The 143,430-nt window shown below is 49.7% G+C and overlaps 1 protein-coding gene across 4 annotated transcripts; it reads right to left on the minus strand.

The window, feature by feature from the left end:
* Positions 1–25,637: 25,637 nt before the first annotated feature.
* Positions 25,638–121,672, minus strand: mef2b (myocyte enhancer factor 2b). 4 transcript variants are annotated; one of them, XM_052038239.1, is made up of 10 exons: positions 120,705–121,672; positions 74,746–74,875; positions 67,996–68,134; positions 63,539–63,742; positions 62,038–62,178; positions 55,353–55,527; positions 38,513–38,682; positions 37,714–37,816; positions 29,874–30,018; positions 25,638–28,474 (listed from the first exon to the last, which is right to left on the minus strand). In XM_052038239.1, the coding sequence occupies exons 3-10, from the start codon at positions 68,047–68,049 to the stop codon at positions 28,228–28,230; spliced, it is 1,239 nt and encodes a 412-aa protein (XP_051894199.1). In that variant the 5' UTR covers positions 68,050–68,134; positions 74,746–74,875; positions 120,705–121,672; the 3' UTR covers positions 25,638–28,227. The 4 variants fall into 4 exon arrangements, with proteins under 4 accessions (XP_051894199.1, XP_051894200.1, XP_051894201.1 ...); XM_052038240.1 differs by lacking the exon at positions 120,705–121,672 and adding an exon at positions 120,263–120,372; XM_052038241.1 differs by lacking the exon at positions 120,705–121,672 and adding an exon at positions 119,502–119,587.
* Positions 121,673–143,430: the final 21,758 nt, after the last annotated feature.

The raw sequence follows: 143,430 nt of genomic DNA on the forward strand, positions 1-143,430 counted from the left end.
CCCAGCTCTTGCGCTTTTACACCGGTACCGCCGGCTTCTGTCTGTACTTAAAGCAGCAAGTTTCTTCCAAAAATCCAAGTTTAAAAATAAAACGATTTAAATGCTGCTCCCTGAAGAATTAAATGGACACAAATCACAAAAAAATAGCGGTGTAACTGATTTCGGATAAACACGCCCAAGTGTTTTATGTAGGAGGCGTTGATCCATAAATAATTTAAAAGCTGAGATTTTTTTTACCCATTAAGGTTCTTTTTAAATATTAGAGACAAGTTACTCGGTGAAAGCGAGCAGCGAGTGCCCAGGAGAGGAACACTTCGGGGAGGAATGGTCTCATCCCTGTTGGAAAAGTTATACGAAACGCTTTTATGAAGGGTAACCCGGCTTACAGGCCTGAAGTCCGACAGCATCCTCCGAAATAATTATTTGTTTTGTTTTCGGATAAAAATGAAACATCGGTTATAAGTCGCAGGATTGGATGGTGTAACATCACCCCCGGATCAAAGCTTGCGCAGGTTCCAGTAACGGGACCGGAGCACAGGTTTACTCCTTTAACACTTGTAGACCAGTGGGTGACGAACACTGACACCTGTCGGTGGAGCCCACTTCAACCATCCAATAACTTCACGGGTTCTCAGTTCACTGACGAGTTTCTGCAACGATTTGCCAACAGTTCCCCTCCCAATGGACGTTGCACTGGGAGCAAAATTACTCACGAAGCCGGTTCCGGGGTCACCATGATCTTTGCTCCTGCCGGTGGTTCAACAATAATTGTTACTTGTCGAGCGCCATTGACGGAGGAGCTTCCCGTGGACTGCTCCGTCCGTGGCCGGTACACTCCCTTAGGTTCGGAAGTGCATCCAACTACAGCGACTGGTTACCCGCATTTGGGAGCTGGAACTGCGGATGGGTTTCCAGTGGAACCCCCAGGACGCCGAGGTGTGTGTGTGTGATGTTGTCACACCTCAGGTCAAAACTGAACAAGCAGGAAGGGAATGGATGACAGAATGGAGGTGGCAGGTGCTTCTGGGATCTCTGTGGCCACCCCCACCCCCGCATTGCTGTGGCTGTTGACGGGGAGGTTGTTTCTGGACGAAGGCAGGAACTGCAGTGATGCTGTCGGCAGCAGTGGCTCTGCTCCCCGGGACGGCAGGAGAAGGAGTGGTTCCAGGTGATTCTGTCGACACAAATGGGACTCCAGAATGGCGTGTCACTTCCCTGGTGCTGGGGTCAAGAATGTCTCGGAGTGGCTGCAGAACATCCTGAGGTGGCAGGGAGAGCAGCCAGTCGTTGTGGTGCGTGTTGGTCGCACTGACACTGGTCAGAAAAAGAGGATGAGGTCCTTTAATGTTGGGAATTCGGAAGTAAATTGAAAGTAAGACCCGAAAAGGTGGTAGTCTCAGGATCACTCCCAGTGCCACACACTGGTGAGAGCAGAAATAGGAAGGCATGTCAGATAATGTGTGGCTGGAGTTTTTGTGTGTGGGGTGGGGGAGGTGGGATTCAGCTTCCTGGGACATGGGGGCCAGTTCTGGGGGAGGTGGAACCAGTACAAAGTAGATGGTTACAACTGGGACTGGGACCAAGGTTCTCGGGGGATGTTTGCCGGTGTCGTGCATGAGGGTTTAAACTAGAATCTCAGGGGGAAAGGAACTTGAACAGAGAGATGGGAGGGAGAAATGAGGAGAGGGATGAAAGACTGTAAAAGGAAGAAGCCAAAGCAGAGGGCAGGAAGAACAATGGGAGGCAAATGGGGGCACCGTGCAATAAAAGGCTAAGAGTTAATGTCACAAAGATAAAGGCACAGAGCGCTCGTAATAAGGGAGATGAATCAACAGTACAGATAGGTATCAATGGCTATGATGTTGTTGCTGTTATGGAGACATGGTTGCAGGGAACCAGGGATGGGAATAGAAAATCCAGGAGAATAAAATATTTAGGAAGAAGAGGCAGAAAGGAAAAGGAGCTGTGGTGTGAGTAACGGGTGAAATCAATGCAGTGGTGAGGAAGGACATTGGTTCAGAAAAATCATGATCAGAAACACCAAGGAGTAGAAAATGTTAATGGGGGTTCTCTGTAGGCCCCCAAAGAGTAGTTAGTGGTGTAGGGAATGAAATAAAGGGGAATTAGAGGCACGCACAACAGGGTACAGTGCAGGTTACTGTGGTCTACACAAAGGTTGTTCAAACCAAATTAGCCGTAATACTGTGGAGGAGCAATTCCTGAAGTGTGTGCATGATTTTTCTTTTAGACTGTGTTAAGAAACCGACCAGAGAACAGGCTAACCCTGACTGTGTATTGTGCAATGATTAAAAGAACAATTGACAATTTTGTGTGGGGTCCTTTAGGGAAGAGTGATCATAATGTGATAAAACTCTTCATTAAGGTAGAGAGTGGGGTAGTAGAATGAGAAACTCGGGTCCTGACTCTGAACAAAGGAACCTCCAAGGTTAGGAAGTATGAATTGGCTGTGATAGGTTGGGGGAATTTAGAAAATGAGTGGGTGGTGGTTCGGGAACAGATAACATTTAAAGAACGTGTACATGAACTATAGCAATTATTCATTTTTGAACAAAATAAATTGGCTTAGAGGGTTCAAACATGGCTTACAAAGGAAATTATGGATAGTATTGAATCCAAAGAGGAGACAGTGCCAGAACATTGCCTAAAGCCAGTACACCTGTGGATCAGGAGGAGTTTTGAATTCAGCAAAGTAGGTCAGAAAGATTGATTCAGAGGGCAAAGCTGGAGTGTGAGAGTATGCTTGCAGGGAACATTAAACTGACTGTAAAAACTTCAAAGTGTGAAGGAAAATTAAGAAGGCAATTAAACACATACTTTGTTTCTGCTTTCGCAAAGGATACCGGTGACCTCCCAGAAATATTGGGGAAGAAAGGGTTTAGAGGGAGAGAGGATCTGAAAGCAATTAGCATGAGTAAAGAAATGGAAAGTAATGGGGCTAGAAGCTGATAACTCTGATCATGTACATCCCAGAGAACTAAAGGAAGTGGTCCTGGAGCAGTTCCCACAAGTTGGGGGGGAGGGCAAATGTAACCCCACTACTTAAAGGAGGAGGAGAGAAAAAACAGAAAGGTACAGATCAGTGGTGGGGAAAATGCTGGCATCTATTATAACAGAAGCAGCAATAGGGCACTTGGCATGTAACTTCAGCATGAGTTTACGAAAGAGAAATCATGCTTAACAAATCTACTGGAGTTTTCTGGTGGGTGTAACAAGTTAAGAACCAATGGATGTGGTGCATTTGGGCTTTCAGGAAGATGTCGACAAGGTCCCATGGAAGAGGCTGGTGTGTAAAACTAAAGTTGATGGGATTGCGCATAACGTATTGGCCGGGACTGAGAATTGGTTGACAGACAGGAAACAAAGGGCTGGAATAATTGGCTTTTTCTGGGTGGTGGGCAGTGATTAGTGGGTCCCAACCATGGTGCAATCACGAAGAAGGCACGCCAGTGGTTCTACTTTATTTGGAGTTTGAGGAGATTTGGTACGTCACCAAAGACTCTTGCAAATTTTTACAGATGTACAGTGGAAAACATTCTGACTGGTTGCATCACCCTCTGGTATGGAGGCTCCAATGCACTAGGGTTGAAAGAGGCTACAGAGGGTTGTAGACTCAGCCAGCTCCATCAGGGGCACAACCCTCCCCACCATCGAGGACATCTTCAAGAGGCGGTGCTTCAAGAAGGCAGCTTATCATTAAGGGCCCTCACCATCTGGGACATGCCCTCTTCTCATTACTACCATCGGGGAAGAGGTACAGGAGCCTGAAGACCCACACTAAATGATTCAGGAACAGCATCTTCCCCTCCGCCATCAGATTTCTGAACGGTCCATGAACCCATGAACACTACCTCGTTATTCCTCTTTTGCACTTTTTATTTATTTTTGTAACTTGCACTGATTTTAATGTCTTGCACTGTACTGCTGCCTCAAAACAACAAATTTCACGACATATGTCATTGATAATAAACCTGATTCTGAGAATCCAACACACAACCTTTCGCCTTCAGTGTGAATGACTGAAGATGAAACACTCATGATTTATTCCTCAGAGCTCAAATCTCATTGGCCAAATGTTAAGCTCCACTTTATTGATACCTCTGAGTATTCAGGACATCTCTCTCAGAGAATCAGGGCCCTCGATCAGTCTCTTTATTTACTCATAAGAGCACAAGAATGAGGAGCACAATGAAGCTGACCAATCCTTTGCATCCACTCTGCCATTATCGAGACCACGGCTGATTCTCCACCTCAGTGACATTATCTCCACGTCACTCGATTCCCCCAAAATCCAGCAATCTTCCGATTTTGGCTTTGAATGAACTCAGTGACCGATCCTCATGGTCACCGGGGGCAGCGAATCCCAACAACCCATCAGACTGTGGGGAGATATTTGTCCTCATCTCAGTCCTAAATGGTCTGTCCCATACTCTGAGACTGTGACTTCTGGCACTGGACCCCTCAGCCAGGGGAAAATCCTCTCTGCATCCAGCCTGTTGATCCCTGAAGGCACCTTACAAGTTTTAATGATATCTCTTATTCTTTCATACCCTAAGCAATCGCATTCTACTCAATCCCTCTCCATATGGCAAACCTTGAATTCACTCTGGTGAATCTTTGTTGCCTGTAGGTGCAGTCTCAGCAAGGTCCCATACAGTAGCATGGAGACAATTTATTGCTCTATTCAACTCTTGTAACAAAGAATAACTCACCATTTGCCTTCTTAATCAGTTGCTGCACCTGCACATTTGCTTTGAGTGATCGGTGTAAAGTACACCTGGGTTCCTTTGAACACCAACACAACCTACCCCATATCATTTAACAAACACTCCACTTTTCTGTTTTTGCCCCAACTTGGATAAGTTTCCTTTCATCCTCATTCCTACTCATTATCCTGAGTTTTGTATCACCAGAAAAATATGACATTTGGTCCCATCAGAAAAACTGTCGATGTAGATCAAGGGCTGAGAGCTGGTGCCTGCAGTACCCACTGGTCACAGCTGGTCAAGCTGAAAAATATTCACTTATTCCTAACCTTTGCTTTCTGCCTGTTAACCAATTCCCCGTCCAAGTCAGTGCATTACCCCCAATCCCATGTGCACTAATCTTGATGACCGACATCCTGTCTGACACATTATTGTAAGCTTTCTGAAAATCCAAATGCACCACATCCACTGGTTTCCCCTTATCCATTCCACGAATCACACCCTCAAAGAATTCCAGTAGAATAGTTGAGCATGATTTTCCTTTTACGGATCCATGATGACTTTGTTCAATCAAATTATTCTCTTCTGGGTGAACTCAAAACTGCAGATGCTGGAAATCTGAAATAAAAACAGAAAATGCTGGAAACACTCAGCAGGTTGGGCAGCAGCTGTAGAGAGAAAAACAGACATAACATATCAGGTTGAAGACCTTTTGTCAGAACTGATCAGTTCTGTTGAAGAGTCTTTGATCTGAAATGTTAACTTTACTTCTTTTTAAACAGATACTGCCTGACCCACTGAGTGTTTCCAGCGTTTTCTGTTTTAATTCTTTTCTCGGTGTTCTGCCATTACGATGGTTGTTAGAGATTCTATTATTGTCCCTGCTCCCGACGTAACAGGTGGTCAGTTCTCCATTTTATCTCTTGCTCCTTTCTTAACTACTGGAGCCAAACTTGCCTCCCTCCCATCTCTGGAAACAATTCCAGAATCTATAGAACTTTGGAAGGGAAGAACCATTCATCGACGATCTCTACAGCCGCCTCTTTCAAACTCAGAGATGTCGATCACCAATCCATGGGATTTATTGGCTTTCACCATCTCCCACTTCAATGGTGTTTTGTTTAGAAACAAGTGATAATTCCCTCAGTTCCTCATTCCCACTGGACCCTCAGTTCTCTGCCATTCCTGCCAGAGTTATTGTGTCTTCAGCTGGGATGTGAGCACTTGTTTCACCCCCTCCCAGAACGTATCCACGGTAACCTGCTGCACCCCCCCAGAACATATCCACAGTAACCTGCTCCACCAACCCCCCCTGCCCCTGGAACATATCCACGGTAACCTGTTCAACCCCAGTCAGCGCTCCCACTCTGGCCCCTGAATTTCTTTCACTTTAGCAGCAATGCCTAATCTGCAAAGACTTGGATCTCTGCAGCCCTCCTCTCCCCTCCCCTCCCTTCCCTTCCCTCCCCTTCCTCTCTCCTTCCCCTTCCCTCCCCTTCCCCTTCCCTCCCTTCCACTCCCCTCCCTTCCTCCTCCCTTCCCCCCTCTTCCTTCCCTTCCCTCTCCTTCTCCTCCCCCTCCCCTCCCCTTCCCACACTCCCCACTGCCCTGCTCTGCCTTCCGATCTTAAAACCATGATCCTTGACCAAACATACGCTCACCTAACACTGCATGTTGAGATTTGTCTAAATTTAAAGCATTTTATTTACAGTAAAAGTGCTACTTAAACAGAACGCTGTGGTGGTATCAGAACATGTGCCCATCTCTCCGCTCATGCTGGGAGTGGATTGGGAAGAGGACAGAGTACTGACCTCTGTGGTCACTGGCACACTGTTCCACCCTGGACACTCAGGGGGTTGAGGAGCTGCTGTGAAGTTTTGTGAGTAAAACAGAAAATGCAGAACATTGGTTTCCTGCGACTGTTCTCCAGAAATGAAACCAGTGTCCATCATTGGGCTCAGAAGATTGACCTCACCACCATGGATGTGATGTTGACCATAAAACCATACGATATAGGAGCAGAATTAGGCCATTCGCCCCATCGAGTCTGTTCCGTCATTTGATCATGGCTGATTTATTTTTCCCTCTCAACCCCATTCTCTTGCCTTCTCCCCGTAACCTTTGACTCCCTTACTAATCAAGAACCTATCAACCTCGGCTTTAAGTATACCCAATGACTTGGCCTCCACAGCCGTCTGTGGCAATGAATTCCACAGATTCACCACCCTCTGCATAAAGAAATTCCCCCTCATCTCTGTTCTAAAGTGACGTCCTTCTATTCTGAGGCTGTGCCCTCTGGTCCTTGACTCTCCCACTACTGGAAACATCCTCTCCACATCCACTCTATCCAGGCCTTTCAATATTCAGTAGGTTTCATTGAGAACCCCCTCATCCTTCTAAACTCCAGCGAGTACAGGCCCAGACCCATCAAATGGTCCTCATGCATAAACCCTTTCATTCCCAGGATCATTCTAGTGAACCTCCTCTGGACCCTCTCCAATGCCAGCACATCTTTCCTTAGATATGGGGCCCAAAACTGCTCACAATTCTCCAAATGTGATCTGACCAACGCCTTATAAAGCCTCAGCATTACATCCTTGCTTTTATATCCTGGTCCTCTCAAAGTGAATGCTAACATTGCATTTGCCTTCCTTACTACCGACTCAACCTGCAAGTTAACCTTCAGGGAATCCTGCACTGGGACTCCCAAGTCCCTTTGCACCTCTGATTTCTGAATTCTCTCCCCATTTAGAAAATAGTCTACGCCTTTATCCCTTCTACCAAAGTGCATGACCGTACACTTCCCTACGCTGTATTCCATCTGCCACTTCTTTGCCCATTCTCCCAACCTGTCCATGTCCTTCTGCAGACTCCCTGCTTCCTCAGCACTACCTGCCCCTCCACCTACCTTTGTATCATCTTTGTATTGATCTGCTCTTTGTTGTCTGTTCTTGGGAACAAATATAGAGCACAGACTAATAGAGACGCCCAGCAATCACCAGACACCAAGTGCCCAGATTTTTGTTGAGCTGATTACAGTTTATGCTGTGACCAACAATGTGTTGGGAGCAGCCACACTTGTCCTAATTCTACCTCTCAAGATTCAAACCAGGGTAGTGTGGGGAGGGGAGAGGTTACTGATGCACATCACAAAGCATCCAGGATCCCGAGTTCTACAACCAGAGGCAAAGAGTACCACAGACAAGCAGTTTTGTAAAATCATTTGGCCCCAGCTGGAGTTGTGTGTTCATCCCTGGTGGCCACAACTTTGGAGGGACTCGGCTTCTGGGAGGTACAAAAGGATGCACTGGAGTAATTGAAGGGAATCGGTTCCATGGGTAACCCGGAGAGGCTGGGATTGTTCTCCTCGCACCAGGGAAAAGTAGAAGGAGATTTGACAAAGAGATTGAAACGGTGTAGGGTTTGGACAACGTTAAACAGAAACATCTCCAGTGAATGAAGGACCAATAACCAGAGGATCAGCCGAAGAACCAGAGCAGGGCAAGGAAAACCACTCTCACACAATGAGAAGTTTGGATCGGGACAGGTGATCGCTGGAGGCGTGTTCAGTTGGAGCCGTTAAAAGAGAAACAGGGAAACACTGGGGCAACATCTGCAAGGATATGGGGGAAGGGAAAGAGCCACCAGAGTGTGGACGGGCTGAACATTCTCCTTTGACCTGCATAAGTTTATGTTTCTGTGACTTGATGTAATTTCTGAAGTTCTGGACCTTGAATCTTTCTAATTTCCATTTTTGAAGTGAAAGTTGGCCAGATTCCTTTTACCCAATTCCTTTCCGATACGGAGAAACCTTTACTGAGTGCGAGTGAGCAAAGATTGATCGCACTTCCCAGCTCTCCTCCCCCCACAACCGCCCACCTCTGGCGCATCTCCCTGCTGATGTTTCAGCTCAGTTCCCCAAAAACAAATTAGCAGGGTCCTGGGTCCCACTTCACAGACTTGAACACAAAATACACACTGACTCTCCCACAGCAATGGTGAGGGGTAGCATTGGGGATAAAACATAGAACAGTACAGCACAGGATCAGGCCCTTCGGCCCACAATGTTTGTGCTGAACATGATGTCAAATTAAACTAATCCCTTCTGCCTGCACACGATCCATCTCTCTCCATTCCCTGCATATTCTTGTGTCTGTCTAAAAACCTCTTGAACACCACTATAACATTTGCTTCCACTACCACTGCTGGCAGCATGTTCCAAGTACATTCTATGTTAAAATCTTGCCCCACACCTTTAAACTTACCCCCTCTCACCTTAAATGCATGTTCTTTAGTATTTGACATTTCTATCCTGGGGGATAAAGTCTGACTGTCTACCCTGTCTACACCTCTCATGATCTTATAAACCTCTATCAGGTCTCCCCTCAGCCTCTGCTGCTCCAGAGAAAACAATTCAAGTTTGTCCAACCTCTCCTTATAACGAATACCCTCTAATCCATGCGGAATCCTGGTGAACCTCTTCTGAACCCTCTCCAAAGCCTCCACATCCTTCCTGTAATGGGGTGACCAGAACTGCACACAGTGCTCCAAGTGTGGCCTGACCAAGGCGTTACACAGCTGTAACATGAGTATTGAGGGAGTGCTCACTGTTGGAAAGGAAGAGCCAGGGAGAACCGCACTGTGGGAGGGGGAGCACCAGAGGGGTGGGGAACTGTTTGAGGGGTAGTTTTGAGGGAGCACTGCACTGTCGGAGATGCCTTCATTTGACAGTGATGTTAAAAGACGGTTTCCCTTCTGCCTTCAGTGGTGGCAGGAAAGATCCCATTTCAAAGAGGAGCATTGGAATCCTAGTCAACACTTACCCTCTCAGCTAACACCGAAAACAGGTTATCTGGACATGTGCAGTATGTAAATTGGTTGTTGCCTTTCCCACATTACAACAATGGCCTCACCACCGTAAATATGCTGGTATCTGGAAGATGTTAAGGAACATCTTGAAGCAAGGATATTAGAAAGGCAAATCCTTTGACTTCCTTATTTAAACTAGACATTATTTGTTGCACCAAATCTAATCTGCTGGAGGGACTCAGTGGGTTGAGCAGCATCTGTGGTGGGAGGAAAGAATTGTCGACATTTTGAGTCGAAACCCTGTATCAGGACTGATGCAGGATTTCAACCAGAAACATTGACAACTCCTTCCCCCCTGCGGATGCTACGTGGCCCACTGAGTTCTTCTAACGGATTGTTTGTTGCTCCTGATTCAAGCATCTGCAGATTTTTGTGCCTACATTAGATTTGGAATTAAATTCCCATGGAAGTCTTGGGGTTGAATTCAAATGGGAGATAACCCAGATAATGAAAACAGTCATTTTGGTGCATCTACTTGGATTTCTAATTACACATCTTTGGAAAGTGAAAATAGAGGAGGTGTTGCAGTGTGTATGCCTGGGATCTCAGCTTCAATGGCCTCAGTAACATGGACATGCAGAAAGGCTCCAGTGTCACCTGAGGCCCTTCATGTGATTTGTACAGAGAATAGCGATACCAAAATGTGTTGAAGAGAACAATTTGAATTTTTAAATACATCTTTACACCTCAAGTGTCAGATAATCAACACCTTATGAATTTGATGTGGGTGATGGAAGTGGGAATGGTTCCTACGTCAGTGTTAGCCTCAAACCACAGGAGGAGAGAGCAGCATAGTTAACCCAGAGTAGCCTGGGCCAGACTGGGGCAAGACAAGTGCTGGCCGTGCACAAGTGAGACAAGAAGGTAAAGGAAAATCACAAAGTAAATCTGTGGAAGATTGAGCCGATCTACCCAAGCCTGACCTCAAGGTGAATTTTGTGATATATTGATAACATACCCGTGTCTGCCGATGTGACCTGCTGGAACACTCGTTCTTCTGCCAGTTGGGTCGGGCTTCTAGGGCATGAGTTCAAAGCCCAGCACGATGGCTCAGGAATAATCCTGTACAAACCTAGGAATGGAAAGCCCACCTGTCTGATGAAGAAGTGTTTTGGTTGTCAGAAAAACTCAGCTCACCCACCAAAGCCCTGAAGAGAAGTGTTCCCCCAGCCCACTCAGAGAAGGGAGTCACAGAACCGTAGAAACCTTAGACACAATATGAGACCATTCAGCCCATCATGTCAAGTCAAAGAAGAACTGTGCAACTTAATCCCACCTTTGAACTCAGGGACAACAGCCCTGCAGGTCACAGGTGCAGGAGTACACATCCAAGTATTGTTTAAATGTGGTGAAGGTTCTGCCTCCACCATCCTTTCAGGCAATGAATTCAGGACCCCACCACTCTCTGGGGGAAAGAAAATCTCCTATCAAATGCTTCCACCATTTCCTTTAAGTTTATGCCCCCTGTTTAAACTCCTGAGCCAGGGTCTGTACACATGGCTCCAGTGCCAGCCAGTGCTTGGCTTCCAGTTGCTCTCAGAAATGGACAAACCAGTCTCTCAGTTCTGGCCCAGCAGCTCAGGATGAGAATCCCCTACCTCCTCCCAGGAAAAGGCAGCAAACACTCTTCCTTTTGGCATGGTGAAGATGGGGCAAGAAACGTATTGAGATTTTTGCAGGAACTAGAGAAGAACTTCACTCTAACTCTTGCCAACTCCAGCCTCTTGAGGCCCCTGGTCCCCCTGCCCCACCATTGACATCCATGCTTTACAAATGATCTGAAGTCTGGAATTTCCAAGCTGAACTAATGTCTCTTCCTGAAACCCCCCTCATTGACACATGGGGTCACCTCTGTCAATACCTCCTTGCATTGAAAGGGTACTGTTGAAATATTATGGCTGAGTTTTGCACAGGGATTAACATTCGCACATTTTCACCCAATTTTAAACCAAGGCTAGAGCACATCTTCGAAGCATTCAGCAGCAGGACACAGCTCATGTTTTAACCCTTTGGTCAGAAAATCAGAGCAGATTATTTTGGTTTATTGATCTTTCTTTTCCATCATGATTTTGCCACAGAATGGTCTCAATTTGCGGCCAGCTTTGTTTCCAGAATAGAGTGACTAATAATTGGAAAATAGCATCATTAACATTAATCACTGTCGGGACAGGCAGGATGGCTGAAGTTCAGTAACCAAGAGCAGGTGCACCAGGCCAGAGAGATTAATGATTCACCAGGAACGGGATTACTTTTCTCAGAGTGGAGATGGAAGGGAAGTAACCTGGTTTGTGTTTTCACCCATCCTTGACTTCATTCATTTGGCAGTCAAGGCTCCCAAAGATACAGGAACCAGTGGAATGAAGGGTGTAACATCTCCCTAGGACCTTCCCTACATGAGCAATGATGGCAACCAATTATTACACAGCAAGAACCCGCAGACTGTAAATGACAAAATGTCTTTGGTTGGAAACACTGATACCCACTTCACGAGCCACGTGGTTGGGAAAGCACACTAGCAACTCTACTTCCTCAGATGACTAAGGAAATTCAGAATATCCTTGATGACCCTCACCAATCTTTACAGTTGCACCATAGAATCCATCCTATCCAGATGCATTACGGCTCAGTACGGCAACTGCTCTGCCCGGGACCGCAAGAAACTGCATAGAGTTGTGGACACAGCCCAGCGCATTACGGAAACCAGCCTCCCCTCCTTGGACTCTGTCTACACTTCCCACTGCCTCGGTAAAGCAGCCGACATAATCAAGGACCCCTCCCACCCTGGACGTTCTCTTTTCTCCCCCCTCCCATTGGGTAGAAGATGCAAAAGTTTGTGAACACGTACCACCAGGCTCAAGGGCAGCTTCTGTCCTGCTGTTACAAGACTCCTGAATGGACTGCTCATGCGACAAAGATGAACTTGATCTCCCAATCTACCTCACCATGGCCCTTGCACTTTACTTGTCCACCTGCACTGCACTTTCTCTGTAACTGTAACACTATATATATTCTGCATTCTGTTTTCCTTTTGTACTGCCTCAATGTATGGAATAATCTGTCTGGATGGCACACAAACAGAAGTTTTACACTGCATCTCGTGACAATAATAAACCAATGACCAATTAGAGGGCAGGTAGGTGCTGGGCTTAATGCTACATCAGTGAAGGGGTGACGCTCCCTCAGTGCTGCACCATGCCCCCAGTTCCATACATGCTCTGGCTCTTGAAGGCTCTCGTACAATTTAGGTTTACTGAAAAATGCAACAACAATCGTTTCCACGTTGCTCTCTGTCACTCTGGACAGGGAACCGGCCTTTCCCGTGAACAGGGGACTTCTGCCTCAGGGCACGGGGAATGATCCCATTCCCCTTGCAACAGATGTCCTGGAGGATCACTGGAGAATCGACCACATTTCCTGGGCACCTGTTGTGGCTGTTCCAATATAACACTGGAGCAGAATGAATGGTCGGCAGGACATGAACATCTTCCCGTTCACACACCTCCACCCCTAGGAGACACCCTGCTTCCCATCACCCCCCAGTATTGGGCCCATAATCCTCGAGTCCAAGGTTCTGACCACCTCCGCCCCCCAATTCACCCCCTAACCACTGCCCCAGCTGGCTACTCAGACTCTGCTGGTATCCCACTCTTCCCATTCCACAAGACATCCACCCATATTTGCAGCTCCATCCCAGACACAGCACGGAACATCCAGGCACCGGAACCCTGAAGCCAAGTATTGAGACACACCCACTCAGCCCAGAGGGCACAGGAACCTACAGGCAGAACTGGGTGGATGTGATAGAAGGAATAACTGTCCCGCAGACTTATGGTGGCTGGGCGATGGGTGTGGGATCTTGCACAGCCATGCATTGAGGGTTCCCTCCTGAGAGTTGTTGGTCGTTGTCTCCTGAGCTTAACTACAGCAAGTGGACAGACTGACGGAGTGAAGCTTCCCCACTCACCAGAGTCAGGACAGGGAAGGATGGACAGAAGGAAGGGAGAAGAACACAGAACAGTCCAGCACAGAAACAGGCCCTTCGGCCCACCACGTCTGTGCCGACCAAGATGTCAATTTTCAAACTACACACCTGCCTGCACACGGTCCCTATCCCTCCATTTCTGCCTGTTCACGGGTCTGTCTAAATGCCTCTTAAACATTGCTACTGTACCTGCCTCCACCCCCTCCCCAGGCAGCTCATTCCAGGCACCCACCACTCTCTGTGTAAAAACCTGCCCCCCACATCTCCTTTAAACTTACCCCCTTTCACATTAAATGCATGTTCTCCAGTACTTGACATTCCAACCTGGGGAAAAGACCCCACCTCCCCTCTTCTGTCCACCTATCACTGCTCTGCTTTTCCCTCCTATATATTGGCCTTCCCCTTTTCCTATCTTCAGTCCTGAAGAAGGGTCCTGACCCGAAACCTTGACCGCCTGCTTTTCTCCACGGATGCTGCCTGGCCTGCTGAGTTCCTCCAGAATCATCGTGTTTTTCATCCAGGTTCCAGCATCTGCAGTCCTTTGTTTCGCTGGGGGAAAGATTCTGACTGTCTATCTGTGCCTCTCATCATTTTATAAATTTATCAGATCTCCCCTCCACCACTCCAGAGAAAACAACCCAAGTTTGTCCAACCTCTCCTGAAAGCACAGCATCCTGGTGAACCTCTTCTGCACCCTCTCCAAAGCCTCCACATCCTTCCTGTAACGGGGCGACCAGAACTGCACAGGATACTCCAAGTGCGGCCGACCAAAGGTTTATACAGCGAACGAAGCAAGGAGGAGCAGGGAAGTGAGAAGGACGGTGCAACGAGGTCAGACTTTGACAACAGGACGTCCCAGAGCGCTTCACAGCCAAGGGCCACGTCGGAAAGCGGGGTCACCAAAGCGAACACACGCAACTCCCGCAGCAGCAACAGGCGAACCTCTGGGCCACCGTTCGCTGGCCGCTAGTGGAGGATTAACGACAGCCGCCGCTTTGGGCCGAAGGGGAGCTGCAGCCACAGAGCAGCGTGGCCTCGGCCCCCGGGAGATCCATCGCCTCCAACCTCGGGCTCAGAGGGCCACCTGCACTTTACTGCAAAACCCTTCATTTTCCAGTTCGACTGCACACAGGAAGGAATTTTAGGACAAAACCACACAGACAGAACAGTCTCCCGCCCAACATCGGTGTAACTACACCCTTTTATTAATTCAACACAAAACTGCCGAAAGACTGCACGCTGCCCGGGAGGGAGCGCGTCAGGAACGGGTCCCTGCCCCGGGCCGAGGGGAACGGGTCCCTGCCCCGGGCCGAGGGGAACGGGTCCCTGCCCCGGGCCGAGGGGAACGGGTCCCTGCCCCGGGTCGCGGCTCCCGCTGCTCCGTCAGAACTTGATGTAAACTCGCGCCGACATGAGTGCAGACAAGGTAATGTGTAAATAATGCCCCATTGTCGACGCTTCACCGCTCCGGGGTGCGGCGATGTTTCTTGGGCCTCGTGGGGCGTTATCGTTCTCTCTGTGCCGTGGCCCCCACTGGTGCACATGGGGAGTCGGGGTCCGCCCGGCTGGGAGTGAAGCTGACGCCGGCTCAGGACTGAAGTGCCCGGCTCCCCGCACAATCTCATGGCACGGCGCCGCTCCATTTCAGTTGTTGGTCTGATTTTTACCTTGTCACGTTCCAACCCGTCACCCCCTCCCCTCCCCTCTCCCCCTCCCGTCACCCCCTCTCCCCCTCCCGTCACCCCCTCCCCCTCCCACTCAGAATTACTTCCAGACTTTGACGGGGAAATTCACAGGAGCATCAGATGGAGAGGGTCGGACAAAGGTGGAGGAGGGGACGGCACCGGGTCAGTGACCAGGCGGGAAGGAATGGAGAGTAACCTGGTCCGGCAGTACTGCTGAAAGGGGCAGGGGGCGGAGACGGGCAGGGGGCAGAGACAGGGGCAGGGGGCGGAGAGGGGGGCAGAGGAAGGGGCAGAGACGGGCAGGGGGCGGAGAGGGGCAGGGGGCAGAGGAAGGGGCGCAGAGGGGCAGAGGAAGGGGCAGAGACAGGGGCAGGGGGCGGAGAGGGGCAGGGGCAGAGGAAGGGGCGCAGAGGGGCAGAGGAAGGGGCAGAGACAGGGGCAGGGGGCGGAGAGGGGCAGGGGGCAGAGGAAGGGGCGCAGAGGGGCAGAGGAAGGGGCAGAGACAGGGGCAGGGGGCGGAGAGGGGCAGGGGGCAGAGGAAGGGGCGCAGAGGGGCAGAGGAAGGGGCAGAGACAGGGGCAGGGGGCGGAGAGGGGCAGGGGGCAGAGGAAGGGGCAGAGACAGGGGCAGGGGGCGGAGAGGGGCAGGGGGCAGAGGAAGGGGCGCAGAGGGGCAGGGGGCGGAGACAGGGGCAGGGGGCGGAGAGGGGCAGGGGGCAGAGGAAGGGGCGCAGAGGGGCAGAGGAAGGGGCAGAGACAGGGGCAGGGGGCGGAGAGGGGCAGGGGGCAGAGGAAGGGGCAGGGGGCGGAGAGGGGCAGGGGGCAGAGGAAGGGGCGGAGAGGGGCAGGGGGCGGAGGAAGGGGCAGGGGGCGGAGAGGGGCAGGGGGCAGAGGAAGGGGCGGAGAGGGGCAGGGGGCGGAGGAAGGGGCGCAGAGGGGCAGAGGAAGGGGCGCAGAGGGGCAGAGGAAGGGGCAGAGACAGGGGCAGGGGCGGAGACAGGAAAGCAGAGAGTAGGTAGACGAATGGAAGAAGAGTGCAGAGAGATAGAGAGACAGAGAGAGAAATTTGGAGCTGGGAAGAACGGGAACCCAGCCATTACCTGCAGTGGGGGCTCCACTCAGAACCACTGGAGGGATTCTTGGGATTTTCCATGTTAGGTGCGGTGGAGTGAGGCAATCCCAGGGAGTTACTCCGCCGGGACATTGCCGGGGAATCTGGGAGCCTGTTGTCTGTCTGCTGCCCTGGGGGCGCCCGTTCTAAGTCCCCAGTGGGACACCTTATTTTCAGTGGAGTGCTCTGAGACTAGACCCCCGCTGGAGGTCCATTACTGTGGGCCGCACCTACACCACAGTGCTGACCCTCTGGTTCTCCACTCCCTGAACACCAGCACTGATCCTCCAACCTCCCTTCCCTTCCCCTGTCGCCAGTTCCCCGCCCACCACCCACCTCTCCGGTGAAGACCCTTTGCCTAGCCCTGATGTAGCTCCCCCACGTCTCAGCCCCCCCAAAATGGGCATCTGGTCACCGACCCGTCTCCTCCGGACCAAGCCTCAGGCCTGCTGTTGTCAGTGTGAAGGAACATGTAAGGCCAGCTCGGTAACAAGATTCATGACGGGAGGAGTGACTCAGCAGGCGGTGACCACCAGGTGCAGAGGATACCGTGCACCCGGGCCGCACCGCACGGGAGAGCGGCGTGGCTGAAGCAGGAACCGACCCCTCGGGAAGAGGCGCATTTCCCAGCCGGCTCCATGCTCAGGGTGACCACGCTGAGGAAGAATTCTTTATCCTGTAATGAAGTTGTTGCTGTGTTTTCTCCGTGACCCCTTCCTCCCAGACCCTGGTGCTCCGGAGGAAAGCCTCCATAAACCCCAGCTCTTCCCAGGTTCTGTTGCCCTGTTCCGGACTCGAACCGTCCTGTTCACTCATCACCTAGCTGTAACGTTCTCTGCCTGTTGCAGGGACTCCTCCAGCCCGCTGACTCCCTGAACCTTGGTCTCCATGCTCAGGAAGGAGATACCAACCTCACGGTCAAATCCACTGGATTTATCCCTGGGATGAGGGGCTGCCCTGTCAGGAGCGAGCCAGTAACACCGCTCCATGGACAGAACAGGAGATTCCCAAAGGAATGGACAGGTTGGGGTTCTTCTCAATGGGAGGCCCAGGACCAGAGGCCGAGTCCTGGGGAAGGGGTTGGCCAAGGACACAGAGGAGAAAGGCTTTGTACATCTCCGCGGTTCTCAGCGCACAGGGTCCCGGCCTCGGGCAGTTTCATAGTCCAGGTACATTTTTGGATCAAATTATTTGATGGCTCTCCCAGGGTTTCCTCTGGCCACCACGGTTCCCTCCCACATCCCAACATGCGAGGGCTGGTGGGTTATTGGCCGCTGTGAATTGCCTCAGTGTGTGAGTGGGGGTAGATTCTGGAGGGAGCTGATGGGGATGTGGGGAGATCAGTGTAGATAGGTGGTCAGCACGGGCCTGATGGGCTGAAGGGCCTGCGTCCCCGCGTGATCAGGCGGGCAGGTGGAGTTGGAGGAACCTCCGCTGGGTGGTGGGGCGGGTTTCTGCTCCTGCTGTACTTGTTCGAGCCGACGGCTCCACTTCAGCTCCCGGGCCCTCGGCTTCGGCATCGCCCCCCGACACCAGCGGCTGCCCGTTTTCCTTTCTCGGAGTTCTCCAACAGCCCCCAACACAGCTCAGTGCCAACGCTGGTTCCCAGAGTATCCGAGGGATGTTTCACCACTGTGAAAGCGTGGCCGCAGTGCGGCAGGGTCCGGGCAAGCGACCTCTTTAACCAGTCCACACTTGGCTCCGAGTTTACCGTCAGTTTGCGCCACCCAATTCTTGGTGTCTAAAGCTCCTGCCTCCTGTTAGTTTAGGAGAGTTTACAGCGCAATTCCCAGCCTACCGCCTCTGTTCCCCAACCCCTCCGAGACACTGCCCGACTCCGTCACAGAAGCAGAGGACGCGGCGGGGAAGGAGCAGAACCGTCAGCACTGTCCCGGGACATCAAAGGCAATGCGGCTTAAAGAATACTTGTGGGTCCCAGGAAGCTGCCGGTGGGGCAGGGTGCGGGAGGGTGGTGTGCGGGGACCCCTGGCGGCGGACCCGGACACTGGCCGCCGGGCTGTGAGCGGAGGCTCCCGGCCGGGGACGACCCGGTACCCCCTCACTGGCAGCACGGACCCACCACAGACACCGGACCGTGGACTCCGTCACCTTCTGCCGATCCGAACTGACCTCTTACTCCCAACGTGCCTCGTCAGGACCGCGCACTGAATGTAGTTCCGCTGTATACGGAAGGTGGGAGGCAGCACAAGGGAAATTATAGACCTATTAGTCTCACATCGGTGGTTGGAAAGTTATTAGAGTCGATCCTCAAGGACCAGGTTATGGAATACCTCCCGGTCCATGACAAGATAGGTCCAAGCCAGCACGGTTTCATGAAGGGAAGATCATGCCTGACCAACCTATTGGAGTTTTTTGAGGAAATCTCAAGTAGGATGGACGGGAGAGGCTGTGGATGTGGTGTATTTGGATTTTCAACAACACTACACGGACAATGTGCCGCTGCACAAGAGGCTGCTTAATAAGATGAGAGCCCATGGAATTACAGGAAGGATATTCGAATGGGTGTAGCACTGGCTGGTTAGCAGAAAGTAAAGGGTGGGAATTAAGGGATCCTGTTCTGGTTGGCTGCCGGTTACCAGTGGTGTTCCGCAGGGGTCGGTGTTGGGGCCACTTTTTTTTACACTGTATATCGATGATTTAGATTATGGAGTAAATGGTTTTGTGGCTAAATTTGTGGATGACACCAAGATAGGTGGAGGAGTAGAGAGTATTGAAGAAACAGGAAGGTTGCAGAGAGACTTAGATAGTTGAGGAGAATGGCAAAGAAATGGCAGATGAGGTTCAATGTTGAGAAATGTGCCGTTGTGCACTTTGGAAGAAGGAATAAACGGGCAGATTATTATCTAGATGGGGAGAAAATTCAAAGTACAGAGGTGCAAAGGGCTTGGGGGTCCTCGTGCAGGATACCCTAAAGGTTAACCACTAGGTCGGATCGGCGGTAAGAAAAGCGAATGCTATGTTGGCATTCCTTTCCAGAGGTATAGTGTATAAAAGTAAGGCTGTGTTAATGAGGCTCTATGGGGCACTGGTGAGGCCTCATTTGGAATACTGTTGCAGTTTTGGGCCCCATATCTTAGGAAGGATGTTCTGATGTTGGAGGGGGTTCAGAGAAGATATATGAGGATGATTCCCCGAATGAAAGGGATTACATACGATGAGCGTTTGTTGGCTCACTGGAGTACAGAAGAATGAGAGGGGACCTCATAGAAACATTTAGAATGTTGAAAGGACTGGACAGAGTAAATGTGGCTAAGCTGTTTCCCTTGGTGGGTGAATCCAGGACCAGAGGGCACAATCTTAGAATTAGAGGGTACCCATTTAGAACAGAAATGAGAAGAAATTTCTTTAGCCAGAGGGTCATGGATTTATAGAATTCGTTGCCACATATAGCTGTGGAGGCCCGATCATTGGGGGTGTCTAAGGAGGAGATTGATAGGTATCTAATTAGTCAAGGTATCAAGGGATATGGGGAAAAGGCTGGGAATTGGGGCTGGATGGGAATAGTTCAGCTCATGGTGAGGTGGCGGAGCAGAATCGATGGGCCAAATGGCCTACTTCTGCTCCTTTGTCTTGTGTTCTTGTGACTCTCGCTCTGTGACTGTATCACTAGATTCCACAGTCGGTTTCCCTTTTCACTACCACCATGTCCCGACGGACGGAATGATCTGTCTGACCGCGGGCAAACAGAAGCTTTTCTCTGTATCTCGGTACAGGTGACAATAATAAACAGTTACTGCCATTGACCAGGGGTCGATGTTTCTATGGCTCTCTGTTCAGGGTCACACAGCACAGAAACAGGCCCTTCAGCCCATCGTGTCCATGCTGACCATCAAATACCCACTTACACTGATCCCATTTACCAACACTTGGTCCACGGGCTTCCATGCTTTGGCGATCCAACTCTTGTCTAGATCCTTATTAAACACTCAGTGTGTTCCAGATTCCAATTACCCTCTGGATGAAAAGGGTCTTCCTCAGATACCCTCCAAACCTCCGAGCCCTTGCCCCAAGCCTTCGCCCTCTGCAAGACACACACAGATGGAAGAAAATAGGAGCAGGAGAAGGCTACATGGCCCCCAACATTCAATGTGACCAGGCTGATCTATACTGGGCTCAACTCCTGAAGGGGGAGGGGGGGAGTGGGGAGGGAGGGAGGGAGGGAGGGAGCTAGAGGGAGTGGGAGGGGGTTGGGGGAATTTCACTGCTAATAAGGGATTAGTATCACAGCTGCACTCAGAGAGGACATAATGGAGGGCTCGTCCACTGAGTCGATATGGGTAGAAATCAAAATTAAGAAAGGTGCAATCACTCCGATGGGATTATACTACAGACCCCCCCCCCCCCCCCCAACAGCCACCGGGACATTGAGGAACAGATATGCAGCAGATCAGGGAAAGGTGTAAAACTAATAAGGTTGTGGTTGTGGGGGACTTCAACTTCCCTAATATAAACTGGGACCTCCTTAGTGTAAGAGGTTTAGATGGGGCAGAATTTGTTAGGTGCACCCAGGAGGGTTTCTTAAATCAATATGTCGATAGTCCAATGAGAGGAGGGGGCGTACTGGACCTGGTGTTGGGTAATGAGCCTGGCCAGGTGACTGACCTTTCAGTGGGAGAACAGTTAGGGAACAGTGACCACATCTCCTTAAGTTTTAAGATAGCTGTAGCTAAAGATAAGTATGGACCTTGCGGGAGAGTATTAAATTGGAGCCGGGCAAATTACGGGAGCATTCGGCAGGAACTAGGGAGAGTTAATTGGGAACAGCTGTTTTTGGGCAAGTCCACATCTGACATGTGGAGGGTATTTAAAGACCAACTGCACAGAGCACAGGACGGGGATGTTCCAGTAAGGAGGAAGGACAAGGGTGGCAGGGTGAGGGAACCTTGGATGGTGAGAGAGGTGGTGAATTTAGTCAAGAAGAAAAAGGAAAAATATGTAAAGCTCAGGAAGCTAGGATCAAACACAGCACTTGAGAATTATAAAGAATCCAGAAAGGAATTCAAGAAGGGAATTAGGAAAGCCAGGAGGGGCCATGAAAAATCCTTGGCAAGTAGGATTAAAGAGAATCCCAGGGCATTCTATACATATGTCAAAAGCAAGAGGATACCAAGATCTTTGTGTCCTCTCTAGCCACTGGCGAGGTCCCAGAGGACTGGCGAGTATTTAATGTTGTCCCATTATTCAAGAAAGGAAACAGGGATAATCCTGGTAATGATAGACCGACGAGTCTCACGTCAGTGGTAGGGAAGTTACTGGAGAGGATCCTTAGGGATGGGATTTATGAGCACTTGGTAAACTGTAGCCTGATTAGGGACAGTCGGCATGGCTTTGTGCAGGGCAAGTCACGCCTTACTAACTTGATAGAGCTTTTTGACGAGGTGACAAGGGTGATTGATGAAGGTAGAGCTGTGGATGTTGTCTATATGGGTTTTAGTAAGGCGTTTGACAAGGTCCCTCATGGGAGGCTCATCTAAAAGATTAGGATGCATGGGATCCCAGGTGTTTGGATTCAGAACTGGCTTGCTGGTAGAAGACGGAGGGTAGTGGTCAATGGGACTTATTCTAACTGGAGGTCTGTGACCAGTGGTGTTCCTCAGGGATCCGTACTGGGACCTCTGCTGTTAGTGATGTATATAAATGACCTGGATGAAAATGTACATGGGTGGGTTAGTAAATTTGCAGATAATACCAAGATTGGTGGTGTTGTGGATAGCGTAAACGACTGGCAAAGGACACAGTGGGATATAGATCAGCTGCAGATATGGGCGGAGAAATGGCAGATGGAGTTCAACCCGGCTAAATGTGAAGCGTTGCACCTTGGGAGGTCAAATGCAAAGAGACAGTACACTGTCAATGGCAAGACCCTTCACAGTGTTGATGAGCAGAGGAATCTTGGGGTCCAAGTTCCTAGCTCCCTGAAAGTGGCTACACAGGTTGATAGGGCAGTAAAGAAGGCATATAGCCATGCTTGCCTTCATTAGTCAAGGCATTGAGTTCAAGAGTCAGGATGTTGCAGCTTTATAAAACTTTAGTTAGGCTGCATCTGGAGTATTGCATTCAGTCCTGGTCACCCCATTATAGGAAGGAATTTGAGGCTTTGGAGAAGGTGCAAAAGAGGTTTACCAAGATGTTGCCTGGATTAGAGGGCATGTGCTATGAGGAGAGGTTGGACAAACTTGGGTTGTTCTGTCTGGAGCGGTGGAGACTGGGGGGAGATATGATAGAGATTTATAAGATTATGAGAGGCATAGACAGAGTAGACAGCCAGTATCTTTTCCCCAGGGTTGAAATGTCTAATACCAGAGGTGATGCATTTAAGGTGATTGGGGGTAAGTTGAAAGGAGATGAGCAGGGCAAGTTTTTTTAAATATACACACACCCACCCCCACACACACCCACCCCACCCCCACACACCCACACACACACACCCACAGATACACACACACACACACACACCCACACACACACACCCACAGATACACACACACACACACACACACACACACACACACACACACACACACACACACAGTGGTGGGTGCCTGGAATGTGCTGTCTGGGGTGGTGGTGGAGGCAGATGTGATTGGGGTGTTCAAGAAACTCTTAGACAGACACATGGATGTGAGGGGAATGGTAGAATAGGGACATTGTGTGGGCAGAAGGGATTAGTTTAGCTGGGCATTTCATTACTAAGGTAATTGGATCGGCACAACATTGTGGGCTGAAGGGCCTGTTCCTGTGCTGTACTGTTCCATGTTCTGTGTTTTATGATAGTAACAGGCTTCCCAGTTACAGGGGCCCCTCCTAGGGTCACTTGTTTACCACCTCAACTAAAAGCGACAGCTGAAAGTTGTAAAGCAAAGAGAATGTGATTTTCAAAGAAAAACTGCATTTAACTCCTAAATGAAATAACCAGCCCTGACTCAGCAAATCTCAGGACCTGAGGAATGCTGTGCCTACTGACCCCACTGAGTCAGCAGACACCGGCATTCAGCACCTGTCTCCGTATAATCAGCTTTTGAAGTTATGACATAGGAACCATGAGAATCTACTCACACACAGCAAGATCCCATGAGCTAACAACTGCATTTTTTTGACTGTTAAGGGATGAATCTCAGCCCAGTGCACCAGGATGGGCAGACAGATCCTTGATTCAACATCCCATCCAAAAGGGAACACCTCTGACACTGCAGCACTCCCTCAGTGTTTCACCTCAAGATCCCAGTCCTCACAGACTTCGTGGCCTTAGTTTAACCAGGGTTGCTGTGGATCATGGTGTGGTGATTATGTTACCAGATTAGCAAAGTTCACAGTAACAATTTGCAACTTGAAATTATTAAACCTAAATCCATTTTGACTTGTAATGTTCACATAGACCTGACTGACTCACTGGGGCCCTATGAGAGGTGTGGGCTCCAAGGAAACCCAGCAGTACATTGGCTGGAATCTTGTGCTTCTAGTGGGATCCATCATCCAGCCCAGCCCTGCATGAGGTTTAGACTTGTACAGCCCAAGTTCTAAAGCCCTCGACAACCGATTGTACAGAAGATGTTCAGATCCCAGCTGCTGTGTAGGTGAATGTGAACAGTAACAAGTCAGTGTGGGCCCCAGATCTCTGTGGATGCTTTGTGCAGCTGCTGTTAGCATGCCAGGTTTGTCACAATAGGGAGCCATGCACAGACTTCAACCTCAGGAATCACCAGACCAGCAAACCACCTCAGGAGAACCACCAGGACATCTCTGGCCCAGTCAGGAAGGTGGACTGCAGAATCATTCTGGGAAATGAACAGGTCAAGTTGCAGCAAGTATCAATGGAAAACACCCAGGAATCTGTGACCTTAATATCCTGACATTTAAAGGATTTAGAACAATCTAAATGATCTAATTGGAGAGGAGCTAAAGTCAATGCTAACATAGCTGGCCCTTGGGATTAAGGGTTGGCAGGCGGAGATACAACCGATAATGAATGCCTGTAGGATGAAGATTTCACCTGGGTTTAGGAGGGATGACAGATGCCAGGCTGATCACTGAAAGTTCTCTGGTCCAAACGGAACAAGAGCAGCAGAGGACGCAAGAAAAGAACGGTCAGCGAACGTGAAAGGAAATGCAAAAAATGTTAGTGACAAATAAACAGCAGGATGTCTGCAGGAGGAGAGGTGCAGCCAGTCAGGGAGTATGGAGGAGGTGTCTGCTGGGCAGGGCTGTGGTGGTATATCGGTCTTCACCGAGGACGAAGCTGCTGCATGTCTCAGGAGGGGACATGTGGATGAGATCCTGGACGGGTTAAAGATGGATGAAGAGGTATTGGAAAGGTGAGCTGTACATAAAGTAGACAAGCACACTCACCCAGATGGAATGTGTCAGAGGTTTCTTGGGGGAGGGAGGGACAAAGTTGCAGAGACCCAGGCCAGAATCTCCCACACACCTGAGGATTGGAAACCAGCAAATGTTACCTCTTGTTCAAGTCAAGGTGTAGAGGTAAGTCTACAGACCAGTCAGTTAAACCTCAGTGCTGGAGAAAGTTCCAGAAACAATAATTAGGGACTGAATTAACAGCAACTTGCACAAGTTTGGTTTGATTAAAGAAAGCCAGCAGGGATTTGTTGAAGGCAAATTATGTTCAACAAACCAAAGAGTTTTTTGATGAAGGAAGAGGGAAGTTGATGGGGGGGAGGGCGCTGGGGAGTGTGGTTGATGTGGGATACACGGACTTCCAAAAGGATTTGATAAGGTGCCATATGATAGGCTTGTGGTGAACTGAAGGCCAGGGAATAGGAGGGGCTGTGTGACAGCATGGTCAGAAAATTGGCTCAGTTACAGGAAAGTGTGGCAGTTGACATGAGGAGTGCATGGTGGGGTTCCCTAGGGACTGGAATCAGGACCAGTGTTTCAGTGTGCTGTCTTATAACTGGCCTACAACCTGTCCGGGTATCCATGGAATCTGGGTATCCATGGAATGTGTTTGCAATGCCCCACAAAGGCATTAAATGTCACACCCATGGATCACTGATGCTGTTCTGTACCAGAGGTGCTTCATAACTGCTTGGTGGCTGTAATTGCAGCAACAGATTGTAACCCTGGGGGTGCACACTGAACCTAACCTCGAGAGGGTTTGGATTAAAATGAGCCCCACCCCAGGAGACCCCACCCTCAGGCAGGCTCTGTACGGGACAGTTTCTGTCTCAGCTCTCTGCTCCTTCACTCCAGTGATTGGCTGTGGAGTTAAGAAAGAAAGGAACACCAGAATCTGCAATAAGAACTTTATTTGTTTTTTTTAAGTTAACTTAATAAAACAAACAGTGATTTCACTGGAGAATTCTGCCTCCAACTCTCTCCACTGGCCTGAGGGGTATACATGTGCGTCGGCTGGAGAGGTAACAGTTGTGTTCCAAAGCCAAGCCCCCAGAACCTTCGGGAAACACTCCAAACATTCCAAGATTACACATGGACAAAGAATGCATCTTGGACAGGAAGTCTCCCGAGGGATTGTCAGCTCGAACCTCAGGAAGGTGGGAAGGAGGGTTTGAGAGTCTCTCTCTGCCTTAGACCTTTTACTGCTGATGTGACTGAGCAAAACCTACCCCCCACCCCGAGTCCAGGTACTGTCCTCCACCCTCCAGACTGGGACTGCCCCCTAACCCCTACCCCCCAGTCCGGGTACTGTCCACCAACCCCTACCCCCCAGTCCGGGTACTGTCCCCAACCCCTACTCCACAGTCCAGGTACTGTCCCCCACCCCACCCCGAGTCCAGGTACTGTCCCCCAACCCCCACCCCCCAGTCCAGGTACTGTCCCCCAAATATCTGCGCAATCCCAGACCCATCCATCAGCCTGTGTCACACCACATGGTGTCATCCTGTACTGAAAGATGTCTGCTTGCTTCACTTCATCCTTCCCCACAGCCATCTCCTCCTCCCATAACAGCAGGCTCCCCCCTTCCTGTGACACTCCCCCCTTCCTGTAACGCTCTCCTCCCTCCTGTGACAATCCCCTCCCTCCTTCCTGTAACAGCCCCCACAACACTCCCCACCTTCCTGTGACGCTCCCACCCCCCTCCTTCCTGTGACACTCCCGTGAGGTTCTGTTCGACAGACACTGGGTCATGGGATGGGGAGGAGGGAGACGGGAAGAGGAGTGGGAGGACGGGTGATCAGGAGGGAAGGAAGTGGAGAGGAGTGGAGGAGAGAGAGAGGCAGGTGAATGGGGCCTGGTGGAGGGGAGGGGATGGAGTAGACCAGGAGCTGCCCCATTTACCTGGAGCAGTGAGGGTCAGGTTGTTTGTACAGCCCCACCCTCGGGGCAGGAAGGTGCTGGTGCTCTTGCACATTTTGCCCTACACAGCCCCAGCTTTAAATGGGTCCCACACAGTACAAGAGGAAAAGGAGAGTGATGCCAAAGTCCGTTCGCACTGCGAAGCAACTTTCACTTTTAAAAAAACAGAACAATATTTAACCAAAAACAATACCCTTTGTTAACCAGGCCAATATTAAACCGAGCACAACAGTCGAGAGACCGGAAGTCCTGGCAGAAATTTGCACCAACCAAGGGTTGTCTGTAAACTCCGGGCCGTCAGTTGAATTGTGTGGTGTGTACAGCAATGTGTCTCTGGCCTGCAACATTCACACCACAGCTCAGTACTTGGTCAACCAAACCCTCTCCTTCCCATCTGAGGGTATCAGTCTGGTTTGTTGCCCAGACAGTCTTGCACTTTGTTGATGTTGGTGGGAGATCTGTGCAGGGACCACCGTTCCAGCTGTGACCTTGTGGGCTGGGAGCTCCCTCTCCATGGAGTGCTCCAGAGGTCTGTGTGTGTGCAACCGCTCCAGCCCCGATCACACATCAGGTGTGAGAACCTCACCTGTCCTGTGGCTGTCAGCTGTGCTGGTGCAGTGACCCCAGTGTAAGGTGAGCTGGTGCAGTGACCCCAGTGTTGGGTGAGCTGGTGCAGTGACCCCAGTGTAAGGACAAGTCGGTGCAGTGACCCCAGTGTAGGGTGAGCTGGTGCAGTGACCCCAGTGTAAGGACAAGTTGGTGCAGTGACCCCAGTGCAAGGAGGGTTGGTGCAGTGACCCCAGTGCAAGGTTCCACTGGCTGATACACCAGAGGGAGCTGTGTTCCACACTGCTTGATGCCCCTGCCCCTGGAGAGGGCAGGAACGGACCCCAAATCTGGCTCTTCCCCCGACTCCATTCCCATCAGTGTTGAGGTGGTATCAGTGATGCTGGGTTGGTGGTAGGGGGAGGGGCAGGATTTTATCAGACCCCCAGTGGTGGTGCACTGGATTCACCCACTCCCCAGGGGTCAGCAGCACTGGGTTTTATTGACAACCCAGGTGGGTTTCACACACAGTTGCACCACACACCCAGTGCTCTCTGGTAGAGGGTGAGAGTGCGTTCAGTGGGGGTACAAGAAGCACGGATGTGATGCCTCCGGTGGGGCCAAAGTCCGGCCATGGGTGCGGGTGTGCACGAGGAATGCCTGTCTGGGTGGGTGGGTGGAGGGAGGTGCTGAGTGTCTGGGAAAGCACTCGCCCACCAACCACCTCCCTGTACTGTCCGGCCTCTGACCAGGAGTTGAGCTCAGGACCTTGCCTGCTCCATGGAGGAATGCAGGCACGGGGGGAGGGGAAGAACCATGAAGACTTGGCCTGCAGCCCGCTGAGGCTGTGGGAGAAGGTGATGGGGACGGAGGAAGGAGAACCCCCACCCCCGGGGACAGTGGCCAGCCTGGTTGTCAAAGGGTTACCAGCGGTGGCTGGCTCCTGCCCGGAGACCGGGGAGCAGGACAGCCGTGGGTCCGGGAGCTGCCGGTCAGTCTGTCCATCAGGGCCACCGCGTCATCTCTGCCACCGGTCAGTGATGCGCGGACGCTTGGCGCTGAGACCATCCTCGCCCACCGAGGGTGGCCGACTCAGCACGATTGGGCACGGGAAGCCCTTGGCGTAGTCCTTGGGGTCCTCGCAGGGGCTGAGGTGCTGGAACATTCCGCCGCCCCCGCCCCCCTCGCTGTGGGGCGAGGCTCGCTCCGACTTGACGCTGACCATCGGGAAGGATGGGTGGGGCAGGTGGGAGGGGCTGCTGACCCTGTGAGGGGAGAGGCAGAGGTTAGACCTGAGGGTGAGGGTGGGCTGTCTGAGGGAGGGAGGGGTAGGGAGGGGGAGGAGAGTCGGGGGGCAGGAGGTGGAGAAGGGGAACAGTGGGACAGGGTGGGGAGGGGAGGGGAGGTGTCAGAAGGTGGGCGAGGGGGGGGGGTGGTGTCAGCTGGTGCGTGGAGATGTAAGGTATGGGAAGGGAGGGAGTGAGAGATGGGGTGGGAAATGTTGAGGGGTGGGGAGGGAGGTCAGGAGGTGGGGAGGGGAAGGGAGGGGAGGGATGAGAGGTGGGGAGGGGATGGGGCCGGGAGGGTTTGGGGGGTGGGGACACCAGTAGGCTTCATTGCTTCTGGCAAACGTTCCCTGAAAACCCGAACACTGACGACCAGCACCCCCCCCCCACCCCGAACATCGCCCGAAGGTCCTGACTCCCAACTACACTCGGGCAGTCTAAGCGGGAAGGGAGGGGTGGAGATGCGGAGGATTGGGGGCAGTATACGAATCGAGAAAACGGTAGGGGGGACTGGGAGGGATGTAGTAGGGAGGGGAGAGACAGGAAGGGGAGGGGGGAGATGGGAGGGGTAGGAGAGGATGGGTAGGAGGGGAGGGGTGGGAGAGGAGGGGGAGGGGGATGAGGGGGAGGAGGGTGAGGGGGAGGAGCGGGAGAGCTGATGCGAATCTTTACCCCACCACACTGCCTCGGTGGTAACCCTTAACCTGGTTCCCTGACAAAACAAATGAAGTGGCAGCTGAGGGGATGGAGCTCCAGGGTCCCACTGCTCTCCGTGTGAGGGAGAGCCCACCTCTGACCGTTCTGCCTCCAGATCATGGTTTTGCCCCCTCTGTTTACCCTCCCACAAACTTTAAACACGGGCTCTTCGAGTCTACATTCTGTGGAACACAAATTCCATCTGGGTAAATGCCTACAATTTAACCCCTGCAGCTCTGGCTCTGAGTCAGTGTGTTCATCGGGTGATGTTCAGAGTCTCTGGGACATCGCTGGCCCAGCACCGTCTGTGCAGAGTTCAGGTTATGGCTGTGTTTAGTGCTGCCTAGGATGGAGACCATTGGCTGATTCTCCTGTCCATTAAACCCAGAGACCAAACACTGTCAGGACTGACATCCATGTCATCATTTGTGTCAAGTTACTGTCCTCCACTCACTGAATTTTGCCAAAGAAATAACCCTGCCGTTATCAGGGGAGGGTGTTGTTGTTCCAGGAAGGTGTCCTGTTTGCTGCAGTTGGTGGGCACTCTGCTTTGGGCTGGAATTAGACCTTGTAGATTCCTTCCCCTCAACCTGCTGCAAGTCCCACCCAAACCCAAACTGATCAGTAAGTAGAGTGGTGTGAGAGGTCACCCTGGTGATTCTCGGCTGAAGGACCGACTTACCCCAGGGGGGGATGCGAGGAGGGCTGAAGGTTGGCCGGGTGTGGGTGAGGATGTTGCCGCAGTTGCCAGATGGAAGTTTGGTCCTGGTGGACCGTCCCCGCCGGGTTGTACACGGACACTGAAGCATTGTCAGGAAGCGAGTAACCTAGGAGACAGGAAAGTGTGTGTGTTTAATGATCACCGGGGAGGGAATCCAGCACCCAAGCAACTTTAAATCAAGTAAATTGTGATCAGGGATGGTTTAACGGGAAGCACTGCAGAGGCAGATTCGACAGGAATTGGGTAAACATTCTGTAAAGGATGAAAATGCAGTTGGTCTAAACTTCTCCAGAGAACACAATCCATACAGATGTTCCATAGAACGTAGAGCACTACAGCACAGTACAGGCCCTTCGGTCCACAACAAATGTTGTGCCGACATTTCATCCTGCTCTATCTAACCCTTCCTTCCCACATAGCTCTCCATTTCTCTATCATTCATGTGTCTACCTAGGAGTCTCTTAAATGTCCCTAATGTACCTGCCCCCACAATGTCTGCCAGCAGTGCGTTCCACACACCCACCACTCTTTGTGTAGAAAACTTGCCTCCCCCCATACCTTCCTCCAATCACCTTAACATTATGCCCCCTCATGTTAGCCATTGTCACCCTGGGAAAAAGTATCTAATTGTCCACTCGATCTATGCCTCTTATCATCTTGTACACCTCTATCAAGTCACCTCTCATCCTCCTTTGCTCCAAAGAGAAAAGCCAAACTCACTCAACCTATCCTCATAAGATATGCTCTCCAATCCAGGCAGCAGCCTGGTAAATCTCCTCTGAACCCTCTCTAAAGCTTCCACATCCTTCCTATAATGAGGCAACCAGAACTGAACACAATATTCCAAGTGTGGTCTGACCAGAGTTCTATAGAGCTGCAACATTACCTGGTGGCTCTTGAACTCAATACCCCGACTAATGAAGGCCAACACACCATAAGACTTCTTAACAACCCTATTAAACCTGCGCGGCAACCTTGAGGGATCTATGGACGTGGACCTCAAGATCCCTCTGTTCCTCCACATTGCTAAGAGTCCTGCCATTATCCTTGTATTCTGCCTTCAAATTTGATCTTCCAAAGTGTATCACTTCCCACGTTTCCGGGTTGAACTCCATCTGCCACTTCTCAGCCCAGCTCTGCATCCTATCAATGTCCTGTTGTAACCTACAGCAACATTCTACACTATCCACAACACTGCCAACCTTCGTGTCATCTGCAAATTTATTAACCCACCCTTCCACTTCCTCATCCAAGTCATTTATAAAAATCACAAAGAGCAGGGGTCCCAGAACAGATCCCTGTGGAACACCACTGGTCACTGACATCCAGGCAGAATATACTCCATCTCCGACCATCCTCTGCCTGCTATGGGCAAGCCAATTCCGAATTCACACAGCCAAGTTTCCCTGGATCCCATGCCTCCTGACTTTCTGAATGAGCCTTCCATGAGGAACCTTATCAAATGGCTTACTGAAATCCATGTACACCACATCCACTGCTCTACCTTCATCAATGTGCTCAAAGAATTCAATAAGGCCCATGAGGCATGACCTGCCCCTCATAAAGCCATGCTGACTGTCCCTAATCAGCCCATGCTTCTCCAGATGCTCATAAAACCTGTCTCTAAGAATCTTCTCCAATAATTTGCCCACCACTGAAGTAAGACTCACTGGTCTGTAATTCCCAGGGTTATCCCTACTCCATTTCTTGAACAAAGGAACAACATTTGCAACCCTCCAATCATCTGGCACTACTCCTGTGGTCAGTGAGGACGCAAATATCATCGCCAAAGGTGCAGCAATCTCTTCCCTTGCTTCCCATAATAACCTCGGATATATCCTGTCCGGCCCCGGTGACTTATCTTTCCTAATGTTTTTCAAAAGCTCCAGCACATCCTCTTTCTCCATGTTGACATGCCCTTGCATATCAGCCTGTCGTACACCATCCTCACAAACGTCAAGGTCTCTCTCACTGGTGAATACTGAAGCAAAGCGTTCATTAAGGACCTCCCCTACCTCTTCCGACTCCAGGCACATGTTACCATCGGTCCCACCCTCACTCTGGTCACCCTCCTATTCTTCACATACATGTAGAACACCTTGGGATTTTCCTTAATCCTACTCGCCAAGGCCTTCTCATGCGCCCTTCTAGCTCTCCTAAGTCCATTCTTAAGCTCCCTCCTGCCTAGCTTGTAACTCTCTAGAGCCCTGTCTGATCCTTGCTTTCTAAACCTCAGGTAAGCTTCTTTCTTCCTCTTGACAAGATATTCTACATCTCGTGTCAACCACGGTTCCTTCACTCTACCATCCTTACCCTGCCTCAATGCGATAAACCTATCCAGAGCCCCATGCAAGTATTTCTTAAACAACCTCCACATTTCCACTGTGCACTTCCCTAAGAACATCTGTTCCCAATTTACACTCCCAAGTTCCTGCCTAATAGTATCAAAATTTCCCCCCTCCCCCAATAAAACACTTTCCCATATCGTCTGCTCCTATCCCTCTCCAAGTCTATGGTAAAGGTCAAGGAGTTATGGTCACTATCTCCAAAACTCTCTCCCACCAAGAGATCTGAAACCTGATCAGGCTCATTGCCAAGTACCAGGTCCAGTATGGCCTCTCCTCTAGTCGACTGTCCACATACCATGTCAGGGATCCTTTCTGGACACTCCTAACAATCTATGCCCCATCTATCCCCTTTACACTAAGGAGGTGCCAATCAATATTAGGGACGTTGAAATCACCCATGACAACAACCCTGTTATTTTTGCACCTTTCCAAAATCCAGGTCCTCAGTGTCTCTGCTGCTCTTGGGTGGGGGGGGGGGGGGGGAGGTCTGTAGAATACTCCCAATAGTCTGATGGCTCCCTTCCTGTTTCTGACTTCCACTCACACTGACTCAGTAGACAATCCCTCCAGGACATCCTCCCTTTCTACAGCTGTGACACTGTGTATCATCAGTAAAGTCCCTGTCCCTTTCGAAACATCTAAACCCTTGAATATCCAGCAGCCATTTCTGCCCTTGTGTCAGCCAAGTCTCCGTAATGGCCACAACATCATAGTACCATGTACTTACCCACGCTCTAAGTTCATCAGCCTTGTTCCTGATACTTCTCGCATTAGACACACTTCAGCCCATCCAACTGACTGCAATTTTGCCCTTTCAACTGCCCATCCCTCCTCACAGTCTGTCTACACTCTGCATCTACTTGTACACTAAATGCACCAACCTCTGACCTATCACTCTGGTTCCCATCCCCCTGCCAAACTAGTTTAAACCCTCCCCAACAGCTCCAGCAAACCTGCCCGCAAGAATATTGGTCCCCTTCCAGTTCAGGTGTAACCTGTCACTTTTGTACAGGTTGTACCTTCCCCAAAAGAGATCCCAATGATCTACAAATCTGAAACCCTGCCCCCTGCACCAACTCCTCAGCCACACATTCATCTGACAAATCAACCTATTCTTGCCCTCACTGGCATGTGGCACAGGCAGCAATCCAGAGATTACTACCCTTGAGGTCCTGCTTTTCACCTTCCTACCTAGCTCCCCATATTTCCTCTTCAGGACCTCACCTCTTTTCCTACCTATGTCATTGGTACCAATATGTACCATGACCTCTGGTTGTTCACCCATGTTCAGAATGCTGTGGACCCGATCCAAGACGTCCCTGACCCTGGCACGCAGGAGGCAACACACCATTCGGGAGTCTCTTTCACATCCACAGAATCTCCTGTCTGCACCCCCTTACTATGGAATCCCCTGTCACTGCCGCTCTCCTCTTCTCCCCCCTTCCCTTCTGCACCACACGACCAGGCTCAGTGCCAGAGACCTGGTCACTGTGGCTTTCCCCTGGTAGGCCTTCCCCCACTCCCCCCCCCCCCCCCACAGTATCCAAAGCGGTGTACCTGTTATTCAGGGGAACAGCCACGGGGGTACTCTGCACTACCTGCCTATTCTCCTTCCTTCTCCTGACAGTCACCCAGCTACCTGCCTCCTGCAGCCTCGGAGTGACTGCCTCCCTGTAGCTCCTTGTTCTCCCGTAGGAGCCAAAGGTCATCCAGCTGCAGCTCTAGTTCCCTAACACGGTCTGCAAGGAACTGCAGCTGGATGCACCTTGTGCAGATGTAGTTATCAATGAGACTGGAGGCCTCCCAGAACTCTCACATCTCCCAAGCTGAACACACCACTGACCCTGGAGCCAGTCTCACTATTCTAGCCTGGAAAGAAAGAAACTTACCAGGGACTTGCCTCCACCTCCCCTCGCCAAAGCCTCAGTTCCCCCCCACCCCCCAACTCTAACCCTGCTCCACTCCAACAATGGCCGCTCTGTTCGACCCTACCTTCTTTTTATTGGCTGCTGTTAATTAGCCAATCAACTCTTAACAATTGCAAATGTGCCTCATGTAGACTCCTGCAAGGTGACACTCACAAGAACGGAGACTCACCTCTTTCCCAGAGTGCAGCACTGCAGAGGGGCCGTCGTTTGGACAGGACATTAAATTAGACCTTTTGCTCTCTCTGCTGGACATGAAGAGCTCTGCCTGCACTAAGCTGCACACAAGGGGTGTTCTTCCTGATCCAGCCAAAAGTAACATCACCCCCACCCCCCACCCAACAGATGCTGCTCGACCTGCTGAGTTCCTCCAGCAGATTGTTTGTTGCTTCAGTGTGCAGCACTGGGAAACAGGACCTGCTCATTTAATTCACGGCTGGGAGCTTGCAGAGCAACGGTTGGCAGTCCCAGTCCCTATGTTGCAACACAGAGGGTCCATCTAATACACTATTCCAGTAAACCACCTGACTTGGGTTTGGATAATGGGAAGGAAGGGATAGAATTCATCTGTAGGGGGTGGGAGGGTGGTGATAGCAACTGGGGAGTGAAGCAGAGGGTCTGTGAGGGAACAGGGAGGGGAGAGGGGCAATGTGCCTGTGGTGGCATCTGGGGCTGCACAGCCTCACATAACCATAAGGTGGCAGTGCTGCACCATGTCTGGCAGTGCTGGGACAATGGGACCTCCCAGGCCTAGTGTAGCCACAACAGAGATCTGGATGTGTCTCGCTGCTCTCTGTCGCACAAGGTATAAACCTTCCGAGTCTGTGGGCTTCAGCAAGCACGTCTTCAACATCAAATCCCCTCTGTTGCTGCCCAAAATAATGAGAACCATAGAACCATAGAACCAAACAGCACAAAACAGGCCCTTCGGCCCACCGTGTTGTGCCGTCCATCAGACCACCCTCACACTACCTAACCCCTTCCTCCCGCATATCCCTCTATCTCACACTCCTCCATATGCCTATCCAACAAGCTCTTGAACCTGTTCAATGTATCTGCCTCCACCACCACCCCAGGCAGTGCATTCCATGCACCAACCACTCTCTGGGTGAAAAACCTCCCTCTGACATCCCTCCTGAACCTCCCACCCATAACCTTAAAGCCATGACCTCTCGTCTTGAGCATTGGTGCCCTGGGAAGGAGACGCTGACTGTCTACTCTATCTATTCCTCTCAATATTTTATATACCTCTATCATGTCTCCTCTCATCCTCCTCCTTCCAGTGAATAAAGCCCTAGCACCTTAAGCCTCTCCTCATATTCAATACTCTCCAATCCAGGCAGCATCCTGGTAAATCTCCTCTGCACCCTCTCCAATGCCTCCACATCCTTCCTATAATGAGGCGACCAGAACTGAACACAGTACTCTAAGTGTGGCCTAACTAGAGTTTTGTAAAGCTGCATCATCACCTCGCGGGTCTTAAACGCAATCCCGCGACTTATTAAAGCCAACATCCCATTGGCCTTCTTAACTGCTCTTTCCACCTGTGAGGCAACTTTCAATGAACTGTGAATATGAACCCCCAGATCCCTCTGCTCCTCCACACTGCCAAGTACCTTGCCATTCACCCAGTACTCTGCCCTGGAGTTTGTCCTTCCAAAGTGTACCACCTCACACTTCTCCGGATTGAACTCCATCTGCCACTTGTCAGCCCAGCTCGGCATCCTATCAATATCCCTCTGTAAGCTCCGACAGCCCTCCACACTATCCACAACACCGCCTATCTTAGTGTCGTCTGCAAACTTACTAACCCAGACCTCCACCCCCTCATCTAAGTCATCTATAAATATCACAAAAAGTAGAGGTCCCAGAACCGATCCCTGCGGGACACCACTAGTCACTGCCTTCCAATCCGAGGGCACTCCTTCCACCACAACCCTCTGCTTTCTACATGCAAGCCAATTCCTAATCCACACAGCCAAGCTTCCTTGGATCCCTTGGCCTCTGACCTTCTGAAGAAGCCTACCATGAGGAACCTTATCAAATGCTTTACTAAAATCCATGTAAACTACGTCCACCGCACTACCCTCATCAATCTTCCTGGTCACCTCCTCAAAGAACTCTATCAGGCTTGTGAGGCAAGATCTTCCCTTCACAAAGCCATGCTGGCTGTCCCTAATCAGTCCATGATTCTCAAGGTGTTCTTAAATCCTATCCCTTAGAATCCTTTCTAACAGCTTACCCACCACAGACATGAGACTCACCGGTCTATAATTCCGTGGCCTATCCCTATTACCTTTTTTGAACAAGGGGACAACATTTGCAACCCTCCAATCCTCTGGCACCACCCTGTAGACAACGAGGACTCAAAGATCCTTACCAGTGGTTCAGCAATCTCCTCCCTAGCCTCTTGAAGCAGCCTGGGGAAAATCCCGTCAGGCCCCGGAGATTTATCTGTCTTAATATTATTTAACAACTTCAACACATCCTCTCTCTTGATATCAACAACCTCGAGAACATTACCCCTACCAGCACTCCCTTCTGCATCATCAAGACCCCTCTCCCTGGTGAATACCGAAGAGAAGTACTCATTGAGAACTTCTCCCACTTCCGCCGCCTCCAGGCAAATTCTCCCACCTTTGTCCTTAATCAGACCTACCTTTACCCTAGCCATCCTCCTACCCTTCACGTACTTGAAAAAGGCCTTGGGGTTTTCCTTAACCCTACTAGCCAAAGCCTTTTCATGTCCCCTTCTAGCTCTCCTCAGCCCTTTCTTAAGTTCCTTCCTCGCTACCCTATATTCCTCACGGGCTCTGTCTGAACCTTGCTGCTTATACCTCAGGTATGCTACCTTCTTCTCCCTAACAAGTCGTTCCACCTCTCTCGTCACCCATGGTTCCTTCACCCTGCCATTCCTTCTCTGCCTCACCGGGACATATTTATCCCTAACATCCTGCATAAGATCCCTGAACATTGTCCACATCCCCATGGTACACTTTCCTTCAAAAAGGACATCCCAATTTACACTCCCAAGTTCTCTCCTTATAGCCTCGTAGTTAGCCCTTCCCCAATTGAAAAACCTCTTGTCCTCTCTGCACCTGTCCCTGTCCATGACAATTTTAAAGTAAAGATGTAACTCTGCATAAACTGACATGATTGTGAAACATGTCATTGCCATTTGTGGGATCTTGCTGTGTACAAATAAAGTGAGGACTACATCTGTTGGAGGAGGAAGAAATAACACTGAGTGTGTGTGCATTTCTGTGTGACGGGGCAGTGTAGAGGGAGCTTCACTCTGTGTCTGATCCCGACAGTATGTGATGGGATGGTGTAGAGAGAGCTTCACTCTGTGTCTGACCCCAGGAGTGTGTGGTGGGACGGTGTGGAAGGAGCTTCACTCTATAGCAAACATTGACTTGCTAAATAATGGGGTTTGCAGCAGGAATCATGTTCAGAAATCTGTCATGATGGCGATATAGGCATAAATGAGTTGAAGACTCAGGCTGTACAAACAGCCAACATTCTTACCAGTGACACCAGGGGAGTAACCTCCCAGTCCATGGCCTGTCAAACCAGGGTTTGCCATGGTAACCATCGGCGAGCTGGGATGCACAGCTGATGTATTTGTTCTCTGGTGAGAGAGATGGAAAAAACCAGTACGTTAGATCCACAAATGACAGATTCTGCTTACACTAATGTGATATTTTCTGTCCAAAACAGTAAATTAAATACTTCCACAGTCTAATCAGACCTATCCAAGTCACACACCGCTCCTGCTCCATCTCCACTCCCCACCTCGTGAAGTCTCACATGTTTAGCATCCCCCAGTTCCAACAAAGGTCATCGACCTGCAATATCATCTCCGTTTCTCTCTCCGTAGATGCTGCCTGTCCAACTGAGTATTTCCAGCAATTTCTCTGTTCATTGCTGATGTAGTATGGATTAAACCCAAAGTAAGTCACAGGTCACTCTCCTGCATCAGTTGGTCTCAATCTAAGCTCTGTACTGGCTGCCAGTTCAGTGTCACATTGCGGGCAGTCTGTAACAGACAGGCCCTGGGAGACTGGATGGTGGCACCCGGCTCCCTACCCACTGCTGCTCCTGTTCGTGTTGGGCTTGGGTCAGTTGTGGTCAGTTTGAATTGGATACATGAGCAGATGAAGGTGGGCGTCCAGGCAGCTGGAGCAGATGCCAGTGATGGAGAATAAATCATAGACTAAATCCAATTTCCAAAGGTGAATGAAACTTCTTAATAATTTTTAAGGTGGACATTGTACCTGCTCCTGATAGCCCTCAAGAAGGTGGTGAATTGGAATTAAACTCTCACCAGTGAAGCAGCCATGTTTCGGGAGCCAGTTGAGACGGCATGTATTTCCCCTCTGCGACTGTCAGTGCCAAGGTTCACCGGGGTCGGGGACCTTGTCGTCATGTTTCTGTTGAGGTCACCAGGGGAGCTCAGCATCCCTGATGAGACGTGGGCATTCAGGTAACCAGCACCTGTCACAGGAAGTTTCTGACAGTGAGTAAACAGGAAGTAAACATTGACCACATTTATACAGCCGATACTCATTGTAACATCTTCAGAAATTCAGGTCAATGGTCAAGGGTTTTCCAGCCAAATCTGGGCAATGGTGATAGCAATTGGCAGCAGGTAACGTGTCAGGTGGAGAGGTCATCGGGGGGAGGTGGAGAGACATTAGGTGCCAAATACTGACTTAGAAGCTTGTACAAGTGTGAGGTGTTGCATTTTGGAAGGACAAATCAAGGGAGGACACACACAGTAAATGGTCGGGCACTGAGGAGCGCGGAGGAACAAAGGGATCTGGGAGTTCAGATACATAATTCCCTGAAAGTGGCGTCACAGGTAGACAGGGTTGTAAAGGCGGCTTTTGGCATCCTGGCATTCATAAATCAAAGTACTGAGTATAGGAGTTGGGATGTTATGGTGAGGTTGTATAAGACATTGGTGAGACCAAATTTAGAATATTGTGTGCAGTTCTGGTCACTGAACTACAGGAAGATGTCAATAAGATTGAAAGAGTGCAGAGGAGATTTACAAGAATGTTGCCGGGTCTTCAGGAGTTGAGTTACAGGGAAAGATTGAGCATGTTAGGACTTTATTCCTTGGAGCGGAGAAGAATGAGGGGAGATATGATAGAGGTTTATAAAATGTTGAGGGGCATAGACAGAGTTAATGTGAGTAGGCTCTTTCCACCTAGATTAGGAGAGATAAGTACGAGAGGACATGGCTGTAGGGTGAAAGGGGAAAGGTTTAGGGGGAACATTAGAGGCAACTTCTTCATTCAAAGAGTGGTGGGAGTGTGGAATAGGCTGCCATCTGATGTGGTAAATGGGGGCTCGCTCTTAACTTTTAAGAGTAAATTGGATAGATACATGGATGAGAGAGGGCCTGGAGGGTATGGGCTGGGGGCAGGTAAATGGGACTAGCAGAATGATGTTTCAGCACAGACTAGAGGGCCAAATGGCCTGTTTTCTGTGCTGTAGTTTTTCTATGGTTCTATGGTTCTACATTGTAGACAGAAAATAGGGTAGAACCACATCAACAGCCCCTGCACCTCGTGTGTCTTCAGCTGCCCGAGCCCTAACCTCCAGCATTCCTCCCTCCAACCCCTCGGATCATGCTTTGGTCATTAGTTAATATCTTCATTACCAATTACACTGACCAGACATGTCAGCTCTGTTTCTCTCTCCATACAAGCTGCCTGACCTGCCAAATAATTCCAGCATTTTGTGCATTTAGTTCAGACATAGTAGAGTTAAATATGGTGTGAAACTCCTTTAACCCTTCTCCACCTTAACCCTAAACTCACATCAGGCACTAGCATGGTCACTTTGAATTCAGCCCCACTCAAGTGTCCAGTTAGGGCTGATGTAATACGGGACTGAGGTGAGTATTTAAATGTTGAATGTGATCGCTCATTGATGCACATTACATCACCATATACTTGCCCAATCACTCAGCTTGTCTAAATCCCTGACCTGAAACATCAGCTATTTCTCCCTCCACAGATGTTGTTTGGTCTGCTGAGTGTTTCAGGTTTCTACTTCAGCAAAGTACCTCGGACCCTGCTACTGTGTGGGAATACTAGACAAATGCAGCTTTTTTGTTGTTGTAAGATTTCACACCGATGCCTTCAGGGCAGATGGATTAGCTGTAACAGAATGGGGGAGGAACCAGCCCTGCCGTTTGTGCTCCCCACACCCTCCGTGCTCTCTGCTGACGTTTGTGCACTAAACACCACGACCAAAATTTGATTTGCTGACTTCAATGAACCAAATTTTGGAGGGAGAACTGATGTACAAATGTTGGTGCCGGGCGCTTTGAGTACTCTAAGTGGCTTTCTACCCCGGTGAGTGTACAGCAAGGAGGAGGGACCCAATAGGTCAGGAGAACTTATTGCCAACTGATTCTCTGGATACTGGTGAACAGCGCAGGCAGACATGTGAGTGAGCAGAGGTGGGAGGGGCAACCATTGGACAGGAGACACACGGGACACTGTGTGTGTCCTGCAAGAATATATGTTGGAAGGCGTATGGTGTCACAATGGTTGAGTTGCTGGGTTAGTGCCCAGCACTCTGAACCACTCAGAGACACAGGTTCAAATCCCACCTCTGTAGGCTGGGGAATTCAAATTCCAATAAATAGATTTGGAATTGATTGAAAAAATACAAATTTCAGTTACAGTAACCATGAATGTTCCCGATCACCACCGAACTCTATCTGGTCCACTCTTGCCCGTCAAGGAATGGAACTTGCCACTGTTACAGTTGAACTCAACACCCCAAAACCCATTGAGGGATGGACAGTAAGTGTTGCACAGTCAGTGACCCCCACATCCTGTAAACAAATAAAAACCACCGTCACAGCCATCCTGTGAGCGTCAGGCAAGGTTGTGGGGATTTTGGCACTTGATAAAACATATGTGGGTAACACTGCCTTAGAGCACCAGCCCCACAGAAGAGCAGTGCAATGTGTGGCGTGATACAGCTTGCACAAACCCACTTCCTGCAGACACCAGGGCCCACACAACACCCTCAGCAGTCACAATATTACTGTACACTTCCATCTAGGAATGGAAAATACTCACAGAATTAAACCTTTAGAAAATTTTGGACTTTTCTGGCCTAGTACTTTATGAAAACTGTCATCAGTTCTACATTTTTTCTGTTTGCTGATTTTCGTGGGCAATGCATTTTGTCTGGGTTTGGTCTAGAGTTACTACACAGCTTCTTATGTTGTCCATTTTCTGTTGATGGTAGTGACAGGGGATCATGGTTTTGAGATTTCCCTCCCTACAAAACACTCCTCTCACCTTTACTTACAGAATCAAGGACAAGTTTCACGGGTTTATTTACTTTTCCCAAAAGAAAGAATTTTCACAGGCCAAAGTGCTACATATTTTGATATGTCATCACTTTATAACATTGGAACCACAGCAGCCAATTTGCAGACAGCAAAATCCCACAGAGAGGAAAAAGATAAGGATCAGATGATGTGTTTTACTGATGTGAATGGAGCACTGGGTTGGCCCTGAAAACTGAAGAGAACTCCACTGCTTCATTCTCTGTGCATGTGATGTGTGCTTGTTCATATCTGGAGTGTGCATGCATTGCAAGTGTGCATGTGTTGCGATTGTGCATGCATTGTGATTGTGCATGCATTGCAAGTGTGCATGTGTTGCGATTGTGCATGCATTGTGATTGTGCATGCATTGCAAGTGTGCATGTGTTGCGATTGTGCATGCATTGTGATTGTGCATGCATTGCAAGTGTGCATGTGTGCAAAAGCAAGGAATTGGGAACTTTGATGCAAAATATGTTTGAGTATTGAGAATGTGATCTTTTGTACAAGAAGCACTAAGACCAAGACATTGATAAAGGCAGTATAGAGTATGAGGGAAGGCTGGTAAGGAACATAAAAATGGACAGTAAGGGCTTCCATGGGTACATAGAAAGGAAAAGACCAGTGAGGGCAAAGGTGGATCCTTACAGACCTAGAGGGGAGAAGTTGTCCTCAGGAATAAGGAGATGGCAGAAGAATTAAACAAGTCCTTTATATCTGCCTTCATGGAGGACACAAACTCCTGTGGATAAACCAGAGGAAGAGGCTCCAGTGAGGAGGACTCGAGTGAACAACGAGTTAGTAACGAAAAGCACTGGAGAGTTGGTGATACTGAAAGCCACTAAATCCCAAGGACCTGATCACCCGCATCCCAGAGTTTTGAAGGAGGTGCCACGGAGTTTGTGGATGCTCTGGCTGTCATCCTCCAAAATTCCACAGTTTCTAGAATCATTCCTGCGAATTGGAGGGGAGTGAATGTGACCCCACTGTTCAAGGAAGGAGGGAAAGAAAAAGCAGAGAACTTCTGATCTGTTAGCCTAACGTTAGTGGAGTGGAAGGTGCTGGAGTCTGCAATGGACTCCATGAAAAGAATGTAGGATTGAGCAGAGTCAGCACGGATCTCTAAAGGGGATCATGTTTGACTGATCTGCTGGAGTTCTTTGAGGATGTGACTGGAAGAACAGATAGAAGATGTGGTGAATTTGGATTTTCGGGCAGCTTTCAGTGAGGTCCCCCACACAAGGTTGGTCAACAAGGTCCAAGCATGTGGAGTTGGGGATAATATATTGATGTGGGTTGGGAACTGGTTCATGGACTGGGAATAAACAGGTACTTCAGGTTGGCAGGCTGTGTCTAATGAAATGCCACGGGGATCAGCACTTGGGCCCCAGCTGCTCACAATCTGTATTAATAACTTCACGAGGGGATCAAATGTCACATTTCCATGTTTGCTGATGATACAAAACTAGGTGGGATTGTGGATTCCGAGAAGGAAGCATAGTGTTCGGGGGTATGGACAAGCGGAGTGAGTGGGTGAGATCATGGCAGATGGATATATAATATGGAAGAATGTGAAGTTTATTGAAATTGGCGTACAAAACAGAAAAGCAGAGTAATGTTTAAATGGTGAGATCAGGAAATGGTGATATTCAAAGAGACCTGGGCGTCCCGTGTACAAGTCACTGAAAGCCAACATGCAATTAATTAGGAGGCTTTACTACTGGAGGACTTGAGTACAGGATTAAAGATGTCTCACTGTAATTACACACGGCCTTGGTGAGACCACACCTGGAGTACTGTGCACACTTCTGGTCTCCTTACCTAAGAAACAATGTACTGGCTACAGTGGGAGTGCAGTGAAGATTGAATGGATCGGTTCCAGGGATGACAGGTCTACATTGAGCAGACTGAGACAGTGTCCTCCCGAGTTTACAAGACTGAGGGGAGATCTCACTGAAACAGAGCTCGACAGGCTGCATGTGAGTAGGATGTCCCCCTGACTGAGCGGTATCGGACTCGGGGAGTCCTGATGCAGGGTCTCAACCTGAAACATTGACCATCCCTCTGCCTCCATAGATGCTGCCCGACAGGCTGAGTTCCTCCAGCAGTTTATTTTTGCTCGGATGAGGGGTCTCAGTCCCAGGATATGGGGTAGGCCACGCAGGACTGAGATGACGAGGGATTTCTTCAGCCAGAGGCTGTGGATGGTCAGTCACTGAGATCGATAGGTGTCTGGATACTAGGGGAAGGGAGAGGTATGGAGAAAGGCAGGGACATGGGGTAAGAGATGAAGCTGGGGGGGGGGGGGTGGGTGAGATGGCTCACTCCTGATGGGGAAGAGTTCTCAGTAATGGTGGCCCCGTGGCACTCGACTCTGCCACTGACACCATGGCTTGCAGTTCAGGGACACAGCCCCAGCTGTTTCAACGTCCTCCTGTGCAAGGTGCTGACAGCGGAGCCTCCCCAACTGCAGGGATTGCTCGGTTGGTTCCAGCCCCTGGGGAATCCTGGAGGGATCAGTGTACACCGCTGTCTGTGGAATCTGGGATAAACATCACTGGGTTCAGCTTTAAGGTGCTGCTTAAATCAAACTTCTTCTGGTGACATTTCTGATACCTCGAGAGGTTCAGTGACAGGACATCTGGTGAGGCTCCTGGGTGGGGTTCATGGGTTAAAACACTGCAGGTATTATCGTGCAGAGGGAGAGCCCAGGGTGTGTGAACCTGTACGGTGCGCTGGTGAGATGGCTGGGTCAGGCAGCAGACTGCTCTGTCTCCCCAGCCCTTTGTTACTTGAACCTATGGAGCTGCTGAATGCTGAGTAATGATCAGCAGGAAATCCGGCTGCAGCACCCAGACACTAATGTGAACATGATGTCAAGTTTCGTTTCTGAGGCAGTGCCCACTGATACTGTAAACACTCACTCTGACAACAGACATGCAGGGCATCTCCATACCCTTCACACACCAGCCTCAGCTCTCTCCCTCTCCAACGCTCTGTGTGTGACTGTACATACAATTGTTGCCCACCCCAGTGTCAGCGGACCCTGCTGCCAGTGCAGCCCCGACAGATCCAGCACCCACCCGATTCAGAACCCTCAGCAGAAGACACACTCAGGGCAGGGAGGCTGGGGGAAGAGAAGGTTTACAGGGAGATGGGGGTGGGGAGGAAGACAAAAGCCCTGCCCTGCCCTGGGTTCTGTCCTCTGCCTGACCACAGTGTGTGTTACTCACTGCCCCTGTGATGTTCGGAGAGTCACAATTGTGCACCGATGAACCCAGTTCTAGAGACCTCCTCTCATCATCCTCTGCCTGGGACCACCCTCCGCCCGGGACCGCTCTCCCCCGGGACTCTCCGCCCAGGACTGCCCTCCCCCCGGGACTGCCTTCCCCCCCGGGATCGCCCTGGGTTCCTCCGCCCGGGACCACCCAGGGACCGCCCTCCCCCCCCAGGGACCACCCTCCCTGTTAATCTTTCTCTTATAAACTTCAACAAAATCTCCTCTCCTTCTTCCAAACACCAGTGAGTACAGGGCCCCCTGCACGACTTCTCTTCAATGTTAAATCCTTATCCCAGGAATCAACCCAGTGAATCTTCCAACCCCCACCCAAAAGATGACTCTGACAGCTGGCCCACCACCCCACACCCCCCTCTACCATGGTTCCATGCTGGTGGGCCACACCTTCCTCTGCACAGGTCCCCACCTCTCAGGTTCTCCATTTCTCCCCTTCCATTACCAACCTTTACGTCACCTGCTCTAATTATTCCCTGCCGGCCTCTGCTTGATGACTCCGCTGTGAAGCACCCCGGAGTCTCATTATGTTAAAGGTGCTATAGAAATGCAAGCTGTCGATGGGCAGAACAGCATCGTGGGAATTGTGGCAGGTGAGTGACTGGAAGTGAAGGGATGTGGACTGTTGGGCCAACACTCAATGTGTCCTTGTTCCTGAGAAAGTCCCGAACATTTCCCTGTTCTTTCTTCAGCTGCCTGGTCCTGGGGTCAGTTCACTTCCTCCACAGGCAGTTGGAATGTTTCAGCCCCTGTAATGTGTGGGAGAATCCCAGGAATCCTGGTGAACCCAGCACTCCGAGTCAGGAGGCAGGTGGGGCTAAAGGTTGGCTCCAGTCTCACACCGGCACCTGGCCCAGCTTCACGTCAACAGAGTGAAGCACAACTGAAGTTGAGGAACCCGGTCACACAGACCTACGGTCCTGTTGCTGAAATTCGGGAAACACGGGAGATGAGTGTTCCCACTTTCCTCTCCGTGTGAGCCCTGGCCCTGATCTCGTGCAGAAGGTGGTCTCTCTGACAACAAGCCAATTCAGCAGAGAAGGGCCAAGGGTGCCACACAGGGTGCCACAACAGGTCTTCCCATACCCACCAGCTGCAGGTTTCCAAACCCCGAGCCTGACATCACATGACTGCCCGACACAAACAATTCTGCAGAGGCTGGAATCTGGAGCAACACACACACAGTGCTGGAGGAACTCAGAAGGTCAGGCAGCATCTATGGAGGGGAATAAACAGTCGATGTTTCTGATCGGGACCCTTCATCAGGAATCGTCCTTCATGAAGTGTCTCAACCCGAAACGTCGACTGTTTACTTCCCTCCATAGATGTCACATGACTGCCTCTTCCCTGGCAATCCCCTCGTCATCTCACTCTTTTCCGGGGCCCCTCCACCCCAACCAGCCTCATTAACAATCAACCCGTCAAGTAGAAATACTATATAGAGTAATACAGCAGGGAAACAGGCCCTACGGCCCATCTCATCCGTACTGACCAAGATGTCTACCAAAGCTAGCCCCATTTGCCTGTGTTTGGTCCGTATTCCTCTAAACCTTTCCTGTCCACGAACCTGTCCAAGTGTCTTTTAAATGTTCTTATTTCTGTGTTTCTAGTTAATTCTATTTTAAAAGTTAATACATTTTATTTAATTACTTCAATTTTAATTGTTTTCTTAAGTGCTTGGCCCGGCAGGAGAATTTGGCCGGGTATTTCAATAACTGCACATGATCACCATCCTAATGGGAGCAGCACACCTGCATCAGGAACTGCAGTCCACTGTGATGCCTTCAGTAGTTGAATGTCCAGCTGAGGCTGTCCTTTCAGAATGGTTGGTGAAGCGAGATACTAAGGAGAGATAGGGTGCACTGACCCTGTCCCGAGGGAGGAAGCTGGAAAATGAATGTGGTGTCTGTTGAACAGAATATTTACTGCAATTGTCACCTGCTTCGAGTTTGCCAGACCTTGAGTTTGGGAATCTTCAGGCTGTTGTCCAGGTCCTCAGCAAACCTCAGCACTACAGTCTGCAGGGGCTCAGTAATCAGCACCAAAGCACAGGAGCTATTCTGCCCTTCCCGGCCTATCCCACAATCTATCAGACCAAGACTGATCCAAGTCCAAACTCCATCCACGTCTGATGGAAGGTCATTGACCTGAAACATTCCCTCTGCTTCTCCATCCACAGATGCTGCCTGACCCACTGAGTATCTTCAGTGTTTTCAGTTCTTACCAACTCCACACCCCCAACCTGCTCTGATGTTCAGAGCCACTTACAATATAACTGAAATTGAAGTAGCTAATGAAATAAAATGTATTAACTTTTAAAATAAAATTCACTAAAAACACAGGAATAATTAAAGTAAAATAGTGGAAAATGTATTTTACAAAGCCCCTGATCCCCTCTACAACCCTTTGCTCTCCGATTGCCCTCTCCAATCAATGGTGCCTCGGTTTGGTGGGTTTAACATGCAGGATCCAAGAGGTGACTCCCCAGTGTAACACTGGGGGATCTCAGTGGGACTGGGCCCCATCAATGGCCTTCACAGAGAGTGTGGGGTGTGTTCCTGCCACACCCCACCCCACCCAAACCTGTCTGTCAGTCTCACACCCCATGCTTCACAGCAGGCATGCGGTAGTCTCTGAGAGTTACTTCAGTTTCAGCAGCTCAGCTGTGGTGTTTCCCAGGATACAGTGCAGTACAGCCCATTTTATTTCTATATTCACCCTCAGGATCTGGGTGATGCAGGGGAGGCCAGCATTTGCTGCCCATCCTTGCTTGTTTTTGAGAAGGTGGCGATGAACCACGCGCTGCAGACCCAGTGGATGTGCTCCCACAGTGCGCTGGGCAGGGGGTTCCAGGAGTTTAGACCCGTGACAAGAAAAGACCAGTGATATACTTTCATGTCAGGGCGGTGTGTGACTTGGGAGGGAACCGTGAGGTGGTGGTGTTCCCCTGTACCTCCTGCCTTATCGTTCTCCGGTGGTAGAGGTCAGGGATTGGGATGTGCTGTTGGAGTAGTCTGGGCAAGTAACTGCAGTGCATTATAGATCATGCACACTGCAGCCACTGGGTACTGGTGGTAGAGGGAGGGAGTGCTTAGGGGAGTAGACGGGGTCCCAATCGAGTGGTACTGCTTTGTCCTGGATGGTGCTGAGATTCTTGGGAGTTACTGGAGATGCACTTCACCCAGGCATTGGAGTGGGTTCTGTCACACTCCTGACTTGTGCCTGGAACGTGACGGAACCCCTGAAACAAGTGGTGCAAATGTTACTCGCCACTTAACAACCTGAGGCTGAACATTGTCTCATCATGCTCTGTGCAGGCATGGGCTGCTTCACTTGCTGAGGAGCTGTGAGTGAAATTGGACGCTGTGCAGTCATCCGCGAATATCCCCACTGCTGACCTTACGACGGGAGACACTGATGAAGCAGCTGAAGATGGTTGGGCCCAGGACACTGCCCTGGGAAACTACTGCAGGGATTGTCCTGGCTGGGATGATTCACCTCCAACAACCACAACCCGTTTACTTTGCCTCTAGCCACTGGAGTGCTTAAAACATCCAAATACACTGAAACTATTTAAACATCCAAATTAACTGCCACTTAGCTTCAACCCTCGCAGCTGTCTCTCATTTCTCTGCACCAAGTCTGGCTGCAAAATCCAGGCTCCATCACTGTGCGGATCCCACAGAACCCTCAGCATTTCTGTCTTCTGGTGGACATCCACCAGAGGGCCGTGTCCCCTGGACCCCTGGCCTGACTGCGCAGAAGCACAGCCCCCTCCCACCCCCACGGCCCCCTCCCACCCCATGGCTTTGGACGACTCTGACAGGAGAACTTGAGAGAAGAGAAGTGTGAAAATATATTTGAGCTAACAAGAACGGAATTCGTGCTCCACCACCGCGAGTTACCCCTCACCCCACCACCCTCGCCATAAGCCTCACAGTGGCTGGGGTCAGGACTGGCCCTGCCCACAAAAGATGGGAAGGCCGCACCCTGCCTTCTATAAACTGTGCGCGCCCCGGCTCTGCCAGTTCCAGAGGTGTTCACCCTGCTTTCCAACCTCTCTCTGTGGAGCAGCATCTGCCTTCCACAGAAGAATCACTTTCCCGAGTGATTAGATGGTGTTTGGTGTAAGTGCTGTACCTGTTGCTGAAGTCCAGCCTGGCCCCTGTTCAGCAGGGGTATAACACCCCTTTCGGTTTTTCATGAAAGTGACGTAACATTACTCCTCAACCAACAGAAACCAAAACCCGTCCCAGGTTGCCGTGACTTTTAGTGGCAAAAACTCTGCATGTTTTCCCTGCCAGGTCAGCCAATGCAGTGCCACATCACGGCATTCAAAATTCAGGAGCTGGATTAACAATCCAGGGAACCCGAGTTGATTTCAGTATAACAATTCTGAGAATAAAGGCCAGCAAACATGGGTGTGAGGCCACTGCGAGTTGTCCAACAAAATAAAATAAAACAGTTCACTAATGTCCTTCGAGGAGGAAGCCTTACCATCCATGCAGAGTTTTGAGTATATATCCTCACTCCTGCCGTTGTCCAGTAACTGCCCTCTGAAAGACAGTTAGGGACAAGCAAGAAATGCCACCCTTCACTCTGATGCCCCCTGCGTTCAGAAGGCACAAGGATCCTGGAACAGCTTTGTGTTATATTGTGTTATCATTACCCTCTAGTGGATGAGTGCACAAAATAAAAATGGATTTCTTATGCAGAGCTGCGCACATATGTAACTTGAATCATGAGTGTTGTTTCTCTTGACATTTGAATACACTGAACATGTTGCAATGAGATAATCAAAACATAAGAAAATAGAGTGTTACATCACTGCATCTGAAAAGTAATTTTCTCTGTAAAACACTTTGAGAAGAAATTTGAGTGTGTAGCATGTAAGTACAAATATTTGGCTTGTCTTTTCTTGAGTTTGGAACAATGATCTAATCAAGATGCTCAATATGCAGAGGGATTCTCGGGGACAGATGGAAAGACACCATTTATTCTGGAAGAGGAGGAGGGGAGGTTGAGTGTGTGAAGGCCCAAACAAAGGACCAGTCACACTGCCCAGTGAATGCAACCTCCAGAGGACAATGGACCTCTGGGACTAACTACCAGTGAAGGCCGTGCATCCTGGGTGTCAATTAAAACCTTCAAGACTTAAGCTGATCATATTAACCATATTAATCAAGTGCACTGGGAAATCCTCGGTGCACTGGGCATTCCCAAATGAAGCGTGTCCATGGAATTGAGGTGCAGAGACCCAAGATCTAGCAGAGTGGCACAAAGGTTTGCAGGTTGAATGGCCTCCACCTATCTCCGTATTCCTGGTAAAGAGAAAGCCTTTCAGACTGCCCCAAGTACTTCACAACCATGACAGTTCTTTTGATGTGCAGTCACTGTTATCAAGTAGGAAACGCAGGAGCTAATGTGTGCACAGGAAGATCCCACAAACAGCATTGTGTTAATGACCAGTTCAAATGACGTCGATTGAAGGTTAAACATCGACTCGGGCTCTGGGAATAACTATGCTGCTCTTTGAAATGTTGCTGTGAGATCTTTTACATCCACTGGGGAAAGCAAACTTCCTCATTGCATGGCCTGGTTCTCTCTGCTCAGTGCCCAGCGTGGGACTGGAACTCACAGCCCTCTGGCTTAGTGGAGAGAGTGCACAAGAGAGAGCATGAGAGAGAGAGGGAGAGGGAGAGAGAGAGAGAGAGAGAGAGAGAGAGTATGCGAGAGGGTGTGAGTGTGCGAGAGAGATGAAGTGTGTGAGAGAGTGTGCGAGAGAGTGTGTGTGAGAGAGGAAGTGTGCGAGAGAGGAAGTGTGTGTGACAGGGAGAGGCAGAGAAGAGAGAGTGCGAGCTATCAGGCCACACCTGACAGCCAGCTGAAGTGTTCAGAATGAATAGTGCGGGGGTCAGCTCTCAGGGTGATGTACATCAGTGCAGCAAACTGTGACAGCTCATTCCCTCCTGCAAGATTCTCACTGGGTGCAGGGTGAGTCAGCCGAGCTGGTGTCAGTCTGCAGGCTGCCGCAGGAAGTGTGTAAGCATCATCTGTAAGAATCTCCCCTGTCGCCTGGACTGAGACAACCCACACCAGGCACTGTTTCCCCCTCCCACATCGGCACCACTGTAGAGCGACAGGGTCTCAAGTTCCTGCAGCCCCCTCAGTGCTCTCGGAATCAAGGGGTTAAACATTCTCATTTGAAATCCAAGGGCTGGAAAGTGTGTCACACTCTCAGAGTTAATGAGTTCATTTATTCCTGCAGTGACTAGAGCAGGAAATGGTACAAAGCACTGTACACTGGTTAGGATGAGTCAGCGGTAGATTTTAACCCATTCACACCCTTTCTCCCCCTCATCTCCCCTCAGTGAGTCTTTCATTCTCCATCCCGTCTCCTGCCACATCCTTCCCCCCACACTTGAGAGATCGGGCCTCCGTCCAGCTGTGGCTCAGTGGGCCAGCTATCTCACCTCTGAGTCACAGGTCGTGGGTTCAAGTTCCACACAGAGACCTGAGCTGTTCCCATGCAGTGCCGAGACTGTACTGTGGAATTACTTGCCTTTAATCCAAGGCCCCCTCAACCTTCTCAGATGGACAGGAAAGATCCCAGTGTAGAGAGCAGGGGGATTCTCACACCAGCCAATGCACACCCTCCACTCACAACACAGCAGCCCATCACACATCTCACCAGACAAACACTGGCAGAGAAATGCTTCCATTTCTGAAGCACATTTTAGGAATGCGAGTGTGCATCACACAAACGTTTACTGACAGCATTTTGCTGGTAGTCCTTTGACCCTGGCCTCTGTTGGAATTCTCATGTTGAGCAAGGGATGGAGGAGTTGGAACAACTCCCCAGCACTGACAGCAGGGAATCCTGGAGCTACATGCCTCAGGTTAGCCCAGCACAGGAACAGCACCTCTCTTCACTTCCGTGAATGGGAATGGTGGGCAGGGAACAAGTCGCCCATTCACTGGGGTTTTTTCCAGTTATTTTAAAAGCAATTTCAGTATTTTTTCCCCCATTTTAGTTTTTTAAAACATGTTTGTTTTTTTTCATGTTACTTTTATTGGTTTGAATGTTTCTCAGTGTTTAAAACTATCCCCGTGATTAACTCCACTGACGGCCGGTTAAGCCCAGTGAAAGCCCCAGTGGCTGCCAAAGGTTTTTTCAGCAGTTTTCTGTAGACTTGTACTGCTGTAGCCACAAACGTCCCGAGAAAATGACACTAGCCAAGAACCTGGGTGCGTGCTAGGTTGGAGATAGCCAACGGCCAACAGTAATCAACAGGTGTAACTGCAATGATTATTGACCAGGGCAATTGATTGCTGGGCTCACTGACTACTCACTGCCTGGGGTCACTGACTGATGGCCAAAGGGCACTGATTATTGGTCAGGCTGGAATGATTTTGATCACGAGCCAAGGTTTATTTTGGTTCCTCCCAACCCCAAGGCTGAAGAGCAAAGGGTGAACGGGAGGCCTGCTTGGACTGTCCAGTCCAGGATTCTAACCACAGACGGATATTGAGAGCTTGTTGGTGAAGGGCAGCAGTCTGGGCCGTGAAATTCCCGGCATACATTAACTGAGGCAGCTGAAATCTGAAGGCATGAGGTGAAATACCTCAAATTAACCTCATACCTGCTGGATTAAGATGACAACAAGTCCAAATGGATCCCTTATTTGACCATTGCCTAGTAAATCACACAGCCAAGTGTGTGTGTGTGTGTGTGTGTGTGTGTGTGTCTGTGTCTGTGTCTGTGTGTGTGTGTGTGTGTGTGTGTGAGTGTGTGTATGTGTCTGTCTGTCTGTGTCTGTCTATACAAGTACTTATTGTGCCTACACGTGTGTACAGTTTGTATGTGTGAATGTGCACGGCTTGTGGTAGGGGTTTGTGGTAAGTGTGTGTGCTCACCTGGTGTAAGGGATATGCTTGAAGTGTGCATCACAGTTCATGTGCTCACGGCACACACTAACAGTGCTCTACATTGACTACTAATGCTTAATTATTTTATTGTCATTGTCATTTGGATAAGGATCAGTAAACCCAGAACCCAGTGAGAATCTGCAGCTTCAGAGCAGATTCTCCCTTACTCTTCTACAAAAGCTTTGAATTGAAAGGGGGAAAGTTCAAAGTGGATGTAGAGAATAAGTTTTTTTTACACAGAGTGGTGGGTGCCTGGAACGGGCTGCCAGGGGCAGTGGTGGAAGCAGGTACAACAAGAACGTTGAAGAGGCATTTAGGCAGACACGTGAACAGGCAGGAATGGAGGGATACGGACTGTGTGCAGGCAGATGGTTTAGTTTAAAATTGGCATTGTGGTCAGCACAGACATGGTGGGCCGAAGGGCCTGTTCCGTGCTGTTCTCGGCTCTAAATACAAGCCTATCTTGTCCAACATTTGCTCATCAGACAAGCTGCCCATTGCAGGTGTCAGTTCAGTTACCCTCCCTGAACTGCCTCCAACACCCTCGTCAGGCCAATGCCGTACACAGCACTGCAGCTGTCGTGTCACCAGTGCCCCCCCTCGCTGAAGCAGACCCTTCCGACCTGAAAAGATTCATGAAAACATTCTGTCAGTTTTCCTCACAACTTGCAGTACCTGCACACTCGCCTCTGTGCCTCAGAGCTCTGCAGTCTCACACCATTTAGATAATCTGCTCCCTTTCTGCTAGAACAGACAATTTCACATTTCCCCACGTTATACTTCTGTTGCCAGATCTTTGCCCACTCACTGATCCTCATCTCCTCTCCGCAGATCACTCTCTGACCCATTTTTGTGTCATCAGGAAATGTGCCAACCGCGCCTTCATCCAAGTCCTTTACATGACTTGTATAAAGCGGAGGCCCCAGCACCGATTCCTGAGGCACACCACTCGTAACCTCTCACTGATCAGTAAAAGTTGCACTCATGCCCTCTCTCTGTTGCCTGTGAGCTCATCAATCTTCTATGCAGGCTGGGGAAAGACGGGGGGAGAAGGGGGGGAATGGAGGGTGGGAGATGTGGAGGGGAAGCCCAGAGGGGAGAACATGGGTGTGGGGAAATACAAGCAACAGAGATTTTTCTAGACAGGGCATCATGAGTTCCAGAGGGTCCAGCAGCTTGATCCACCAGAGAGGCAGCTCACGGCAGGGGGAGTCAAAGCCAGGACTCTGAAAGGCCCTGTGCTGTTTGATGCCTCTAGTCATCCTGTTTCAATTGCATGGGCTTCATGCAAGTTTCATTCAAACTTGAGATGGCGGAATGATGCCAGAGATGTGGTCAGGGCCCAGATGGGATCAGAATAGACACAAGAATCAGGAAACAGAAACACAAGACCTCTGGTGCTGGGAACACATCGTCACAAATGCACGGACTCTGGCATTACCAGTAATTAACATGCTCACAATTTCTCAATAGACTGCAGAACTTGTCAATTCTTCCCCAAATGTAGAAAAAACACTCCTTCTGGAACATCCAGAAATCCATCCCACCCAACCGTTCGTCACCCACCCTTGTCCTGCTGCCTCTCTCCGTAGTATCTGTGCAACAACCGGACTCCCCGCCACCAACTACCCGACAATTTGTGAACAAGACCAACAGACCAAACTGACAAAAAGCCCACTACCTCATTCTCATAAAAGGGAACTGCTGGTTGGAAACAGAAAGTGTAATAAATAAACCAGTTTAGAGAATGGGAGAGCCAAAGTGGACCAGCTGAAAGAACAAAAGCTTCATTTTATATAGTAGCTTACACATTCCTTTCTGATCATCCCAAAGGCTTCATGGTTTACCACTCCATTAATGCAAGGAGTGCTACAACAATCAACAACATGGTCTACTTTACAGATGTAGCTCGAGGGATCAAAACTGAGCCGAGCATTCCAGGGGTAACCTCCTACTCTTCTGTGGGATTAGTAACAAAGGCCCTTTCACACCCCCACCCTCCCCCACCCCGAGAGCGCAGACATGGTTAGTTTAGTGTGCATCTGAAAGGTGGTGCCTCTAACAGTGCAGCACTCCCTCAGCACTGTCCTTGAGTACCTGCCTAGACTCTGTGGGGATCTGGAGTGCTGAGAGCTACATGGTTGGCAGATGATCAGCAGAGGGAAAATGATTTTTTTTAAAAAAAGGGACGCAGTGAGTTTGCCGTCTGAACAACAGTGGACACAGATTCAACAGAAACGATCCAAAGGGAATTGTAGAAATTCTTGATAAAGAGATACTGAACGGGGTGGGGGAAAGAGCAGGCAGTGAGACTGGGTGGGCACTCAAAGAGCTGGCACAGGCTTGATGGGCAGAATGGCCTCCTTCAGTATTGAGAGACTCAGTGGGGTTTTTCTGTCACCAGTTCCATGCAGGAGGTACAGAAACGGCCACCATGACCCCTCCCATGCACCTGGTTCACTAAACTCACAAACACAGACTAACGCGCATGATCCTATGAGATTCGATATCGGGTTCTGATGGTGAGAGAGAGAAGGCAGGTCAACAAATGATGGGACGAGGGTGATAGTTTCAGCAGCGTACCTGAATGGGAGATTGTGGACACCTGTGACGTCAACCCTGATGAATGAATGTTTCGAGATACGACTGGCAGTGGCCCTCGGTTTAGGATGGACCCAGCTGGGTTACTGTAGGCCAAACCAGTGGCGCTCTGTGCCGCAGAGAGTATGGACACTTCGTGGTTAGACAGGGCACCTGGCTGAGAAAGAGAGACAGGAATAAAGGGGAGGTAAAGGGCAAAGCTCAAGGTAAGCCGCTCACCACAACATAAACTCTTCGCGGCAATACATCGTGGTTAACAAAACAAGGAGTTGCATTTATATCGAACTTCAGAGCAGTGAAACAAACTGCACAACATCACAGGAGTGTAACCAAACCACAAAAGGAGGTATCAGGATGACCGAGAAAGGGGCTGGTGAAAGGAGGGGGCTCTAAGCAGCACATGAAAAGGAAACTGAATGAAGTCGAGGAAAGGAACTTGAGAACTTAGGGCTCAGGCAGCTGAAGGCTCGGTCAGAAACGGACGGAGGCAGAGATGGTGGGTGTTGGTGGGTCTGAGAAAGGTTGAAAACAAGGATGAGATTTACAAAACGAGGGTGGTGGCAGGTTGGGGTCAGGAGGAGGTCAGCAAGTCCAGAGCAAAGGGCGAGGTGGATGGAGCATTGTGGGCTGCGGACCTCGGGTCGTTCGAGTTCACAAAGGGCGTAGGTTGGAGGGAGGCCAGGAGACAAAATGGAATAATCAACACAAAATAACCAATAGAAAAGACCAAGAGTTGGTTGGGGCTGAGTCAAAGGCACACCAATGCCTCCACTTCCTCAGAAGGCTAAGGAAATTTGGCATGTCCCCAATGACCAGTGACACATCTAGTTTTTACAGATGCACCATAGAAAGCATCCTATCTGGATGCATCACAGCTTGGCACGGCAACTGCTCTGCCTGAGACCGCAAGATACTGCGGAGAGTTGTGAACACAGCCCAGTCCGTCACACAACCAGTCTCCCCTCCACTGACTCCGTCTGCACTTACCGCTGCCTCGGGAAAGCAGCCGACATAATCAAAGACCCCTCCCTCCCCAGTCATTCCCTCTCTTCCCTCTCGCAAAATCTCCCTTGGGCAAAAGATACAAGAGCTTGAAAGCACGTACCACTGGGCTCATGGACAGCTTCTACCCCACTGTTATTGGACTCTTGAACAGACCTCTCATACACTAAAGGATGAACTCTTGATCTCCCAATCTACCTTGCTGTGACCCTTGCACCTTATTGTCTACCTGCACTGCACTTTCTCTGTAACTGTAACACGACATTTTGCATCCTGTAACAGCAAATACAAAAAGTGCTGGAGGAACACAGCAGGTCAGGCAGCATCTATGGCGGGAAATAAACAGTCAACATTTTGGGTTGAGACCCTTCATCAGGACTGGAAAGGAAGAGGGTAGAAACCAGAAAAAGATCATTCTGTTTTCTTTTCACCACAATGATGTACTTTAGTAATGGAATGATCTGTCTGGATGGCACACAAGCATTGATGCAATCATGAAGAAGGCACTCCAGCAGCTGTGTTTTGTGAGGAGTTTGAGGAGATTTGGTATGCTACCAGAGGCTCTTGCAAATTTTGACAGATGTACGGTGGAGAGCATTCTGACTGGTTGCATCACAGCCTGGTACGGAGGCTCCAATGCACAGGGTTGAAAGAGGCTACAGAGGGTTGTAGACTCAGCCAGCTCCATCACGGGCACAACCCTCACCACCATCGAGGACATCTTCAAGAGGTGGTGTCTCAAGAAGGCAGCATCCATCACTAAGGACCCTCACCACCTGAGACATGCCCTCTTCTCATTACTACCATCAGGGAGGAGGTACAGGAGCCTGAAGACCCACAAGGATTCAGGAACAGCTTCTTCCCCTCCGCCATCAGATTTCTGAACGGTCCATGAACCATGAACACTACCTCGTTATTCCTTTCTTTTGCACTAAATACTTATTTTTGGAATGTATAGATTTTTATGCCTTGCACTGTACTGCTGCCACAAAACAACAAATTTCATGTCATGTGTCAGTGATAATAAACCTGATTCTGAATCAAAAGCTTTTCACTGTTTCTCAGTACATGTGACAACAATAAACCAATACCAAGGCTGGGAAAAGTGATCAGCCCTGACCTTCCTGGATGGTGAGCAGGCACAAGTGCTGAGTCACTACCTCTTGCTTCCAGCTTTTTTGTTCTTGTGCAAGAGTTGTTAGTGGTCAGTGTCTAGACCCAGGATCCAGACCTCTACAGTGTTGTTGTTGCAGATAATGGTAACCACCCTCTTCAGGGTTGTGGGCAGTCAATGCAGGAGGGCGGGTCACCATGGGATACAGACTAAAGAGGAACAGGGAAAGGACCCAGAACATTCCAGCAAGGTTATCAATTCAACATTTGGCTCCAGTCCACAGAATGAGATAACAACACATGGTCAAAGCTTTGGCAGGTTGCAGGGAGCGTCCCTGAGGAGAAGTGGACTGAGGGAGGGGGTCAGCAAGGGAGACCCAGAGCTCAGTGCCCAGGCAGGTGACACACAGCAGACAGTGGAGGAGCGACTAAGCATTGGAGGAGAGCAGAGTCCAGGAGTTGTGGGGCTGGTGCAGGTGAGAGTGAGGGGGAGGGAGAGGCCATGGTGGGGGGTGGACACAAGGGTTCCAGCGGCGAAGTGTTGGTATGCGGGCAGCATGTGCGAGCTCTGGGCTGCTCTCCAAACCCTCCCTGCACGGAGTGGATCCTTCACTGGTCTCCGCCACACGCTGCGCAGATGATGCAAGACCAAGGTCAAACTAGAAAATGCTGGAGACATTCAGAACCTTTCTGATGAAGAGCCGCCAACCACCAGCATTAACACTGCTTCTCTCTCCACAGAAGCTGCCTGACCTGCTGAGTAGTTCCATCATTTGCTGCTTTATTTCAGGTTTCCAGTATCTGTGGGCTGTTTTGGTTTCTGATGCTTTATGGTTGGGGTTAGTCTGAGACTGCCCCGTCTGTGGGATTCTCTTCACAAGGAGCCATGCATTTGACACAGAAGTGCAGGGACATTTCCAGCATTTTAAGCTTCTGAATATTTTCAGGTTAAAGGGCAGGCTGTAGGGGACTGTTTCTGTGTCCTTATATGGTCTGGTCTCTTACACTGCTCAGTACTGGTGAACCTGCCAGGGAATTTGATGGTTCAGTGAAGATTTTGGATCCAAACCTCAGGCAGTACTGAAGCCAGAGAAAAGAAGGGGGCAGCAAGCAGTGTGTAAACTTAACCCAAGGGGGGCCGCTGACTCCCCTCCATCCCCGTACAGAGGGGTAGGTGTCAGGGTGAGCAGCCTCCCCAACAGGAACTCCCACCCACCGGTGCCTCCACATGGGACCACCGACAGCAGACGTTTACATGGAACACCGCAGCCCAGGTCCTTGTCAGCGGCAGCAATATTCCCGATGGATTCACCAGACAGAGGGCAACAGAACCATGGCTGCATTTTTCCCAAATTTCCCCTCAGCTCAAAGCAGTGTGGTGACCCCTCCCCTGTCACCCCACAGACCCCTTCCCGTCACCCTCACACTGTCTGTCACCCTCGCACCCCACCCTCTGCACCCTCACACCCTCTGTCACCCCTCGGACCCCTTCCCGTCACCCTCACACTGTCTGTCACCCTCGCACCCCACCCTCTGCACCCTCACACCCTCTGTCACCCCTCGGACCCCTTCCCATCACCCTCACACCCTTCCCTCCGCACCCTCACATCCTCTGTCACCCTCACACCCCTCCCTCTGCACCCTCCACCACCCCCCACACCCTCAGAGCGTAGACTGGGACCTGCCCCCACTTTACACCAGAATGCAGTAACGCGGTTTCACCGCAGCTCGGGACACGCCAGAGCAGTTCAGACCCAGGGGATAACTTCCTGAAGTGTGATTAATGTTGTAATGTGGGGAAGAGCGGCTAACTTGTACACAGCAAGATCCCTCAAAGCAGCAATGACACAATGCCTGCACTTGTTTTTAGTAAAATGTGTGGAAGAGTAAACAGGGGCCAGGACAAGATGCAGGAACACAAGTAAATAGGAACGGCCAGTTGACCCTCAAGCCTGCCCCACATAAACCTGGACCACAGCGGATCTGTCCCAAGCCTCAGCTCCGTGTGTCCCTTCTATCTGCCTCAGTTCCCCGATCCTCCAAAAACTTATCCACCCCCTCGTCAAATACCTCCAGTAAGTCCTACTGCAGTGCAGAGAGATGCAGTGAGGTGCAGCGTGGGTTTGCTGAATGCGATGGGGGTGGGGGCAGTGATAAAATATACCTTCCCTAAAACCCGACAGAAAATACTTCAGCATTCCAGCCCGTTGCAGTTCACCGTTCCTGCCACTTGATGCTGCTAGTGAGCAAGGGTCCAGAATAAGACAGCGAAACCCCAGGCTGCCCCCTCCCCTCCCCTCCCCTCCCCACCCGAGGTCCCCCCCAACTCCCCTCTCCACCCGAGGTCCCCTCCCCTCATCATCCGAGGTCCCCCCCCAACTCCCTCCCCTCCCCCACCCGAGGTCCCCCCACAACTCCCCTCCCCACCCGAGGTCCCTTCCCTCCCCTCATCATCCGAGGTCCCCCTCCCCTCCCCACCCGAGATCATTCCTCCCCCCTCCCCAACCCGAGCCCCCCTGCCCCTCCCGACCGCCACGGCCATCACTGGGAAGGCGGTGGGAAGACCACTGACCACCCTCTCCCCAGCCGAGCCCATTACTGCCGGGTTCTCTGTGCTGGACTCTCCCACTGACCTGTTCACACACTTTCTGTTAGTTTACAACTTTGGTTCTTCCCAGAATCACAGTCTGGTTACAGAACAGGAGGAGGCCATTTGGCCCATTGTGTCTATGACAGCTTGACGTCAGAGTAATCAGTCACCACCCTCTCCCAAAAGCCCCATCAGCTCTTTCCTCAAATACCTACCCAGTTCCTTACTGACGGGTGTCATTAAATCTGCCTCCCGCTGCACCCCGCCCCCAGCGAATTCCTGTCCTACTCGCACCCTGATGAGTCCTGATGAAGGGTCTCCGCCCGAAACATCGACTGTTTATTTCCCTCCATAGATGCTGCCTGACCCGCTGAGATCCTCCAGCACTTTGTGTGTGTTGCTCCAGATTCCAGCATCTGCAGAGTCTCTTGTGTCTCCACCCCCCACCTCAGTGTGATCCTGTCCCACCCCCACCCCCAGGGTGATCCTGACCCACCCTCAGTGTGGATCCTGTCCCCACCCGGAAGCTGTCAAACACTGTTTTTCCTCACAACACTTAACCCTAACCTTCCCACCAATGGGAATAGTTTCTCTCCCGCCACACTCTCCATCAGATCCCAGACAACCTCCTCTGTTCCAGGGAGAACAGCCCCGTCTCCAGTCTATCCACAGAAATAAACTCCCTCATCCCTGGAAAAATCCATGCTACACTTCCCTTCAATTCTTTCCCAGGCTAGGGACATCACTGGGACAGCAGTACGCATCTCCTGTCCCCAACTACCCTTGAGAAGGACTGCATCCCTCTGGTGAAGGTACTCCCACAGTGCTGTTGGGGACTCCAGGACCTGTAACCAGTGGCAATGAGGGACCAGCAATACATTCCCAAGTCATGGAGGGGGAACATGCAGGTGGTGGTGTTTGCTTGCTGCCCTTGTCCTTGGTGTAGAGGTCACAAGTTTGGGGAGGGGGGGGGTGGTTGTCAGAGTAGCCTGGGCGAGTAACCGCAGTGCACCTTGTAGATGGAGCACACTGCAGTCATCGTGTGCTGGTGGTGGAGGGAGGGGCTGTTTAGGGTGATGAATGGACGCAATTCAAATGGGCTACCATTGGGATAACATTGATCTTCCTGAGAGATGTTGGAGGTTGCATTTGTCCAGGTAACTGGAGAGAATTCCTTTACCTCCTGCCTGTACTTTGTAAATGTGGAAGGCCTTTGTGGAGTTGAGAAGTGGGTCCCTCACCACAGGATCTCCAGCCTCTGTCTGACCTGCTGCTCCAGCCACAGTACGTTTGTGGTGTAACTGGTCAGTACCTGCTTTTGGACAAGTCCAGGCCCTGGGAGAACTTGCAGGATTATCTGAAATTCTCTGGTGTAGAATTTGTGGAACTTACAATACTCAGTTACAACATCAGCAAAGCATCAATTTCAAGAGCACCTCTAATGTAGCAAGATCATCCTCAGGCCCTTCACAGTAAATCTGTCCCCAATAAGATGGAGGAGATCAGGGCAGGTGACCAAAGATCAAAGAGGAAGGTTTTAAAGGAACTGGAGAGTGAGGAGAGGTGCGAAGATTTAGGAAGGGAGTTCCCGAGTTTGGGACTAGGCAGATGCCAATGGTGGGGCAGATGTCTCGTGGCCCAGGATTGGAGGATTGTCCTAACCTCAGTCAGAGATGTACTGCCACAACAAAACTTCAGAAAGTGAGACGGTGCAACTGCCCCTTGGATGCAGCTTGTACCTTGTGATTGAAGAAAGCACTACCTGCCAGGAGCAGGTACCTGTAGGTCCTGCTGGGGGCAAAGTCAATGTGCAGACAGTTCTGGTTCCACAGCATTGGCAGACAGTCAGAAATCCACGCCTTGGGGATGACAGGAGGTTTGATTTGGGTTGATGTGGGAAGATTTCAGGAGGAAGAGAAAATGAACGACTCAAAGAAAAATAAACAACTGCGATCTACTTACACAAACCCTCTGCCTGTTGGTCATGTGATTCACCATTTCGTACTTTCTATATTTGTCGTTTACATCCAAGCTTGGCTCCATCGAGTCATCGATCTCCGGGTCTGGGCTCTCACAGCCATTCAAACCCTTCTTCCTTAGTGTCTAAGGAGAATCAGAGTTTCAAAGTTTCAGTGCCACACTTCCTTGGAGTAAACTCTCGTCCCCTGGCATGACACGGAAGAGCAAAGGGAGCTGGTGTCTGTAACCACAAGCCCTGGAAGATGCCAGACCGAGTAGTTAACAAAGCTCATGACGCACCAGCCTTCAGTAACAGACGCACAGAATGGCAGGAGGCAAAGATGCTGGAACTTTATAAAGCTCCAGTCAGTCAGAGCAGTGAGACAATTCCACGCACAACAATGCAGGAAAGTTCTCCAAGCTAGGGGATCACTGGCAAGAACACAACCTGTGCCCAATTAAGCATGGCCAGTCTGTGCGGAGATTGTGCCCATGACGTCATCACTGAAGGTGCCCACTGGGGGTGGGGTGGGTCCTGGTGGTGGGCAGCTTTAGGGGTAAAAGCACCTTCTATGCACTGGTTCATTGAAGGAAACCTGATGTTCTTTCTGCTCTGGGGTCGATGTGACCAGTCCCTTCCTGGTGTGCTTGACTTGGGCTCTCTAGCAAGTTGCATTGAATGGCTACCAGCCGGCAGCCCAGAACAAGTGGGAATGTGCCTCGTCACCGACACCCACGCGCACCAAACACTTCAAAAAAGTACAGAAGAAATCCCCTTCCACTCACCTCCTCCCCACCACTTAAAATTATAGAATCTTTCAACAACAGGACACATAGAAAGAGGCCATTTGGCCCATCTCTTCCATGCTTCACACCTGCCCCCTCCCACCCCCAGCACCAATCATCTTGTCCTTCTGTCACTTTCCCTCTGACGTGGTTGACTGCATCAGGGAAAGATTACCATGCAGAGGACCATTTGCCACCTCAACAGCTACATGGGCATCTAGGCTCCCCTGAAACGTGTCTCTGTTCCTGCTTTCAGTCAGTCTCCAACCAAAACAGGTCCATCCCTTCCAACAATCCAAACATTTGCTTCAAGCCACTGGGAAGACATGAGACTAGTGGCAGTGGTGGTGAATGGAGGGAAGGGAAGGGGAAGGGTTGGTGGGGTCAATGGGCATGGTGAATGGAAGACAAGCATCCTAACACGTGGGGAGTAGACCATTCAGCCCCTCAATCTCAATCTCTCACTCCCAGCTTCCTGCTGAATCCCCAAATCACCCGGCCTCTGTGCCTCAGCCTTAAGGACACTCAGTGACCGAGTGCCCTCAGCCTCTGGGAAGAATTCTAGAATTCAGTCCCTCTGAGAGACCTCCAGCCTGAGTGACCAACCCTGACCCTGCGACTGTGGCCGTGGACTCTCAGATTCAGCCCCCAGCTGGTCGGGGAGGGCTAGAACCGAAGGGTGGGGTGGTGCTGCCCCTCCCACCTGCAGTCCCCTTACCTCCAGGATGTCAGAGTTAGTACGGCTCTCGTGAGGCTCGCTGTACTCTGTGTACTTGAGCAGGACGCGGTCCATGTCAGTGCTGGCGTACTGGAAGAGCCGGTTAGTGCTGTTGAAGATGATGAGCGCGATCTCACAGTCACACAGCACGCTCAGCTCGTAGGCTTTCTTCATCAGGCCGAACTTCCGCTTGGTGAAGGTTACCTGTGGAGGGGAAAAGTCAAAGATCAGCAGGACCCTGATGGGGTGGGGGTTTGGTCGGTGGGGAGGGGAGAGAAGCTGGGGGGAATCAGGACTGATAACATTGTTGTCAGAGGAGCTCAGTCCAACCACAGGATGTACGACGACACCACTGCTGTTGGACGAGTCACAGGTGGCGATGAGTCAGCTTACCGGAGCGAGATAGGGCACCTGGCTGAGTGGTGCTGCAAAACCAATCTCTCGCTCAACATCAGTGAAACTAAAGAGCTGATCGTTGCCTTCAGGAAGGGGAAGGAGGGTGAACATGCGCCGGTCTACATTGTGGGATCAGCAGTGGAGAGAGTCAGCAGCTTTAAATTCCTGGGTGTTAACATATCGGACGGCCTGTCCTGGGCCCAGCACATAGATGCAGTCATAAGGAAAGTGCGCCAGCGTCTTTACTTTCTTAGGAGGTTAAGGAGGTTCGGCTTGTCACCCAACACTCCAACAACCTTTACAGATGTACTGTTGAAAGTATCCTGACTGGATGCATCATGGTCTCACCAGTTCAAATCTCACGGTGCAGGAATTAGACAAATCCAGAATAAAAACTCAGCCATCAGAAGCGAAAAAAATTCAAGTTCAGTAATGGCCAATTGTTACTCACTCGGGCCTCTCTGACACCAGACCAACAACTGGGCTTCTAACTGTCCTCTGAACTGGCTCAGCTCACCACCCGCTGCAGAGCAGGTTGGGATGGGTCCGGTCAGTGACCTCCACATCCCATGAACCAAACCAGAGGATAACCTATGGGGAGAGCAGGAGTGGACAAGTTAGAGAGCTCATTGAAGGAGCTGGCATAGGGACAATGGGCCGAAGGAGCTCCCACAGCTCTCATTCTGTGAGCTGCACTGTAGGTGCAGTCTGTGGCAAAGGTTCAGCTTTCCCACCCACTGTCTGTACACAATGGGCTGCTGTCAGTCCACACCAAGGCCCTGGCAGTGTGACTGACACTCTGCACGTACAGCAGGAGCCTGACAACACAGACTGCACGCCTTCCACTGTGCCTTCCACTCCCATGCAGAATCTGCATTAATACGTGCCCCACAGCCAGCACCCAGCAACTGTTTCCCAGCCTCAGAGAGAAGCAGAACCCTTCGCATTTAAATCAATGCCAACTGCAAAAGTTAATTCATTGAGTAATTGCCATAATCTCCTCCAGCCCCGGAGCCCTTCAGGATCTGTGTGTTCCTTTCATTACATCTCGCTGACCGTCCCCAACTCCCATCTCTCTACCATCACCGGCCATGCTTTCAGCTGATGAGCTCGAGAGTGCCCTTCCTAAATCCCTCCCCTCTCTCCTGCTTTAGATGGTCCTTACAAAGCCCCCTTTGACCCTGCATCTGGCCACTGTCTCCGGGTCATTACACTCTGTTCCATGGCGGTACTCAGGGGCTTCCCTCTCCAGGACACTGCCCAAGTATCCAGGAATTAAAGGCACACTACTGAAGAAATCAAAAGGTTTAAAGAGGATCAACTAATGTTCTTGGCTGTTTGACAAGTGGGGCAGTTGTGGGCAGAGCCTTCAGGAATACAGTGAACCAGATCTGTCAACTCCAGAAGTGTCTGTGACTGATGATTCAAAGGCTTGCAATAATATCCCAGAGAGAGTCAGCTCAACTCCTGCTGTCTCAGTTTACGTCTTTGAATTCAGTTTCAGTGTGATGATGGTGTCAGTGAGGTGACCCTCAGGTTGCAGAATTGTCATTAATAAAAATCCTGCCTCATTAATGGCCATTAGGAAAGGAATCCTAGTGTGCTGACACAGTCCACTTGCAACACCAGGGGCTGCTCACCATCACGAATGATGTGCAAGTACTCACCACCTGTTGTGTTCACCTCGTGCACAATCAGTTCCTGTCACCTCAAAAAACAGAGGAGGAGAAGAGGACGACCTTGAGCGGTTGATTCTACAGAACTCATTACCACTGGTGATCCACAATAGGTTCTACCCTAACTGATGCCAGAAGTGACCCCAGAAACCACCGGTGCATCAAGGCAGCACTGCGGATGGAGCCTCCAGCTCCTTTTCAGGCAGCCTGCAGGGTGCACACTAAGTGGCAGTCTTTGGCGGCATTGCACAAAGCCCAGGGAAAGGAATAAATACAATTCCTTTACCTCCTCCGAAAATCCACAATCACAGTACATTTATAAATAAGATAGTTGTTGAGTAGCGAAAAAAAAGAGACAGAAACTGATACTTGGATGAGAATACCACAAGCCAAAGATAGCCCAGAGATTCGAAAGACTTCACACATGGTAAACAATCACACCTTCCTGGGGAGGCACCCAGTAATGGCTCCCACTTGCTGCATGACTTCACTGAATGGGCACTGCTTCACTGGTCTTGTGACGGCTGACTCACAACCAGAGATTAGGCAAATTTCATGCAAATCAGATTGTTGTTTCTTTTTAAATTAATTTGAAAACAGTGAACCATCTCATGGAAGGTTTTACCCAGGCCAACCAGGGATTCGGAAACTGAGAGGGAGCCCTTCAATGCCATGGCACCTTTCACAGCCTCAGGACATCCCATAGCAATTTGGGGAACAACGAAGGACCTTCTGCGATGGAGACATGTAGGAAGCAGGGCGGCTGATTTTGCATAACCGGCTCCCACAAGGAGCATTGCGATATTAAGCAGATGATCGGTTTCAGCGTTGACTGAGGGAGAGACCCTGGTGCAGGAGTCCCCTGCTCTCTCACAACATTGCTGTGGGATCTTTTACATCCACCCAGGAAAGCAGATGGGATTTCAGTTTAATGTCCTGATACTGCAGACAACATTGTGACATGGGAAACACAGCAGCCCAACCCGTACACAGCAAGCTCCCACAAACAACAACGCAACTTTCAGAGTGTCAGCCAAGAATAGTCGACCACATACAACAGCCCACACGCTTTCCGACATGAGGTGGATGGAGATGGGGTCTTGGGGTTGGTCACTTCTCAGCCCTGTGTGTTCCAGGATTCCTGTCGAAGAGAGGGTGAAAACCCAGCAGCACACTGCTGGGTTGGTGTCACTCCAGGTGTGGAGGAGCCAGGAAACTACCTACTCTTATTCTGAAATGAACCTGACCATAAATAGGAGATAACCACCAATAGACACTTCAGGAGAAATCTCCTCTACCTGGGAGGTGGAACTCACTGGGTCAGAGGGTCGGTCATTGAGTTAACCCCAGAAACAAAGGTGGGAAACTGGAGGATGAGATGGGGAGACAGGTGAAGAGTTCACAGGGAAGGTGTGGAGAGGGAGCAGCTGCTACACAGAAACATCCTATGTAAATTGCTCCCAATAATTCAAAAGGTGGAATTTCATCAGGGATCGTCAGGGGACCTTGGGATTCAAGACACCCAAAGCTCCGTATTATGGTGACATTGCCTATTTATGCTAATACAGAGCACAGCTCCACTGATACAGAAAACCCTCCCTCCCTGCACCACTTAAAGTTTTTGGACTGAGGGAAGGTTCCAGTGTTAGCTTCAGACTTATGCTGGTCACCTGGGAGTTCCGCCTACAAGCCTCACACGGAATATGGCCAGTGTCATCTGGGAGAAACTCAGTGCCAGCCCAGTGCAAATTCCCATAACATCTGTGGTCGACAACCAAACAGCTGAACCTTTCCTTAAACTTGTTGTATCCTTTTTCTCTTTAATAGCTCTTGTGGTGACCTCCTACGTGGTGGAATAAGGTTGGGGTTAGGGTTAAGGCTACACTGCCCAAAGGCAAACAAGTTCCTAGTCATCGTTAAGTCCTCACCATCAGAAGGGAACTGAGCCCTGGGTTTCCCCAGTCCACAGTCCCACACCCACTAGACCGTCCCAGGAAACACATCAGCAGAACGTCAATAGGAAGGGTAAGGTGGGAGGGGAAGTGGTATGAGGAGGACATAGAAAGATTTGTTAAACAAATTACCTGTTGGCAGCTTGCTGGAGAGGGGCTAGTCAGCAAATCCAGCTCCCAGATTTTTGGGGTGATGTCCAGCTTACAAAGTTGGTGGTGCTGGCTCATGTGAGGATGAGAGGGTTATTGGCCAAGGTCCCACCTCCTGATCACTACCTCCCTGGACCTGGGTGTTATTCTCAGCACTGCCAAGCTGTTTGACACTCAGTGTGGACATTCAGGTTAAACCCTGGAGACAACCTCAGCAAGACTGTGGGAAATGGAGCTGGGAAATTAGTTGTGGGTTGTAACTGGTCCCTGGGAAATCCTGTACCTGTCGATTCCTCTGGTCGACGATCCGGGAGATCTGAATCTTCTTTCTTCCCATTTTTCACTTTGTTTAATCTTACAGTCCGTCTCGCTGACGTTTCAAATTCAGGGAACGGTTCGATTTGCTGTCATTACCTGGGGTTCTTTGCAGAGAGTGGAAAAAAATACAAATAAGTAAATACAAACCACACATTTTACTCAACATTTAACTTGCATCAATACCTAGTTATGCCTACAAAACTTGACCATCCATTTATGAACTCCGATTCAAAATACAAACCCCAAGTCAACATGTCCAGAGGATCTTCCTTCTGGTGAAGTACCATCACCTCAGCTCTTCAACTCCCAACATTTACCAGGAGAGAAATTGCCAAAGCTGTGTTTCACATACAACTGCAACAGCATTAGTGACTGACAAAGGCCTCGTGGAAGCAGTTTGTTTTATAATCTACTAACTCTGCAAACAGACCACTGTTGAAGTCAGCTGGCAATGCTTCAATACACAGGAATGTACAATATACAATTACCTAGCCTGCACTCACTGTACACTGCTGGAGAAATCAGCTGTTTGGTGTCAGGAGATATAGTTACCCTGCTTCAATGATCAGTGGAGATTCACTGATGATATCTTGAGTGTTACGTTGTGCAGTTTAAATCGAGTCTGTAGGGTGTTGGCTGCAGTGTCCAGGTTTTCAAACCGGGGTTGGGGGGAGGGAGAGGAGAAGTCCTGAAGAGTGAAGTGTAATGTTGAAATGAGGGTGCAAATGTGAAAACAATAGTTTTTATTCAAATTTTATAGATGGACTGGAAAATGTGGTTGTGGGCAGGTGGGGGAGACAAAAACACAAGTTTCTCAGAAGTGGGGCAGATGAAAGAAACAGTTTGGGACTCTCCAGTGTAGTGACGGGGGTCACATATGTGGCTGAGCAACCAGACCGGTGTAAGATGGACTGTCTACTGTGTGCCCTACTGTTAGTCCAGCTCCATCCCCACATCAGAGGCTGACGCAATGGTGTCAGAGATCATGCATCAACCTAGTCTGCTGCTTCTCCTCCCAAATTGCTGCAAGTTTTGGATAGGTGAAAAAAACAATGAATTATCTTGAGGGTTAGGCATTGTGGGAATAACTTCCATGTCTGCACCTTTCCACAATCAGTCCTGTACAGTACAGGTGGGGGCCACGGCCCAGAGTTGGCATGGTACTTGGAAACAGCCCCTTCCCTGTTCTTTCCGCAGAGGCCTGAACATTCCCCCTTCATGTATGCATCCAGTTCCCTTCCTGTCCATCTGCACCCACTGGCACACTTTCCAGATGGTCACCGTTCATAGTGTCAGAGCTCTACAGCACAGAAACAGGCCCTTCGGCCCAACTCATCCATGCTGACCAAGTTGCCCAGCTGAGCTAGTCCTGTTTGCCCATGTTTGGCCTATATCCCTCTCAACCTTTCTTATCCATGGACCTGTCCCAATGTCTGTTAAACACTGTAATTGTACCCACCTCTACCACTTCTTCTGGCAACTTGTTCTGTATACCCACCACCCTCTGTGTGAAAAATGAGCACCTCAGGTTGCTTTTAAATCTTTCTGCCCTCACTTTAACCCTGTGCCTCTACCCTGGAGAAAAGACTTTGACTTTTTAACCTTATCTACACCCCCTCATGATTTTATAAACCTCTATAAGGTCACACCTCAGCCTGCAAGAGAAAGTTTCTCTACCCAACCCCTCTGCTGACCCTTTGCCCTCTGCTAATCACCACTGGAAACGGGCTGGAAATTGGTCCAAGGCTCTGGGGTTACCGCCTTGCTACTCTTCAAATGGTGACGCCTCGGTAAAGCAAACAAGGGCACCACTGATGATATAGTGCGCCCCCAGTACTGTGTGGGACTGTGAGCCATGATTGCCCCTCAGCTCTGGGGCAGAGAGCTGAGAAAGAGCGAATGCTGCAGCTTCTACACCGTCAGGCTCCATCGTCACAGCTGACAATTCTCCCTGGTGTGGGAGGCAGGAGGAGCAAGCTTCTGTCAGAACTGAACGTTTGTGTGTGAACCACAGACAAAGATGGAGGAGGAAAGTGTTTGTGAGGGGGGGTGGGGCGGAGAGGAGGAAGTGGGGCAGATTAAGGCTGAAGTAGACAGATCTTTTGGTGTGTCAGGTGTAGGGAGATTGGGGGTTATGGTGAACAGGCAGGAGAAGGGAGTTGAGGCCAAGGTTAGACCAGTCGTGACATCACTGAATGACAGTGTGAGCTTGAGGGGCGACATCAGAATGTAGCAAATAGGAGTAGGAGCAAGTCACCTGGTCCTGCACACCACTCGCCTTCCCGCATCACTCTGTCTCAGGGCGCCTTCCCGCATCACTCGATTCCCCTAATGTGACTCCTGCTCCTGTACTTTGTTCTTCATGGGTCACACATCAGAATCCAGAAGGAACTTAGCATCTTGGAAGGTTGTAAATGTAGAGGAAGTTTCAGAGATGGGCAGGGATAAGGTCACAGAGATACTTCAGAATAAAGATGAGAATTTAAAATGGACGTGCAGTTGGAGTCAGAGTTAGCCAGCGAGCTCAGGACACAGGAGTAACAGGACTAGGGTATGGACAGCATTTGACGTAGAGCATTATACCTTGTATGGTATAATTCTATGTAGGATTTATGTACAACTTCTGTTCTGTGTGTTGTCTGTACCTACGTGCCTGTGATGCTGCTGCAAGGTTTTCATTGTCCGGTACCCCACCATACTTGTGCACATGACAATAAACTTGTCTTGACTTGGATGAAGTTACAGGACCCAATGCCAGACATTCGAAGAGGGACAGAGAATCCCAGTGTCCTAGGTCAATCCTTATCCCTCCGTCAACAACCCAGAAGGAGAGGACCAGTCATTTTCACTTTGCTCTCTGTGGTACTTGTGATGTGTAAACTGCCTGACAAATTTCCCACCTGACAACAGCACACACACTCCAAAAATGATTAGTTTGTTATTAAACCCAAGCTTGAGAAAGGTTCTGTGTAAACACCAGGCTCTCGCTATGAACGCGACTGTTGTTCTCACTCTGTTATCCGAACTGGTCCATTTAACAATGTCAGGGCACAAACAGGACACTCTCACCCACGAGCCAACGACAATGTGCCTTGTGACAGATGTAAATCGAATGTGGCTTCTTTGACACATATGTTTTGGTCCTGTCCTCTTTTGGAAAAATATTGGAAAGACATTTTTAACATTATCCCAACTGTATTGAATGTTGATTTACAACCTCACCCTATCACTGCAATTTTTGGATTACCAAGGATAGAGTCTGGCCATTTACCTGCTTCCGCTAACCGTATGATTGCCTTTGTCACATTAATGGCCAAACAATCCATTTTGCTTAAATGGAAGGATCCAATACCCCTACTACTTTTCAATGGTTCTCTCAAACTATATCATGTTTAAATTGGAAAAAATTAGGAGTGGTACTGTCGATCCTTCACTTAAATTTGAAGATATTTGGAGTCCATTTATTCAATATTTTCACATGATGTAGATCCCCTTTCAATAATTCTCCAATTTAGAGGAACGGAGTTGATGACATAATATTGCTCTGTTTCTACTGAGAAATTTCAGTCCAGTCTCTTTTTTTCTTTTTTTTGTTCTTTTTTGAAATTATTCTGTTTAGTTTGGTTTGATACATTGTTTATAATTTTTCTTATTGATTTGTTTTTTTTTAAATTTATATAATAAATCTTTTTCTTTCCTTTCTTTTATATTATATTCATTTACTAAGAGATCATGGGATCTACAGATTTTTTTTATATGTTATTGTTTTTTATGATTATTCATGTCATGATTGTTCTCCCGATCTCTCTGTATTACATGTACAAACATTGATGTTATATATTAATCTGTATTAATTTGAAAACTAATAAAAAGATTGAAAAAGAAAGAAAAAGAAACAATGTGCCAATGATATGCCAATGCAGGTCAGACAGCACAGGGTGATAGGTGAAGGGGACTCGGCTGCATGTTGTACAACTTTATCATAGAGAAGGCAACACCAGTGCGATGGGAAAGCCATCCCTGCAGTACTGCTGACCTGTTGAACATGTTGCCAAGATCACTGGTCATCAGGATAGAACAAATAGTCAGGAACTTCCAGTGATTACTCCCACCATTAATCAGGTGAATCCAGAGGGAGCTTTACTCTAACTCATGCTGTCCGGAAACCTGTGCCGGGGTGGTGTAGAAGGAGCTTTACTCTGCATTGAACCAACTTTTTCATAAATCTTTCTTTTAGTGAAACAGATTTCTCAAGTCACTGGTTATGCAACAGGAGGTGGAGGTAGCTCACACTCAGTTACCACAATCATACTCAGGATCACGTTCTTTCTGTGACAATGAAGAATCGACTTGGTTCATGTGACAATCAATACACAACACGTCAAAAAGGGGAAAACATTTGGAAAGTTTCCTTGGAGCAATGACACCCTATTGTCAATTCCTCACTTTCTGGAAACGACATGCCACACTTTGGATACAAGGAAAGTACAATAAATCTCTGCTAACTCTGGATAAATTACAGCAGTCACATAAAGATCTTCTGCTTCATTTTATTGTCTGCATCACAGGAACAAGCCTGAACAAAGTGACTCAGGAGAAGTCCTGCCCCTGCGTGGGTGTGTTTGATGAGGCAGTGCAGAGGGAGCTCGAACGGGCCCAACCTAAGATCCCATTCTTCTGTGGGATACACGGTACAGTCTTCATTTCATTCTACTCAGGACCTCTTCCTCAATTCTTTCTGGTCGAACGATGACTACATTGGGGCCGCTTCCTGCACTCATGCAGAACTCAACAATTTCCTCACTTCCACTCTGCTCATGGTCCACCTCTGACTGTTCCCTTCCCTTCCTTTCCTGGATCCCTCTATCTCCATCTCAGGGGATAGACTAGGCACAAATACTCACTGCAAGACCACAGACTCCCACAGTTACCTTGACTATATATCTTCCTGCCCTGCATCCTGTAAGGACTTCTCTCCCAGTTCTCCATGAGAGTCTCCACAAGTTACCTGCGAAATGTCTTCTTCCTTCCTGAACTGTGTCTCGCCCTCTACCATGGTGACAGAGCCCAGGACCCCACCTCATTGATTTCCCATACCTCTGATCTCACCCCCTCTCCTCCTGGACAGAGCAAGAACGGACTTCCCCTGGGCCTCACCATCCATCCCATCAGCCTCCACATTCAACCGATGGTCCTTCACAATTCCCGCCAGCTCCATCAAGATTCCACCACCAGACATGTATTCCCCTCGCCCTCACATGGAGAATTTCAAAGGGATCACTGCCTGGTTCACTCACGTATCCCTGCCTATTACTTCCCATTTTTAAGGCACTTTCCCATGTTACCACAGGAGGTGCAACACTTGTCCATTCACTGCTTCCCTCCCCAGCATCCAGGGACCCAAACGCTCTCCAGGTGGAGCAATGATTCACTTGTACTTCTTCCAGTCTGGTGTACTACATTCGGTGTGCACTCTGTGGCCTCCTCTACGTTGGAGGAAGCAAATGCAGATTGGCTGATCACTTTGCAGAACACCAGCACTAAGTCTGCCAGGGTGACCCTGAGTTTCCTTTTGCCTGTCACTTTAATGCCCCATGCCACTCTCACTCCGACCTATCGGTGTGTGGCCTCCTGTACTGTTTCAACATGGTGCAACACTTCATCTTCTGTCACGTCACTCGACATTCTTTTGGTCAAATTCTCTAATTTCAGGATGGGCTACTTCAGCAGAAACCATCCATCTGTGATATTGGCTCAGTGGTTCTCTCTCCCAACAGCTCGACCTGTGAGACACGTCCCACTGTCCTGCTACCAGCAACACATTACACTTGTCTGTGTTACCCAACTGCTCCTATTGACCCAGTTGACAGGATTATCAGTACAACTCACTTCCACAGAAGCACTGTCTTCACCCTACCCATCCCTCCAGTCCCCTGCTCTGCAACTTGAAGCTACCTTTTTACTTCTCCAAGTTCTGACAAAGGGTCTCAACCTGAAACATTAACACTGCCTGACCTGCTGAGTATTTCCAGCATTTTCTGTTTTTATTTCAGATTTCAGCATCAATAGTTTTTTTTACTTTATTTACTTTCAAAAGCTGTATCTGTACCTGACCGGTGCTGTTCTTGCCCTGAAGGTGTTTGATAGGACAGCGTAGAAGGAGCTTTACTCTGTATCTAACCTGGGCTGACTCTGCTCTGTCTGTGTGAAGTGTCTGATGTTCAGTTTCATTGTTGCAATCAAAAGCATCAACCTTTTCATTGCGATAACTGCTCATGAACATCCCCTGTCTACATGTATGTTTTAACTTACTTTTCTCACGTCTGACTTCCGCTTTAATTTCCTGTCTCCATGTTTACATTGGAATCTGCCTATGTAAACATGTCACATTGTAATTCCACCCTCCCACCAGGGTGGCATTGTAGCACCCAGCTCCCCAAAGGTGTCTGGGCAGAACCCCCAGTCACCTCACTCTGCATTCACCTTCTTTAGTAATTTAACCAAATATTAAAAGAGCTTTGTATTTCAGTACTGCCTTTCACACCCCAGCAGGTCCCAATCACCTCACCAGCAAGGAAGTACATTTTTTTTAAAGTACTGTTGCTGTGCAATCTGGGTAATATGCACAGCAAGTTCCCACAAACAACAATCAGATCATTCGTTTTAAATACAGGTTGAGGTTTAAGTGTTAACCAGGACAGCAGAGAACACTCACCTGCTCTTCCCTTCGAGAGCAGCCCTGGGGTCTGTTCCTTCCAACAGAGGGGGGATGGAACCTGTGGATGGCACGTCCTGTGGCCCTTGGGGTGGAGTTGCTGGGTGACTACTCTTTCATTGGAGGGACCCTGTCAGTGAAGTGAAGAGAGCCAGATCAGAGAAGGCTTCAGTGGGGGTGACAAGTCAGGATCTGGCCAGGATGCCTCCAGTCCACTCACTGTTCCCGCCACCAAACAAACTGCAGGAAGAACTATTCCAAAGCTGAAGCAGTGAGTCTCACGGAAGCAAACTGGTGCCAAATTTTATAAATAACTGACGGCAAATAAATAAAATTCTGGAGGTATCAGAAATAGAACTAAAAATACCACAGGGCCTTGGTAAAACAATGCAGCCACCAGAGTCCTGATGTGAAGCTCCCAGGGGTCCTGAGTCCGATACTGCTTCTATAGAAAGCTAGTCCACCAGCAGAATAATGACTAACCCAGCGACCAAGCTGGAGAGCCTCGTCGTGAGAGTCTGGGCTCCAAGCCGAGGTCATTTACTCCTTCAGCTAATAGCTTGAGCAGCTTGTAAGAGCTTTTCAAGTAACTGGGCTGACATTACAAGTCAGTTTACCACACAACTCATATCTTTTCACAGCAGTTTTATTGCTGCACTGCTGCTAACCTATCAAAACATTCCCAAGTGCTTCACAGCTGCGTCATCACTTAGAACTTGCCACCGAGCCACAATAGGAGAGACAGGAACATAAACACTGGGAGCAGGAGGAGGCCACTTGGCCCCTCCAGACTGTCCCACCACTCAGTAAAATCATGGCTGAACCAAATGCAACTTCAGTTTCTCAACCACCACCCCAACCTTCACCCCTTTTCTTGAGTATCCAACTCTCCCTGTCTTAAAAATATTCAAACACAGCTTCTACTGTGCTTTGAGGATGAGAGCTCTGAACACCTGTGACCCTTTGAGAAAAATTTGCTCTTCTCTTACATGGCAAACTCATATTTTGCAGTGTTCCAAGTTTGAGATTCTCCCACAAGAGAAAAACATTCTCTTCATATTCACAGTCGAGGACCCATCAAGATCTTCACCTTTCAATGAAGTCTCCCTTAAGTCCCAGTGATACAAGCCTAGCCTGTCTAACCTTCCAATTAGTTAACATTTCTAAATGGTTTCCAATGCACTTACATCCTTGTTGGTGAGTTGGGTTGTGGCAGGTGTTTGCTTGAATTCAGGATCTCAGGGGCCAGACTGAGGCATCCCAGACAGTGCTGGAACAGTGGAACCTCGAGTACTTGTGCTCTCATCATCCCTCACTGATGATAAAACACTTGGCTTTGTAAAGAAGTTTTTTAACTGCATAGGATGGGTTCAGTAGTAACGTTCTTTCCTGAGTTAGAAGGCTGCAAGTTCTAGTCCCACTCCTCAGAATGGGACCCACATCTAGGCTGGCAATCCCTGTGCAGTACGGGGGGAGTGCTGCACACTCAGAGGTGCTGCTTTTCAGAACAGACACACCCTTAGATAGACAAGATCCCATTATTCTGAGAAGAGCAGGGTAGTTTGCTCTGCATCTTGCCTGATATTCACCCCCTCATCCAGCATGGGTCAGAAGCAGACCAAGTTGCTGAGTGTGGGAGTACAGTGTAGGAGAATTGTCTGCTGTAAATTACCACGGTTACTACACTTTGAACATGTACTTCAAAGGAAGTCTGCTCAGTGGGTGGAAGCTCTCTGCATCAGATGACAAGGGTTTGAGACACACTGTCAGTGAACGTGAATCAGAGTGACATCTTCAAACACAGGGTGGTACCCAGTGAGGGATGGACAACCCAGGCAGAGTGGTCACTGGCTTGAGGTTAGCTCTGTCACAATGGAGCCTGGTGCAGTTTCCCATCCCTGTTCCAGACAGCTCAATGACTGCAGTGCCTGTGAACATCAGAATCAGATTTATTATCACTGACTTATATGGGGTGAAATTTGCTGTTTTGTGGCAGTGGTACAGCACAAAGACATAAAATTACTATAAATTACAAAATTAAATAAATAGTGCAAAAAAAAAGGAATAACGAGGCAGTGTTCGTGGGTTCATGGATTGTTCAGAAATCTGATTGCAGAGGGGAAGAAGCTGTTTCTGAATCGTTGAGTGTGGGACACTCATCCAGCTGGGGACAGGGAGATGGGGAAAGACTCAACAGACATCTTAAGTTAAGAAGGTGTTTGGTGGAGTGGTCAGAGAGACACTTGTGGAGAAACCCAAACCAGGAGACATCAACAGAAGTCAACATAGGTTCACCAGGATGTTGCCTGGATTAGAAGGCATGAGCTACAAGGAGAGGTTATAACAAATTTGGGTTGTTTTCTCTGGAGTGTCAGAGACTGAGGGGAGACCTGATAGAGGTTTATAAAATGATGAGAGGTGCAGACAGGGTAGACCATCAGAGTCTGTTTCCCAGGGTAGAAAAGTCACATATTAGGGGACATATATTTAAGGTGAGAGGGAAGGCTTAAAGGAGATTTATGAGGCAATTTTTTTTTTAAAAGACACACAGGGTGGTGGGTGCCTGGAACAGGCTGCCAGGGGAGGTGGTGAAAGCAGACACGATAGCAACGTTGAAGAGGCATTTACACAGACACATGAACAGGCAGGGGATGGAGGGATATGGATCATGTGCAGGCAGGCAGGATTAGTTTAAATTGGCATCATGGTTGGCACAGACATGGTGGGCCAAAGGGCCTGTTCCTGTGCTGTACCGTTCCGTGTTCAATGTTCAGTCATCAATAAATCCAGTCAGGATGTCTGGGAAACTCGTTTCCACGGTGAGTGTGGGATGGGTGGAGTCTGGTCCCATGGGGAAATGTCAGGGTGAACAGCAGAGAGGCGTTTGAGAAGGAGGAACAAACAGAGATGGTGACGGGGCGAGAGGACAGCAGAGGGGGTGGGAGGAGGCCAGTGTGCAGAAGAAACAACAGCATGAAGTGGAGGGGCTGAACGATCTTTATTTAAACATAACAGATTCTGTGAAGATAAAAATCAGGCTGAAGTGAGGTAGTCAGCAGCAACAGGATGAAGTGTGTGGGTCCAGTTACAAGTCAATGCAGGACCAGGACGTGGTTCACGAACACACGCCCGTGCAGACAGAGAGGAGATGAATTTCAGACAACCCTCAAGCCCTCATCTCCTAACATGAAGGTCATTCATTCACTGCTAAATATAATTTTCTTTGCTCTGTTATTGCAGAGTCAAATAAGCCTGCGATTACTGAAAGGAGGGGTTACGTTGAGCTGTGTCTGTCGTTCCAGCTCTTTAATCTTTCCCGATGGTTTGCCTGGTGTGGATGGATGATGTTGCAAGGCGCTGGTCAAGGGGCAGACGTTTCAGACCCCTCCAGGAATTCGGATGAAGGAAAAGCAGACACCAAACAGGCCCATTAAAAGACTGGGTCGTCAGCGGTTGTGCTGAGCAGCTGCTGTACCTGACAGGAGGGCTTCCCTGACCTTCTGGGCTTGGCTTGCAGCTTCCAGAAACAAAGGGTTAATTTTCTCAACTCTACAGCAACGCCAGAGAAACAACATCCTTTTCTGATGGCATCACAGTACAATCACACACAGAGTAGGATGGCCTTCAACCCATCATGTCGATGCTAGCTCATTGAACTGCTCTCTAACGATTCTCCTGTGCTTCCCGGAAAACATTCCTCCCTTTGAGAAGTTCTCCAGTTACGTCTCAAAAGGAGCGGCTGATCCACCTCCAGCTGCTTCAGGCAGAGCACACGAGGCAAAACGACACCAACCTTTTCATTCAACTACTTTCCCTGGAGCATAGGAGGCCGAGGGGTGACGATACAGAGGTTTATAAAATCATGATGGTCATAGATAGAGTGAATGGTTACAGTCTTTTCCCCAGGGTAGGGGAGTCTACAACCAGAGGGCACAGGTTGAAGGTGAGAGGGGAAAGATTTAAAGGGGACCTGATGGGCAAGTTTTTTCATGCAGAGGGCGGTGGGTATATGGAACAAGCTGTCAGAGGAGGTGGTAGAGGTGGGTACAACTACAATGTTTAAAAGACACTTGGACAGGTACATGGATAGGAAAGGTTTAGAGGGATACAGCCTCACGCAGGCAAATGGGACTGGCTCAGATAGACGTCTCGGTTGGCACAGATGAGTTGGGCCTGTTCCTGTGCTGTTTCTCTCTATGAGTCTATAAGAGAAACCCTTCTGATATATTTGTTTGTGTTTCAGGCCACCATAGAGGGAGTGGTTCAGACTGGTGGGTGGGGGGAATGGGAGAGATCATGACCACCTCCACCCACCCCGCCCCCCCAGAAACATATCATACCACTGTCAGCAACATTACAGCTCCTGCCTGCATCCCGTCCCTGCACCTGGCAAAAGGCTGCCAGCCACCCAAATACCTTCCCCGGGGTTCCTGGGGGATTGTCCCACTCCCTGACTGGTTTGGGACAGTTAGAGGGAGGGTGCCTGGGCTGGTTCCTGGACAGCTGCCTGGAGTTGAAAGTAAAATCCCGCCTATTCCCTGGTGGATGGTGGCAGGGGCAGAGGTTAAAGAGGCCCCTGGAACCTTCCTCCAGCTAAATTTAGGGCTTTGAAACAGAACATATCTTACTATGAAAGGGCAAAACTCCAGTCAATGATGAACAAACAACTGTGTGTTGTCAGCCTCAGTCAGGGAGAGGATGGGAGCAGGAGGAGCCATCCTCCCCCTTCAGACATGGTTGTCAGTGCCACAAACTGCCTTTTCCCTACATTTGAAAGGATTACCCGAGCTACGTTGAATGACTCCAGCCTTGCAGCAGAGAATTCTGAACATTCACTACCTTTTCCTTCCTGATTTCACATCTAAATAACCCAAATGTTCTTCTGTTCTTGGCTCCACATCTATCTCCGTTCCTGAATTCTCCCTCCAGAAGAAAGATTCTTTGATTCCCCTCAACTGCATCCTTCTACCATTCGGAAGGCTACGGTTAGACAACTCCTCAACATTCTAAGTTCGAAGTCAACGAGGAGAGGCAGCTGACTGCACTAGTGTGGTTGCCACAAGCTGGAGGGTTTAGGGAGTTCCAGACTGAGGTGGCAACATTGCCAAAGAAGAATTGGAATGCACTGTGGTGGAACAAATCTGGAACGGAGATAAGGAGTGGACCCAGGAACAGACCCATAGAGTCGAACAGCATGGAAACAGGCCATTCGGCCCACCATGTCCAAGCTGACCAGTAGGCGACCATCTATATTAATCCCATCTCCCAGCACTTGGCCTGTAGCCTTCTACACCTGGGTGATTCAAGTGCTCATCAAGATACATCTTCAATGTGGTCGGTGACTCTTTCCACCACTCTCCCCACAGAGTGTTCCAGCTACTCCCCACTCTCTGGCTGAAGGAGGTCCCCTCAGATCCCCTCTGCCCCCTCACCCTAAATCTGTGTCCTCCAGTTTTATCTACCCCTGATCTGGGGAAACGTTTCCTGCAGTCTGCTGTCGACACCCCTCATCATTTTATACACCTCAGTCATGTCCTCTCTTAACCCCCTCTGTTCCAGGGAGAACAGACCCAGCCTCTCCACTCTCATAGAGTCACAGTTGTACAACACAGAAACAGGTCCTTCGGCCCACTGTGTCTGTGTTAACCATCATGCCCACCTATACCAATCCCATGCCTGCATTAATTCCATATCCCTCTGTGCGCTGCTCATTCAGGTACCTGTCCAGATGTTGTTCCTGCCTCCACCACCTCCTCTGACAGCTCATTCCAGACACCAACTACTCTGTGTGAACAATTTACCCCTCAGGTCCCCTTTAAACCTTCTCCCTCAAACCTACACTGTCTAGTTTTAGATACCCCTACCATGAGAATCAGGCCCTGGCTCTCTACCCTATCTATACCCCTTAGGATTTTATAAACCTCTATAAGGTCACCCCTCAGCCTCCTTCGCTCTAGGAAAAACAGCCCCAGCCTATCCAGTCCCTCCTTATAACTCAAGCCCTCCAGTCCCAGCAATGTTCCTTTCCTGCACCATCTCCAGCTTAACCACATTCTTCCTATAGTGTGGTGACCAGAACTGCACACAATACTCCGGGTACAGCCTAACCAATGTTTTCTACAGCTGTAACACCACGTCCCAATCTTATAATCTCATCACTGAAACCCTCCATCCCAGGCAACCTCCTGGTGAATCTCCTCTGCATCCGCTCAGGCTCTATCCAACCTTCCAGCAGTGAGCAGCAGTTTTGCCATCAGAAGGTTTGGTCCTGCAGGCTGCTCTTTACCAGAGTGGCACTGATGTATCACTGACACGGGGGTGGACCACGAGGAGATGCCTCGCTGGGAACACTCTCCATGTGCCGGGAGGAGTGCACTAAACCACCACCCAGGACAAAGCAGCCACTCATTTACCACTCCAAGCACAGCCCCACTCCTCCAGTGCACGGTGACTGCAGTGTGGACCATCTACACAACACACTGCAGTTACTCACCCAGACTACTCCAACAGCACCTCCCAAACCCACAACCTTTGCTGTCAAGTAGGACATGCGTTTCAGGCAGATGTGAACACCACCACCTGCAGGTTCCCCTCCAGCTGTACTCCATCCCGACGGAAATATATCCCCGTTACATCAGTGTCACGAGGTCAAACTCCTGGAACTCTGCCAACAGCACCGAGGGAGCCTCTGCAACACACAACCGCAACAGTTCAAGGCAATGGCCGCTGCCACCACCTTCTCAGGGACATCTAGGGGTGGGGAGTCAATGCCAGCCAGCATTCACGTCCCCTGAATAAACAAGTTTACAAAGCTTTCCAACACTGCATTTGTAACTTCACTGAATTGTACTCCTGGCTTCAGTGGCTTGCCCTGGTTCACTGTGGTTATATTTAGCCAATGTCTGTGATCTAGGCTTATGAAAGGAAACACACAGTTCCATTCCCACGACCCCTCTCACCCAGTCTGTCAGCATACTGGGCAGCTATGCTCTTCATGAAGGCATTCTCTCCACCTCCAGTGCAGATCCAGCCATTCCTCAAAGACATCATCAATACACTATTGGACATCCTCACAAGGGAACCAGGGCCAGAGCTCACCTTCCCTCCCACCCATCTCTCCCCTACGTCTCCAAGGGACAGGTTCTGTTCAGATTTGGCTGAGAATTTTACGGCAGTGTCAGTGATGAACAGGTTCATGGAGAAGTGGTTGGACTGAGCTTCCCACAGTCCCTGGGAATAAAGGAACCAACACTCACCAAGAGGTTCAACATTCCATTCCCAGCCAGGGCAGTGCTTGCTGATCACAGCTGACAGAAGTGTGCTGTTCTCCATCTAGTCTGCAGGCTGTGCTATGGGGGTGAGCCATTCACTGCCCCCCAATCCCCGAAAAGGACAGGAAATAGGAGCAGGAGGCAGCTGTTTGGCCCTTCAAGCTCCCTCTGCCATTCTTCAAGATCATGGCTGATCCACCTCAGTGTCACCTTCCTGCACTATCCCCACATCCCTCGATTCCCTCAGCATGCAGAAATCTATCAACCTGTTTTGAGTGAACTCAGTGACTGAACCGCCACACCCTCAGGAGCAGAGAAATCCAGAGGTTCGCCACTATCTGAATGAAGGAATTTCTCCTCATCCCAGTTTCAACTGGCCTGTCCCCTTTTTCTGAGACTGTAACCCCTGGTTCTAAAATCCTCAGTCAAGGGAAATGTCATCTCCACATCCAGCCTGTTGAGCCCAGGAAGAATTTTCTAAGTTTCAGTGAGATTTCCCCTCATTCTTCTAAACTCAGGAGACCTCAGTCTCAGCCTGCTCAGTCTCCTCGTACAGCAAACCCACCATCCCTAGAAACATTCTCATGAACCTTCCATGCACTCACTCTGTGGCAAGTTATCATTTTTTAGATAAGGAGACCATAATTATGCACAATACTCCAGGTGTGATCTCACCACACTATATAACTGCAGCAAGACATCTTTACTCCTGTACTGAAATCCTCCAGCAATAAGACCAATACACCATTTGACTCACCAATTGCTTGCTTGTTGTCTTTCAGTGATTTGATCACAAGAACATTAAAGTCCCTTTGACAGCAACATTGCTCAATCTCTTACCACTTAAACAGCACCATTTTACTGTTCTGTGCACCACAGTGAATCACTTCACATTATTCAGCATTATATTCCATCACCTTCTCCACATACACGGAATCTCTTTACATCCCCTCCCTATTCACTTCCCCGCTGAGCTTTGTATCAGCAGCAAGCTTGCATTAAGATATTTGGTCACCTCAGCCAACTGTTAATGCAGATTATGAACAGCTCAAGCATCAATGGTTGTGGGACCCCACTAGTCACAGCTACCAACCTGAGCAAGATCCATTTATTTCCACTATTTGTTTTCTGCCTGATAACTAATACTCATTCCATATCGGTATACAACCCCCAATTCCATATTCCCTTACCTTGTCGTCCAACATCCTGTATGGGGCCTTATCAATAGCTTTCTGAAAATGTAAGTACACTACATTCACTGGTTCCCCCTTATCCACTAGTCATATCCTCAAACAACTCCAGCAGAGAGTCAAATGTGACTTTCCTTTTCATCACTCCAAGCCGACCTGACTCTGCTCAATCCTGTGATTCATTTCCAGGTGCTCCAATATTCCGTTACAGATTCCAGCATTCTCCCGACAACTTATGCCAGCCCAACAGGTCACTAGTTCTCAGATTTCTCTCTCCCTCCTTCCTTCAACAGTGGGGTCACATTTACTCCCCTCCAGACCACAGCAACAATTCCAGAATCTGTAGCCACCCCTTTCAAAATTCTGGGATATAGATCATTGGTCCTTGGGAGTAATTGGCTTTTAGTCTCAATTCTCTGGTAATTATTTTTTCACTAATACTTTTTTCCTTCAGTTCCTCCTTCTCACCAGACCTCAGGTTCTCTGGTATTTCTGGAGGTGAAGGCAGACTCTGCCATTTCCTTGTTCCCATTATAAACTCTCCCGTCTGTCTGTAAGCGACCCACATCGGCCTCATTAGTCTTTTCAATCTCATAACAACAGAAGCTCTGAAATCCCTTTTTATGCTCCTCACCAGTTTACACGCAAATTTTAATCTCGCCTTACTCTATCGATCTCTTGGCCCTCCTTTGCCAAGTTCTAAACTGCTCCCAATCCCCAGACCTACAGTTAATTTCCGGTGATTTTAGAACCATTCCCGACTGGGATGCACCTGTTCATCCCCACTGGTTAAGTTCTGGACCAAGTTTGGCTGAAATGCACTTCAAGATCCAACAGCTGGCCAACACCACTTCAAACACTTGAAATGGCTGCTTGGGCAAATATTGATTATAACATGATAGTGGTTAATATACAAATGGTTTAGGGGTGTGGTTGGCCGTAACCTAATCTGAAACTATGATCTTAAATCTGAACAAGCACAAAAGGCATGTGGAGTAGGTTGGCTATAGTAGATTAGGAACCTAATTCAAAAGGTGTGGCAGTAAACATACAATGGTTAACATTTAAAGAATTAATACCAAGTTTACAAGGCTATATCCCTTTTAGGCAAAAAGAATACATTAGGAAAAGTGGTCAGCTGTGTCCACCAAGAGAAGTTAAAGGTAGTATTGGATCATAGAGTTTCAATGTCCCCACAAATGAGCAAGCCTGGGTATGGATACTGTCAGAATTGGGTAGAGGATAGTGAGAAGGAAACAGAAAGCAGAATGTGTGAGCAAGGGAACAAGCAGCACAGAGAGAAGTAGGAACCTCCACAGACAGAGGAAAGGAAATGGGCAGCAGAAATTGAACCGTGTCCCCTGTAGATGTAGCCAGGAGATTATATTGGGGAATATGGAAATAGCAGAGAAATTAGACAAGACCCAGAAAATGTCACAGAAATAGGGAGAACAATTGCCGAGTGTGAATGGGGAGCTCAAAAAATTCACATTTGTTTAAAAATAATATTGGAAAAATTAATGGGACAGAAAGCCGAGAAATCCCCGGAAGCTGATCGCCGGCATTCCATGATCATTAAGGAGGCAGTTTTGAAGACAGTGTGTACACTGGTCACCATTTTCAACAATATCGGAGATTCAAGGTAAACGTATTATTTAACAAAGAAGAGAGAACTAGGGAACAATGGGCAGGTGAGCAGGAATATCGGTGCTAGGAAAAATACTGGAATTTATTATTTAAGAAGTGATGACGGAGCACTGAGAAAATAATGGGACTGGGCAGAAAGGGAAGTTGAGTTTGCACTGGTTAGTGTTTTTTTTGAGGTTGCCTCTGGCAGGTAAAGAAAAAACAGATGATGTGGTGTATTTGGACTTTCAGACCTTAAATGAAATGCCACAAAAGAGGTTATTAAACTAAATTATAGAGCACAGTATTGGGGTAATATCCTGTGTGAATTGAGGATTGGCTGATGGAGGAAGACAAAGGGAATAAATGGGTCACTTTCTGTTCGAGAGACCATGAGGGATTGGAAGGTGTTGGTGTTCTGAGGGGTCTGGGCATCCTTGTAAACAACTCACTGAAGGTTAATGTGCAGTTTCAACAAGCAGCTGCTGAAGGCCGACACAACATTGGTCTTTATTGCAGGAGGGTTTGAGTTCAAGAGTGGAGATGTCTTCTTCAATATAGAGGGTCCGGGTGAGACCATATCCGGCATAGGACCTGCCCTCCCGACCTAGGGAAGGGTATATGTGACAGAGGGAGTACAGCGAAGGTTTGTCAGATTGATTCCTGCAGTGCAGATTTGTTTTACGAGGAGATGTGAAGCAGACTGGGCCTATGATCTCTGGAGTTAGAAGAAAAAAAGATAATCTTACTGAAAAATACAAAATTCTTACAAGGTGTGATTGGATGGATATGGAGTTGACATTTCCTCTGCCTGGGGATGTCGAGGCCTGGGGTCACTCTCAAAATAAGAGGTTGGCCACTTAGGGCAGAGACAAGAAGAAATTTCTTCAAGATACAAAAGCCTGAAAGCACGTACCACCAGGCTCAAGGACAGCTTCTATCTCACTGTTATAAGACTATTGAACGGTTCCCTAGTACAATAAAATGGACTCTTGACCTCACAATCTACCTCGTTATGACCTTGCACCTTATTGTCTGCCTGCACTGCACTTTCTCTGTAGCTGCTACTTTATTTTGCATTGTTATTGTTTTACCTTGTATGACCTCGACACACTGTGTAATGAATTGATTTGTATGAATGGTATGCAAGACAAGCTTTTCATTGTATCTCGGTATATGAGACAACAATAAACCAACCAATTCTCCACCAACAGGCTGTGGAGGCTCAGTCACTGCGTATTTTCAAGACAGAGATCCATTGGATATTAAGGGAATCAAGGGATATGGTGTTAGTGCAGGGAAGTGACAACGAGCTAGATCAGCCGTAAGCTTACTGGATGATGGGCTGAATGGCCTCCTCTGCTCCAGCTCCATGTTCCTATCAATGGATACCACTCTGTTTTGCACTTTAAAAGCCTGCTGTCAGTCCATGTCATTGGTCTGTCTCTATCTTTTTTAAATCTTCACATTTCATGTCATCAGCAAACTTTGAGATTACACCCTGTACACCCAAGTCATCAACATACTGAGATGGAACTTCGCACTTCCCTTTTCACAGAAGGCTTGCAGTCCCCAGGGGAGAGCTCAGCACAAACAGGGGCACTGTATTGATCAGAGGGCTGGCTGGAGGGGATAACAGCGATGGGGCCCAGATTAGGCAGCACCGCCTTTTCAACTCTGTTCTCTCAACAGTCTACTTTAATTGTGAAAATTGCAACAACCTGGAAATCTGCATCCAAAGCAGTGACAAAAACTGACTCATCTTGGAATCGGATAAAGGATCGAGGGGCAAGAACTACGGGGGCTGGGGAAAGTTATTGAATGGGCCAATCAAAGAGTTCTGTCAATTAGCCAGCACCGGGTAGCTGGAACGAGTGGCCTCCTGTACCTTTCATTAGCAAAAGGCCTTGTTCTGTTTTCATTCCATTTGGTTTTGAGTTGTTTTTCAAAAGGCGTCTTTTTCTGGCTTCTGTTTTCTCTGGGCAGTCGAGATTACAGCAGCTCTTCCTGGAATTTTACTTCTTGCCTTTGATGTCTTTACAAAGAAGTGAGAAAGCCATGGATCTCTGCAGCACATTTCACTGCCTCTGAAGTGTATAACATCACAAGTGCAGTGTGTTTAGCACAGCAAGATCCCACAAACTGCAACACAAGGACAATCACGCCAGAGGGATGAACCTGGGCCAGGAACCAGGAGGACCCCCCGTCCTTCACATCTGTCCGAGGAGGCAGATGTGGCCTCAGGTTAACGTCTTCAACTGTGTGCAGCTCCCTCGGCATGTCCCGTGGGGGGGGGGGGGCACGCAGCTCCCTTGGCACCGGCCCCCCAACTGAGGGATGATCCCTGGCACAACCCCCCCCCGACGGATGGGTGACCCAGGGCCCCCATGCCGAAGGGGTGACCCCCTCAGCACCACCTCCCCTCCACGATGGAGGGGCAACCCCTCAGCGACTGTATTTTTTGTGCTCAGGCATGGATTGGGAGCAAAATGCATGATTTTCGGAGCAGAGGGTGACCCTTGGGCCAGACAGCAAGGACCTTTATACCCCAGAGGATTGCACCTACCCCCAGGAACTTTCCAAATCTGACCCAGAGTCCCCGATAATTTCAGAAGCTACACTGGGGCTTTGAGATTTCAGAGCAAACCTCAGATCACAGCGGCGGAACGTCCTGAAACCTGGATCCCATTTCTATGCCCGATGTTGGTGCCGCCAGGGTGTATCGCCTGATGTGTCTTGGGACTCAACAGCAGAAGGGCAGAGTGAGAGGGTGCACGCTTTGTATTTCCAGAGTCCGGGACCATGGTAGACAGGTACTACTGCCGTAGGATTCATGACTGTTCCCTCAAGAATCATAACTACCACAGCTTGTATTTATACCACAAGGAAAACAGAGAAATATCTCAAGGCTTATCAGAGAAAGAGTCATGACCTGGTCACAAAGATAGCCTGGAACCCAAAGCTGAGCCAAAGAGGAAGCCTTCAAAGGGTGACTTGGAGGAAGTGGAGAGCTCAGCAAGGGTGCTGCAGAGCTCGAACTGAGGCGGGGGAAGGGATCAGAAACCACCCTGAAGAAACAGGGCTGATCTGTGGAGGTTTTCTCTCAAACACCCACGTGGAACGATCATCTTGAGAATTATGTACAATCCCATGGGTTAGTTGGAACACCAAAGCATTGGAAATACAATGCAGAAGATGGCCAGAGCCCACTAGTCCCCTTGCTGCTCCCTCAGACACGTGGTGTAATTGGTGACTCACAGGGATCTGGAGGAAGAGATGGAAGAACTCAGCATCACACAAGGATGCATTAGCTGCAATCTAGAAGGTGAACGGGTGATTTAATTGAAATTTCCAGCGTAGCAAAAGGAGCCGATAGAGTAAAGGGAGAGTAACCTTTTCAGTGGTTATGAAGCCCAGGTTTAGGGGCTAAAGTTTGGAACACAGGGCCAGGCCTTTGGGAAACACATCCACGTGGAGGTTGGGGGATGTTGACTGCAAATTGATCCAGATGTGGAGAGAGCCCTCTGTGAGTGGTGTCTGGGGAAGAATGGAGCATGGGATTTGGGAAGGGATCTGGTTTCATGGGAAGGTTTGTGTAATGGTGGATTGGAAGGGGTCTGCTCCAGAGGGCAGGGGCCAGCATCATCAACTGTCTGCCAGCCCCGGTGAGTTTGGCCGTTGTTCAAGCAGCTGTCTCTGCAGAGTGCTGTCTGGTCACAGGGAACAAACGCTCAGTAGTTGAGTTACCAGAGTCCGCAGGGGGGTGGGGGGGGCACAGTCTTGGTGCATGGGTTGGGCCCATTTCTTGGAATAAAGATCTGCTCTTGCTTGACTTTGGGTGGTGAGAAAGATTTTACGGGAGTGGTAGAACGAGAGGAGGGAAGGGAAAAGGTGATGGGGAACCTTGCAACGTTTGACGTTTGGACGAGTACGGGGATAGGTGGAAATGGGCAAACCACAGGCAGATGGGATTAGCATAGGCAGGCATCTTGGTCGGCATGGGCAGGTTGGGCCGAAGGGCCTCCTTCTGTGCTGTAAAACTCTGAATTCATGAAATAGAAATTCTGTGCCATACCAGTGCAGCGAGAGGTCTCTCTGAGAATGCGGCAGGACCAAGGTGTTGGAATCAACTCAAGGGAGCTCCAATGCATGGAGTTCTCTCTAACCTTCCCTCTATGTACACCAACGCAGGGGTCACCCAGAGTCTGTGACCTAACCTACACGGCTCTCTTCACCACCACCTTTCCCAACCCACCCACCCCTCCCATCCATCCCCCCCCCCACCCCAGACCCACCCCTGACTCTGATCTGTTAACAACACAAGAAGCAGGAGGCCATTCAGCCCCTTGTGCCTGGTCTGCCATTCAATGAGATCAGGTCTGACCTTTTACCTCAGTACCATTCTCCTGCACTAACCTCACATGTAGACGTATCCATTCCCCTCCTGAAGGTTCTCAGTGACTGACCCTCCATGGCCCCTAAATTGGAGAGTTCCAAAGATTCCCTCTCCCAGGAGGAAACACTTCTCCTCTGAGTCCTGAAATCCGATCCCCTTATTCTGAGGCTGACCCTCTTTCATGATAGAACAGCCTTCCACAGAACAGCCTTCCACAGACCACTCTCCCGGGTCCACAATGGGCACTGGCTGCACCTTTCCTGCCAGGATCCAGTCCACATGAGATGGGGTGTGCAGTGGAGAAACAGGACACCAGCTGAAGCCAGGCACCTTCCTCTTCATTTCCCCAACACCACAAGCTTTGAATGTTCCCAGCCAGCACCTCTGGGCGTGGTGGAGAATGTCGAGGGGGAAGGAGGGTGCAGAAGGCTGGGAAAGGAACAAGCAAACCGCTAGTCACTGGGTGAACACATCTCAGCAGTGTACTGATGGCTGCATCTTGTTCACAACTCTCCAGGGGCAACAAGGTCCCACTCTGTGGGACTGAGGCAAGACAAGATCTCATTTCCCTCAGCAAAGGTTGGTGTCCCAGGCTGACACACACACAACTCGTACATATCCCAGGAAATGAGTCCCCCCGAGCCTCCAGCCCTGGTATTCCTACCTGTGGGTTCGCAACCTGTCAGACTTGAGGGGTTGGAACTCACAGGGGGATGTTCAGAGAGAATGGATGCACTAAAACACATCACCTAGGCAGACAAATGCACCAGGACTTCAAAAGGAATTCCCCTCTCCCATCCCCCCAAACAAGCTCCAAGCTGGAGACTGCTCAACCCTGAATTACTAAATTCCCCGTGGCAGCTCCCTGGCTTTCTGAGGAGCATCTTCCTTATTCCTCTGTCAGAGAGACGGCAGTCCTCCTGGGCACCATGTTCAAGCACCCCAACACAAGGTTCATCAGCTGCTTCAGAAAGGAAGACATCACCTGAGAGGTTTGCAAGAACCCAAGAGGAGGGTACAGAAACTCAAAGGCAAATTCGGACTTATGGACTGTCTACAAACCGACTATAAAAACTGGAAAATCCAAGCAGAGAAAAAGGACAAACTACTTCATGCCTATTTTAACTTATACACCTTGAACTTGATTATTCTCAACACTGGCATCCTCAGCCCTCTACTCTACTCCCTATACACTCATGACTGTGTGGCCAGATTCTGCTCTAACTCCATCTACAAGTTTGCAGATGATACCACCATTGTAGGCCGTATCTCAAACAACAATGAGTCGGGGTACTGGAAGGAGATAGAGAGCTTAGTGGAATGGTGTCATGACAACAACCTTTCCCTCAATGTCAAAAAAAACAAAAGAGCTGGTCATTGACTTCAGGAAAGGGGGCAGTGTACATGCACCTGTCTACATCAATGGTGCTGAGGTCGAGAGGGTTGAGAGCTTCAAGTTCCTGGGAGTGAACGTTACCAATAGCCTGTCCTGGTCAAATCACGTAGATGCCATGGCCAAGAAAGCTCACCAGTGCCTCTACTTCCTCAGGAGGCTAAAGAAATTCGGTTTGTTCCCTTTGACTCTCACCAACTTTTATCAATGCACCATAGAAAGCATCCTATCTGGATGCATTACGGCTTGGTACGGCAACTGCTCTGCCCAGGACCGCAAGAAACTGCAGAGAGTTGCGGACACAGCCCAGCGCATCACGGACACCAGCCTCCCCTCCTTGGACTCTGTCTTTACCTCTCGCTGCCTTAGTGAAGCAGCCAGCATAATCAAAGACCCCACCCACCCAGGTCATTCTCTCTTCTCTCCTCTTCCATCAGGTAGAAGATACAGGAGCCTGAGGGCACGTACCACCAGACTTAAGGACAGCTTCTACCCCACTGTGATAAGACTATTGAATGGTTCCCTTATACAATGAGATGGACTCTGACCTCACCATCTACCTTGTTGTGCCCTTGCACCTTATTGCACTGCACTTTCTCTGTAGTTGTGACACTTTACTCTGTACTGTTACTGTTTTTACCTGTACTACATCAATACACTCTGTACTAACTCAGTGTAACTGCACTGTGTAATGAATTGATCTGTACGATCGGTATGCAAGACAAGTTTTTAACTGTACCTCGGTACAAGTGACAATAATAAACCAATACCAATACTCCTCCTGTGCAGGGGGTTGCTACTCTGTAGGCTTTCTCTCCTGTTGGTGCTGTAACCCAAAGTGAAAACCCCAGATAAAGCAACAGACCATGAGAGCCAGCGGTAACTCAGCACCCCTTCCCAGGGCATGGGGCTGGGCCGTAACCCCTGGCTCTACCAGCCACACCCAGATCCCGAGAATAAAAAGTAACAAAGGAATTAATCTGTCACTTTGGACAGCAAAAAGTGGTTCAAACCCTGAGATGCAGGCTTTCAAACTCCGCTCCAGGTGACTTCAGCACCTCTTTGACACACAGCCCAGTGTAGTACTGAGCAAAGGCTGGTGTGCTCTGGATGGGAGGTTAAAGCAAGCCCCAGGAGTGAAGGAAGCATTCTTGATGCACTACTTTAAAGCACAGGGGAGTTCTTCCCTGGCGTCCTGACCAATGTTTATCCTTCAGACAAGATCAATAAAAGCAAATTTAGGTCACGAAAGTGCTGTGTGCAAATTGGATGTCACATTTCCCACATTACACATACTTCAGGGCAGTTCTTTGCTGGATTTAAAAAGCTTTGTGACGTCCCTTGATTGTAACAGACACTTAGGAATGAGCCTTTCCTTTTCCTTGTGCGACCACACAGCACTCATGTTGCTGCCACCTTCTCTCCCACATAGATTCACCAACACCTCGACTGCCAGCTGAAGGCAGCCTTCAGCGATGGGAGCTGTGACCAGAAGCAACCTGGTGAAGCACTCTAGCACCAGGCACATGGAAAGTAATTAACGAAAATAAATTAGAAGAGACCATGGAAAGTACGAGCTGACCTCACACAACGTCCCCAATAATTTAAAGGTAACAAAGGCACGTCTCTAAATCCCAAAGGCCGCGTATTGGCACCATCCAATTACTCCGACCCTTCTCTACCCCTCATGTTGTTGCGCACAATAAGCTTTGTTGAGAAAACAATCCAACAACAAAAATATCGCAGGCAGAAACCCCAGGCAATGTACAATTGACATGGGTCCCTTTGCCTACCTCGAGTTAATCTCTCTAACGCCATTGATTCATCTTCTCAATAGACAGGAGCTACGTCCCTTTAAATTTCCAATGCAATGCAAGCCAAAACTGGTTCTCAGGAATGTTTTGGTCCATGAATTCACAATCTGGTGGAGAAAATGTACGACTGTGAGGATCTGTTAAGGAACAGGAGCAGGGGTCAGTGAGCTTGTTGCATCGTCCGATGGGATCAAGCCTGACCTTTTCCCAACCCCATCTTCCCTCCTCAACCCTCAATTCCTTTAGCATCCAAAAAACTAAGTTGTAGCTTATTGATCTCCACGTTGAACACCTTAGAAGGATACACAGACAGGACAAGGAGACTCAAGGGTCAGACCTCTCCGGCAACCCCTTCTGCCGATGGTTGTTTCAGTGTCAATACCTGATAAACCCTACCTGGAGGGTAAACCCTCACTGACTTAAAACCAGGTTTCATCACACCACTCTCCAGCTAAAGCCAGGCATCTTAATCCTTAATCCTCTTTCACAGCCAAGGACAAGTCACTCAGCCCAATTGGTCAGTGCTTTACTTCGGCTCCCTTCATCATCAAACGGTCCCCCTGTGTCAGTTCAGCCTTCCATTCCTTCGCCTTGTGGCCAAACACCCCAAAACTAATTCCACTGTTGACAAGCCCAATGTACAACTCAGCCCCACAGGAGAATTGCTGACTCAATCACCCTGCCAAATGACCCAGAGAGTCAATCAGTTCAAGGGTGATTGGGGATGGCCACTGACCAGCAGCCTTGACACAACACCCAGATCCAGGGCGTGAGCAAGAACATCATCCAATGAGAAGGGACTGTACTTCAGCCAATCACCCACTTCAAGCACATTGACCAACTGAATCCATCAGTGCAAGGGTTGACGTGGATTAGAGTGCTCACGTCAGTGGTCCAGATCTCAGACCAGGTTTAGTCAGTTTGTAGAGTTGCAACCTGAGCCTCGGCATGCAGGGTAACCTCCAGAAACCACCTGAATATAACTTTACATATTTCTAGTGGGGTTTGTGCCTGGTCCTGGGACCACCCTGTGGTGGGGTGGGGTGTGTGCCTGGCCCCCGGGACCATGCTGCAGAGGGTGGCAGGAAAGTGGAGAAGCTGCAGGGATTGCCCAGCACGAGACCAGGGTTGGGAGCTTTGTCTGTGTGGCAATGTTGAAGATGTATGTACTGTCCTCCTTGGACCAGAGGAAACAAGGGGAGAAACTTACTGGAAGGTCAGTCAGCAGAGAATGGAGATCTAAAGGGGACTGGCAAATGGAACTTGTATATCTGTAGCTGCTGAGGGATTGGATGCTTGGAGAGTTAAGGCCGCAGGGATTTTTCAAAGAGCTGGCCATGCCAACTTTCTGCTCAATGTGATTTGATGATTCACCAGTATTCCTAATCTGCGGCCAATTTTATTGAAGACAGTTTTTAAGAATGTCGTATTTGTCAAAACACCAGAGAATGTGCCAGAATATCTACAGAGCATCCCTGGGAGCGGGACAGTGTTGCAGAGGTTCGTAGGAATGCACGTCCGTCCCAGGAACAAGATGACATTGTGTAAGTATTTACCAGGGACCCTCAGGACCATCACTGCAATTCGAGAAGCTCCCAGTATCACTGATACATTCGGGAGCCCCCAGAGCACCAGTATTTGCAAGATCTGCAGGAGTCTGTGCAGGGTCCTGAGGATAGTGTGGGCACTGGCAGGAATCGCATGGAATCACTTGAAAATAATCTGTAGATTAATCCTCACAAGGGATTTGTTCAGCAAATGTGCAATAAATTTAGTCAATGCGCAGAACAGCCCTGATGAGCTCTCACTAATCTTCATCCTAATCTCACCCTGTTCAGTGGAGAGGGAACCAGGAGCTTGTGAGCTGCCACCCACAGCGAGGAGCTCACCCTCAGCACTTGCCCACAGCTCCATCGCAATGGTCAGAGAATACAAACTCCAGGCTCCACCCGTGCCACCATCTACCATCCTCGATCAGAGGTCGTGGAGTCACTGATGTGCCACAGCAGAACAACCTCTGATCAGTTCATCTGCCTCAGGCCCTGTGTTGAAGCAAGGAATGCCTCCAATGGGGTTTGGGCATGCTTCCTTTGGGAATCTCAGTCCTAAGTTGCTGTGTCCTCTCCAGTATTCCTCTGAAGAAACAGCTGGCCTTCATGCTCTTCACATCTGGGCTTTCCCAAACCATGGCCCACACACTGATTCCAGCCCACAGAGTGCGATTTATGTCAGGGGCAGGGTCTCTGTGGTTCTTCCGTCAGAGTTAAGGCAGGAAAGCCGCAGTGAGGACCACCCCTACTTCCCCTCCAGCATTTTGCCCATTTCTTGGGATTGCAGCGGGAGGGAGATTTCCATTTCACTTGCACCCTCAGGATACCTCAAGGCAATGAACAGCCGAACATCTTTTCAAAGTCTTCTCTCTGATGCAGCGACCTCATCAACCGATATAAACAACGAGCTCCCACCAACACAATGCAAAGATCATCCATTCTCAGTGATGCTGGCTGAGAAATATTGTCCCAGGACACTGGGAGAGCTCTCCTTGTGCTTCCATGCAACAGTGGGTAAGGAGCTGTTTCCCGAGGGACAGGTGGGGCTGTGTTTTCACCACTCATCCAAGAAGTGGTGTCTGGTGTGTACCCCACAGCTCCACAGATACTACTTGGTACAAAACTGATGCAGGAAAGTTCTGGGTTCAACTGCTTAAATCTCCTCAAATCAAAGAATGAAACAGCACAGGAGGCTGCCATTCGGCCCATTGCTGCTAGCCTGGAGGCTTTGACAAAGCTCTCAGTCATTCCACCCCTTCCTTGTAGTCATTGTTCTTTCCCCTTTATTGTGGTCCGCGTTTTGAAAAGGTCATTGAATTTCCATCAGTTTGTGCTGACTTGGCCAACAGACGTGGTCCTGGTCTGGAACAATATTCTTCTTCATCAAAATAAGAGGCGGTTGTGGTGGAAGGAAGTGAAATCCTGGCAGCCCATGGCCTAGTTGTGCAGTGGTTGCAGAGAGTGCCAGCTGGGATCGGGGCTACGCCGCAGTCCGAGTGACCAATGGCCCCTTGCAACCCTGCCAGCGAATTTTCAGGATGAGCAACAACTCTTGGGGCACTGGGTGAGTTTTAGTTGCCCCACCCACCACCTGCCCCCCACCCCCATGGTCAAATGTCCTGTCCAAACTCTGCTCTGGGCTCTGACATTGGGATGGCTAGTGGTGTGCCTCAGGGATCTGTGCTGGAGCCATTGTTGTTTGTTGTCTATATCAATGATCTAGATGATAATGTGGTAAATTGGATCAGCAAGTTTGTTGATGACACTAAGATTGGAGGTGTAGTGAACAGCGAGGAAGGCTTTCAAAGCTTGCAGAGGGATCTGAACCAACTGGAAGAATGGGCCAGAAAATGGCAGATGGAATTTAATGCAGACAAGTGTGAGGTGTTGCATTTTGGAAGGACAAATCAAGGGAGGACACACACAGTAAATGGTAGGGCACTGAGGAGTGCGGAGGAACAAAGGGATCTGGGAGTTCAGATACATAATTCCCTGAAAGTGACGTCACAGGTAAACAGGGTTGTAAAGAAGGCTTTTGGCATCCTGGCATTCATAAATCAAAGTATTGAGTATAGGAGTTGGGATGTTATGGTGAGGTTGTATAAGATATCGGTGAGGCCAAATTTGGAGTATTGTGTGCAGTTGTGGTCACCTAACTATAGGAAGGATGTCAGTAAGATTGAAAGAGTGCAGAGGAGATTTACTAGAATGTTGCCGGGTCTTCAGGAGTTGAGTTACAGGGAAAGATTGAACAGGTTAGGACTTTATTCCCTGGAGCGCAGAAGAATGAGGGGAGATGTGATAGAGGTTTACAAAATGATGAGGGGCATAGACAGAGTTAATGCGAGTAGGCTCTTCCCACCTAGATTAGGAGAGATAAGTGCAAGAGGACATGGCTTCACGGTGAAAGGGGAAAGGTTTAGGGGGAACATCTTCACTCAAAGGGTGGTGGGAGTGTGGAACGAGCTGCCATCTGATGTAGTAAATGGGAGCTCATTCTTGAGTCTTAAGAATAAATTGGATAGATACATGGACGGGAGAGGTCTGGAGGGTTATGGACTGGGTGCAGGTAAATGGGACTAGCAGAATAATGTTTCGGCACAGACTAGAAGGGCCGAATGGCCTGTTTTCTGTGCTGTAGTGTTCTATGGTTCTATGTCACAGTTCCATTGGAGAAAGCAGATCTTCCTTCAGAGGGTAAATTCTGGTGCCCTTTTCACAGGTCACACGTTTGAACGATGCTGGAGAGTGACCGGTCTGCGTGATAGCGACAAATGACACATTATTCTGCTCGTTGTCAGTGGGACTGCACCTTTGGGCGGGATGTGCTGGAGATCACTCTACGTGACCAGTGTGTGTGCTACAGTACCGCTGTACTCTCTGCTACCTCACACAAAGGGAGAATGCATTCTTGGCACACTTACAAGTTTCCATTTCACCAATGCGGAAAAACAAAAAAAGCTCACAACCCCTACTCTTCTCAGAGATGGAGAGCAGTCAAAGCACGAGCTTTGCTAACAGTTAACCCTCAAGTCTTTACCTCAACCCATAGGTTGGCTGATCGGCTGATGCAGTCGTCAGTCAGACCCAAGAGTGGGCCTGTATGACTCGCAGCCTCGACTGCTCCAGTGAGAACTCATCCCTCAAGTGATCCAACCACCCAATCCTGTCAGTGCGTTGGTCACTGCAGGACAAAGGACCCGCCCTCCACAGCCTCTGGGGCGAGAATCCCTAAAGTTCAGGTGAAGAAGTTTCTCCTGATCTCAGTCCTAAATAACTGCAGGGGAACACCACCACCAGCAGATTCCCCTCCAGGTCACACACCATCCTGGCATGGAATACATTGTCACTGAGTCTAAACTCTGGAACTCCCTCCCCAACAGCACTGTGGGAGCACCTTCACCAAGAGTGCAGTGGTTTAAGGAGGCGGCTCACCCTTACAGCAGTTACGGAGGTTTATTCCCTCCTCCTGATCAAGGATGGTCACAAAAACAGAAGAAAATAGGAGCAGGAATAGGCCACTCGGCCCCTCAAGCCTATCCCATCATTCAACACGATCATGGCTGATCTGTCCCAGGCCATAACTCCTCCTGTGCCACATTTCTATGGCCCTCAATCTTCTGATCTTTCAAAGGTTTGTCTCCCTCCACTTTAATTATGTCCAATGATCCAGCCTCCACAACACTCCGGGGTAGAGCCTTCCAGAGATTCTATCTGCTCCTGTACATATTTAAAGCATTTTTCAAGCTAGTAATGATAATAATATATTTGTATTCATTAATGACTGGATACAGTATATATTCCATTAATTACGAGTAGTTTTCAGATAAATATTCAATGAATGAATTATAGCAAATGTACATAGAGGGTACGATGTGGGTTTCTACAGAAAACAGACATTTCTGACTTACAGAGAAGTGAGTTTGCAGACAGTTCTTGGGACGGATCCCTTACATAACTTGGGAACTGCCTGTACCCCAGTTTTAAATGACTGACCCTTTATCTTGAAACTACGTCCCCTCAGTCAAGACTCTCCCACTTGTGAAAACATCTACCCTGCCAATCCCTCTCAGGATCTTGTGTGTTTCGGTAAGATACTCCCTCATTCTTCTAAACTCCAAGGAATACAGACCCAACCTGCCAAGCCTCCCTTGATAGGACAACCCCCGCATCCCAGGAATTACCCTGGAGAATCCCCTTTGGACTGCCTCCAGTGTTACTGTATCCTTCATTGGGTAAGGGGCCCAGAACTGTGCTCAGTACTCCAGGTGTGACCTCACCAACACCCTGTACAACAAGAACAAAACCTCCCTATTTATAACTCCATCCTCCTATCAATAAAGGCCAACATACTGTTTGCTGTTTTAACCACTTTCTGCAGCTGCCTGCTAACGTTTTGTGGTTGATGCACAAAAGCAGCCAGATCCCCTTGTTCTATCCACCCACAGTCTCACCATCCACTTGTCCAATCTTCCACACTTGCTCTCTGGTCACTCGTGATGGGAGTGTGTTGAGTCTCCGGTGTGACACAGGATGTCAGAGAGAGAGTTGCCACTGCAACCCTGGCAGGGCCACTCCATCCGCTCTCCCGGGTACAGCAGTGACTCCCCCACCCCAAGGCAGTGAGCGATAGATGCTGGGGCCAGTCTGCACACAGAACAACTGCTCGCTTGAGCCAACTTCCTCCCACCCCACCTACACTGCTGCCGCCTCCACCCTTACGCCATGCCTGCAATTCTGGCTCCTGAGTGTGGTCCTTCTTGGGGCCCAGGTTGAGTGGAGCTGCAGGGATGGGGGCCCTGATGGGCAGCAACCAGAATGACCCCTCCACACGGTCTGGGATCAGCAAACTAACATGGGGAGCAGCCGAGCATCACCTCATGCAGCTCAGTGGTGAGAAGGTCGAGGCAGCAGTTCAGCCTCAATTGGCCGGTGGCTTTCTATGGTTACAGAGCTGGGAGCTGGTCTCCAGCCATCTCACTAGTAGGTTCGGAATCTGAACCTGCTGCTGCAAAATAATTTGAATTAATGATTTAAAATTAAAGTTTGAAAGTGACATACACTGGCTCTCCCACCCTGAGAAATCATTGTCCCACGTCTGCACACTTGCTACTGGGTAAGGCCATTCAGCCCATCAGACCTGCCCCTGCATTCAGTCCAGAACAGCATCCACCTTCCTGCCCAATCCCCACATCCCTCAATCTCCTGGTGCCGCCCAAGACTCCACTGATGCGGCCTCGACACACTCAATGACTCTAACACAGCCTCGGGGGAGAGAATTTCAAAACTTCAGCAGCTTGCAAATGGCAGGTCAGGTAGATAGGGTGGTGACAAAGGCAATTGACACATTGGCCTTCATTAGCTGGGCACGGAATGTAAGAGCAGAGAGACCTCGGCAGAGCTTTACCAAACATTAGTTTGGCCACCGCTGGATTGCTGTGTACAGTTCTGGTCACCACACTACTGGAAGGAAGAGATTACAGGGGATATTTGCCACAATGTTGCCTGGATGCAGTGTTTCCCTTACAAGGAGACAGTGCACAGGATGGGTTTGTTTTTTCTGGAGTGGAGGAGGCTTGAGGGGGGACACGACAGACATGTACTAAATTATCAGGGGCATAGTAAGAGTAGATAGAAGGAAACTCTTTCCCAGAGCTCAGGTGTCAAAACTAGAGGGCATAGGTTTAGGGTAAGGGGGAGAGGTTCCGAGGGGTCTGAGGAAGAGAACTTTGTCACCCATCGGGAATGCACTGCCTGAAGGGGTGGTGGAGGCAGAGACTCTCAATGTCTAATAAGCATCTAGACAAGCACTCAAATCGCCAAGATATAGAAGGCCATGGACCAATTTCTTCTGCTCTTAGTGACCTGGGTCCACACTGTGCAGCTGTGCAAACTGCCTCTTGGCAACGAGATCCCCAATCCCTCTGGGAACCTCTTGTCTCGGTGAGATCACCTCTCTGCCCACCCTCCCCACCAACACCACCCCACCCACCACCACAGCTCCACTCCAGAAACCACAGTCCAAATCCTTTCACTGAGCAAGTGCTGCATTGTACTAGTGCCATATTTTGGGGCAAGACATTCAACAAATACCATGACTGCTGAAGATACCAAGGCACCACATACTGGCATCTCCCCACTGCCCTGGGCCCAGGGTTTAGTTCTCAGCCAACACCCTTGAAACACATTTCCTGGACATTAACATCTTGCTGTCTGTGGGAGCTTTCTGTGCATTAGCCCTGCAGTACAGCGGGGAGTGGTCAGAGGAGGAGAGATGGAGCCACAGTAGAGGGGGCTTGTACAGGAGGATGAGAGTTTTGAACTGGAGGCAGGAAAAAGGGGGGGAGAGTGTTTTTGACAATGGGGAGCTTGAACAGTGGGACTGTCAACCTATCTGCTCAGGGCCAATGCAGAGCACAGGCCTTTGGGGACTTAGCATTCATGTAGATAGGTCCTTGATGGTCAGTGTGGACTGAGGGGTTCTATGACCCAACAGCCTGACACTGGGACAGTGGACGAGCACCAGGCCAGCCGAGAGCTGGGTGTGGCTTCAGGCTCCTACTGAACATGGCAACATCATCCCTCACACCCGAGAGTTTGCAAAGCTGCTTTGGAAAGCCCTCTACTGTCACTGACCCTCTCTTTATTGTTTGAACATCAGGCTGCCTGCAAAGGGAGGGGCAAGAATGAGTCAATGATGTTGGTGTGTGACTGGAGTCACATAATGACCCAGCCTGGTCAGGATAACAGGAGTGGGTGTGTTTGAGAAACAACATTCTCACACACCTTCCATCACTGACACTGAAACTAACTTTAGTTTTTGAAAGTTGGGAGATAAGTAAGTTAAATTTGCAAACCAGCCCTGGTGGGATTTGAACCGGCATTCCACGATATTACTCGTGCAGTTGCAGTGATGTGGCAGCTGGGTCCAATGAGGAAGGCTGGGGAGTGCGTGGGTGGAAAGGGGATGGTGATAATTAGTGAACCTTCCCACAAATTTTCACAGGCGTTGTTTCTGGGGCCACCCGATCTCAGCCCCTCCACCCCAGGTAGACCCATGCCACATGAAGGGTTAAGTGCCACTGGTGGGCTGACACCAGTGAACCACGGGCAGCCATTTCCTCTCCACACTGGCAGTGATCCAACGAATGAAGCACGTCACAGAGCAGCTCACATTTCAGGCATTTGAAGACGAGGTACTCACGGCCTCCTCTCGTGACCCCTCCCCACTGCTTACTGGCAGAGACCTATATTTAGATTGGAACTAAACACAGCTGGAGAACACAGATTCAGTGACACTCTGGTCATAGAGTGGGATGCACAGTACCTGTTCCTCCAACAAGAACAAGTTCACTTAAATAGTGGGAGATTCCACTGAGTGAGAGAGAGAGAGAGAGAGAGAGAGAGAGAGAGAGAGACTGCTCCTTAAGCGGCAGTTTCATGGAGCATCTTACGATAGGAGGGATGGGGAGAGAGAGTTTGGGAGTGAATCTCAGAAGCCATGGACCGAAGGCACGGCCGTCGGAGCAGAAGTGATGGACACTGGGCTTGAGCCCGTGGCTGGGGAGGAGGGAGCTGGACAGCGGGTGGTTGAGTGGGGACGAGGAGGGCGAGAGGCAGTTGTCCGAGTACAGGGCCACTCAGTATTCACCCCCGACACACACGGCTCGGGAGTTCACAGACTGACTAACACAACCCCAGCTCCCCTGCCCACCCAACCCACAGATCCAGGCGAGGACTGCTCGGGAGAACCTGCAGTAATTCGACCAGGAGAACGGAAACCAAACAGCAGGCCACCAGGAGGCAGGGCAGTTGCCCGTGCTATTGATAGCTTGCAGCAGGAAGTCAGTGGCCTGAGGGAGTGGGAGGTGAAAGGGCCGCTCTCTCAGCCGGCTGGTCTGACCAGTGGCACACGGCGGACGGACTGACCCCAGCCAGCCGCTCGCTCCCTCACACCCAGCCTTCCTCGGCAGTCGCGGCAGGGAACACTCCTCCGCTCACTGGCCCCGGGCAAGGAAGCACCTCCAGACACCCCACAGAGCTTCACCGCCAACAAGGGCCAGTCACTGTGGTGAGGTGGGAAATGGCACCAAACTGCACACAGCAAGATCCCACGCCACCAGTACATAAACAGCCTCCTGCCCTTCCTCAAACGGTCGCAAAGGATCCATTGCATTCTCTCCCCGACCCCCTCCATGAGTCCAACACCGCCCGACAAGTGTCCTCAGTGTTAACCGGTGCCGCCGCCGCCTCTCGGGGAAGTGCGGTGGGCTGCCGCAGCGACAGAGCTGCCCTCCCTCAGCACTGCCTGCAGGGTCAGTGTGGCCCTGTCCGCTCAGTGTCCCGAGCGAGACTTGAACCTTCGAGAACCATAGAACATTACGGCACAGAAAACAGGCCATTCGACCCTTCTATTCTGTGCCGAAATGTTATTCGGCTAGTCCCACTTCCCTGCACCCAGTCCATAACCCTCCAGACCCCTCCCGTCCATGTATCTATCCAATTTATTCTTAAAGCTTAAGTGAGCCCACATTTACCACATCAGGTGGCAGCCCGTTCCACACTCCCACCACTCTCTGAGTGAAGAAGTTCCCTCTTAAACTTTCCCCTTTCACCCTAAAGCCATGTCCTCTCGTACTTATCTCTCCTAATCTAGGTGGAAAGAGCCTATTTGCATTAACTGTCTACGCCCCTCATAATTTTGTAAACCTCTATCAAATCTCCCCTCATTCTTCTGCACTCCAAGGAGTAAAGTCCTAACCTGTTCAATCTTTCCCTGTAACTCAACTCCTGAAGACCCAGCAACATTCCAGTAAATCTCCTCTGCACTCTTTCAATCTTACTGATATCCTTCCTATAGTTAGGTGACCAGAACTGCACACAATACTCCAAATTTGGCCTCACCAATGTCTTATACAACCTCACCATAACATCCCAACTCCTATACTCAGTACTTTGATTTATGAATGCCAGGATGCCAAAAGCCGCCTTTACAACCCTGTCTACCTGCGACGCCACTTTTAGGGAATTATGTATCTGAACTCCCAGATCCCTTTGTTCCTCCGCACTCCTCAGTGCCCTACCATTTACTGTGTGTGTCCTCCCTTGATTTGTCCTTCCAAAATGCAACACTTCACACTTGTCTGCATTAAATTCCATCTGCCATTTTCTGGCCCATTCTTCCAGTTGGTCCAGATCCCTCTGCGAGCTTTGAAAGCCTTCCTCACTGTTCACTATGCCTCCAATCTTAGAGTCATCAGCAAACTTGCTGATCCAATTTACCACATCATCATCTAGATCATTGATATAGACAACAAACAACAATGGCCCCAGCACAGATCCCTGAGGCACACCACTAGTCACAGGCCTCCAGTCTGAGAAACAGTCATCCGCTACCACACTCTGTCTTCTCCCACACAGCCAATTTCGAATCCAGTTTACAACCTTTCCATGGATACCTAGTGACTGAACCTTATGAACTAACCTCCCATGTGGGACCTTGTCAAAGGCCTTACTGAAGTCTATGTAGACAACATCCACAGCCTTTCCTTCATCTACTTTCTTGGTAACCTCCTCAAAAAACTTTACAAGATTCGTTAAACACGATCTACCACGCACAAAGCCATGCTGACTGTCCTTAATCAGCCCTTGGCTATCCAAATACTTGTATATCCGATCTCTCGGAACACCTTCCAATAATTTACCTACTACTGATGTCAGGCTCACTGGCCTGTAACTACCCGGTTTACTTTTAGAGCTTTTTTTAAACAACGGAACAACATGAGCTGCCCTCCTGTCCTCTGGCACCGCACTCCTGTGTGCCGGGAAGTGAGGGTGCTGTAATCCCAACTCCCTTCCAGAAGCGGGATGGGTCTCCCTGCAGGCCGTCACAGGGAACGTCAGTGCCACAACCCTCAATCATCTCCACACAGGGAACTCAGCGTGGGTTCCGTCTGTCAGTGGACGTGATCGTCACGGTGTGCGGAGAGGTGACTGCAGAGTGTAGTACCGATCCCTCTCCGTGACCTTCTCAACCTCGGTAAAGACCTTGACCCTGTCAACCAGGGGCAGTTATGGAAAATCCTCTTCAAATGTGGCTGTCCCGGGAAAGTAATTGGCATTCCCTGCCTGCTACCTGGGTCAGGTAGACTCTGATCCTCATCACCCCAGCGCAGAGAGGGGACATCCAGTAACACTCTGCTCAATCTTCCTCGCTGCAATACAGTGCCTCACTTGCAAGTCCCACCCTGGACCGGAGTTCATCAGCACTCCACATCCAAGGTCACCCCAAGGTCACCCGGAGTTACAGTACACTCACTTGCATTCACTTGGAGGCCGGGCTCCTCACTGAAGCACAGGAGGGGAGGGGTTCATATTAAACATCTGGAAGACAAAAGTCCTCTACCACACCCACCTGCCACCCCAACAGTCTAGATCCACAGCAAGACCTCAGAAAACGGGGACCACCTCTCATATCTCAGGAGCCACCTGTCAATGAAGGCAGATATCGAGGATGAAATTCACCACCATCTCCTGTGCACCATCACAGCCTTCAGCTGCCCAAGAAGTGTGCACCAAGACCTCAAACCTGGCACCAAGCTTAGAGTCTATTGAGAGCCGTGATCCCCATCCCCCTGTATATTCAAGAGCCATGGACAACCATCAGTAGGTACCTCAAAGAACTGGAACACTATCACTAACACTGTCTCTTCCATTGGCAAGAGAGGCAAACCATTGTTGGCATCCTCTCCCAGGCCAACGTCCTCAGAATGAGGCTCAGAGTACACTTAAACAGCTCCAATGGCAGACCACATTGTACACAGGTCCGTCTTCCAGAACAGGCACCCTGCTCCACGTGGCATGAACTTATCAGGAGAGTAGAGAAAGTTCTCCTTCAGAAATGTAACATAGTAACATGGGATCCCTGAACTGCAACCACGCAAAATGGAGAGGGAGCAGTTCATTTGATTTGCTCATTTTTTGGATCTGGGCATTGCTGGCAGAGCCAACATCGAGTGCCCATCCCCAGCTGTCCTTGAACTGGGTGGCTCGCTGGCATTAAGAGTCAATTATAAGGAGTGGTCAGGAGTCACAATCAGGCCAGACTGGGCGAGGATTCCCTTGTCCAAAAAGGGAGGAAAACCAAGAAGGTGGGAACTACAGGCTGGTTTGTTGAACATCAATTGTTGGCAAGGTTAGAGTAAATAATTGCAGAGGAAACAACTCATCATTTAGGAAAGCGGAATGTAATTAAACCTCATCAGAGTGGCTCCATGAAAGGTAAATCATGTTTGATAAACTTCCTCAAATGCTTTGAGTGTGTAACTGAGAGAAGATAGAGGGGAACCTGTAGATGTAGTGTATTTAGATTTCCAAAAGGCATTTGACGAGGTGCCATATAAGAGGCTGGTGCATAAACTAAGAGCCCAGAGCACTGAAGGAGGTGTGTTAACATGGTTTGGAAACTGGCTGTCACAGAAAACAGAGAGTTGGAATACACGGGTCCTTGTCCAGCTGGAGAGATGCAACTTGCGGAGAGCCCCAGGGATCAGGGCCGCTCGTTTAACACTGAGGTACGTGTTTTCTCTTGGGGGGGGGGGGAGGGGGTGAATCTCTGGGATTCTCTGCTCCTGAGGGTGGTGGAGGCCAGATCATTGGATATATTTAAGGCAGAGATGGATAAATGTTGGAAAGATTGAGGAATATGGGGAACAGGCACAGGGGAGGAGTTGAGGCCAACATCGATCAGTCACGATCACATTGAATGGTGGGGGCAGGTTTGATGGGCCGAGTGGCCTACTCCTGCTGTTCCTGTGAGGATGGAAGATTGCCTCCTCTGACAGGAGCTGGGAACTAAGTGGGTTCGTAAGAAGTCTGGCAGTTTTCTGGTCATCAGTAATCACTGGTTTTTTTGTAAATTCCAGATAATTAACATCTTAAATTCCAGGGCACTGGGATGAAAGTTGAAGCTGGGGCCCTGGGTTGTCAGCCCAAGCCTCTGGATTACTATCCAGTAACAACATTAGTCTGCCACAAAAACAAGTGAACGAAGGGTCAGTGCAAAGGGAGAACCTAAGAGAATCTGTAGGTCAAAACAAAGCTCTAAAGACGCTGCTGATTCTGAAAGATGATAAATCCCAAGGACCCGATGATCTGCAGCCCCACGCTGTGAAAGAGGTGGCTCTAGAGGTAATGGATGCTTGGGCTATCATAGTCCAAAGTTCTCCGGGCTCAGGAATGGTTCCCGCAGATTGAAGGGTGGCAAACATGAACCCATTATTTAAGGAAGGAGGGAGAGAGAAAGCAGGGAACTGTTAGCAGAGAAATACTGGAACCCACAGTGGTGAAGGTAATACTGCCTGGATACTAGGGCTGAGCAGAGTCAGCATGGATTTATGACAGGGTAATCATTGGACTAACTGACTGGGGACAACCAACCAGGGGGAGCCAGTGGAAGTAATGTATTTGTATTTCTGGTTAAAGTCTCAGACAGGAGATTGATCAACACGGTTAGAGCACAGAGAACCCCCCTCCCCTCTTCTGCCCCCCCATCACACCTCTAGCAGAGTCTGCAGATCCTATCGAGGAGTCACTAGTTATGTTAGAACCCACAGATCTGCAGTGGAAGCAGTTCATCCTCGACCCCAATCGGCTGCCTGAGAAGGGGAGTTGGGGGTTGTATTCTGCTGTTGAATCAGTCTGGTTGTAGGTTCAAATCTCCCTCCAGAGACTGGAGTTAGAAAGAGTCCAGGCTGACACTCCAGCACAGTGCTGAGAGAGTGCCATGTTGCTGGATATACTCTCCTTCGGATCAAGTGTTGATCTGAGGGGCTGTGTGTCCTCCCACGTGGATGTGAATGACCCGGACACTATTTAAACAAAAAGTGTGCTCCCTGGTTCCTGGACAAGGTTCATCCTTCAATCAATTTCTACAGACTGATTAGCAGACCATTTTAACCAGCTTACTGAGGATAAATCAGCCGCCACCTTCCCTACAGTTAATGGCAGCAACTCTGGAGGGGGGCAAAGTCCTGATGAAGTGCAGGTTGCTACAGAAATGCACGCCTTTCTTTCAATGCTTTAACATTCACTGATGCAAGTTAAAGTTGGAGCAGAAACAAACCAGGCTGCTGACTCACTGTTGTTCACTGTAAATAGTCGCTGATCCCTAACTGTCACACAGAAGGGACCAGCCAGAACCCAGGACAATAAATGCTGGGCACTATTCCCAGCGCACTGCATAGGTTTCATTTGAAGGTTTGTTCTGCGGTAACAGACTATCGCCAAGTTCCCAAGGGATGCTGCACGCAGCCACAGCCCGGGGAAACTCACCTCTCCTGTACACAATGACAGCTCTCCCCACAGTCATCTTAAAATGGGAAGAAATGTCAGAATAACCAGTGAACCAACCTTGGAGGGTCACGGCACACATACAGCACAGCACCTCTGACCAACCGTTACTGAAGCAGAACAAGTACTTGGATGGAGCAGTGACTGGGTGCAAAGCAAGATCCCACACACAGTCATCAAAATTTTGCTCTAACTCCATCTACAAGTTTGCAGATGATACCACCATTGTAGGCCGTATCTCAAACAGCGATGAGTCGGAGTACAGGAAGGAGATAGAGCGCTTAGTGGAATGGTGTCATGACAACAACCTTTCCCTCAATGTCAACAAAACAAAAGAGCTGGTCATTGACTTCAGGAAAGGGGGCAGTGTACATGCACCTGTCTACATCAATGGTGCTGAGGTCGAAAGGGTTGAGAGCTTCAAGTTCCTGGGAGTGAACATCACCAACAGCCTGTCCTGGTCAAATCACATAGAAGCCACGGCTAAGAAAGCTCACCAGCACCTCTACTTCCTCAGGAGGATGAAGAAATTTGGTTTGTTCCCTTTGACTCTCACCAACTTTTATCAATGCACCACAGAAAGCATCCTATCTGGATGTATCATGGCTTGGTACAGCAACTGCTCTGCCCAGGACCGCAAGAAACTGCAGAGAGTTGTGGACACAGCCCAGCGCATTACGGACACCAGCCTCCCCTCCCTGGACTCTGTCTTTACCTCTCGTTGTCTTGGTGTAGCAGCCAGCATAATCAAAGACCCCACCCACCCGGGTCATTCTCTCTTCTCTCCTCTTCCATCGGGTAGAAGATACAGGAGCCTGAAGGCACATACCACCAGACTTAAGGACAGCTTCTACCCCACTGTGATAAGACTATTGAACAGTTCCCTTATACAATGAGATGGACTATGACCTCATGATCTACCTTATTGTGACCTTGCACCTTATTGCACTGCACTTTCTCTGTAGCTGTGACACTTTACTCTGTACTGTTATTGTTTTTACCTGTACTACCTCAATGCATTCTGTACTAACTCAATGTAACTGCACTGTGTAACGAATTGACCTGTACGATCGGTTTGTAAGACAAGCTTTTCACTGTACCTCGGTACAAGTGACAATAATAAACCAATACCAAATGAACCAACCTGTTTGTAGTGGGATCAGTAAAATCAATGTGCAAGTGGCCATTTATTCCTTTGTATCACGTGTGATTATTTAAGAGTGTGGCATCCGGTTATGGTCATTGGCCCTCGATTCATTGGAAGTTCTGCTTAGTTACCATCCATGATGGTTGAAGAGGGGGAATTCGTCACAGAGGACGAAAACAGCCCCTTTTGCCCAACTGGTCCACGCCAACCAAGATGTCTAGCTCAGCTAGTCCCATTTGCCTGCATTTGACCCATATCCCTTTAAACCTTTCCCATCCATGTACTTGTCCAAGTGTCTTTTAAATGTTGTTAATGTACCTGCCTCACCCACTTCCTCTGGCAGCTCGTTCTGTGTACCCACCAAAGCTCTGTGTGAACACTTGCCTCTCAGTTCCCTTTTAAATCTTTCCCCTTTCATCTTATACCTATGCCCTCTAGTTTTAGAGTCCCCTACCCTGGGAAAAGTGTGACTATCTCCCCTATCTACGCCCCTCAGGATTTTATAAACCTCCATAAGGTCAGCCTCCTTCGTTCCAGAGAAGACAGTCCCAGCCTGTCCAGTCTCTTCTTATAACTCAAGCCCTCCAGTCCCAGTAACATCCTTGTGGTCCTTTTCTGCCCCCTCTCCAGCTTAATCACAACCTTCCTACAGCGTGGCGTTCAGAACTGCACGCAATATCCCATTTGTGATTTAACCAATGTTTCCTCAAGTGTAACATGACATCCCAGTTGCTATACTCAGTGGCCTGACCGATGGGGCAAGCATGCCATACACCTTCTTCACCACCCTGGGATCTGCCTATGGCTCCACTTTCAGGAAACTATGTACTTGTACTCCTAGGTCTTGTTGTTCAATGACACTCCCCAGGGCCCTGCCATTCACTGGCGATGTCCTGGCCTGGTTTAATTTCCCAGAATGCACCTATGACCAAGGCAGGTCAGACTAGCCACAGAGGACAGATACCCTCTGGGAATGGTTCCACACTGAGCCCCTGGGATCGCCATACTCTATCAGAGGAGCTCAGCAGACAGAGCAGTCCCCTGAATGCCTTCACTTTGGCAGTGTTAGCAACTATCTCAACCAGCTTTAAACTCAGAGGGTTTGCACCAATATTGCACTTTCAGGACCCCAACGCATGTTACAGCCCAAGAAGTGATATATTATCACTTATAATACAGGAGACACAGATGCTAGCCTGCACACAGCAAGCTCCCACAAACATAATGAAACAATGATCAGACCATCTACTTTGTTTGTGGACATGGGGGCACTCCCTTGCTCTTCTTCCGACAGGACCTTCTTTGTCCAGGGAGCGCGGGCCAGGTTTCCTTCTGATACCTTGTGTGAAAGAAGGTACCCCTGGCCATACAACCTTCTCCCAGTGAACACAACAGTAGCAGAGTACACTGCAGCAAAGCCAAACCAGTAACTGCCAAGGCTGCAACTACAAAGGGAAAGTGTACCTCACAGTTCTGGCCTGCCACGATGCTGTTCCGTGGGTTATTCCTGCTCAGTAGGATTAGCAGGATTTTACCTCAAAATAATAAGCTCTTTCCTACAGCTGGCTGATGAAACGGAGTCAGTAGCAGCTTTCAAAGGGAAAAATTAAAAGATATAGCCACGGGGAAAGAGCTGGGAGTGGACTGAGAGAAGGGTGGTGACAAAGTTGATCTACTGAATACCCTCCCTCTGGGAGGCAGTGTCCAACACATCCAAGTGTGACTGCATTCTCCGTGGGTTTTACCGAAGACATGGACATTGCTTTGATGCTGGCCTTTTCAGTTCATACCTGGGGTTTGGGGTGTACTTGGAGGAGTGGAGAAGCTCCTCTGCTGATTGCAAGGATCCTTTACAAAATGTATTGGCCCAGTTCAACCCTTCCCCACACGAGAACGGTACCTTCTATAAAATGACTTGTTCACAGGATGTGGGGATCGCTGGCAGGGCCAGTATTTGCTGCCCAGCCCTGGTTTCCCCCAAACTTTAGAGCTTGCTGGGCTATTTCAGAAGATTTCCAAAATTCAGCCAAGTCCCATACAGCCTGGATGGTGAGGACGATTAAATCTTTATGTTCGAGCATCTGGATTGAGACATGAACACTCAATGTTATAGCTCAGAAGAGAGCGTGCTGTCAACTGAGGAACAGCCGGCTCTGGTAGAGATGTGGAAAATGGAATTCAGTGCCATATTGACTCAGTAGACCGCTGCTTCAGTGTAGGACAGGCACATTGTTGAGGCTGTGTTGAGGGATCTCCACTGTGAGACTCTCACTGGGGACCAGCCTGGGACTGCTGATGTTGATTGAGTGATTGTATTACTGGACCAGTAATCCTGACACCTGGACCATCTCCCAGCAAGTTCAAGATGAAGTTAATTCAGTTTAAAAAATTTTAAAAATGGTTCAGTAAAAACTGACGTGATAAAAGCCTTAAATGGTTTGTTGAGGAGGTTTTGTGGGAGGGAAATTTTTCCCAGTCTGTGGATATATGTGAGCCCCATCCTAAAACAATATGACTGGCACCCGTGAACCCTCGGGGGTCCGAGCTAGCATCTTGATCATCTCACAATAGGAAAGATGCATTCTCCAACACCCCTCAGCACAATAAGTACAGAAACATCACAAACGAGCCTCAGTGAGTTGGTTTGTATCTTGCACAGACCAAGAGTCATAGAGCAATACAGCACAGAAACAAGCCCTTCAGCCCAACTCATCCATGCTGACCAAGGTGCCCATCTAAACTCGACCCATTTGCCCACATTTGGCCCATATCCTTCTAAACCTTTTTTAATCATGTACCAGTCCAAATGTTTTTAATGTACCTGCCTCAACCACTTCCTCTGGCAACTCGTTCCATTAATGCACCACCCTCTGGGTGAAGACGTTGTCCCTCAGGTCCCCTTTAAATCTCTCCCCTCTCACTTCAAACCTATGCCCTTTCCCTGGGAAAAAGACCGAGTGCAAGAGGCAGATGAGAATAGGCTGACAGCCCTGCCCTGTGGTACTGTCTCAGTAAAGAGAGAGAGACATGTAGGGGTGAGGCGAGGATGGGTCCAAGTGGGCTTGCTCTCCTTGATCATGTGGAGAGTGTCTGTTGATGAGGCTGGTGAGAACACCATTTGACTTCCCCGTTATTCATTCAGCGGATGTGGGTATCGTCGGCAGGGTCAGCCCATCCCTCAACACGCATGTACTCTGTCCTGTGGGACTACAAAGGGCCATTAAGGGTGAACCACTATACGGTGTCTGGAGTTATATAGGGGCCAGACTGGGACAGGACATCAGATCTCCTCAGTGAGAAAGGAGTGAACAGACAGGTCTTACAACAGCACCAGGAACAGTTTTTTATTCCAGATTTAGTGAAGCAGATTTAACTTCCCACATCCATGGAGGGCTCTGACCTGGACTCTCCAGGTCAGCAGACAAAGCCTTTGAGAACATAACCACGATACTACGTTGTCCCAAAGTTAAAATGTGATAGCAGTGGCTCACAGTGTCGAGTGACCTGTCAAGGTTTACTGTCTGGGCTGCAACTGATTACCAAAGGAACCAGTCTCAGGATTGGGTGATCAATACCAGGAGACAAGGGGGGAGGTGGGACAACGAAATCAAATGGCAGCATCGGAAGACAGTGATGTGTCCCCACCCCCATCCCCAAAACCTGCCACAATCCCACTGCCTAAAAATAGCAACAATCATTCTGGGAATTGCCAGAATTTATTCAGATTCTAATCATCTGTCTATCTGTCTGCTATTACAGAGCCTCTGCAGTGAGATTTAGAAGCACGTATATTTATCCGCACACACACAGCACAGTTAATTGCATTTAAAAATATAAACCTTGTAATTTTCACATTCTGATGTCAGCCTGCACACTGGCACAACCTGTAATTTGCTGCCTCCGCTGTCAGTCAGGCTGAGTTTTATTTAGAAAGCACACTCTGCCTCTGTGCCCCTCCCCTGAGCTCAGCTGAGTCAGAGAAACCCTTCCCTCACTGCAGCCCCACACACACTGGGAAGGGAGTGGGCCACAGTATCCGGGAGATACAAGTGAAGCAACAGGATACTCAGCACATCTGCTGTTTGCTGGTGTTTCTGTCTCCTCCAGCCCCTCTCTCTCACCACTCCTCCATTGCCCTGGGCAATTTCTATTCCTTGTGTTATCCAGCATCCTCAGTACTCCCTACCAGCACGAGTTCCACACTCTCCCTGTCCTCCAAGTTTTCTGTTGGATTCATTATTAATGGACCTTGGTTCAGCAGCAGGCTGCAAAGACTGTGTCCACATCTGTCCTTCTATGTCAATGCCTTCCCAAGGGAGTGGGACTTGGCCTCAGTGTGGTGGCAATGTCAACAGATCAGGGGTCGCTGAAGATTACTGATCAAACCTCCATCAGGTTCCCGTCCACCCAAATCGACCTGCCACATCGGCAGCCGGACCTTAACTGTTAGTAGACAGGGTGAGGCCTCTGTCCAACTACCAGCACCTCGGGGTCCCTGGCGCAGCCAGTGTGCCTATGGTGCAGATCAAATGATGGCCTATTGTAGATGAGCCACTGGCCAGATGAGGTGGCTCTGACAACAACAAGAGAATCTCAGTTGGTTCTGATATTTCCAGGCATTAAATAAGATAAAATAACTGGAAACTGGTCCACTGATACAGTTCAAACTCCTCCCAGACACATTGTCACCAGAATCAGTGGCCATAAAGTGTTCAGACTGTTGGAAAGAACCTAAAAGGTTTGTTGATGGATCTTTTGGAAAAGGTGTGCCACTGCAGCCTGTATGTGGCTCCAGTCACCCAGTGATGTGGCACACTCCTCGTTACCTTCCTTCTGCTCCCTGTAAACTTGTTTGTTCTAAATCTGCTAGCTGTGTCCCACCTTACTGAGTCCCGTTCACCAACCATACCCATGCTTGCTGAGTAACCCTGGCTCCCAGTTAAACACCTCCAATTTTAAATTCTTCTCCCAGTGTTCAAACCCCTCCATGGTTTTCTCTCTGTAACCTTCTGCAGCCCCAAAGGCCTCTGACATTCCTCTATTTGTAGACTCTTGGTAATCCCTGGATGTCATCGTTCCGTGACTACTGACCGTGCCACCAGCTGCCTATACCCTGCTCCAGAACTCCCTCCCAAAGCCCCTCCACCCCTCTCACCTTCTTTAAGATGCTTTTGGTCACCCGGTCAATAGAACACTTCCAACAACCACCTCGGCATTTGTTATTGTACAGATGTCCACCGCTCAAAGTCAACTCATGATGATCAAGAAAGGCCGTGCTGGAATCTTTTTAATTCCTTTTTAGGGACCAATTAGAGCAATGCTCTGGTGCATCCTTGGGTCTTTGCAACAGAATCTGGAACTTGCTGAGACAAAGCAAAATCCAAACCCTGCCAGGAGCACAATCCTCCAGGAAACATAGATCACTGGTTTACATATACTGAGCAACACAGTGGCACAGCTGGGAGATCTGCTCCGTCACAGCTCCAGCAACCTGGGTCCAATCCAGACCTCCGACGCTGTCCGTGTGGAGTTTGCACGTCCCCCGTGACTGTTTGGATTTCCCCCGGGTGCCCCAATTTCCAACCACATCCCCGAGACACGTGGGTCGGTGGAAGTGATCGGCTGGTGTAAATTGCCACTAGTATATGGGTGAGGGATAGAATTGAGGGGTGTTGATGGGAATATGAGGAGAAGAAAAGTGGATTGGTGTGAATAGATGGTCAATGGCCGGCACACACTCGATGGGCTGAACAACTTTGTGAGAAGCCTTAATTTTGCCCGGTGAGATTTGATGTTCTTCCTCCTATCCTCCCCCTCCCCTGCACGAGATATTGGAATCTGTTATACTTCACATACTGGAAGCATCAAATGTTCTGGAGGGAGGTTACAGCACACAGCTGAACAAGAACCCTCCATAAACAGGATGTTCTTAATTCCCAATTGTCTCAAATTCAACTCAAGACTACACAGACATGAAACATCAATCCAAGGGTCAGGAGGGGTGCAGTGGGCTTCCAAACCTGGAGGGCAAACCGTCAGAGGCCGAGAGCCCTCCCTAGCCCTGGGCCAGATCCACTAAGCCCGAAGTGGGGACGGTACAAATGTCAGTTCTGAGGCCAGGACTTGATCTGAGCTCAGACCAACTCTGCATCACAGCAGCTTGCCTCAAGGCTCCCTCTGTAAATGGGTTTCTGTAGTCACAATCTGGTTTCCCATGGTTACAACCCACCAACACAAGGCAATCTCTAAACCACAGAGCGCAGGTGTAAGCACTGATGTTGTTGGGTGTCTGAGGTTAGGATTAAACCAAAGGCAAATGCCAACTGACCTGCTGCAGTTCAACAGGACCATGTGGAAGGAATTTTACTCTGAGTCTAACCTGTGCTGTCACTCTCTGGGAGTGTCTGACAGGATAGTACAGAGAAAGCAGTGCCCTGGATCCAACCCACACTGTCCCCACCCAGGGGTTGTGACAGGACAGGACAGGACAGATAGAGCAGTGCCCTGGATCTGACCAACACTGTCCCAACACAGGGGGTATGACAGGACAGGACAGACAGAGCAGTGCCCTGGATCTGACCAACACTGTCCCAACACAGGGGGTATGACAGGACAGGACAGACAGAGCAGTACCGTGGATCTGACCCACACTGTCTCGACCCAGGGGGTGTGATGCAGAACCTGGTGTTTGAAATTCAAGTGTACTTTCTAACATTCTCCGATCTTAATGAGGACATTTTGTTTTCATTTCCTTCACTAGTTTTCATATTTTAACCCTAGGTAGTTCAATTATTTTCCAGCTCCAGTCCCCTTATACCATTAGTTCAGTTTATGTCAATACCAATTCCAATCACAAATTCTCGACAGAACTTCCAGTCTGGTTTTTAAGTGGAAAGAGGATTCAGAGAAATCCTGTGCTCTGTGCCGAAAGGAATCTCTGAACAGACTTTCTTTCCATTCCCTCCACCAATGTTCATTCTCAAATTATTCCCAGCTCTGATGAAAAGTTATTAACCCAAAACATCAACTCTGTTTCTTTCTTCACAGAAGCTGCCTGACCTGCTGGGTATTTTCAGAATTTTATTTTTTTTAAATCTGAGAACAGATATTGTTCTGTAAATTGTCATCAGCGTTCCACACTGGACTTACTGTAGAACCAGACTCTTGCACCACAGGAGGAGGCCATTTGGCCCAACATATCTCTGCCATCTTTTTGATTGGTCTTTCCTGATCACTCCCATTCCCTCTCCAGAGACTACATTTTCCACCCAATAATTGTCCGATTTCCCCCTGAAAGATCCAGTCATGTCTGCTTTCACCTCCCACCGCATCTACAGGAAACACATTCCAGATCATGTAACTCACTGGAAAAACAAAACTCTTATCTGCTCTCAGGTTGTTAACATCTTCGAGTAAACCTGGAGCTCCCTGTGGACAACAGTGACTCCCCCAGTACTCCCTCACGGAGTCATCAGGCACCTTAATGGGCAGGGGCAGGTCCCAGAGAGGGACCATTACAGCCAAGGTCATGGGTGAGGGCCAACTCCACCCCCTAATTACCCTCTACCCCCCACCCCTTCCTCTCTCCTCCCAAAGCCCAGGGCTTCTCACCCCCATCTCCCCCGCCCTTACAACGTGGCATCAGCTGCTCAGGAAATTCTCACCCCAAACCCCACCACAGGTGCCGGGAGTCCAACTTTACGGCCAATGAGGTATCGTTGGCAATTGGTTACTAATGTAGGAGACACTGAGTCAACTTGCACAGAGCACAGCAAGCTCCCACAAACTGCCCAGATCAGCTGTTGCAATGACATTCATTGGTCCCAGGGGACAACTCCCACCACCACCACCCCTTCCTGGGAACAGTGCCGGGATCTTTACACCCAGACAAGAGGCGGCTTCAATCCCACAACCGGCGGTGTCCACAGCCCGTCCCTCCAATGGGCACCACTGGATTCTGAACCATTCTCTTCCTGCGGAATGTTGCCGCCCTCCCACTTCCTTCACTGCCCGAGATGTTTACACTTACAACCGCAACACAAGGTGACAGCATTGCCCCTCTTCAAAAGCAATCGTTGGCGGGACAGCTGTGCTCCTGCGGCCCCTCTCTGAGAGCGCCGCCTTGGATGACAGGGTAGAGACAGCAACTCAAACCCTCCTCGCCCGCCGCCTGCGGCCAATGCAGCCCCTCGCCAACGATGGCTTGCCTTTCTATAGCACCCTTCCTGAGCTCGGGACATCCCACACTGGCCACAGCCTCCAAGGGGCTTTTGAACCGCTGTAATGTTGAAAGCCGCAGGCAGTTTGCACACATCAGCTCCCGTAAGCAGTAACGTTAGTGGTCAGTAACATGGGAGGAATGACGTTGGGTTGGAGGCAGATATTGGCATAGTCCCGTGTTTTCCCCGCCCGAAGGGGCAGACAGAACGTCGCCCAACAACGGCCACATCACCGCCTCCTCTCTGCAGTCTGTCCCCGGGTTACTTCCCCTCAGTTCCCTGATGAACACTGTCGGACTCCATTCCTTTTAGGACCAGGACACCGCCTTCACTGTCAAATCTTCACCACTCGGCCCAGCCTGTCCAATGCCAACGCAGACATTGTGGGGCACCTGCTCCTGGATTACCTTGCTGCTCTCACGGGGACCGAGGCCGTTCACATTAATTCTACCCCTTTGCTCTTCCCCACACCCTGAGAGTCAGTTTCCTTTCCGCGGATTCATACAATTTACCTTGTGCACAAGACCATCAAATGTGCCATTGCCGGCATGGACGAGTTGGGCCGAAGGGCCTGCTTCCGTCCTGTATGACCCTTTTAAAGCCCTCCCCGTCGCCCCGCTGCTGCCTTAAACCATTACTCCGGGCCCTTTGATCCCCGACCCCTCTGCCGGAGGAAACCACCGCTCGGATCTCCTGAACCATGGTTGGTGCAAGGAAAACAACGTAGCTTCTCGTCCCTGAGACACACCGACGTCCCCCTCTGCCTTCCCGCAGTGTGGACCCGGGATGGCCCAAACCCCTCCCGTCGAGGCCCGGGTTTGCCGCCTTAACCCAAGCCCAGAACACCCGGGATCAGGACCCTCCCACTCCATCTGCGGTAGATCAGCGGGTCATTCCAGCCGCCGGGACGCACGGCCAGAAACACACAAACCTCTGCAGCATCTCCCGAGCTGCCTGCTGAAAAACTCTCCCTCCTTCCACCTCCGGGACCTGTGCTCATCAAAATCCCGCTGCCCCGCAGCTCCGAGCCGCACTGCTCCCGGTAAACACAACCCCTCCCACCCTCGCCCCATGACCACCTCCCCCACCTGTCCTGGCCCTCTCCCTCCCGTCCCCGCCCTCTCCCCTGTGGGAGTCTCTGAGTGGTGGGTCCGGGGGACAGTGCGGAATGTGGCTGGTGTCAGTTGGAGAGGGATTGAATCAGGCAGTTTCCAGGCAGTTCCCTGATTATCTGAGTGACCCACTCATCTGGTCCAGAGGCGACGCAGCTCCTCACTGACGGGGGGACCCTTCGCCAACACTCCTCTCCTTCAGGGGCTGACCGTCCCCTGTGTGTCCACACCTTCCCGTGTGTTCAGATTCCCATGAATCAGGCTGGTTTTCATTTCTTTGTATCTCACCTCTGCTGATTTACCGCAGTTCAGGTGAGAGGGGAAAGATTTAATAGCAACTTGAGGGACAACTTTTTCCACTCAAAGGGTTGTATCTGTGTGGGACGAGCTGCCAGAGGAAGTGGGTGAGGCAGGTACAATAACAACACTTAAAGACTCTTGGACAGGTACGTGGGTTGGAAAGGGTTTAGAAGGTTATGGCCAAAATGCTGGCAAATGGGACGAGCTTAGATGGGAATCTTGGTCGGCATGGACCAGTTGGGCCGAAGGGCCTGTTTCTGAGCTGTGTATTAGGTATTGAGATGACCCCATGTAACCGTGTCTGGCTCAGCGACCCGCGGACAACTGTTGTCTGCAGGGCAGGACCCGGGGTGCTTTACCCCTGACGGGACTCCTGTTTAACATCACGTCCGAGACAGAGCATGTCCCGTTCCATCTTCGGCCGGGACCCCGCCCACGCGGAGCCCCGCGACCCCGGCTAACCAGTTACAAGTTTACAGCCCGGGTTTGGCTGACTTTGGAACCGACGCTTGGGAAGAAGTTAGTTCGTGCTCTGGGGAATGTGGCAGCCGCGAGTGCACTGTGGTTGTTCAAGCAGAAACTACAGGAGGTGTATCTGGGAGGGAGGTGGCAGGGGAAGGTTCTGGGGGCCGCCCCTCTGACATCACCCCCACACCCTCCTCCCAGACTACCACCCACCCACTCCCCCTCCACAATTCCAGCAGGAAACGTGCAGCAATAAACTCTTTCGTAAAATGTCTATTTTAACCTTGCTCTGTCTCCGGCTGGTGCTTGCGGCCGCGTGCACGCGCCTCCGGGCACCCGCAGCCTCCCGCGCCAAAGAACGCGATACTCACCCCGGGGCGGCGAGGACCCTGCCAGACCTCTCACCTCAGCGACCCAAGGAAGCGGGGGACCCACCAGGGCAGTGTGATCACCGGAGAGGGTGCAGAGCAGCTTCACCAGCGCCTCAGTGACGAGTAGAGACTGGGTGGGGTGGGGTTGTGTTCCCTGGGGCAGAGGGGGCTCAGGGGGATGCTGAGAGAGGTGTGCGGAGGGTCAGGGATAGGGTGGACAGTGGGCAAGCAGTGGGATGGTTCAAGGGGAGTTGAGGAAGATTTTGCTTCCAACGAGAGGTATCAGGAACACACTGGCCGAGTGGCCGGGGCAGGTCGTTCGCCCCTCAACGTTCAGCGAGCACCTGAAGTGCCCGAGGCACCGAAGGCTGGGGGCCTTGCGCAAGACGGGGTTGGTGTCAGGATGTTCCTGACGGCAGGCACGGCCACAGTGGGCCGAAGGTCCTGTGTCCCGATCACTCGAACTGAACCCGACACAACCTGGAACGCTCTGGTCCAAAGCAAGGCGCACTTCCCCCGAGCCCCGGTCACAGAGCGGCTTTGGGTACTAACCCTCAGACAGGTCAGGCACAGGGAACACATCCTCACGCAGTCTCCCAACTGATGCAGACAGGACCGTTGCCAGCCTCTGCGTTAACTGCCACTAACGCTTCATTCCGCGATCAGAACCGCTCCAGGTCGGCTTCACTCTCCTCAAATCCCCGCCCGGCCTCAGCCTTTCCTCGCTCCAGCCCGCTTGCCTCCCGATCACCGACGGCTGTGCCTTCAGCTGCCTGGGCCCCGAGCCCTGGACCTCCCTCCAGAACCTCTCCCACCCCCTCCTCCTGCTCTCGGAGCCCCTCGGGTCCCCCGCTCGGTGTCAGACTGTGTCCGCTGGCACGGGGCAAGCGCTTTAGGAAATTTCACTGTTAAACTGTGCTCCAGTGCAGATTAGATAAACAATCGCATGACCGTGGACAGTAAAAGTGGAAGCGGACTGAGCCGAGGTTTAAACAAGTGCCGAACACCCCTGGACCGGAGCCGCGATCCAGCGCGCTCCCTCCACGGGCCTGTGCGGGATTCTGGGGCGGAGCAGAGCACCGGGAGCACGGTTCCAGTGAAGATCCAGCACAGACGCAATGGGCCAAATGGCCTCCTTGCACAAGCTTTCTGCAAACCAACGGTCTCAGTATCTAACGCGTTCTGGTTCGAAACTGCCAGCTGGAGTTATTTTAACAACAGTGTGTCTATAACTGAGTTCATAAAAGTCTCCTACTGCTAAACAAAACTTGCATTGAATCATCACTGCGGGGTATCTCGGCGTAAGTCCTCACCGGGTTCTCTGACGGCTATTACGTAGAAAAAGACGGCGGCCACAGCGAGCAGGGTTGACAGAGCGCGGATTAGTGGGTCCGCGGCGCGAACTGCTGGTCGAGGAGCCGTGTTGACCGCGACACCAGGAGAGGTATCACTTGCTCTTCCTATAACACGGGGAGACTTTCAGTGCCCACTTCCGCACCAGTGAACCCCAGCTGCTGGGGGCGGGGGGCTTGAACCTTCAGCCGGGTCCAGGCCGGGAATGTATTACCCAGAACTCTGGTCTCTCACACCGACCATTTCCTCTGTATCCATGTTCATCTCAATGACTGCTTAAATATCGAATGTAATCAACTGCGTGGTTAACACACACACACACACACACACACACACACACACACACACACACACACACACACACACACACAATCTTTCCTCGCTGATAAGAACGCCACCAACCTGACACTGTGAAATCGATCGCTCCCGAATCCACTCCGCCAGCGTTTTCTGATTAAAACTTCCAGACAGGAAAATAAAGGGACATCCAGCTCAGAAGATGAGGAAACGGACACGTTTGTTTGAGACAGATGGAAACAAGAAGTTTGCTGCTTTCCAGCCGCTTTTTGAGGTTGCAGTGTTGGCGGCGCAGCTGTGCAGAGTCAGAGGCAGAGACAGAGCGGGTCCCGAGGTCAGATCCGTCTATGTGGGACGGGGAGGCTGTGTCAGTGTGTCCCCTGCCCGGTGCCCGTCCACATGACCCTGTGCCCGGAGCTGGAGCGGTCTGTTAGCGGCTGCCGTTCACTCGGGCACAGATGCAGGGAGCAGCGGGTTCCGGCTCTCAGCCACTCGGGCACGGATGGAGGGAGCAGCGGGCTCCGATCTCAGCCACTCGGGCACGGATGCAGGGAGCAGCGGGCTCCGGCTCTCAGCCACTCGGGCACGGATGCAGGGAGCAGCGGGCTCCGGCTCTCAGCCGCTCGGGCACGGATGCAGGGAGCAGCGGGCTCCGGCTCTCAGCCGCTCGGGCACGGATGCAGGGAGCAGCGGGCTCCGGCTCTCAGCCGCTCGGGCACGGATGCAGGGAGCAGCGGGCTCCGGCTCTCAGCCGCTCGGGCACGGATGCAGGGAGCAGCGGGCTCCGGCTCTCAGCCACTCGGGCACGGATGCAGGGAGCAGCGGGCTCCGGCTCTCAGCCACTCGGGCACGGATGCAGGGAGCAGCGGGCTCCGGCTCTCAGCCACTCGGGCACGGATGCAGGGAGCAGCGGGCTCCGGCTCTCAGCCACTCGGGCACGGATGCAGGGAGCAGCGGGCTCCGGCTCTCAGCCACTCGGGCACGGATGCAGGGAGCAGCGGGCTCCGGCTCTCAGCCACTCGGGCACGGATGCAGGGAGCAGCGGGCTCCGGCTGGGACTCTCCGCCGCCCCACGTGAGCCTCCAGCTGATGTTTGTTACAAGAAAGTTGCGCTCGGCGGCCTCTGCCCATTGGTCCGCCCGCGTACTCTCATTACCATGTTAACTCCGTCCCCTGGCTCCCATTGGTCGCTTTGCTTCCGGTATCAATTTCACCTCTCCTCTGATTCGCCCCCTGGTACTCTTGTTACCCCATTGGCTGATGCGCCCGTCAGTCAATCCCACCTGTCAATCATTTGCAGCTTCATTCAGTTTACATGAAGCTACTTTTCACTCGATCTATAATAATCAATGTGTTTGGAGTTATATCGTCGTCCCGGTGCAGGCTCCGTGCCCCCGCCGGGGGACGGGATTGTGTGTTCGCCTGGACATCGGAAACAGCAAAATAAAAGCAGAATACGCTGGGAGTACCCATCGGGTCAGGCAGCGTCTGTGGGGAGAGAAACTGTCAGCGACCTGCTCGGAGACCCTTGGTCCGAAAGAGCAAATCCGCACTGTCACCGTTAGGGACCGTGTCCCACGGCTGGTCGAAAGAGTTAAGGCAGCTTCAGACGCTGTCACATTTCCTCCCGAGTTTGGAGATCCCCGCCCAACATCCCTCCTCTCCAACCCCAAACAACATTTCTTTGGATCCCCGACGCTAATTAAACCGTGAACAGCGGCAGTTGGGAGTGTTTTATATTTGGAGACGTTCCCTTATTTCACCACAACTTCCCAACCGCATTTAACTCCTGTTTAAATGGCCCCTATTTTTTAAAGTGGATTTTAACCCGATAAGTTGGGGCGCTGGACGAAGGTTGAGGCTCAGCGGGTGCCTTGCTGATGATCCAGAGGTTGGAGGCTGCAGGCGCTGGAATTTGGAGCAATAAACAAACTGCTGGAGGAGCTGAGCGGGTCGGGCAGCATCTGTGGAGGGAGGTGGTCAGTGGACATTCCGGGTCCAGGTGAAGGGTCTCCACCCGAGACGTCGACTGTCCATCTCCCTCCACAGACGCTGCCCGACCCGCTGAGTTCCTCCAGCAGTTTGTTTGTTGTACTGCACCTTGGATCAGATGCGGAATATCCTCCCGTTACAAGAGCAGAGACGGGGCATTTAAAATCCTGTTCAGCCCAGACTGGTGCTGTTCCCGCTGGCGGAGGGGTCACGGACCAAGGGCCATGAAATGAAGGAGATTAGCAACAAAAAGCCCAAAGGTGACACAAGGCAGTTTTTCTGCACTGGGGGTGGTTGGATCTGGAGCCAGTCAGGGGTGATGTGTGAGCAGATCCAGTTGCAGCGGGAGGTCGGGAGCAGGGAGTAAAGGAGTGGGATTGGCTGCACTGCTCTGACACAGAGCTAGTATGGCCGATAGAGTGAAAGGCCTCCCCCCGCGCTGCCCTTCCCTCCGAGCCGAGCTGGAGAAACTGAAGGTGTTGCTGCCCTCCTGCTGTATGTGCTGGGACATGGAAGTCCGAGCCTCCTCCTCTCTCCTGCACAGTCGCCAGGTGTTAAAGTGAAGATCCAAACTCAACCATGGGCCACGAGGAAGGAGCAGGGATAGTGTGCCCAGTGAGCTAGGTCGACGCCAGACGGGCTGAATGGCATAATTCTGTAGCTCCGAGACTGAGTTCCAGCATCTCTAAGCATTGGTAATCTGCTGATGGATCACCTTCCACCACCTCAGGGCACTGGAAACATTTTACCAGCAAGGAAATACTTCATTGAATTGTGCTCACTGCTGTAATGTAGGAATCACAAGAGTTAACTAGCACAGATCAAAATTCTGTAAAGAGGAATTGTTTGATAGTTGGAGAAGTGACTAATATTGACGAGGACCCTGGAGAGAACACCCCCCCCCCCCGCCCCCCACATCCCCTAGTCTTGTTTGATACCGTGTCATAGGGTCCTTCCTATACCCCGGGGAAGGAACAGGGTCTTCTCATTGTCGGGTAGGAAGACAGTGGTTAGTCGGGTCCTGCAGCGACCAGTGCTGGGGCCTCGCCCCTTTACTCTCTATGTCAATGATTTGGATGGGAGGATCAAGAGTAATATATCCAAGTTTGCTGTGAGCTACGGGAAAGAAATGATGTAAGGGAGATAAGTGAATGTGCAAGGACGTAGCAGATGGAATCTAATATGGAAAGATGGGAGATCATTCATATTAATGGGAGAAATAGAAAGGCAGAGTGATTTACAAATGAGATGTTGACAGGTATTGGTGTGCAGAGGGATCTGGGTGTCCTTGTATATAAACTGAAAGTTAACATGCAGATACAGCAAGAACCGGGAAGGCAAGTGTGGTGTTGGACTTTACTGCAGGGGGATCTCAGTACAAGCTCACATTATATTGTGTCTGGGGGAGAGCTCACTAGGAATATGGTGCAACCATCTGGGGATATACTGGTGATAGAGAGAGTGCTGAAGGCTCACCAGATCCATTCCTCGGATGGGGTGATATCCAATGAAGAGAAATTACACTTCAAGGTGACGGGGGTAAGTTTAAAGAAGATGTGCGGGGCAAATCTTTTTACCCAGACAGTGGTGGGTGCCTGGAGGGGCTGCCAGGGGAGGTGGTGGAGGCAGATATGATAGGAACATTTAGGAGGCATCTACATATGAACAGGCAGGGAATGGAGGGATAGGCTGCAGGCAGATGGGCAGTTTATATCAGCATCATGGTCAGCACAGCCACTGTGGGGCAAAGGGCCTGTTCCTGTGCTGCACTGTTCTATGTTCTGTAGTGAGCAGACTGGTACCTGTTGCTGCAGGGGGTTCTGAACAAGGAGAAGTGTAGACATGGTGGTGAAAATGGCATTTAGCATGTTGGCCTTCATCAGGCAGGGCACTGAGACATGATGTTGTAAGTGTACAAATTGTTGGTGAGGCTGTACTTGGAGCACTGGGTACAGTTCTGGTCACCCTGTTGTAGGAAAGACTTAAACTGGAAAGAATGCAGAGAAGATTTACGAGGATGTTGCCAGGACTCGAGGGCCTGAGTTATAGGGAGAGGTTGGCCAGGCTGGGTCTTTACTCCTTGGAATGGAGGAGAATGAGGGGCGACCTTACAGAGGCATAGATAAGGTGGATGGTAACAGTCTTTTCCCCAGGGTAGGGGAGTCCAAAACTAGGGGGCATAGATTTAGGGTGAGAGGGGAAAGATTTAAAAGGGACCTGAGGGGCAACCTGTTCACGCAGAGGGTGGTGAGTGTATGGAACGAGCTGCCAGAGGAAGTGGGTGAGGCAGGTACAACAGTGTCATTTAAGGAGCACTTGGATAGGTACATGGAGGGGTGGGGCCTGGAGGGATATGGGCCGAATGCAGGAAATTGGGACTAGCTGGGTGGGCACTGTGGTCAGCATGGACTGGTTGGGCCGAAGGGCCTGTATCCGTGCTGTATTGCTCTACGACTCTATGACTCTAAGTGATAAGAATGTTGTACATTTCATTGTTATGGGACTTAGCAGGGTGAATGTGGAGTTGATCTTTCCCCTGCTTGGACTGCCAAGAACCAGGAGTCATAGGCCTCAGGGTAAGGAGTCAACTGTTCAGGGCTGAGATGAGAAGAATTTCTTCACCCAGAGGGTAATGAGTCTTTGAAATTCTCTACCCAAGGTCTGTGGGGACAGTCTCTGAGTTTGTTCAGGACAGAGCCTAACAGATTTTTGGATGTACGAGCATCAAGGGATGTGGGTTAGTGGTGCTGAGGTCAACGTTTATTGAATGACAGAGTAACAGGAATGGCCTCCTCTTTCTTCAACCAAAAGACAGGGCTGAGCCTCCTCAGTAATGTAATCTTTGGTAGTTGTTTTATTATTGTCACAGATACCAAGATACAGTGAAAAGCTTTTGTTTGCGTGTCATCCAGACAGATCATTCCATAGATAAGCATATCGAGGAAGTACAAGGGGAACAAAAAACAGAATGCAGAATATCATGTTACAGTTACAGAGAAAGTGCAGTGCAGTTAGACAAATAAAGTGCAAGGGCTATGATGAGGTAGATTGAGAGATCAAGAGCTCATTTTTCGTGTATGAGAGGTCCATTCAAAGGTCTGATTACAGTGGGGTCGAAGCTGTCCTTGAGCCTGGTGGTACATGTTCTCAATCTTTTGTATTTTCTGCCCAATGGGAGGGGGGAGAAGAGAGAATGATGGTGGTGGGAGGGGTCTTTGATTATGTTGGCTGCTTTCCTGAGGCTGTGGAAAGTGTAGACAGAGTCAATGCTTGGAATGTGATAAGAATACTTAACCCTGACTCAGAGGTAAAAGTGCTCCCTAAATAAGTCACATGAACTCTGGAGAGATGAGAACCAGCTGGTGCAGTGTCTGGGTAAGGAGTCCAGTATCTCAGACTGATACCAGCAGAAATTGCTGTGGGAGCAAGGCTGCATACCTTTGGAGTTCTCCATATTCTGCTCCAGGGAGCCATGGAGTTCAGTCACCTGGAGACCTCATGGTTGAGATATATTGCTGTTTGGACATAAGATGATTCTGAACCTGAAGCTGAGCTGATCCAAAGGATCAGCCTGATCTCATTGAATGGTGTTGGAGGTTTGAGGGGCCGACCCCTGCTCTAGGTTCTCAAGTTTTTATGAAGTCGAAGCAAAAGAGAAAGCTTTCTTCTTTACAAACCATTTGGTCTTTTTGGTCAATGAATTTTATCTCAGCTGCTCCACTGGTGAAGAGTATGTGAACCCTTGGGATCATGTTCCAATCACCAGTTGGACTGGAGATGTGTTAATTGGCAAACTCATTTCGAGAAGTCACAGAGACAGCTCATGTGGGGAATGGAAAGATATTGCTGCTGGTTCAGTAACTGAGGTCTCCTGGCTGGTTGTGCTCTTAAGGGAGGGACCAGAGGGAGTTCTGGTCCTTTCAGCCGTGCAGGGCTTTGCGTGATATCTGTAACTTGATGCAGTAAAAGAGCTTCATCCTGGGTGAACTCTGTGAATTATGGAGTCCTTAACAAAATTAAAAGGGGCTACCCACAAGTCTTCAGATGTTGACATCCACACGCAGAGCCTTTACACCAAGACACTGGACGAGCCAGTAGTGGGGTCAACCCCAGGTCCAACAGATTCTGAAGGGTGTCAATGGTCTGGTTCAGCCTGAGACAACGGGCTGGATATCCTGATTGACAGCTGACTGTCCTAAAGGGAATGGCCAGTAATCAGCTGTTCCTGCCTCAGGACATCTAGGACTTTGGCACATGCGCTGGTGTGACAATTCCTTGAGGTAAGGTGCTGGTGCATCTGCCTGTGCAGATTGTCACTACAGCCACAGAGCAGTGATCCCCGAGGGGAAGGGGCAGGGGTACTTTGCATCCAGTCCTCAGCCTCTTGCAAGGTGCATTGCACATGGAACAGCAAGTCCATTCTTTTCAAGTGGTGGCTGATCCTATGTAATGAGGACATTTATTTTACTGTATTTTACTCTTTGTAGTTATTGGGGTTACAATGGGCGGGGGAGAGAATGTAGGATTAGGGAGGGTGAGAAATTTGAAACCAATGACAAGAATTTTAAAATCAGAGGGTTGTTTAACTGGGAAACAGTGCAGGTCAGTGAACACCAGGGCAGAATGGGACTGGTGCAAAGTTGGTCACAACAGCAGAGTTCTGGATGATCTCAGTGACGACAGTTAGAAAGAGGGAGGGCAGCCAGGAAAGCACTTGAGTATTTGGCAAAATGCAATGTTCACACAGTACAGGGAGCCAACAATACAGAGAGTGTGACCTCTTGAAAGCAGGGCCAAGGAAATACAAGCCAGACGGAGGAGTGGGAAGGATAGAGATTCAACACAGGAAACTCTGACTGAGGAGGACAGGATTTCCGTGTGTAGATTGGCTACAAACGACACATAAGAACACAATTCATTGCATCGAACTACCAGCTCTCTCAAAAGCAGCTGCAGGCTCTCACAATCCTCTGTCAGCAAGCATGGCTTCGAGATTGATTCGATATGTTGGGTGAGAGAGTTAATGCGGTGGCACGGGGAGTTAGCATTAGCCTTGATAATGAGGGAATGCCAGAAGAGGCACCATGGGCACAGGCAAAGAGCTGCGGACTACAGGGAGGTCCAGCGCACTGCTTAGGGCAGAATAGTGATGCATTGTAGGAGGACAAAAAAAAGCGGGAATTCACGATAAATGATAGGATACTGACAAAAAGACGAGCAGATTCAGTTTGATTTGGCATCGTGTTCGGCACAGATACTGTGGGCTGAAGGCCCTGTTCCTGTGCTGTATTGTTCTGTGTTCTGAGAGCCTTGGAATATAGATCCACAGATCCTTGCAGCTGGTAGGACAGTGGAACAGTCACTGGGCCTCTCACTGCCTGGGCCCAGTGTGCAGTCAGCTTCTGCTGGGCTCCAGACCCAGGGGACATACCTGGGGAGGGAGAGGGGGAGGTGACGCACAGGGAGGAGGGGGTGAGGTGATGCACGGGGAGGGGGGAGGTGAGGTGACACATGGGGAGGGGTGAGGGGATGCATGGGGAGGGGGAAGGCAGGAAGAGGAAACACATGGTAATAAGAACTGTAGAGGAACAGAGAGATCTGGGAGAGCAGGACCACCATCCCTGAAGGTAGCGGGACCAGGAGGGAAGCTGGCTGAGAAGGCAGATGGGATTCTGGTCTTTATGGCCGAGGCACAGAATATAACAACAGTGAGGTCAGGCCAGAACATTACAAAACACCAGTCAGGCCACGGCTAAAGCACAATGTCCAGTCCCGGTCACCACTCTACAGGAAGGATGTGGTAGAGTTAGCGAGGGAGCAGAAGGGACATTACCCAAACGGACAGTTATAGTTGAGAGGAGAGACTGACAAAGTTGGGGTTGTTTTCTTTTGAACAAAGGAGACTGAGGAGAAATTTAACTGAGGTGGATAAAATGATAAGAGGTTAGACAGTGTGAGCGGGGAGATGCTATTTGCATTAGCAGAGAGGAAACTTGCCAGGGCAGAGATTCAAGGCAGTTGGGAGAAAGATCAGAGGAAAGAAAAGGAACTGTACTGGAGGAGGGGCTGGAGCACAGGAAGGTGGGGGGCAGGGGCTGGGAACTCTCTGCCTGAGCAGTAGCTTGCAAGACAATGGACCAAGAGCTGGGAAATAGGCTAGATATCAGATGGAGATAATGGGCTGAAAGGCCTTCGGTGCTGAGATTTCTACGACTCCTGCTCTCTGTCTTGTTCTCTGTTCATCCTCCCAGACTCTTGCCAATGGTGAGCTGCCAGTGACTGGGGGAAGGTAATGAGGGGAGATGGAGCAGCCTGCCAGCATTGTCTTGGGGTCCCCAGGAAAGACAGCCTAATCTCCTGGAGAAAAGTCACAGGGAAAATAAATATAAAGGTGTTTTTATTCATCATATTGTTGGCGATGGTGGAAGGAAGGTGACAGATAAGATATTTAAGATATTTATTTATTAGTCACATGTACATCGAAACACACAATGAAATGCATCTTTTGCGTAGAATGTTCTGGGGGCAGCCCGCAAGTGTCGCCACTCTTTCGGCGCCAACATAGCATGCCCACAACTTCCTAACCTGTATGTCTTTGGAATGTGGGAGGAAACCAGAGCACTCGGAGGAAACCCACACAGACACAGGGAGAACGTACAAACTCCTTATAGACAGTGGCCGGAATTGAACCCGGGTCGTTGGCACTGTAATAGCATTACACTAACCGCTACACTACCGTGCCGTGCCGATAAGAATCATCTGAGCAGGAGTGGAGATTCTCCCTCTGTCCAATGAGCTGTGGGGGGACAGGATGCCACAATCAGCCAGTTGTATGTCCATAGGGTGTGTTTAGGAGGTGGGGGAATTCCAGAACCTGCTCCTCACCTGTGGCAAACCCAGGAAGGAAAGCACCTGGCCTTAGTTGGGAGCCCACTGAATGTTAATCATTCCCTTCCCAACACATAGACTTTAGGCCCAACTCAACAACTAGCCGATTCAGCCCAGAGTGGCATTGTGAACCAACTACCTTCTCCTCCAGCCTGACTCAGTCCCAACAAAAATCATCACTTCACTTTGCCTCTCTGATCCTTCTTGAATGACACTAACCTGCTTATTTTAAGTCTCTGTCTGTGCTTCTGAGGACAGGGTTGAAGGACTGAGAGGTGTCTGATTTCTCAAGGTTAATTCTCAACAATCAGAACTCAAGGATGCAGCGATTTGGGGAACCGCACCACATCTCCCCAAGGATGACTGGGAATGGGCCGTACACACTGACCATATCCTGAGGGGGGAAACTTCAGATGGTTGGAACAATGGCACTGACTGGACCTCCAAATGATGTCTGTGTCTTCTGCTGACAAATCCCAAGCTCTTCAAACCTCTCCATAAATGTTTTCATGTCTCTCTTTGTTAAGAGGCTCCTTGAAATCAATTTCACTGATTTAAGACTTCATCTCCTTCTGCAACACAGTGTCATCTGATCTTCAATAACATTTCTATGTAGAGCCTTAGGCCCCCTTATTGCAGTAAAGATGCTTTATAAATGCTTGATGGTGTTCTATAGGCTTCAATGTTCAGCGGCCTTTTGGAAGGTCAGTGAGAGGGCAGATATCCAGCAGCTTCAACAGCAGAGGGGGAACCTGCACTTTCCTCAGTACAATGCTTTGGGGCATTGAGTACAAGAGTCAGGAAGTCACATTGCAGCTGTATAAAACTTTGGTTAGGTTGCACCTGGAGTATTGTGTGCATTTTTGGTCACCACCTTACAGGAAGGATGTGGGAACTTTGGAAAAGGTACAGAAAAGGTTCACCAGGATGCTGCCTGGATTAGAGGGTTTGGGCTGTAAGGAGAGGTTGGACAAACGTGGGTTGTTTTCTCTGGAGCGTCGGAGGCTGAGGGGAGACCTGATAGACCAGTCCATATTAGGGGATCAGCGGTGGAGGGAGTCAGCAGCTTTAAATTCCTGGGCGTTAACGTATGGGATGACCTGTTCTGGGCCCAGCACCCAGATGCAATCACAAGGAAAGCACATCAGCATCTTTACTTTCTTAGGAGGTTAAGGAGGTTCAGTTTGTCACCCAACACTCTCACAAACTTCTACAGATGTACTATTGAAAGTATCCATGGTTGCATCATGGTCTGGTACGGCAATTTGAATGCGCAGGAACATAAGAATCTGCAGAGAATAGTGGACTCAGCCCAATACATCACGGGCACATCCCTCCCCACCATCGGTAGTATCTACAGGAGGTGCTGCCTCAGGAAGGCAACATCCATCATCAAAGGTCCCCACCATCCAGGCTGTGCCATCTTCTTGCAGCTCCCATCGGGCAGGAGGTACAGAAGCCTGAAGTCCCACACCACCAGGTTCAGGAACATTTACTTCCCTTCAACCATTCAGTTCTTGAACCTATTGACAAAACCCTAATCACTACAGTTTTAGCAGCACTGTGACCACTGTGATCACTTTGCACTAAAATGGACTTTGTTTCTTTTGTTCTAATTGTGTTCTTTCTTGTAAAGATTGTGTGTAGTTTATGTTCATGTTTTTCTTGTGAATGCTACTTATCTGATGCTCTGTGCCTGTGATGCTGCTGCAGGTAAGTTTTTCATTGCACCGGTGCACACATGGACTTGTGCATCTGACAATAAACTCAACGATAGTTTATAGACTTAGGAGAGGCACAGATAGGGCAGAGGGTCAGAGTCTTTTCCCCAGGGTAGAAGTGTCAACACCAGAGGACGCGCTTTTAAGGTGAGAGGGGGAAAGTTTAAAGAGATGTGTGGGGCAAGGTTTTTTCCACAGAGAGTTGTGGGTGCCTGGAATGGGCTGCCAGGGAAGGTGATGGAAGCAGGTACGATAGTGGCATTTAACAGACACTTGGACAGGCACATGAGTATACAGGGAACAGAGGGATAGGACCATGCACAGGCAGAGGGATTCGTTTAATTTGACATTATGTTCGACACAGACGTGGTGGGCTGAAGGGCCTGACACTGTGCTGTACTGTTCTGTGTTCTGTGTTCCCTGAGCCATTGGTTGTTAACTCTGGGGGGAGAATCCCTGGAGGTTGAACACATGCATTCCAGGCCTCATCCCCTCCCACCACTGCTGTCATTGGTTGCCTGAGACCCATCCTCACACACAGAGGAGTGTGGGGGTACCCAGTGGGGTACCCCATGGGGGTGCCCGGGGCATTAACAGAGGTGTCAGCATAATGAAGGATTGGAGCAGGTAACAGAGCAACAGTTTCTAGCAGCAGGGCTGCCAGTAACCACAGTGAACTGACGGAAGGAGAACAGAGGGGAGATGAGAAACGTCTCCCTGCAGTGAGTTGTTGTGGTCAAGAATGCATTGCTCTAAAAGGGCAGTGGGAGCAGATTCAAAAGTAATTTTCAGAAAGGAATTGGGGAAATACTTGGAGGAGAAAACAAAATGCAGGATTCCTTGGAAAGAGAATTGTAGGAGTGACTGTGTTCCCTTTCAGAGAGCTAGCACAGATAGAGGAACACACAAAACAGCAGCATGAAGAGCCATTTGCCCTTCAGACCTGCTTTCCCATTCAACAAGGTCACGGCTGATCTCCCACCTTCCCACGTTTTCCTGCACTATCCCCCTATCCCTTGATTCCCTGGATGTCCAGAGAGCTATCAGTCTCAGCCTCTACAGACCTCCAGGGCATAGAATTCCAAAGATTCCCCATCCTCACCTGAAGAAACTTCCCCTCATCCCAGTCTGAAACAGCTGACTCCTTTTTATGAGACTGCATTCCCGAGCCCTAGGCTCCACATCCAGGGAAACTGCCTCCGTGCATCCAGCCCATTGAGCACGGCAAGAATTTTGTAGGTTTCCCTGAGTTTCCAAACTCCGGAGAATACAGTCCATTTACTCTATCAGTCCTTAAACGGCAAACCCAGCCTCCCTGGAAGTGGTGTGGTGATTCCTTCTTGCACACCCTCTATGTTAAGCACATCCATTTTTTTAGGTAAGGAGAAGCTGTACACAATGCTCCAGAGTGGTCTCACCAAAGCCTGCATCCCTGCAGTAAGACATCTTTACTCCTGTACTAAAATCCAATGGACCATTTGCCTTCCTTGCTGCCTTTCCATGTTGGCTTTCAGTGAAGTGTGTAAACAGACCCCTCAGTCTCTTTAAACACCAACATTACTAATCTCTCAGCATTTAAAAAGTACTCTCTTTCTGTTTTTGTGCACCAAATTTAATCACTTCCCATGTTTCCACTTTATATAACATCTGCCATATCTGGTCATTAATTAAGCTGTCTATATTTCCTTGGAGATTCTTTACACCCCCTCCCTACTCACAGTCTCCCCTACTTTTTATCATCAATATGACGTTTGGTTGATAAGTTAGGTTGTGAATCGCCCAGCGCCCATCCCTGCATGGTGAGACAAATGGTTTTCTTCTGTGATGTAGAGTTCTGTATGTTGACAAATGATTGTTTGAGAATTAGAACATACTGTAAACAATAGGAGCATTCAACCCCTCAGTCCTGCAGAGTATTCAATGCAGACATGACAGGTGAAATACCTCACATCCTTTCACACGGCGCACGTCCCCCGATTCCCTTAGTGTCCAGAAATCCTTCAATCTCAGCCTTGAACATAGCCCGTGACTGAGCTCTTCAACTCTGCAGCAGAGAGTTCTGAACTTTCACATCCTTCTCAGTGAAGAGATTTCTGCTCACCTCAGTCCCAAGTGTTCCCTGCTGTATCCTGGGATGACCTTGGTTCCACACTGTCCAGCTAGAGGAAGCTCCCTGGATTCTCACGTTGATGTCAGAAGTCCAGGCTTGTATGCTGGGGTTTGTTCCCATAACTTGGAATCCTCAGCTCATTCCTGTGGATCATTAGTCCAAAACTTAACCACCTAGGACTGAATGGAGACATCAGCATGGCTTTGTGCAAGAGAAATTGTGGCTCCCAAATTCTGAAGAGGTGACCAAGAGGGTTGATGGGTCAGGGGCTTGGTAGAAGAAGTCAATGTGTGGAGGGTTGCCTTTCAGATTGGAGACCTGTGAGCAGTGGTGTGCCACAGGGATCGGTGCTGGGTCCCCTCTTGTCTGTCATCTAAATTAACAACATGGATGAGAATGGAGGTGGCAGGGTTAGTAAGTTTGCTGATGTCACCAAAATTGGTGGGGTGTTGGACAGTGCAGAAGGTTGCCTAAGGTCACAACAGGATTAGATCAACTGGGAAAGTGAGCAAAGGAACGACAGATGGAATTTAACTCAGACAAGTGCGAGGTGTTGCATTTTGGTAAATTAAACCAGGGCAGGACTTATACAATAGATGGCAGGAACCCGGGGAGTGTTGTAGAACAGAGAGACAGGTACAGGAGAGAGAGACAACAGAGAGAACAGGATACGAGTACATAATTCCCTGAAAGTGGAGACACAGGTAGATAAGGTGGTGAAGAAGGCATAAAGCATATTTGTCCTTACTGGATGGGCCTTTGAGTTCAAGAGTTGGGATGTCATGTTACAGCTGGACAAGACGTTGGTGAGACTGTTCCTGGAGCACTGTGTGCTGTTCTGGTCACCACACCATAGGAAGGATGTGATTAAGCTGGAGAGGGGGCAGAAAAGATTCCCAATGATGTTGCCGGGACTGGAGGGCTTGAGTTATAAGAAGAGACTGGACAGGCTGGGACTGTTTTCCGTGAAGTGAAGGAGGTTGAGGGGTGACCTCACAGAGGTTTATAAAATTGTGAGGGGCATTGATAAGGTGAATGATCGGTCTTTTTTCCCAGGGTTGGGGAGTCTATAACCAGAGGGCATAGGTTTGAGGTAAGAAGGGAAAGATTTAAAGGCAACCTGAGGAGCAAGATTTTCACCCAGAGGGTGGCGGGTGTGTGGAATGAACTGCCAGAAGAAGTGGTAGGGTTGGGTACAGTTACAACATTTAAAAGATGTTTGGACAGGTACATGGATAGGAAAGGTTTAGAGAGCCAAACATGGGGAAATGGGACGACTCAGGAAGGCACCTTGGTCGGTACGGACAAGTTGGGCTGAAGGGCCTGTTTCTGTGCTGTGTAACTCTGTGGCTCCACATGCACTGCAGGCAGACAGCGAGGGAGGATGCACCAAGGAGCGTAGGGATGATGAAATTTCTCTCAGAAAGCCTTCATTCTTTTCCTTAAAGAGGAAGTGTGAACTCAGTTTCCCTCACTGCTCTCCCCCCCCCCCCCAACACACCAACTCCCCACCTCTGTGAGACAGTGCTTGGTTCTGCGGAAGTCTGCAGCTGTTTTTAGATCTCTTACGGTTACCCTGTGCATTCAGCAACCTCTGACCTTCCTCATTGTCCGTTTATTTTGTTTTCAATGTCTGAAGTATTTGCCTTCTCCCACTTGCTGCTCCTCATTCCCATTTTTCATTTGTACTGAAAGCACCATGCTTCTGTTCTGACCCCAAGTGTACATGTCCAATCCCCCAGAGTTAGTGTGGGGCCAATGTAACAAACAGTACAGCAGAAACCACACTCCGGCCAATCTTGTCAGATTCCCACCAGCACCTGGTTAAATTTGGCCCCACTTCTTCTTAAAGCTACCCATACAATGCGTCTTTCCCTGCCCCAACCACACGCCTCGAGCTCCAACCTCCTTTAGCTGTTACACATTAATCCCTAAATTGTTCACCTCCCAGTGTAGTGATGAGGGAGTGCTATACTGTCTCAGGTAACATGTCTTGGGTGAAAAATTAAACCAAAGCCCTGATTGGTCCAAGATAAAACACAGAAAATGCTGGGACACCCAGCAGGTCAGACAGCGTCTGTGGAGACAGAAACAGAGTTAATGGATCAGGCTGATGACCCTTTGTCAGACCTTGCCTGGTCCTCAGGTGAATGTAAGAGGTCCCATGCCACTCTTTTGGAAGAAGAGCTGGTAAGTTCTGCCCTGACCATGATTTATACCTCAACCCACCTCACTGAGAAATGGTTATCTGCTTAGATTTACATTGCTGTTCATGGGATCTTGCTGTGTGCAAATTGACAGTCATACTTTCTCCATCACAAAAACTTCCGGACTACTTTATTGGCTGTAGTGTTCCCTGGGATGTCCGGAGAAACGCGTTTGTCTTCAGTGACACTCCCATGTTGTTCCTGAGGGAACCAAAGTTTCACCCTTCTACTTGAACCCTCAGCTCCAGATCCTGATGCCTCCTGGATAGACTCACACATGATGTGTACGTGGAACTACCCTGTTCAATCCTTGGTCTCTGCCACCTTAACTCATCAAATGAACCTGTGACCCCAAACTTGGGTGGATCTGATCTCAGGCTGAGAAGGTCCAGGCGTTAAGCCCAGCCTCAGATACTTACATACACATTAGGGGCAGCAGTTGTCCTCTCATCCCTCAGGCCAACTCTGTCACTCACAGCTGATCCAATTGTAACCTTAGCTTCATTCTCCCATCTATTCTCAGCACAGCTACTGCTGGAGTGTGGAACTGCCAGAGTGCCTTGTTTGGATGAACTGTTGACAGAAGGTCCATCTGATGAAAGATCATCGATCAGAAAAATCTAACTCTGCTTGTCTCCACAGATACAGCTTGACCTGCTGAGTGTTTCCAGCATTTTCTGTTTCTGATCAGTGTGCAGTTTCTGCAGGTTATTGATTTCCCATCTGACCTGATCCTTAATTCAAGGAACAATGACAGTGGTGCAAAAAACCGGACACCCTGATCCCTGGGCTGAGGGTGTGAAGACCTGCAATTTATATTCCCCCAATAATCTGGAACTTTGGAAAAGCAACTAGTGATAGAACTGTTGACACAGAAACTCCGAGGTTATTGTGAAAACCCACCCACTTCACTGATGTCCTTCAGGGAGAAAACTGTTGCCTCACCCGGCTGGCTGGTTCATACCTCCAGAACCACACCTGTGGTCTGAATGCCCTCTGAAGTGCTCCAAAAGCCCCTCATTGTACCAGCATTGCTACATTTAAACAGAGAAGGACCACCCAGCATCCAGTGAGAGACCAGACTCAGACACAGCAAGGTCACCCGGTCAACTTTGCACCAACACTGTGGGCTGGGCTCTGCATTGGGACAGGTGTCCCACAGACCTGTCCAACAACAGCCTGACGTGGTGGTAATCACAGAGTCAGACCTTACAGGCACTGAGCCCGATTCTCCATCACATCCCAGGTACGTCCTGTCCCACCGGTAGGACACACACACAGAGGGGGTGGTACAGTGAGGGGGAGGGTCCTTGTCCTCAACATGGACTCCAGACCCATGAAGCCTCAAGGCATCAAGTCAAACATGAGGAAGGAAACCTGCTGATTCCCACCTCCCTCCTCCTTCAGCTGATATCAGTGCTCCTCCATGTTGAACAACACTTGGCCGAAGCAAGGGCACAGAATGTCCCCAGGGTGGGGACTTAAATGTCCATCATGGAGTGGTTTGCCAGAAGCACCACTGACCAAGTCCTGAAGGATGCAGCCATCAGACTGGGTCTGTGGCAGGTAGTGAGTGACCAATGCCAGGGACAATCCGACTGACCTCCTCCTCACCGGTCTCACGTCTGTCCATGACCACACTTGTAAAGTGACCAGCAAACGGTCCCTGTGGAGACAAAGTCCCATCTTCATCCCGAGGACACCCCCCATCGTGCTGTGTGACACTCTAACAGTGCTGAATGGGTCAGACACAACTGGTCTGGCAGCTCAAAGCTGAGCGTCCACGAGGCACTGTGGACCATCAGCAGCAGAAGAGTTCGCCATTGTGATCTGGACCCTCATGGCCCAGTGTATCCCTCACACCACCAGCACTGTCAGACCAGGGGGTGACTGAGGATTGCAGAAGGATATGCTGGGAGCAGCACCAGGAAGACCTGACATAGTGAGGAGTCGGCTTGGTGAAGCTCAGTGTGAAACGTTGCTGAAGAACAGAAAGAGCATGCAGTAGACAAGGCCAAAGAACCTGACAACCAACCAATCAGATTGAAGCTTGCAGTCCTATCACATCTAGGCATAGGATCGCGGACAACTGAACGGCCAGTGGGAGGACATTTCCAGTCAGAGTGACGGCGGGACACCGCAGGAGGGTGCTGAACGTGAGGCCAGGTGATCCACCCCCACCTTCCCTGAGATCACCACCATTAGCGGAGCCAGTTGGATTCAATCCATGAAATGTCGAGAAGCAGCTGAGAGCGAAGGCTCTGGACCAGGCCATAGCCCAGCCAGAGTACTGAAGACCTGCACTCCTGAAGTGGCCAAGCTGCACGAGTACAGGTACAAGACTGGCATCTATCCAGCAACGGGGAAAATTGCCCATGTCCTGTTCACAAAGTCAGGACAAATCTGATTCATCTAATTCCTGTCCATTCGTCTTTTCTCAATTGTCAGCAAAGTGATGGAAGGTGTCATCAGCCATTCCGTCAAGTGGGCATCAAGGGGAATCACCCCAACCGATGGAGCCACACCTGCCACAGAGGGAAATGGCTGTGGTTGTGAACCCTCCCAGCCCCAGGACATCTCTGTAGGAGTTCCTCAGCCCGACCACCTTCAGCTGCTTCATCACTGACCTTCATTCCCTCATAAGGTCAGAAATGACGATGTGGTCTGATAACAGCACAATGTTCAAGTTTATTCACTGCTCCTCAGCAGAGGAAGCAGACCATGCTGCAAGAATCAAGACCTGCACACGATTCAGACATGCATTGATATATGACAAGCAACGTTTACACCACAAAGGTCTGGGCAGTAACCATCTCCAACTTGAAGGGGTCTAACCACTTATTGTTTAATGGCATTACCATTTCCAAGCCCCCACCATTAATATCTTGGGTCACCTCACTCTTCAAAGCTTTTCATAATGCAGGAGCCACCAGTCAGGATTTCGTTGGAATTCTCTCCATTTTCTTGGATGAGTATATCTCCAAAATCTCTGCACCATCCGAGACAAAACAGCCTCCTTAATTGGGACCCCATCAACCAGCGTCTCCACCATCAGTGCAGAGTGGCTGCAGAGTGTACCACCTACAACGTACTGTAGCTACTCACCAAGGCTTTGCCAACAGTAGCTCCCAAACCCTCAACCTCTGCACCAAGGAGGACACGAGAGGCAGGTATAGGGGAATGCCACCAACTGCAGGTTCCCCACCAAGTCGCACAACATCCTGACTTGGAAATTGTTTGCCGATCCTTTATTGTCAATGGGTCTAAATCCAGCAACTCTCCACACAATGCATTGTGGGAGCGTCTTCACCAGAAGGACTGCAGCAATTCAAGATGGCTCACTCGCACCTTCTCAAGGGCAATTAGGATGGCTTGATGTTGGCTTGACCAGCAATGTCCAGACTTTGAAAAATGAATAAATAAAAAACAGGAATATTCTCCCTGTTGCAAAAATTTGTGGAGTTGTGAATAGGGATAACAGTGTTGTCAGAGGATACAGCAGGATATAGATCAGTTGGAAACCTAGGTGGAGAAATGGCAGATGGAGTTTGATCTGGACAGGCGTGAGGTGCTGCATTTGCGAGGTCAAATGCGAAGTATACCTTAAATGGCAGGACTCTGAGGAGCACAGATGTACAGAGGGATCTTGGGATGCAAGTCCATAGCTCCCTGAAAATGACAACAAAGCAAATCGAGTGGTAAGAAGGTGTACTTGCCTTCATTGGTCATGGCACTGAATATAAAATTGCAGTCATGTTGCAGCTGTATAAAACTTTGGTCAGGCCACATTGGGAGCACTGTGTGCAGTTCTGGTCACCACGTTACAGGAAGGATGTTGAGGCTTTGGAGAGGGTACAGAAGAGGTTCACCAGGATGTTACCTGGATTGGAGACTATTAGCTACAAGGAGAGGTTGAACAGACTTGGATTGTTCTCTCTGGATCATTGGAAGCTCAGGGGAGACCTGATGAAAGGACATCCAGTAAAATTATAAGAGGCGTAGATAGGGGAGATAGTCAGTCTTTTTCCCAGGGTGGACATGTCAAGTACTAGAGGGCATAGGTTTATGGTGAGAGGCAGAAAGTCTAAAGGAGATGTACCGAACAAGTATTTTACACAGAGAGCGGTGGATGCCTGGAGCCGGCTGCCAGGGGAGGGGGTGGACGCAGATACAATAACAATGTTGAAGAGGCATTTAGACAGACCCGTGAACAGGCAGGGGATGGAGGGATAGGGACCGTGTGCAGGCGGGTGGGATTAATTTAAACTGGTATCTTGGTCGGCACAGACATGGTGGGCTGAAGGGCCTGTTCCTGCACTGTCCTGTTCTGTGTTCGAAGTTGCCCTGAGCAAATTCATCAGAGTATCTGGGAGCTGCACATTCCAGCTTGTTGCAGCCTGCTGTGTACAAATTTGCTGCCATGCTTCCTATATCACAGCAGTGACCACATTGTGAAAAGTACCGAATGAGCCATAAAACACCTCAGGACATCCCAAGGTTATGAAGGTGTTGTAGTGGGACAAGTCATTTATGACCAGGATAGCACAGCAAAGTGTCCGCCCACCGGGGCCAATGTTACCAGAAGCACAGACAGATTCAGCAGCAGAGTGTGACTCATCACGGGAACGGTGAGTATCAGGCAGGACTGTGGAACCATGCACAGGCACAGCCATTTCCTGTTTCATGGGTGGGTTCATACAACGACTGCTGCCTCCACTGAGTGAAACCTTGCACAATGAGGGATGGTCATTACACCCCAGCAACCTGCAGGTTCACAACAGTTCTCATTTACAGGGGCCCAGTGAGAAGAGCGGCTCCCAACACTGGGGTTGTCGCTATTTGAGTATTGATTCACACCAGCAGAACTTTATTTAATGACAACCTTCTTGATAAGGCTCAAAATTACGTGAAAGAATGGCATGTGACCCTCTGCCTTCCCATCTCCACCCCTGTTGCTAAGGAGCAGCAAGAGTGGGCCAATTGTTGGAAACAATTCTGAGGGACAATATCAATCACATTCAGCAAGGGCCAGCTTGATCAAGGATAGTCCACAAGGATTTGTTCAAGGACTGAAGCTTTTAAGATAACTGGGGGAGGTGACGTGTGGCATGTTTGCTGTGGTCTGCACGGATCTCAGTGAGGGTGGTGCTGAGGTCCCAGTGGACAGAGTGGGGAGGAGAGGAAAGGCTCCAAGATTCGGGCGAAGTGCCGCTGGATTCAAAGTTGGTACTTTTCGGTACTTTTCAGGGTGTGGTCACTGCTGTAGTGCAGGAAACATGGCAGTGGATTTGTACACAGCAAGCTGCAACAAGGAAAGGCCCCAGGATCCAAGGGAAATTTGTCATTAGATTCAAAGTTGTCTCAGTGGACAGAGAAGAGCACTGGTCGATGAAAGGTCCACAGGCTGGCAGGTTGTTCACGGTGGGGTCCACAGGGCTCCATCTCCATCTCCTGTGTTTTGCTGACGTAATAATGATTCAGACAAATGTAGAACTCATGATTAGGAAGTCTGCAAGTAAATCAAAATTTGGCAGAAAGTTTGATGGTTCTGGGCTGCAGGAAGAGATAGATGGACTGGTCAGGTGGGAACAAAGTGGTGAAGTGCAAGGTTATGGATTTAGGAAGGCAAAGGAATGCATGGTAACTGGGGACACTGGGAACAGAGGTACCTTGGAATTCATGTCCACAGATCCCTGAAGGTAGACTCATAGAGTCATGCAGTCGTACAGCTCAGAAACAGGCCCTTTGGCCCACTATGTCCATGTCGATCTTTTGCCCATCTATACTAATCCCACTTGCCCACATTAGGACCATATCCTTCTATTTAAGTGTCTGTCTAATTGCTTCCTATACACAATGATTGTACCTGCTTCCACAACCTCCTCTGACAACACGTTCCAGGCGTCACTCACTCTCTGGGTAAAAAAACTTACCCCTCAGATCTCCTTTAAATCTCCTTCCTCTCTCCTTAAACCTCTGTCCTCTTGTTTTTCATACCCTCCATGGAAAAAGCATTTTGATTATCTGCCCTATCTCCCTTGCCTTATATATGCTATACCTCCATCTGACCACCCGCCCGGCTCCTTCCCTCCATCCGGTCACCCCTCTGTCTCCTTCCCTCCATCTGCTCACCCATCAGTCACCTTTGCTCTAGAGAAAACAAGCTCAGTCACTCCAGTCTCTCCACATAACTGAAGTCCTCCAACCCAGTAGATGACCAACAATGCAGACAGAAGGCATCATTTTATTGGCTGAGGCATGGAATACGAGAGCAGAGAGGCCATGCTTGGACCATACAAAACATGAGCTGGGCTACAGCTTGAGCACTGTGCACATTACTGGTCACTACACTGCACAAGGCAAGTGATCGCACCAGAGAGGGTGCTGAGGATGTTGAAAGATTGTGTAAGATTGACCTATAGTCATTGAGGATTGAACAGTGACCTTGTTCTGAGAGAGTCTGACAGAATGGGTGCTGGCAAGCAGTTTCCTCAGGCTGTTAGGTCTGGAACCAAGGGTCACTGTCGCAGAGGAAGGGTCAGCCTTTTGAGAATGAGAGGGATGTATGGGGACCAGGCAGGGACGGGGCACATTCTCGAGGGCCGCATGGCCTGCCCCAATCTTATTTCTTACGTTCATATGTTGCCGGGGTGTGGAATTTCAGTTGTGAGGAGAGGTTGAGCAGGCTGGGGTTGTTTCCTCTGTAACAGAAGAGGCTGAGAAGAGGTTTTATCAAGATGTATAAGATTTCTGAGGGCAATTTCCAGGCCACATACATTCCAGTCCATGCATAGAAAGGTGAGAGGGAAGTTAAGATAGGACTCTGGTATTCACTTGATAGGACACAAGACTATCGACCAAGAACTGGGAATGGGATTAGGCTGGAAAAGATAATTCTTTCAGCTAAAATTAGCTAATGGCCAAATGACCTCCCAAATGCCATAACAGTCTCCAGTTCTGTGATTGTACGATGCTGTGGCAGGTGACCTTCTGCATATCACATTCTGAAGATTTTTTTTAATTTCTTGTTTCACGTGTTTATGAATCACAATGTCACTCACCATCATCCTCCTGGGACCTAAGTTCTCCTTTACACGTTCTGCTTTAGTGACTATCCACTAAGTGGAGCCCTCTCTGGGTCTATTTATGGCTCACAGTACTGGTTCTTGGAAATGAATAACATTTCTTCTGAGGCTCATGTTCAGTGAACCCACTTCCACTCTGAACATGGGTGTAACACTCCCCAGTGGCAGGAGGGGACGGTCAGCTTATGGGTGTTCCTCACTTGTTCTCCTTAACTGCCCAATATATTGTACATCTCTTGATGCTGCTCATCCCTTCTGCACCCCAAGCCAGGATTCTTGCTTTGTTGTCCCCACTCATCTGCCCATAGGGCATTCTGATGTTCTTCTGGTCTTACGTCAACCATGGGGAGCTTGGTCCAAAGCCAAACCTGGCCTCTGTGTCACCCAACCCACTCTCGTCTTCCAGAGCCAACTCCGTTGGTTCTTTATGTTGCTTTTTCAGTCAGCCCACCTCGAGGAGATACAGCTCCATTCTGGAGCAAGTTTAAAAGGGAGACACAAACCAAGAGCAAGTGAGGTTGTGGGGGGCACTCTAAATAACTCAACACCCAGAAAGAAACAACTTGTGTTTTGATGGCACCTTTCATCACTTGAGTAATCCCAAAGTGCCTCACAATCAATGAAGTACATTTGAGATGTGGAGCCCCTTGTTCCCAGGAAGCTGCACCAATTGAACATCGTTAGCTCCCGCCCACTGCAATATGATAATTGCAGATGTTGTTCTGGTCACCCACTACAAAAAAACCCTGCTGTTGTCACAGCAGGATCTTAGAATTTCATACATCAGCTGAGAGTGTAGCTGGGCCCTTGGTTTAATGTCCCACCCAA

This window comes from Pristis pectinata, chromosome 24 (genome assembly GCF_009764475.1).
Source record: "Pristis pectinata isolate sPriPec2 chromosome 24, sPriPec2.1.pri, whole genome shotgun sequence".
NCBI classification, from domain to species: Eukaryota; Metazoa; Chordata; class Chondrichthyes; order Rhinopristiformes; family Pristidae; genus Pristis; species Pristis pectinata.

What these genes read in the sequence shown, in the direction of transcription:
- mef2b (XM_052038243.1), bottom strand. Translation starts at nt 68,049, where the DNA reads ATGGGAAGAAAGAAGATTCAGATCTCCCGGATCGTCGACCAGAGGAAT. An exon ending in CCAACAGGCAGAGGGTTTGT is followed by an intron (nt 55,528 to 62,037) that starts GTAAGTAGATCG and finishes TCTCTTTCTCAG; the next exon opens with CCAGGTGCCCTGTCTAACCA. An exon ending in GAAACATGGCTGCTTCACTG is followed by an intron (nt 37,817 to 38,512) that starts GTGAGAGTTTAA and finishes CTCTCTCACCAG; the next exon opens with AGAACAAATACATCAGCTGT.